The sequence below is a fragment of the Stenella coeruleoalba genome, assembly GCF_951394435.1.
Source record: "Stenella coeruleoalba genome assembly, chromosome: 20".
NCBI lineage: Eukaryota > Metazoa > Chordata > Mammalia > Artiodactyla > Delphinidae > Stenella > Stenella coeruleoalba.
The window spans coordinates 56,404,732-56,545,519 of NC_137166.1; the positions used below are offsets into that span (position 1 = coordinate 56,404,732).

At 40.1% G+C, this 140,788-nt stretch overlaps 4 protein-coding genes and 1 long non-coding RNA gene across 14 annotated transcripts; 4 read left to right on the forward strand and 1 right to left on the reverse strand.

Moving 5' to 3' along the window:
• Positions 1 to 2,735: 2,735 nt before the first annotated feature.
• ZNF667 (zinc finger protein 667) lies at positions 2,736 to 16,952 on the forward strand. Its single transcript, XM_079908813.1, has 5 exons — positions 2,736 to 2,775; positions 3,823 to 3,914; positions 5,376 to 5,502; positions 6,805 to 6,897; positions 14,677 to 16,952. Exons 2-5 carry the CDS (start codon positions 3,882 to 3,884, stop codon positions 16,254 to 16,256), a joined length of 1,833 nt encoding a protein of 610 aa, XP_079764939.1. The 5' UTR covers positions 2,736 to 2,775; positions 3,823 to 3,881; the 3' UTR covers positions 16,257 to 16,952.
• A 3,988-nt stretch (positions 16,953 to 20,940) lies between these two features.
• On the forward strand, positions 20,941 to 37,121 carry LOC307179544. The gene is made up of 5 exons (XR_013825422.1): positions 20,941 to 21,057; positions 21,220 to 21,267; positions 32,754 to 32,849; positions 34,150 to 34,236; positions 36,770 to 37,121. It is a non-coding gene; the product is annotated as an uncharacterized lncRNA (long non-coding RNA).
• ZNF583 (zinc finger protein 583) lies at positions 34,119 to 56,985 on the reverse strand. Of its 6 annotated transcripts, XM_079908822.1 has the most exons (6): positions 42,988 to 43,039; positions 40,603 to 40,667; positions 40,447 to 40,491; positions 39,677 to 39,816; positions 39,371 to 39,426; positions 34,119 to 36,723 (listed from the first exon to the last, which is right to left on the reverse strand). In XM_079908822.1, exon 6 carries the CDS (start codon positions 36,644 to 36,646, stop codon positions 35,246 to 35,248), a length of 1,401 nt encoding a protein of 466 aa, XP_079764948.1. In that variant the 5' UTR covers positions 36,647 to 36,723; positions 39,371 to 39,426; positions 39,677 to 39,816; positions 40,447 to 40,491; positions 40,603 to 40,667; positions 42,988 to 43,039; the 3' UTR covers positions 34,119 to 35,245. The 6 variants fall into 6 exon arrangements, with proteins under 6 accessions (XP_079764948.1, XP_079764945.1, XP_079764944.1 ...); XM_079908819.1 differs by lacking the exons at positions 39,371 to 39,426; positions 39,677 to 39,816; positions 40,447 to 40,491; positions 40,603 to 40,667 and adding exons at positions 43,381 to 43,507; positions 54,678 to 54,770; positions 56,660 to 56,985 and having other exon boundaries at positions 42,988 to 43,083; XM_079908818.1 differs by lacking the exons at positions 39,371 to 39,426; positions 39,677 to 39,816; positions 40,447 to 40,491; positions 40,603 to 40,667 and adding exons at positions 43,381 to 43,507; positions 54,678 to 54,770; positions 56,660 to 56,985 and having other exon boundaries at positions 42,988 to 43,086.
• Positions 56,986 to 66,272: 9,287 nt separating this feature from the next.
• On the forward strand, positions 66,273 to 93,062 carry ZNF582 (zinc finger protein 582). 5 transcript variants are annotated; one of them, XM_079908828.1, is made up of 6 exons: positions 66,273 to 66,570; positions 67,871 to 67,959; positions 69,575 to 69,701; positions 69,953 to 70,048; positions 89,529 to 90,326; positions 92,779 to 93,062. In XM_079908828.1, exons 2-6 carry the CDS (start codon positions 67,951 to 67,953, stop codon positions 92,799 to 92,801), a joined length of 1,053 nt encoding a protein of 350 aa, XP_079764954.1. In that variant the 5' UTR covers positions 66,273 to 66,570; positions 67,871 to 67,950; the 3' UTR covers positions 92,802 to 93,062. The 5 variants fall into 5 exon arrangements, with proteins under 5 accessions (XP_079764954.1, XP_079764953.1, XP_079764950.1 ...); XM_079908827.1 differs by lacking the exon at positions 92,779 to 93,062 and having other exon boundaries at positions 89,529 to 91,739; XM_079908824.1 differs by lacking the exons at positions 89,529 to 90,326; positions 92,779 to 93,062 and adding an exon at positions 78,190 to 80,694.
• Positions 93,063 to 101,623: 8,561 nt separating this feature from the next.
• Positions 101,624 to 114,770, forward strand: ZNF471 (zinc finger protein 471). Its single transcript, XM_079907038.1, has 5 exons — positions 101,624 to 102,010; positions 103,746 to 103,837; positions 106,643 to 106,769; positions 108,864 to 108,959; positions 111,865 to 114,770. Exons 2-5 carry the CDS (start codon positions 103,805 to 103,807, stop codon positions 113,883 to 113,885), a joined length of 2,277 nt encoding a protein of 758 aa, XP_079763164.1. The 5' UTR covers positions 101,624 to 102,010; positions 103,746 to 103,804; the 3' UTR covers positions 113,886 to 114,770.
• The last annotated feature ends 26,018 nt before the right edge of the window (positions 114,771 to 140,788 follow it).

Sequence of the window (140,788 nt, forward strand, 5' to 3'; positions counted from 1 at the left end):
ACAGAGTATTGAGTAGAGTTCCCTGTGCTGTACAGTAGGTCCTTATTATCTCATACTTATTATTAACTGGAGGACATTGTTGTCACCAGGGGTTGAGCACATTTAACATGCACACACCTGAGGGCTTCCCCAGAGCATGTGAACAGAAGGACAGTAGACTGTTCAGAACAGAAGACTCACAGCCCACAGCACTGGCCACATGCCACACTAATAACAACAATAATGATAAATACAGCTACCATGATAATTGTCTTGTCTGCTCCTCACAGCAGCAGCCCTTCACCTTCCTTTTGCAGACATAAAGGATCAAGGTAAAGACCCAGTAAGGTTCAGTGTCTTGCCCAAGGTCACACAGATACACACAGGAATGTTGGTCAACTCACAGCGTGCAGTGGAGAACAGGAGGAGAAGGCAAAGGCAGATGTAGTAACAATAGAATTAGTTTCCCACGTAATGAAGTGGCACCTACTGCATGTTCAAGAGGCCCCTACCCCAGCTCAGTGGGCCAGGGAGGGCTCTTTGAAGAAGTGATGGTAAAGAAAGTATTTACTACTGGGCCATTTAGTCACTCACGTAGCGAATAGTTAGCCAGCCCCTTCCACGTGCCAGCTCCTGGTCCAGGGCACATGGGGCTTATGCTCAAGTGGTTGGGACAGACTGTAAGCACCAGAAGCAAATCACATAGTGTGTTAGCGAGGAGAACTGTGGAGAAAAGAGAAGTCAGAACTGGGAAAGGGAGAGGTGGGGGGTGATGGATAGGCGGGTCAGGGGTAGGTTGCAGTAATAAATACAATGGTTAGGGTGAGCCTCACAGATAAGGTGAGGTTAGAACAAAGATTGAAGGGAGTGAGGAACTGAGACAGGGGAAAGAGCATTGCAGGCGGGGTCCTGAGGCAGAACTGTGGCAGCTCGTTCAGGGATTGGCAAGGAGGCCAGTGTGAGGAAGGGGAGAATTGTAAGACCTGAATTCGTAGCTCATGGGAGGGAAAATAAGGCCAGATACTACATGTAGGCTCCTACCTAATCCTCACAACTCCAGAAGTAGTTCTGTGTTGTCCCCGTTTAACAGGGGAGGAAACTGGCACAGAGAGGCTAAGTAATTTGCCCAAGGTAACACAGCTAATAAAAATAGTCATCAAGCCCAGGTGGTCCAACTTCAGAGTGAGGTGTTTAACACACGCCAGGCCACCCAGCCGCTCCCTGTAACCCAGGTGAAGACAGGGCAGGGCTCCAAGCTCCTTCTGGACCTGTGAGTCTGAGTTAGGCAGGGCTGGTGTCCCATGGCTCCTTTCTGCCCTGTTGGAGTGACCTCATAGGCTAACCTCAGTGATCTCCAACCAGCCCCTTTCATCTGGCCTTAGCGCAACCCTGAGATTCCTCTGAATCATGCATTTTTTTTTAGCACCAGGTCATTGACAAAAGAGAAGAAAAGCCTACTTATAGGGCACATGAATGGGAAGGAACAAATGGAAGGGTCACTGTATTTGTTTCCCATTGCTTTGGTGACAAATTACCACCAACTTAGTGGCTTCCAACACACCTTCATTCTCCTACGGTTCTGAAGGTCAGATGTCTGAAATGGTTTAGGCAGGGCCATGTTCATTCTGGAGACTCTGGGGAGAATGTGTGACCTTGCCCTTTACAGCTTCTAGATGCCACCTGCATTCCCTTCCTGCATCTTCAAAACTGGTGGCACAGTGTATCCAGACCTTTTTCTCTCTGACTCTGCTTCCATCATCTTCTCTGTCTCTGACCTCCTGCCTCCCTCTCGTAAGGGCCTTATGACCACATTGAGCCCACCTGGATGATCCAGGATCATCTCCCCACCTCAGCATCCTTCATTTCGTCATATCTGCGAAGTCCCCATTTTGGCCTTTTTTAGACCCTGCCCTTTTCCAAAGACAAGAGGGCTTGGAATGACTGCTGTTAGAACTGTTCTCTGTGCTGTGGTTTCAACATAAAATGGTTGCACTCCACCCCACTTTCAGCATGCCAGGAAGCATTTTGGACTGGTTATTAAGTCAGTCAATAATTTTTATTGAGCACCGCTTTGCACAGGGCGTGGTCTCACACATGGGAGGAGAGAGTGAACAAAACAGTTAAGGTGTCTGCTCTCATAGAGCCCAAGTCACATGGGGGAGATGGTACCTGCATAAACAAGCCCTTTTCAGGAAGCCGGGGGTACTGCACAGAAAATGGAGCAGTAGAATGGCATAGACTGTATACTGTGAAGCAGTGCTGTCCTGTAGAAACATAATGCAAGGCAGAATTTTAAATTTTCCAGAAGCCATATTGAAAAAAGTAAACAAATTAATTATTAAAGTTAATTTTAATAATACATTTTGTTTAACTCAATACAGTATATCTGAAATATTACCGTTTTAATTCGTAATCAATATAAACAATTACCAGTGAGATTTTTTTACATTCTTTTTTTCTTTTTTAACTGAGTCTTTAAAGTCAGGTGTGTCTTCTACGTGTATAGTGCACCTCAATCCAGACACTTAATTGATCTGTATTTAAATTTCATAAAATTTACCATTGGAAAAGTAGATTCACACACCCAAGTTGTTCCAAACATACTTAAAAGTTTACAGTAACTGAATTAAGGATCAATTCTTAATTTTAGATTAATAATAAATTTTAATTCAGTGATTTTAGTATTTATCATTTATTATGGTTTTAATAATAAACAAATTGAAATAAAATTAAACATTTTCTTATTTCCAGAGCTCCACGTCTCACGTGGCTGCTGGCATGTGTTGGGCAGCACAGGTATAGAGTGACTCAGGGTGATAGAGGGCCTCCTGTGGAGGTGATGCTTGACGTCTCACCTCTTCCTCTCCCACTAATGCACACCATTGAGATTACCCTTCTAGATTTCTGCATACCTATCTAATGAGTCCCTTCTCCAGCTGTTGCTTCCCCCTCGCCCCTCCCCCACCACACACACCCAGTTTATTTGCCACATAGCCACCGAGAAAAATTTTGTTAAATGTTAGGTCAGCCACATCATTCCTCTGCTCAGCCACCAACCCCCCATGATGCCTTATTGCGCTTGGGATGAATTCCAAACTGCTCCTCACCCCTTCATGATCTGGCCCCTCCTGCCCTCACACACCTCCTAGTCCACCACTCCCCGTCTTGCTCATTCTGCGTCAGCTCACCCGCCTTCGCATTTCCCTTCACATGCAAGCATGTGCCTGCCGCAGGGCCCTTGCACCTGTTGTACGTCTACCCAGAATGCCCTTCTCCCAGTGCCCAGGTGGCTCACACTGCAGTCACACTTCGGCTCAATGTTGCCTCCTCTGAGAGGCCTTTCCCTGCCACCCCGTCACTCCATCCCCTGCTCGGGTCCTTTTTTTCCTGCATAGCAGTGATCTCAGCTAACACTGTGTTCTATTTTTTTTTTTTTTTAACACTGTGTTCTATCTGGACCTGTCTTCCCTGCTGGAATGTAAGGTACTTGGGAGCCAGTACCTCTCTGCTCTAACTCTGCTCTCTCCCCAGCACTGGGGACAGTGCCTGGCACCTGATGAGCACTCCACAATTCCTTGTCAGATGGAAGAACAGGTGTCTGCCTGTCTCATTTGCCTCCTGATCTGGAGCCTCCTGTGATCTTAAGAACAGATAGTGTTGGCCGTGGTCCCTCCCTGATCCTGAGAAGGGGCAGGAATGCTTCAGAAGATGTTGTGACCTCCCACAATGTGCATGTCTGTGCACGTGTGTGTGACCAGGGTGTGGGGCCAGGGGATTCTTATCCTAGAGACCCTGGGACCACCCAGAAGGCCCAGTCGACTCATGACTTCTCTTCTCTCCCAGCCCCACCTTCTCAGCACTCTGCCCCTCTCCAAATTGAAACCCTCAAGGGGGAGGAAAGGATGCCTGCTGCACGTGGGAAATCCAAGTCCAAGGTAAGTAGTGGTTCCTCGTCCTTTGGGAAAGTTCCATCGTGTAAGAAACCATTTGCTTTCCTTCCATGGGAACATCCTATCCCACAGAGACCCAGCCAAGACATAGTCCCTGGCTTCCTTCCATCACCACCACCGGGTGTGGGAGCATGAGAAGGGCCACTCAGCGTCCCCCCTCTCCTTTTTTCTCAGTGTGCACGTGACCATTCACCTATTCATTCAGCATCTCCAGGGTCTCTGCCTGTGCTGGGAGGAATACTCTCCCCAGAGAGAAGACCAGAGCCACCATGATTTCTCGAGGTGGACATGAGTACCCAGGTGGGACCTGCTGGGGCAGAGGAGGATTGGATGCTGTACTCCAGAGTTAATCTCTTGATGTTGCTTTGTTTTTACATGTACACCCCATTTTTACAAGGAGGACATCTCTCTAAGAGACTCCTCATAACCTTGTATTCAGGTTGAGTTAGTTGGAGCCAGGCCAGTGAGTCAGCCTCCTGAAATGAGCATGTTTCAAGACTAGATGATGAAGTGATTTTCTACAATAAGCCTCTTCAGTGTAGTTTCTCATAATAGACACTTTTGCCCTCTAAGTTATGTGTATTCATTCCCTATTGCCACAAACTTGGCCATTCAAAACAGCACACATTTATTATCACACAGTTTGTGGGCTGGAGTTCAGATACAGCTTGGCTTAGCTGGATCCTCTGCTTTGGGTCTCACAAGGGTGAAATCAAGGTGTCAGCAGCTGTGGTCTCATCTGAAGCTCAGGGTCCTCTTCTGAACTCATTGGTTATTGGCAAAATTAGATCCCCCTCCTGCATTTCATGTGGCTCCCTTCATCCCATCTTCAAACCAGCAGCAACAGGTCACATCCCATTCATCCTTCACATCTCCTAGACTTCCCTTTCTGCTCTCCTGTTCCACCAGCTAGAGAAAATTCTTTGCTCTTCGGGGCTCCTGTGATGACATTGGGTCCACCTGGATAATCCAGGCTACTCTCCCTATTTTAAGGTCAACTGATTAGTAACCTTGATTACATCTGCAAATAAACTTTTGCCACGTATAACGCAGACACATGTGGTTAGGGACATGAATCAGCAGCCAGACTGCCCAAATTGAACCCCAGCTCCTTCATTTACAAGCTATTAGATCTTCAGTAAGTCACCTCATGTCTCTGGGCCTCAGTCACTGGCTAACATGAGCCAGTACATGCAGAGTACTTAGAAAAATGCCTTGTCTTTGTCAATGCCCCATAAATCCAAGTTGATATGCTTTTTATGCAACAAAATCTTTATCATGTTGCATTGTGTTTTAGTACACCTGCCCCTTTTGATCTCAGAACCGCAAATGTTTCCTTAATAGAATCCTGGCACCATGTATCTCCCGTGTTTGGAAGTCCAACGTTTTCTCAGCCATGTGGAAGCACAAGCCCACAGTGAAAGGACGTGTGATTTTCCATTTCAGGCACCAGTCACATTTGGGGATTTGGCCATCTACTTCTCCCAGGAGGAGTGGGAATGGCTGAGCCCCATTCAGAAGGATCTGTATGAAGATGTCATGTTGGAAAACTACCAGAACTTGGTTTCTCTCGGTAAGGCTCTCCTGCCCCCATAATCCACAGCTGGCTCATCGTGGGACATGAATCAATCAGTCTAGTCAAGAAAACAGAAGCCACTCCAGTTTTTTTGTTGTTGTTTTAATGGCTTTATTTAGGTATAATTTACATATTATACAATTCACCCATTTGCAGTATGCAATTCAGTGATCTTTTTAATGTATTTACGGAATTGTGCATCCATTACCCTAGTCAATTTTAGAACATTTTCATTATCCCCAAAAGAAAGCCTATACCCATCATCAATCACTTTTTATTTCCCCCTGCCCACTAATCCCGCCAGATTAGGCAAACACTAATCCACTTTCTGTCTCTATGAATTTGCCTGTTCTTGGCATTCCATAAACATGAAATCAAATATGTTGTCCTTTGTGTCTGGTGTCGTTCACTTAAGGTAATATTTTTGATGTTCATCTACATGGTAGTGTGTATCAATACCTCATTCCTTTTTATGGCGAAATAATATTCCACATTTTGTTTATCCATTCACCAGTTGGTGGGCATTTGGCTTGTTTCCACTGTGTGGCTGTTACGAATATGCTGCTGTGAATGTTCACATACAAATTTTCGTGTGGATGCATATTTTCATTTCTCTTGGGTATATACCTAGGAGTGGTATATGCTGGTCATATGGTAACTATATATGTAATCTTTTGAGGACACCTGGCTTGTTTTTAAGAGAAAAAATTTAAAGTATTGACTTAACAGGTACTATTGAAAGGTGAATATTAGACACAGATGGTAACTGCAGGACACAGCCACCATCCTAGGGCTGGGAGGACAGAGGAAAGAGTTGAGAGTTTTTAGGACTCTGAGGAAGGGACTCAGACTTCTGAAGGAGAGGGGTGCACTGCCTGGTTTATCCTCCTGAGGGGGCAAGATGAGGCTAGTTCTGGAAGTGCAGGGAAAAAAAGAAAAGCATAGATTGAAACCAGCAGTACCCCTATTGGTAGATGCTGACACGGAGCACCTGGCATAGAAGTGTGGATTACAGCAGATCAGAGAACGGTGGGCTTGGGAGCAGAAAGGCAATAGCTGAATAACCAGCCTCAGGAGTTTCTGGTCCAACTTTTCATGAAAATAGTTGGCTTTGTAGAGTTAGAAATGAATAACTCTGCTGGCTATGACTGAACTTTCATCCTTCTTATTCTCCACCTATCCTTTACATCCTCCATGCTCCTCTTGCACTAATAAACCCCATTTTTGTTGACACAAAGCTTGGCTCTGACAGCTGTGGTGCCCACATCATGCTCAGTTCCAGTGTTTTCCTGTGTGCAGGACTTTCCTTTCGGAGGCCAAATGTGATCACCTTATTGGAAAAAGGGAAAGCACCCTGGATGGTGGAGCCAGTGAAAAGACGCCGGGGCTTGGGTGAGTGACAGAGAACCAAGGCTTAGAAGCTGGCATTCTGTGTAAAGGTGCCCTCCATCATGAGAGGGCAACATCTTTAAGATAATAGTTGAGAGCCACTTTCTCCACCTCAGAGGCCCCAGGCTTGTGCAGAAAACGCAAGCCTCTTCAGTATGAGCCCCAAGAGGGAGAATAACCAACATTTAACAAGCTCCTTATTAGGTACTCTTTTAAGTACAGGTTCCTCCCAACAACCCTATAAGGTAGGTACTATTATTATTCCTATTTTATAGATGAGGAAGCTGAGGGCCAGAGAGGTTCGGTGACTTGCCCAAGGTCACCCAGCTAGGAAATGGCAGCAGAGTTGGAGTTTGAACCCCAGCTTCCGGTCCCAGAAGCTCAGCTTTCAACAGCCTCATCCCCACCTATCCAGTCCCCTGCCTCGGCTTTCATATTTCCCTTCAGAGAAAGTGTGTCCTGATTTCTCTAATGATAGCATTTCAAATGATCAAACTTGCATCATTTTCTTCAATCCTTAAAAAAAAAACTAAAAATCTTTTCCATAACTGTTTATTTTGACTGCTTTTCAAGAACTCATTCCCTTTTCTCATAGATTCCTCTTTGGTTGGTCAAGTTATGGGTTTTTAAAATTTTTTTGTGTTTTTTTGTTTGTTTTTATAGATTTATGAGTTTATTATTTGTGGTAAAAAGCACATAACATTAAATTTACCATCTTAACCATTTTTAAATGTACTGTTAAGTATATTCACATTGTTGACCAAGAGTTATCTAGAACTTTAATTTGCAATACTGAAACTCTGTATCCACTAAATACTAGTTCTTCCCACCCCTCCATTGAGCCCTTAGTATGATTTTGACTACTATGGGTACTTCATATTAATGGAATCATGCAGTATTTAACTTTTTGTGACTGGCTTTTTTCTGCTTAGCATAATGTCATCAAGGTTTCATCCATGTTGTAGTATGTGACAGGATTTTCTTCTTTTTTAAGGCTATATAATACTCCATTGTATGTATATACCACATATTCTTTATCCATTCATCTGTCAATAGTCATTTGGGTTGCTTCCCCTCTTAGCTATTGTGAATCATGCTGCAATGAACATGGGAGTACAGATATCTCTTCGAGATCCTGATTTTAATTCCTTTGGGTATGTACCCAGAGGTAGGATTGGTGGATCATATGGTAGTTATGTTTTTAATTTTCTGAGTAACCTCCATACCATTTTCCACAGTGGCTGCACGATTTTTCATTTCCACCAACAGTACACAAGGATTCCAACTTCTGCTCATGCTCACTAGCACTTGTTATTATTTTTTAAAAATGTTTATTTATTTGGCTGCGCCGGGTCTTAGTTGTGGCACCTGGGATCTTCGTTGCCACTTGTGGGATCTTCGTTGCAGCACGCTGGTCTTACTGTGGCATGTGGGTTCTTTTTAGTTGCGGCATGTGGGTTCTTTAGTTGCGGCATGCAGACTCTTTTAGTGCGGCATGCAGGCTCTTGGTTAAGGCATGTGGGATCTAGTTCCCTGACCAGGGATTGAATTGGGCCCCCCTGCATTGGGAGCATGGTGTCTTAACCACTGGACTACCAGGGAAGTCCTCTGGTTTTTTTGATAGTGGCCATCCTTATGGTGTGAGGTGATATTGTGGGTTCAATTTGCATTTCCCTGATGATTAGTGATGTTGAGGATCTTTTTATGTGTTTATTGGCCATTTGTCTGTCTTGGAGAAATGTCTGTTCAAGTCCTTTGCCCATTTTTTAACAGGGTTATTTGTCCTTTGTTTTTAAATTGTAGGAGTTCTTTATATATTTTGCATGTTAATCCCTTATCAGATATATGATTTACAATACCCATAGGTTGCCTTTTCCCTGTCGTTTTATTTGACATGCAAAAGTTAAGTTTGAAGTAGTCTCATCTGTTTTTTCATTTTGTAGCATGTGCTTTTGATGCCATATCTAAGAAATCAGTGCCAAATCCAATGTCCTGAAGCTTTTCCCCTATGTTTTCTTCTAGAAGTTTAATAGTTTTAGGTTTTACACTTAGGTCTTTAATTTTTTTTTTTTTTTTTTTTTTTTTTGCTGTACGCGGGCCTCTCACCGCTGCGGCCTCTCCCGCTGCGGAGCACAGGCTCCGGACGCGCAGGCCCAGCGGCCATGGCTCACGGGCCCAGCCGCTCCACGGCATGTGGGATCCTCCCAGACCGGAGCACGAACCCGTGTACCCTGCATCGGCAGGCGGACTCCCAACCACTGCGCCACCAGGGAAGCCCCTTTAATTTATTTTGAGTTAATTTTTGTATATGGTGTATGGTAGGGGTCCAAGTTCATTCTTTTGCATGTAGATACCCAGTTTTCCCAACACCGTTCGTGGAAGAAACTGTTCTTTCCCCATTGTATAGTCTTGGCACCCTTGTTGAAAATCATTTGACCAGATTTGCAAGAGTTTGTTTCTGGGCTCTCTATTCTCTTCCTTTGGTCTACATATCTATCTTTTTTTTTTTTTTTTTTTTTTTTTGCTGTACGCGGGCCTCTCACTGTTGTGGCCTCTCCCGCTGCGGAGCACAGGCTCCGGACGCACAGGCTCAGCGGCCATGGCTCACGGGCCCAGCCGCTCCGCGGCATGTGGGATCCTCCCGGACCGGGGCACGAACCCGCGTCCCCTGCATCGGCAGGCGGACTCCCAACCACTGCGCCACCAGGGAAGCCCTACATATCTATCTTTATGCTACTACCACACCATCTTAATTATCAGGAAGTCTGAGCCTTCCTACTTCATTCCTCTCTTGCAAGATTGTTTTGTCTGTTCAGGGTCCCTTGAGATTCCATATGAATTTTAGGACTTTTTTCTATTTCTTGAAAAAGATGTTATTGAGATTTTGATAGGGATTGCATTGAATCTGTAGATAACTTTGAGTGGTATGGACAGTTTTACAATATTAAGTCTTCCAATCCACAAGCACAGGATGTCTTTCCATTTATTTATATCTTTTGATTTCTTTTAGCAATGTTTGTAGCTTTCAGTGTACAAGTCTTTCATCTCTTTAGTTAAACTTGTTCCTAAATATTTTATCCTTTTTGATGCTATAATAAATAGGATTGTTTTCTCAGTTTCCTTTACAGAGTGGTCATGGTTAGTGTATAGAAATACAACTGATTTTCGGGTGTTGATTTTGTATCCTGCCACTTTACTGAATTCATTGATTGGTTCAAACAGTGAGGTAGTTCCTTCGATTCCTATTTTTTTGAGTGTTTTTATCATGTTAAGTTTTGTCAAAAGCTTTTTCTGCATCAGTTGAGATGATCGTGTGGTTTTTATCCTTTAATTTGTTAATGTGATAGACTACATTTATTTTCCCGTATTAAACTATCCTGGCATTCCAGGTATAAATCCCACTGGCTCATGTGTATGATCCTTTTAATATGTTGTTGAATCTGGTTTGCTAGTATTTTGTTTAGGATTTTTGCATCAGTATTTATCCAGGGATATTGGTCTGTAGTTTTACTTTGTTGTGATGTCTCTGGTTTTGGCATTAAGGTAATGATGGCCTTATACAATGAGTAAGTATTCTCTCTGCTTCTGTCTTCTGAAAGAGATTATGGAGAATTGGAATGATTTCTTCCTTAAATGTTTGGTAGGATTCACTAGTGAACACATAATGGGCCTCGTACTTTGTTTTTGAAGTTTATTAATTACTGTTTCAGTTTTTTAAATAGATATATGCCTATTCACATCATCTTTTTCTTGTGTGAGTTTTGGCAAATTATGTCTTTTAAGGAATTGATCAGTTTCATCTAGATTATCAGATTTGTGGGCATAGAATTGTTCAGTTTTCTTTTATTATATTTTTAATTTCCATGAAATATGTAGTGAAGTCCCCTCTTTGATTTCTGATATTAATTTGTGTCTTCTCTCTCTCAGTCTATCTAGAGACTTACCAATTTTACTGATTTTCAAAGAACCATCTTTTTATTTCATTGTATTTCTCTATTGATTTCCTGTTTTCATTTTCAATGATTTGCTCTAATTTTTTTTTCTGCTTACTTTGGATTTAATTTGCTCTTTTTCTAGTTTCCTAAGGGGGAAACTTAAATTTTTGACTTTAGGTTTTTGTTCTTTTCTATTATATGCATCCAGTGCTATAAATTTCCCTCTAAGCACTACTTTCAGTGCATCCCACACATTTTGATAAGTTGTGTTTCCATTTTCATTTAGTTCAAAGTATTTTAAAATTTCTCTTGAGATTTCTTCTTTGACCCATGTGTTATTTAGAAGTGTGCTGTATAATCTCCACGTATTTGGGGATTTTCGAGTCATCTTTTTGTTAGTGATATCCAGTTTAATTCCATTGTGGTTTGAAAGCAGACACTATGATTTCTATTCTTTTAAACTTGTTAAGGTGTGTTTTATGGCCCAGAATATGGTCTGTCTTGGTGCATGGTCCATGTGAGCTTGAGAATAATGTTAATTCTGCTGTTGGATGAAATACTCTATAGGTGTCAATTATATCCAGTTGAATGATGGTGTGGTTGAGTTCCATTATGTCCTTACTGATTTTCTGCCTGCTGGATATGTCCATTTATGAGAGGAGGGTGTTGAAGTCTCCAACTGTGATAGTGGATTCATCTATTTCTCCTTGTGGTTCTATCAGTTTTTGTCTCATGTAGTTTGATGCTCTGTTGTTAGGTACATACATGTTAAGAATTGTTATGTCTTCCTGAAGAATTGACCCCTTTATCATTATGTAATATCCCTCTTTATCCATGATAACTTTTCATGTTTTTAAGCCTGCTCTATCTAGAATTAATATAGCTACTTCTGTTGTCTTTTGATAAGTGTCAGCATGGTCTACTTTTCTCCATTCATTTACTCTTAATCCATATGTGTCTTCATATCTAAAGTGGGTTTCTTATAGACAGCATACAGGTGGGTCATGTTTTTTATGCACCCTGAAAAATCTCTTTTAATTGATACATTTAGACCATTGACATTTAAAGTGATTATTGATGTAGTTGAATTTATATCTACCATTTTGTTACTGTTTTCTATTTGTTACTTTTATTTTTTGTTCCTGTTTTCGTCTTCCACTCTTTTCTGCCTTTTGTGATTTTAAATGAACATTTCATATGCTTCCATTTTCTATCCGTAGCATACTTTCTTTTTTATACTTTTTTTTTTTTTACTTTTTAAACTCTTTTTAGTGGTTGCCCTAGAGCTTACAGTACACATTTACAGTTAATCCATGTCCACTTTTAAATAACACTGTTACCACTTTGTGGATAGCATGAGTACCTTATAATAAAATAATGCTAACTCCTTCCTCCCATCCCCTCTATCATTGCTATCATTTACTTCACTTATATATATAAGTATACATTAGCATACACACACATAAGATAAATATATAAGCATATGTAATCAAATACATTGTTGCTATTATTATTTTGAATAAACTGTTATCTGTTAGACTAATCAAAAATAATAAAAGGCCTTCATTTATTCCTTCTTCAGTGCTCTTCCTTTCTCTATGTAGATCCGAGTTTCTGACCTACATTATTTTCCTTCTCTCCAAAGGACCTCTTTAACACGTCTTGCAAGGCACGTGTACTGGCAACAAGTTCTCACAATACTTGTTTATTTGAGAAAGTCTTTCTCTTTCACTTTCGCAGGAAGTTTTCACAAGGTACAGAATATTAGATTGGTGGGTTTTTTTTCTCAGTAATTTAAATATTTCATGCCACTCTCTTCTTGCTTGCATGGTTTCTGAGAAGTAGAATGTAAATCTAATCTTTGTTCCTCTATAGGTGGGATCTTTTTTCCCCTCTGGCTTCTTTCAGGATTTTTTCTTTGATACTCTGCAGTTTAAAAATGATATGCCTAAAAAAAAAAAAATTATATGCCTAGGTATAGGTTTCCTAACATTTATCCTGTTTCGTGTTCTTTGAGCAGCTTAGATATGTAATTTAGTGTCTGACATTAATCTGGGGAAGTTTTCAGTCATTATTCTTTTTTCTCTTTCTTCTCCTCTGGTATTTCTATTACAGATATGTTATTTCTTTTGTAATTGTTCCAGTCTTTGGATATTTTGTTCTGTTGTTTCAGTCTTTGTTCTCTTTGCTTTCCAGGTTTTGAGGATTTTATTGATAAATTCTTTAACTTGCAGAATCTTTCCTCAGCTGTGTTAAATCTACCAAAAAGCCCATCAAAGTCATTCTTCATTTCTGCTACAGTGGTTTTGATCTCTTAACATTTCATTTTGTTTCTTCCTTAGGATTTCCATCTTTCTGCTTACATTGCCCATCTCTTCTAATATGCTGTATACTTTATCCACTAGAGCCCTTAGCATATTAAACATACTTGTTTAAAATTTCTGACCTGATAAGTCAAACATCCCTGCCATATTTGAATCTGGTTTTGATGCTTGCTTTGTCTCTTCAAGTTGTGTTTTTTGCCTTTTGGTATATCTTCTAATTTTTTCTTGATAGCTAGCCATGATATACCATTTAAAAGGAACTGCTCTAAATAGGCCTTTAGTGATGTGATGGTGAGGTGGGGGAGGGAAGAAGTCTTTAGTCCTATGATTAGGTTTTCAGTCTTTTAGTGAGACTTCTCTGGATTGTGAACATCACAAGTGATTCTGTTTTTCCCTCCCACGTTAGGTGGGACAAGCTGGCTACAGCCAGGTGGAGTTGGATATTTTCCTTCCCCAGGTCAATTAAGCTCTGATAATACCTCAGCCTGATAGGCTCTGGTTACCTACCTAGTGTCCCCTGAGGGCAGGCCTGGTTAAGAGGAACAGACTGATCTGGCATATTTCAAAATGATTCCTTTTCCCCACCCCCTGGAGGCAGCCCAAGATAATTTTTCTCCTATATTTAACGTGAGAATCTGATCAAACTCGTAAAGGTAAATCTTGCCATATTGTGTGGGCTGCTTTGACTAGGTCCCCCTGGAGTTTTTAACTCTCAGAGTTGTTGGCACTGAGCCTCCAACAATTCATTAATTATAGTTTAGGTTTTCCTGCCCCAGCACAGGTTCCCATGGTGGTTATGCTTGTGAGCCTCTGCTCCAGTAAGCTTCAGTTTGTCTCTCCAGTCTTGGAGGAAGTGGTTCGCCCCATGCCCTCCCCTCTATAATGGATCTAAGAAGAGTTGTAGGGCAAAATGGTGACTTCCAAACTTTTACATGAGGAGCCAGAAACCAGAAGTCCAGTTTGGTTTTTTTTAATATTCGATTTTAAGAATACATTTTAAAAATTTACAACTTTATTGAGCCACATGCTGTAAAATTCATCCATATTAAGTGTATAATTCAGTAGTTTTTGCTAAATTTACCAAGTTGTGCCACCATCTCCATAAACCAGTTTTAGAACAGTTTTGTCACCTCAGTAAGATCCCTCATGACCACTTACAGATAATCCCCATTCCCACCTTCAGCCACAGGCAACCAGTAATTTACCTTCTGTCTGTATTTTACCTTCTGCCTTTTCTGGACATTTCCTATAATAAAACTACATTCATCTGCTGAACAATGTATGGAGTTTAATGTGGTATATGGTATACATTTATTCTCTAAATAAAACCTTTATTTATTCATTTCCAATTGCGCTTCCCTGAATTTCAGTTATGAAGTGTTTCTATAAAGCCCTTACTGTGTTAAAACCATAATGAGACACTAAAAAGTTATTCTGATTATCATCGTTATTATGATAATGATTGCAAATAGCTTTATTTTTCTAGCACAGGAAAACAAATTGAATTTCTTAATGTCTTTCAGACTTAGGATCTAAATGTGAGACCAAGAAGTTATCTCCATATCAGTGCAACAAATCTGGGCAAAGCATCTATCAGAAAGCAGTTTCTACACCACAAAAAGTTCCCACAGGAAAGAGAAGCTGCAAGAAAAATTCAGTCCTAATAAAACCCAAGAAAGTGCATTCAAAGAAGAAATCTCTAAAATGTAACGACTGTGGGAAATTCTTTAGTCAAAGCTTATCTCTTAAACTTCATCAGAACTCTCATACTAGAGAGAAGCCTTATGAATGCAGTAATTGTAGAAAAGCTTTCAGACAGATCTCATCCCTTATTCTTCATCAGAAAATTCACAATGGAAGGAAAATCTATGAATGTGATAAATGTGGGGAAAGCTTCATTCAAAGAACAACCCTTATTTTACATGGGAGAAGTCACGATGAAAAGGAAATCTTTGACTGTGGGAAGGCCTTGAGTCAATGCCAATCTCTCAGTATACATCAGAAAATCCACCTTGTCCAAAATGTCTACCAGTGCAGAAAATGTGAGAAAGCCTTCATTCGAATGTCGTCTTTTTTACTTCATAAGAAAATTCACAATGGAAAGAAAATACATAAATGCAATGAATGTGGGAGAGGCTTCAGTAAGAAATCAGTCCTTGTTATACATAAAAGAATTCATACTGGAGAGAAAACCCATGAAAGTGAGAAGGCCTTAAGTCAGAGTTTACAGCAGCAAAGTCACCATGTAGAGAATCCTTATAAATGCAGAAAATGTGGGAAATTCTTTAATAGGATTTCATCCATTATGCTTCATCAAAGAATTCACGCTTCAAAGAAACCCTACAAATGTGATAAATGTGAGAAGATCTTCATGCGGCTTTCAACCTTTACTCTACATGTAAGAATTCATAATAGAGAGAAACTATACAGATGTAATAAATGTGACAAGGTCTGCAACCGGCATTCATCCCTTATTCAACATCAGAAAGTTCATACAAAGAAAAAGAAACTGTTTGAATGTAAGGAATGCGGGAAGATGTTTTCTGGAATTGCCAACCTTAAAATACATCAAAACATTCATTCTGAAGAGAAACCTTTCAAATGCAATAAATGTAGTAAAGTTTTTGGCCGCCAATCATTTCTTATTGAACATCAGAGAATCCATACTGGAGAAAAACCCTATCAATGTGAGGAATGTGGGAAAGCCTTCAGTCACCGAATATCTCTTACTCGACATAAGAGAATTCATACTGAAGATAGACCCTATGAATGTGATCAGTGTGGGAAGGCCTTCAGTCAGAGTGCACACCTCGCCCAACATGAAAGAATTCACACTGGAGAGAAACCATATACATGCAAAACGTGTGGGAAGGCCTTTAGCCAGCGTACATCCCTTATTCTACATGAAAGAAGTCATACTGGAGAGAAACCCTATGAATGTAACGAATGTGGGAAGGCATTTAGCAGTGGCTCAGATCTTATTCGGCATCAGAGAAGTCATTCTTCAGAGAAACCCTATGAGTGCAGTAAATGTGGGAAGGCATATAGTCGGAGCTCATCCTTGATTCGACATCAGAATACACATTCTGAGGAAAAGGCTTAAGATTGTTTTAAATATGTAAAAGCTAAGAGGGAGGCTAGCAAAGTAGCAGAGACACAGGCATGGGAAGATGCATTTGTCTATAACATAAATTGTGTAAAAATGGGACAGTTTGATGGTGTGTCCCACTTTGAAACCCAAAGAGCAAAAGTCATTGGTGATTTTGACCTGAGTATTTGAAATCAACTGAGGCAGTGACTTTATCATAGGTCTTTGTTTCAAAATAGCAAGCTCAGATGATTGGATCAGTCATTTTTAATGAAGAGCATTCTTCATTTGATAAAAATAACTGGTACTTCATTTCCAATGTAATTTTACAGCTATTTCATTGGTTATGTACAACAAAGTGAATTGTAAATCCATTTTTCTGGATGGAGCTGTGAGCCTGATTTAAGGTCACATGAAGAAAGAGTTTGAGTTTGTCCCTTAGAACTAGAAGTATCACACAGAAGGGATTTCTTCACAAACCAGGGTGCCATTTTCAGCTGGCAGAAACTTCTGGTTGAGAATAAAGAAGATTGAGTAAAGATAGCACTCATAATTGTGTGAAGCAATAGAGTCATTACCATACTGTTTCTATGGATATGAAGACATATGATCTTAATGGTGTGAAAAATCTAACAAGCCTGGGATAAGCTAATGAGGAAAAAAAAACAGGATGTATTGAAGAATGAGGAACTTCAGAACAAGGAGAAATCATTTGTTATTGTTTTGTTTGAAAATGAATTTATATTTATATGAATAAACATTGGTATTTTCATGTGAAAACACTGGTGTACAAGTGATTGGTGGAGAATGGGATGTCATGGACTGAATGTGTCCTCCCAAAATTCGTTTGTTAAAACCCTAACCCCAATGTGATTGTATTTGGAATTGAGGCCTTTGGGAGATAATAAGGGTTAGATGAGGTCATGAGGGTGGGGCCCTCATAAGAAGATTAATGTTTTTAAAGAAGAGACACCAGAGACCTCTGCCATGTGAGGACACAGCAAGAAGGTGGCTATCTGCAAGCCGAGAAACTAGGCCTCACCAGTATCCAACCTTGTGGCATCCTGATCTCAGACTTTCAGCCTCCCAAACTGTGAGAAATAAATTTTGTTTACATCACCCAGTCTATGGTATTTTGTTATGGCAACCTAAACTAATACATGGGAAAAACCCTGCATTTATGTGCCAGGCTCTTTCATGTCAGCTGTTCACCATATATGTAATAGTTTTCAGTGCTTGTTTCCAGTTTGTTCAAAATGTGTAAGAAATAAAATCAGAATTCTTTTTTGGAATTAGGTTATATACAGTTGGACTCTTCTGTGTGCGTTTTTCTATTGCAAAAGCTACTTTTGAAAGCACCTATATCTAAGACAACTTTGTGAAATGTTTGACCACATGGATTAGGTCCTTCTAACTTTGACCACAGCTGAGAAGACGACAACTGGATTTGTGAACGGAGCATGCATGTAGGATAATAGAACAATTTTCCATTTAAACTTGTCATATCAGTCTGCAAGATCAGCGTAAAAAATCAACACTTAAAGCAAATGGATGAGCAAACAGCATAGAGAAGGCTCATGGAGGGGCATGTCTTTTCTCCCTACCCTATACACACACCCCTCTACCTTGTTAAGTCCTCTGTCAGTCTGCCATAGAGGTTGGTTCCAAAATAATGGTCACAAACCTAATATGTACTAATAAGACACTGTTCTTGTCTGCAGGCATTTACAGTTTAGGGAATACAGGATATTTAAATATGGAAGCATGTAAGGTACACAGGTAATATAGAGGATGATGAACTCCATGGTGATGGATCACTTGGAGACAGAGATAGTATTAAAGGGAGAATAGATATTTACTAGGCACACAAAAGTTGGGAGGCTATTGAAGGCAAGAGAAAGTACAGAGGTACAAACTAAAGGCAGAGGGTTGTGGAGTATTAGGGGAGTTACAAGTTCCAGCATTTAGTACAGTGACTGGCACATAGGAAGTAGTAAGTACTCAATAATATTGAATGAATGAATGAAAACATCTTAGTTTAGCTGGCCTGTCTCTAAGGCATAATCCAAAGAGAACACTGAAATTTGAAGGTCACACAGACATTGAGATTAACCCATGGAAAACATGCCCTCACTCTAAGGAATCACTAGTGAATTTTGAAGGCTGTGATGAACTTAGGGTAACCACAGCAAGGAGCAACCTTAAACCTAGTCCAATTTTTATAACTATATTAATGAAAACCTACATGCAAGGAATAACAATAAATGACATGACCGTTTCTAGGGCTTAAATCTGTTTACCTGTTTCTACTGTTCTACATGAGATACCTGGGTTTGGGCCAAAAAATAAAAATTTACAAGACATACAAAAATGCAAGAAAAGTCACCACCCACCAAAAGACAAAGCAGTCAAGAACTAGACCCAGACTACCTCACACAGAATTTTAAATAATATGTTAAAGGCTCTAATGAAAAAAGTGTACAACGGGCAAATTAGATGGGTCATTTGATCAGAGATGGAACTATGAGAATCAAATGGAAATACTGAAATGAACACAGTAAAGAGATGGGAACAATACCTTCAACAGGCTCAAAGGTATACTTGACATAGCCAAGGAAAGAATAAGTCAACTTGAAGGTAAGTCAATAAGAATAGCCAAACTGAAACACAGAGGAGGGCAGGGGTCACAGAACAAATTGTCCAAGAGCTGTGGGAAAAGATCTATTGGTCCAACACATGCAGAATTGGATTCCTGGAAGGAATAGAGAAATTGGGTGGGAAGAAATATTTGAATAAACAATAATGACACCAGAACAAAAATCTATAAAGCTTCAAAGAATACAAGGAAAGATTTTTTTTTAAAAGACGTTACATAGGAACAAAAGGGGGAAAAAACTGTCTATGAAATTTTTCATGAAAATGTCTTTCAGAATTGATAGAGAAATGAAGACTTTCTCAGAGGAGGAAAAAACAGAAAATACATTGCCAGAAGACCCTACTCTAACTTCATTTAACAGTTCTTTAAACAGAAGGAGATGCACAAAGAGATCTGGAAATGGAATAAATGAAGGTAAGATAGTTTTTTTTTAAAACTTATCTACCTAAAAGCTGTCTAAAACAGTATGCTATAGCATATATCAGTGTAAATAGATGACAGAAGCACAAAGGATGTGAGGGAGAAATTAAGAACTATATTGCATAATATCTTTACTTGTTAATGTTACATTATTGAAGACATATTCTGGTTAGTTAAAGACATATTGTAACCTTACAATAACCTCTAAAACATTTTAAAGAGATGTAAGCAGTTAATAGAATAAAATGGAATAATTAAAAATCCTCAGTTAACCCAATAGAAGGCAGAAAGAGAACAAAAACCAAAGAATAGGCAGAACAATTAGAAAATAGTTAAGAGGATGGATGGGTTTTAATCCAAATATATAAAAAATTGCATCAAATATAAATGGTCAAAACACACCAGTTAAAAGACAGATTATAAGATTGAATGAAAGCAGGACACAGCTATATGCTGTCTAGCAGAAAGTCACTTTAAAGGTATAGGTAAAAGTTAAGTAGTGGGGAAAGAGAGATCATGCAAGCATTGGTAAAAAGGAAGCTGAATTCACTTTTAATATCAGATGAAGTAGACTTCAGAGTAAGGAATATAATCAGGGAAAAAGACAAACACTACGTAACAATAAATTTTCTAGGTAAACATAACAATCCTAAACGTATATGCATCAAACTACAGAGGTGCAAATTTCACAAAGGAAAAAAGAAAGTGTAAATAGTCTACAATTATCATTAGAAACTTCACCACTTCTCTCTCAGTCATTGATAGAACAAGTAGAAAATCTGTAAGAATATAAAACTGAAAAACATGATCAACCAAATTAATGAGTTGACCTTTATAAAACATTCCACTCCACAAGAGTAGAATACGCTTTCTTTCCAAGTCTTCCAAATGTTCTTTCCACATGGAACATTTCACCAAGAGAGACTGTAAAACAAATCTTAATAAATTTTAAAAATTTAGTTACATATATTCCCTGTTCATACAGAACTAAACTAGCAATAACAGCATGGTATCTGAAAATATTTGGAAGGTTTAAATTACAAATTCCACTTTTTTTAATAGATACAGAATTAAATTTACTATTGAATAAGTGGACCTACGCAGTTCAGACCCAAGTGATTTGGGGTCAAGTGTAATGAGTACAGAGGAATCACAGAAGTAACTGAAAATGCTGGGATTTAAATCATGATGGGAAAGACCCATTATGTGATACTTTCTGTGCCGTTTTCTGATATGTCACACACTCCTGGAAATACATAAGAATTCAGAAATTGGCTAATAAGCATCAAATAATTTAATCTTCAAACGTGTGGGTTTTTCTTCAGCAGTTTCTTCTTTCTCAGATACATATGCAGAAATTCAGGCAATTCAGGCAGATGTAACAGGTTAGAAATGAGAAAGCCCCCAATTTCCCACCTGATTTTAAAGTCAAGAACTTGACATGTAATTTAACTTCTTAAAGTGCAGACCCCTCCACTGCTCTGGCTGCATCTCGGACCACCCCCCTTGGGCCCCGCCACCTCGAGGAGCAAACCCACCTTTTCCTCCACTGCTGGCACCACATGACACAGAACCTACATCCTGTGGGCATCTGCTCGATGACCTCGTGCCGAGTTCGCCTCAGTCATTTCTTACTGCCCCAGTATGTTTGATTCCCAGTACTCCTGCCACATTGCCGAAAAATGGAATGAACTTTGAGTCATTTAGAAGAGAACAAGCAGCTATTTGGAAAAAGCCAAGGTAGACTGTACACGCAATCCTATTTTTTTAATTGACCAATCCTATATTTCCTCAAATTCGTTTGCAAGATACAAGTTTTTCAGTTTATGTTCCATGGTCATTAATTCTGCTTTTGACACTTCTTGACTATGAATTTGAAGTTAATGATCTTTTTGTTGACAGACAAAAGCTCATCTACCTTGCCTGCTTCATTATTTAAGATCCCAAAAGGTGAGTTTCACTTTGTGTTTATTTCATGAAGCTTATAAAATTTGCTGTGGGAAACTGGGTGTTAATTGTGGCAGATATATCAAGAAATCAAACATTCCTTTATAAAAAGCACTTGACAAAGGATAAACCAGGAATAAGTTGAAGAATTATCTATTTCTTCTTGAGTAAGGTTGGCAGTTTGGTTCTTTCAAGAAAATTTTTCCATTTTATCTAAGTGGTTAAATTTATTTACATAAAATTCCCAATATTCCCTTATCTGTTTAATAACTGTAGTGATGTCATCTCTGCCATTCCGGATATTGGTAACTTGTATGTTATCTCTTTTTTTTTCATATTGTCTGAGTGAAGATTTATTGGTTTTATTGACCTGCTTTTGTCTTTTCTGTTTCCTACTGATTTCTTTATTTCCATTTTTATGGTAACTGGGTTTCATTGCTCTTCATTTTCTAATTTGTTAAGGTGGAAATTGAAGTCATTGATTTGAGAGTTTTATTTTCCAACTTAGTAATATTATGTTTCCTTCTAAGTAATGTGTTAGCTGCATTCCACATATTTTGATATGCTGTGTTACAAGTTTCATTCAATTAAAAATACTTTCTGTTTTGCCTTTTGATTTCTCTTTTAACCCATGGGTTACTAAAAATTGTGCTATTTAGATCCAAATATTTGGGGGATTTTCCAATTATCTTTCTATTATTGATTTCTAACTTAATCCATTCTAGTTAGAAAATATTTTGTATGAATTGAATCCTTTTAAATTTATTGAGATGTGTTTTAAGGCCCGGAATATTGTCTATCTTGGTAAATGTTCTGGGTGCATTTAAAAAGAATGCATATTCTACTGTTCTTGAGTGGAGTGTTTTTTAAATGTCAACTAGATCAAGTTGGCTGACGGTGTTGTTCAAGTCTTCAGTGCCCTTACTGATTTTCAGTCAACTTGTTCTTTGGGAGATGCATGTCAAAATCTATTATAATTGTGGATTTGTCTATTTCTTTCTTTAAATTGAAGTATAGTTGATTTACAGTGTTGTGTTAGTTTCAGATGTACAGTGGAGTGATTTACTTATATATATGTGTATATATATATATGTTTTTCAGATTCTTTTTCATTATAGGTTATTACAAGATATTGAATATAGTTCCCTGTGCTATACAGTAGGTCATTGTTGTTTATCTATTTTATATATAATAGTGTGTATCTCTTAATCCCAAGCTCCTAATTTATTCCCTCCCCCCACCTTTCCCCTTTTGTAACCATAGTTTGTTTTCTTTATCTATGAGTCTATTGCTGTTTTGTAAATAAGTTCATTTGTATCAGTATCATTTGTTTTAGATTCCACATATAAGCAATACCATTTGATATCTGTCTTTCTCTGTCTGACTTACTTCACTTAATATGATAATCTCTGGGTCCTCCATGTTGCTGCAAATGGCATTATTTTATTCTTTTTTTATGGCTGAGTAGTATTCCTTTGTACATATATACCACATCTTTTTTATCCATTCATCTTTTGATGGACATTTAGGTTGTTTCCATGTCTTAGCTATTGTAAATAGTGCTGCAGTGAACATTGTCGTGCGTGTATCATTTCAAATTATAATTTTCTCTGGATATATGCCCAGGAGTTGGATTGCAGGATCATATGGTAACTCTATGTCTAGTGTTTTAAGAAACCTCCTTACTGTTCTCCATAGTGGCTGTACCAATTTACATTCCCACCAACAGTGTAGGAGGGTTCCCTTTTTCCCACACCCTCTCCAGCATTTATTATTTGTGGACTTTTTGATGATGGCCATTCTGACTGGTGTGAGGTGATACCTCATTGTAGTTTTGATTTGCATTTCTCTACTGATTAGCAATGTGAAGCATCTTTTCATGTGCCTGTTGGCTATCTGTATATCTTTTTTGGAGAAATGTCTGTTTAGGTCTTCTGTCCATTTTTTAAATTTTTTTAAATTGGGTTATTTGTTTTTTGATTCTGAGCTGTATGAGCTATTTGTATATTTTGGAAATTAATCCCTTGTGGTTGCCTCATTTGCAAATATTTTCTCCCATTCCCTAGGTTGTCTTTTGTTCTGTTCATGGTTTCTTTTGTGTTCAGAAACTTTTAAGCTTAATTAGGTCCAGTTTGTTTATTTTTGCTTTTATTTCCGTTACTTTAGGAGAAGGATCCAAAAAAATATTGCTACAATTTATGTCAAAGAGTGTTCTGCTTATGTTTTCCTCTAGGAGCTTTATAGTATCCAGTCTTGTGTTTAGGTATTTAACCCATTTTGAGTTGATTTTTGTATACGGTGTTATAGAATGTTCTAATTTCATTCTTTTACATGTAGCTGTCCAGTTTTCCCAGCACTTATATTGAAGGTACTGTCATTTCTCCTATATATATATATATTTTTTAATTTAATTTATTTTTTGGGTCTTTGTTGCTGTGCATGGGCTTTCTCTAGTCGTGACGAGCGGGGCCTACTCTTTGTTGTAGTATGCAGGCTTCTCACAGTGGTGGCTTGTCTTGTTGTGGAACAGGGCTCTAGGCATGTGGGCTCAGTAGTTGTGGCTCGTGGGCTCTAGAGCATAGGCTCAGTAGTTGTGGCGCATGGGCTTAGTTGCTCCATGGTGTGTGGGATCTTCCCAGACCAGGGCTTGAACCCATGTCCCCTGCATTGGCAGGCAGATTCTTAACCACTGCACCACCAGGGAAGCCCTCCGTTTTATATTCTTGCCTCCTTTGTCGTAGGTTAATTGACCATAAGGATGTGGGTTTATTTCTGGGCTTTCTGTCCTGTTCCATTGATCTGTCTGATTTTGTGCCAGTACTGTACTGTTTTGATTACTGTCGCTTTGTATTATAGTCTGAAGTCAGGGAGCGTGATTCCTCCAGCTCCATTCTTTCTTAAGATTGCTTTTGCTACTAGGAGTCTTTTGTGTTTCCATACAAATTAAAAGTTTTTTTGTTCTAGTTCTGTGAAAAATGCCATTGGTAATTTGATAGGAATTGCAATGAATCTGTAGATTGCCTTCAGTAGTATGGTCATTTTAACAATATTGATTCTTCCAATCCAAGAACACTGTGTATCTTTCCATCTGTTTGTATTGTCTTCAGTTTCTTTCATCAGTCTTATACAGGTCTTTTGCCCTCTTGGATAGGTTTATTCCTCAGAATTTTATTCTTTTTAATGCAGTGGCAAATGGAATTGTTTCCTTAATTTTTCTTTCTGATATTTTGTAGTTAGTGTATAGAAATTCAACAGATTTCTATATATTTATTTTATATCCTGCAAATTTACTGAATTTATTGATTAACTCTAGTATTCTGGTAATGTCTTTATGATTTTCTATGTATAGTATCATGTCATCTGCAAACAGTGACAGTTGTACTTCTTCTTTTCCAATTTGGATTTCTTTTCTTGTTTTTCTTCTCGGCTTGCTGTGGCTAGGACTTCCAAAAGTATGTTGAATAAAAGTGGTGAGAGTGAGCATCCTTGTCTTGTTCCTAGAGGGAATGCATTCAGCTTTTCACCATTGATTATGATGTTAGCTTTATCATATATGGTTTTCATTGTGTTGAGGTATGTTCCCTCTATGCCCACTTTCTGGAGAGTTTTTATAAATGGATGTTGAATATTGTCAAAAGCTTTTTCTGCATCTATGGTAATGATCATATGGTTTTCATTTTCCAGTTTTTTAATGTTGTGTATCATCACATTGACTGATTTGTAGATATTGAAAAATTCTTGCCTTCCTGGGATAAATCCCACTTGATATTGGTTGTGTGATCCTTTTTACCTATTATTTGGTTTGCTAGTATTTTGTTGAGGATTTTTGCATCTATGTTCACCAGTGATATTGACCTGTAATTCTTTTTTTTGTGATATCTTTGTCTGAGTTTTTTGTTTTTTTGTTTTTGGCCACGCCACACAGCTTGTGGGGTCTTAGCTCCCTGACCACGGATTGATCCTGGGCCCCCTGCAGTGGCAGCACGGAGTCCTAACTACTGGACCACCAGGGAATCTCTGTCAGATTTTGCTGTCAGGGTGATGGTGGTTGCACAGAATGAGTTTGGAAGTGTTCCTTCCTGTGCAGTTTTCTGGAATCATTTCAGAAGGATAGTTGTTAACTTCTCTAAATGTTTGGTAGAATTCACCTGTGAAGCCATCTTGTCCTGGACTTTTGTTTGTTGGGAGTTTTTAAATTACTGATTCAATTTCAGTACTGGCAATTGGTCTGTTCATATTTTCTGTTTCTTCCTGTCTCAGTCTTGGGTGATTGTACCTTTGTAAGAATTTGTCCATTTCTTCTAGGTTGTCCATTTTATTGGCCTATAATTGCTCAGAGTAGTCTCTTATGATCCTTTTTATTTCTGTGTTTTCGGTTGTAACTTCTTTTTCATTTCTGATTTTATTATTATTTTTTCAAATTTATTTGTTTTGTGGTATGCGGGCCTCTCACTGTTGTGGCCTCTCCCGTTGTGGAGCACAGGCTCTGGATGCGCAGGCTCAGCGGCCATGGCTCACGGGCCCAGCCACTCCGCGGCATGTGGAATCTTCCCGGACCGGGGCACGAACCCGTGTCCCCTGCATCTGCAGGCGGACTCTCAACCACTTGCGCCACCAGGAAAGCCCTCTGATTTTATTGAAATGGACCCTCTCCCTTTTTTTTTTGATGAACCTGGCTAAAGGTTTATCAATTTTATTTATCTCTTCAAAGAACCAGCTTTTAGTTCCATTGATCTTTTCTATTTTTTTAGTCTCTATTTCATTTGTTTCTGCTCTGAATCTTTATGATTTTTTTCCTTCTACTAACTTTAGGTTTTGTTTGTTCTTCTTTCTCTAGTTCCTTTATGTGTAAGGTTAGGTTGTTTATTTGAGCTCTTCCTTGTTTTCTGAGTCAAGATTGTATCACTGTAGATTTCCCTCTTAGAACTGCTTTTGTGGTGTCCCATAGGTTTTGGATTGTCATGTTTTCATTTCTAGATATTTTTTGATTTTCTCTTTGATTTCTTCAGTGATCCCATTTGTTGTTTAGTAGCATTTTATTCAGCCTACACATGTCTGTTTTTTGCAGTTTTTCTCGGAGTTGACTTTTAGCCTTATAGCATTGTGGTCAGAAAAGATGATATGATTTCAATTTTCTTAAATTTACTGAGGCTTGTTTTGCCACCTAGCACGTGATCTATCCTGGAGAATGTTCCATGTGCACTTGAAAAGAATGTGTATTCTGCTGCTTTTGGATAGTATGCTCTATAGCAGGGGCCCCCAACCAGTCCATGGCCTGTTAGGAACCAGGCCACATGGCAGGAGGTGAGCGGCAGGCAAGCGAGCGAAGCTTCATCTGTATTTACAGCCACTCCCCATCGCTCGCATTACCACCTGAGCTCCACCTCCTGTCAGCATTATGGTGAGTTGTATAATTATTTCATTATATTCTTACAATATAATAATAATAGAAGTAAAGTGCACAACAAATGAAATGTGCTTGAATCATCCCAAAACCATCCGCCCTGCCAACCCCAGTCTGTGGAAAAATTGTCTTCCACGAAACCAGTCACTGGTGCCAAAAAGGTTGGGGACTGCTGCTCTATAGGTGTCAGTTAAGTCCATTTGCTCTACTGTGTTACTTAAGTGTGTGTTTTTTATATCCATTGATGTAAGTGGAGTGTTAAAAGTCCCCTACTATTATTGTATTACTGTGGATTTCTCCTTTTATATCTGTTAATATTTGCCTTATATATTGAGGTGCTCCTATGTTGGGTACATATGTATTTACAATTGTTATATCTTCTTGGATTGATCCCTTGATCATTATGTAGTGTCCTTTGTTTCTTGTAACAGTCTTTACTTTAAAGATTTAGATTTGTCTATTTCTTTTTGTAGTTCTATCAGTTTTTTCCCCCTGCTTCAGGTAATTTCTTCACATGCATGTTCTGATGAGTATTCAGGTAAAATTCAGCTAAAAATTCTGCAGATGTCTAGGGTTTTTTCCTCTTAGAGCTTTCAGGCACTTCATCCTGTGAACTCCAGTCACCTCAGTCTCCGTGACTTTTAGCTTCATTTCCTCAACTTTGGGAGGCAACAGCCTGGAAACTTTCCATGCAGTTATCTGGGGAAATCATAGTACTCATCTCATTTGTTTCCCATTTTTCAGGGGTCTCTGTTTCATTGCCTGTTATCCAATGTCTTGAATGCCAAGGTTTCATGTTTTGTCCAGTGTTTTATTGTTTCAGATGGGAGGATAAACAATTCTCTATAATTCCATCTTCACCAGCAGATCTCAAATAAGCATTTAATTAGCGTAGGCCTCACTGTGGAGCTAGGATTTATTTTTAAAAACAGGGTTGCAATTAAGTCTTTCACATGCTTTTGAAATTTTTTACCAATATTTTTGGAGAATTAAATTGCTGGATCAAAAGAGAGGCATATTTTGATAGTTACTGCCAACTTGCCTTTCCTGTTCAAACTAGTATTTATCTAGAATGAAGGTTACCTAGAGAAATGTTATGTACCTTTGTCCAGTGCTGCCTACATCTTGCCCATCTTGAGATATATTAGTAAAGTTTTTCAGAATTTCTTCTGCCTACTTTTTCTCCATTATGCCACTTTACCAGAGGGCAGACTGTGCCAAAGATATTGGCATGTTCTTTTAATGTGGCTCTGTTAATTCTGTATTCTACTTTTCATAGTGTGTGATATAAGGTGGTGTATTGGGGTTTTTGTTCCTCACTCTGTTCAATTTTAGTAAGAGGAATTTGTAAATCTGAGTCTACTATCATTCCATAGGGTCTCTGAAAGACTAGACTACATTTTTGAATGAGTAGAGCTCTTCCTGATCTGGCTGTTTATCAAAGGCCTGTATTCTAGACTAGTAGGAAATTTGTTTTAGCCTAGTGATTCTCATGTATTACCATGTATTCAGATCACCTGGGCATCTTGTAAGATACAGATTCTGAATTACTAGCTCCGGGTTAAGGTCCAAGGTTCTGGAATCCTAAGAAATTACGAGGTGAGGCTGATGCTGCTAGTCCAGGCCCCACATGTTGAGTAGCAAGGATTTAACGTTTACCTTGCAGTCCTGCACATCATTCGCAGCTTCCCTCTCCTCTGTCAGATGATAAATCACCTCTTCAAAACCCATGTATTTCCTCCTTGAACACTCCAGCTCCTCACCCCTGCCACTCTTTTGCAATTGTAAACAGAATTTCCGGAGACTTCTAAAGCCAGACTTTTCAGAGTAATACTGTGGCTTCAGTTGAGGTGCCTTTTCTTTTGCCCTTCCAGATATGCCACTACTTTGGAGGTATTTTGTGCTCATCAATGCATCATCAGTTTCCTCTCCCAGGATTCTCACCACATTTAGCAGCATTTCCTTGTGGATTTTGAGACTCAGAATTATAGACGTTTCTTTACTTCATCGAAGATGGAGTTTCCTTCTGTTTCTTATTCTTCTTGTTGCTTTCACTTGGTTTCAGAAAGGAGAAATGGATAGAGATATCTTGGTCCCACCACTTTAAATTCAAAGTTAGTATTTTTAAAAGCTCCTCATACATACATTTGAATTTGCCTCCTTATGGGAATGTACCAGTCTGCTACTCTTCCATAGAGACCATGAAAAGGGGCGGGGGTGGGGGAGAAATGGAGTTTTTCTAAACTGGAAGGCAATCCCCTTTGTAGAGCAGATCTGCTGTCCTTTATGTAAACAGCTTCACTTTTTGTTGGCTGTCTGACATCTGTGCAGAAAGCCTTCTTTGGAGGTCTTTAAAGGGAACTCCCCTGATGTCTCCTGGCATAAATGGTGCAGGTGAGGCTCAACCACTTGTCACCCAAGCCCTAGTCTCTTGCTGTTGGAGTTACCTTGTCCAATGTGCAGCCATCTCAGGAGTCTGGCAAGATAGCTTAAATACTAGCAACTGTGTACTGAGTCCAGTTGACCCCTGGAAATTTAACTTACCCTTGCTACAGGGGCTGAGGCAGCTCCCTATAATTACACACAGTATTTCTGCAGCAAAAGATAGGTATATCTACACACTTAGTGAGTCAGTGTTGCCCTCATATGTCAGTTCAGGTCTGTTGTTTTCTTTACGGGAACTGATTCTCAACTGCCCTCCACCCTACCCCCATCCCATGGGAATTTTGTTAATTGGCCATCCAGTGATCCAATTCCCCTGGTATGTGAACTTGACCCAGCTTGGCCAGAGTACCCCCTACCCTGGATCTGATGATTGGTCCAGAGTGGGCACATAGCATAAACTGGAACAAATTATATTTTCCTCCCAGGGATTGACATGGAGGCTCAGATCACCTTGCTTTTGAGATTAAAAGCTCTAAGGATTTTTTAAGTGTAATATCATCAGATGCCATTTTCTTCCTGCCAAGAGACAGAACCTGCCAGAGAATGAAACAACTGAACACAGAGCTGTGAGCTATTAATCTCTGATGAGTCTGAACACTTACATGCAGCCTACCTGAGACTGTAACATACATGCTCTACATCTTTGAGTTGTAGGAACTAATAAATACCTTTCTCCTAAGCTGACTTGAATTGGGTTTCTGTCATAATCCTGATTACAGTTGTAATTTTATTTGTAAATTTATCAACTTTATAGTCTTTCTTATGAAAGGTAAGGATTTAATTCATCCCACTGAGTTATATTAGCTCCTCTGATGTATTTTAACTTGAAATACAGCTAACCTACATTTCTTATTCTATCGCCTTTAGACATCTCCTGAATCCCCTCTATATACAGTGAGCATATTTCCCCTTATCCTTGCTTCAAGCTCTTATTTCCTTGTCAACCTCCCACCATCCAGTCTATATAAGCTATATTTTGCCTTTACATTATTAGGTAGATATTAGATATGTAGATATATATACACATAGAGACTTCAGTGATTTGTCTATTTTAAAGTTGGAAATAAAATAGCATTAGATCGTTATCACCACGTAAATATTATTGTCTGAAGAGTCAGAGCCAAGCAATATGTGACGATTACATTTTCTGCTCTACAAGTCCAATGTTATGATCCCAGTACCCACTTAAAGGAATCTATTCCTTGTATCAATCATATGGACTTCTTTTTTCATATTCCAGTTATTTTCCAAAGTCATGTCACATTTTATGGGGGCTTGCTTTATATTAGGACCATAATATCTGGTATGGCTTCTCCTTTTTTTTTTTCCAGAGCCAGTAATTGTTTTTCTTTCCTTCTGACGAACTTTTGTCTTCACCATATTACTAAAATCCTCAAACTTTGTATTAATTCTATTTAATGTAACCCACCCCTTTCATTCTTAAGTTCCTCTTCACTGACTCCCTGGATATCTAGCCTACCAGTAATTTGGTCTGATTCTTGCAGGGTGATCATCCTATTCATCCTCAGCACCACTTTACTGGGTTAGATCCACTGTTTAAAGCCTTTCCTGTTTTTTACCTTTTCCATCCAAATTTTGCTGAAGCTAATCATTCCATACCCTATTAAAAGACAATGGGAGTAAACTGAAGTAAACTGGTAATACAAAATATCAGTACTTGGCCTCATGCTTCATTACTGTTTGGGTATAAAGTTCTAGATTCAAAGCAGTTTTAACTCACAAGTTGGAAAGTGCTGTTCTGTATTCTACAATCTAATATTGCTCATCAGAGGGAAGGCTAATGCTATCTTGATCATTATTCTTTATCAGGAGAAATTTCCATATTTTGAAAGCTTTTAGGATGGCCTCATCTTTAGTATTATGAAATTTCACAAGCGTATTTCTGGGTGTCTTTTTTTTCTATTGTAATTGTGCTTTTTGCCACTTCAGCCTGCCCAACATTGAGTGAGCTATTCCTAGCTGAGTGTTCATAATTTTCTTCAGTTTAGAAAGATTCTTAATCATTTATTTGATACATTCCTATTATATTTTCTCTTAATTTTTTTTCTGGAACTCAGTTAGATGTTAGACCTTCTGAACTTCCAGGTCCCTTTTGTTTCTCATTTAACTTTTCAATTTATGAACTTGAAGACTTTCCACAATTTTCTTTCAAACCTTCTATTACAGCAATAATGTTTTTTCATCCTTAGGAGTTCTGTCTTATTCCTGTTTTTGGTAGCTTCCCATATTTGCTTTAAAAGTGCAACATCTATTCAAATCTCAGACTAACACAAATTTTTATTTTCTTCTCATTATATAACTTTCCCTACTCTGGTTTAGTCTCTCTCTTGGTCCTTATTATGCTGGTACTTTTCTTCATCTGTGATGATCCTTAGCTGTCTGTTCACACTTAATAATGATATGGTTTGATTATCTTAGGTAGATAGCAGGAGGTTCTTTGGTTATTCTCATTGTAGACCTGTTTCCCTGAATGAAAAGGTTTACTGGGCTCTCTGCCTGCATGGGAAAGGCTGGTGAGTTGATGGGAAATTCTCCAAATTCCAAAAAAGGTTTCAACTTAGGCTGCCAACTCTCACTCTAGCTGCTCTAGTTCTCCATGAGTTTGTTGAATTTTTTCATAGTTTAAATTTTTAAAATTTTAACATTCTTATTTAAAACTTCAAACATTACAGATAATGGTAAACCTACCCTCTTGACCAGAATGTCCAATTCTAGTTCCCTCCCCCAAAGAAACACTTATCAGTTGGATGTGTCTGTTCAGGACTTTTTCTAAGTATTTGCATACTTATATAAATGTATTAGAAATATATTTTAAATATATAATATTCTATTATTATGAAAATTTTCCATTTTCAATGTGTCTTTTAGTCAAATCCATACCAATATTACAAGTCCATTTTTTTAAACTGGTGCTAGTATTTCTAGTCATGCCTCTATTGATGGAAATTTAGACTGTTCCCAGTTTCATGTACTGTGCTGCCCTCCAAAGGGGTTATAGTGAGCATTTTTAAAACTTCAGTGCCTCCAAATTAGCACTGATGAGAGTATTTATTTCTCTACACAACTACCAAGTTTTTTTTTTATTATTGTAGATTACTTAAATTTGCATCTCTCAATACTAGCAAGGTTAAGCAGGGACTCATATTTATGGTCCATCTGTATTTCTTCTGACTTGCACATTCTTGTCCTTTGTTCATTTTTATTCTTGCTTGGTTGTCCTTTACCTATTTATAGGTACTCTTACATCTCTCCCTTTGTATTATATTACAATTTTTTTTCCCATTCTGTTTCTTATCTTTGTCTTTTTAAAAGCATTCTAACTTTTGATTTAATCAACTTCATTATGGCTTTCATTTTTGTCTAATTTAGGAAGATATGTCCAACAGCAAAGTCATAAGCATATGGTACTATATTTTCTTCTAATACTTTACTATTTACTTTAACATTTAGGATTTTATTCAACTGGAACTAATTTTTGTGAATGGTGTGAAGGAAGGATCCATTTCAATTTACTTACAGAAGAGAGGGTGGAGTGGGAAGGCTGTTGGCAGGGGTACTAACATAACTTTCACATAAAAAATCATTAACTGTCTTGTCATCGTGTCTCCTTATTACCCAGCCTCTACACAAGCCAACTCAAAGCATGAACTTTTCTAGGGACCCTTTGGACAGACTGACTCCCTTTACTGAAATTCCTGTCATGCCAACATTTCAGGTAACAGCTTCTTCTGCAACATTTCATGAATAACCACTCTTTTCCGTTTTGTCTTTTATAAAATTTGATTCTTTCATCCACTGATGACTTCTCTTTTTTGATACCTTTTAAATTGTTTTATCTTTTAATAGGATATGGAGGAAAGATAAACTTGTGTTTAACTGCAAAAGAAAACCTTGATTCCCAATGAAAATTTTGATGCTGACAAGTTACCTTTCAGAAATACTGTACAAATTCATACACCCTTACATCAGTACATAGAAGTACCTCCTCTCCTATGCTTTTGCAATGCAAATTTTATCAATCTGATATTGAAAGATGGTAGTTCATTTGTTTAACTTGTGTTCTGATCCTTGTGAGATTCTGTACTTACCACTTTCATCAGTCACCTGTTGGCTCTTTATACCCTTTTGCCCATGAGGGGAGGAGGTGTCATTTTTCTAAATGACTTGTAGAAGCACTTTTATGTTAAGTATACGAACTTCATAAGTTAAACATTTTAATGATTTTTTCCAACTCTAATGTTTAAAAACCTTTCGTTTGTACTATCTTTGACTATATAAAAGCTTTAATTAAAGTTCTTATATAGTCAAACCTAGAATCTTTGTGTGTGTGGCTTCTGGATCTCATGTCGTATTTAGGAAGACCATTCTTCATGATTATAAAGCATGTTATGGTGTCCTCTAATGACTCTGTTTTGCATCTGGATAAAAGAATGAGGTGATTGTTTTGTACAGAAATAATTTTTTTGAGCCGAATCTCATTTACCAATACTGTTAAGCCACTGACATGAAATATCACCTTTATTATATATTTCCTTTATGTGTGTATGTTGTGAATGTGTATGTGTGTATGTTGGCAAACAATGTTTCAAGCCTTAAAAAGAAAGCCTTATTTTGTCAGGTACAAAGAATCTATAGATTAATTTGAGGCCTACTAACAAATCTATAGATTAATTTGGGGCCTATTAACATCTGTAGAGTACTGAGTCTTCCCCTACAGAAGGATAAAATGTCTATTCTTTTAATCCTCCATTAAACTTTAGTTATTTTCTTTGTACTTATGTTCACAAGAGAACTGGTTACTGCATTGATTGCATGCTCAAAGCCTTCAGGAGTCAGGAAGTAATATAAAGTGTAAAACAAGTCAGATGTAAGGGAACAGGTAGTGGTTTGAACTGTGGAGAACTGGAAAACACATGTCCATCTAAAGGTATTCATATTCATTTGAAACTTGATGCATATCAAATCAAACATGTTGATGAGTTTTGACCTATAGTTTTGGTTTCTCTTCCCTCTAGTTTTGGAATTACAGCTTAGAAGCTTAACAACTTTTCTATTTAAATGACATGTGTTTAATACAATTCATCTACCTGAAATTAAGAGAGGTGAGTTAAACTTAAATTTTACTTTCTATTCTTCTTTGGTTATTGATCTTTTAAAGTTTTCTGTCTTTTAAAAACTATATTGCCTTTGTTTAAATGCAAATGATGAATACATCTCAGTAAATTTTACTTATTACAAGTGATTTTTAACACCTGGCTTCTTAAAACTGTTGACTATAGAATGAAGTTAGTTTTTCTTATCAACAAAATCATATCTCTGTGTATTCATGTTGAAACAGAAGCCCCCATCTTACTCTGTCATCATGGACTCCAACATTAACTCTCCTGTGCTGGATACCCCTATCACCCACCTTTAGAACAATGACTGCTGTTCCTAATCAAAAACCTTTACAGTCTTTTGGGTTGCTTTATTATTTCGCGGGTAATCATTGCTGAGATGATATTCTTTTTTCATAGTACCTTTTTATTTTACATTAGTGTTTATTGAGTGATTACTTTATGCTAGGCACTCTGCTGAGCAGTTCACATGCATTATCTCATTTAATCCTTACATTAACTTGAGGTAGTACCATTATTATTTTCCATAATATAAATAAAAAGACTGAAGCATACAAGGGACAAAAGGTTTCTCCAAAACTAGGGGGCCAGAAAATGGAAGAGTAAGAATTGGAACCCAGATCTATTTGATGCTGCACTGTAAATTCTTAATGTTGATAATTAGCCAAAGAATGAGGTGGGTAACATGAGATGGGACTCTGAAATGTAGACTGGAACAAAGTATTGGGGGTTGGAGGTCTTTTAGGCTATTTTGAGGAATGTGTGCCTTGACCTAAGACCTATGGGATGCCAATGAAGGGTTTTAATGATGGAGAAGTGATATGATTAAACTTTTTAAACACAAGTTTGACTGTAATATGCACTACTAGCAGGAAATGGTAAACACAGGGAGATCAATTAGAGAGTTATTTCCATAGTCCATGTCAGATAGATTATTGTGTACTGGACAAAGATGACAGAATGGAAATTAATTAGAGTCAGATTCAAGGCATATTTAGGAGATAGAACCTACAGGTCTTGGCAACTGACTGGACACGGAGGGTGAGGGGGAGGAAAGAGTCAAGAATGACTCCATGGTATGAATTCTCTCATGATGAGCAAGGTGTGCTCGCTGCCTGAAAGATTTCCTGCAATCCTTACATTCATAGGGTCTTTCCCCAGTATGAATTCTTTGATGTAGAGTAAGAGATCCACTGTAGCTAAAGGCTTTCCCACAAATGTTACATTCGTAAGGTTTCTCTCCAGTGTGAATTCGCTGATGTTGAGCAAGGCCTGCATTCTGGCTAAATGTTTTCCTGCATTCCTTACACATGTAAGGTTTCTCTCCGGTATGACTTCTCTGATGTTGTGCAAGTGACGAGCTGTTGCTAAAGGCCTTCCCACATTCGATACATTCATAGGGCTTCTCTCCAGTATGAACCCTCTGATGTTGATCAAGGTATGCAATCTGGCTGAAAGCTTTCCTACATACTTTACACTCATAAGGTTTCTCTCCAGTATGAACTCTCTGATGTTGAGCCAGGTGTGCATACTGGCTGAAGGTTTTCCTACATTCCTTACATTCATAGGGTCTCTCTCCAGTATGAATTCTCTGATGTACAATTAGGTATCCTCGATGGCTGAAGGCTTTCCCACACACGTTACATATATAAGGCTTCTCTCCTGTGTGAATTCTCTGATGCTGAGCAAGAAATGAGCCATTACTAAAGGCCTTTCCACATTCAATACATTCAAAAGGTCTTTCCCCAGTATGAACCCTCTGATGTTGAGTCAGGTGTGCAATCTGGCTGAAGGCTTTTTTACATTCTTTACACTGATAAGGTTTCTCTCCAGTATGAACTCTCTGATGTTGAGCAAGATGGGCATTCTGGCTAAAGGCTTTCCTACATTCTTTACATTCATAGGGTTTCTCTCCAGTATGTATTCTCTTATGTTGAGCTAAGTTCGCACTCTGGCTGAAGGTTTTCCCACATTCAACACATGCATAGGGTTTCTCTCCAGTGTGAATTCTCTGATGAAGAGTAAGAGATGAGCTCTGGTTGAAAACCTTCTCACATTCATTACATTTCAAAAGTTTCTTTTCTACATAGACTTTCTTACGTTTCATTTCAACAGATTTTTTCCGGTAGCTTCTCTTTCGTGGCTCATGCTTATGTATTCTTTCTTTGGTGGGAAAACTCTGCCTTATATCAAAGATTGCATCCTGATGGAAAGTTTGCCAAGATTTAGTATATTCATTACTTTGATCTTTAGTCAGGATTTCTTTATGAGTGATGATCAATTGACTAGACTGTATCTCCTGACTTCCCAAGTGGTTCTTAAACCAGTCCTCATTTTTAGAGTCTTCTCTCAAATTGGAGCAGTCAAGGTTATAACTAAGATGGCTTCTTCCCATTGTCCTTACTTTGGATGATTCCTCATAAATAACTTGCTTTGATGAAAATTCATTGTTTTTAAATGCATACTCCCAATCTAAAAGATACCAAGAAAACAAATGTCTTTTGTATTTATGCATTAGAAAAGAAGAAGTTCTAAAGCACAAATTGATGAATGAACTACATAAGAAGTTCAAGGATTTAACAGCTGTTAAATGCAGTCTAATAATGAGATTATAGACAATGAGAATGAAGGAAAATTTATTAAGAAAATAAATCATGCATAACTAAAGGTAACTATCAGAAAATCATAATAATCTTTTTATATATATATTAATATAACAGTCTGCAAACACCCTTCCTCTCTTGCTGCTAGTTATCCTGCATTCAAGCTAAGTTCATTACCTTTAAAAAACCAATTTCATGTCAGTGTGGCTAAAAAAACTCCCAGTACCATTAATTGCCATAGGCTGTACATAAAACTCTATGGTTAAACTTTTGCAGCCTGGAAGTGGTCTTCCTGAGTATCATTTTCTGTGTGATATGTTCCAACCAAATGTAAGTAAGTTTTCAATTGATACTCAAGCTAAGATGCCTTCATATAGAAGTAATTTTGTATCAAATTTCTTGGTTTTATTAACCTGCCATTGGCCTTAATTGCCTTACCCTTTTCATTCCCAAATCAAATCACCTATTATTCTGTTCAAGACTTTCCAATGGTTTCTCACCTTATTTATAGTAAAACCAAAATTCCTATCATGATTTACAAAACCAATGTAGCACATGAACATAAATATAAAGCCTATATAAAATTATGGCAAATAAAATCCAGGAACATATGAAAGCATAATCATAACCAAGTGGAGTTTGTCCCACAAATGCAAGGTTGGTTTAATATATGAAAATCAATGTAATTCACCACATTAACAGATTAAAAAAAGGAAAATCATATCATTTCAATAGATATAAAAGTATTTTACTAAATTCAACACCTGTAGGGCTTCCCTGGTGGCACAGTGGTTGAGAGTCCACCTGCTGATGCAGGGGACACGGGTTCGTGCCCCAGTCTGGGAAGACCCCACATGCCATGGAGCAGCTGGGCCCGTGAGCCATGGCCACTGAGCCTGCACGTCTGGAGCCTGTGCTCCGCAACAGGAGGGGCCACAACAGTGAGAGGCCCATGTACCGCAAAAAAAAATTCAACACCTGTTTATTATAAAAATTCTCGGCAAACCAGGAACAGAAAGGAAATTCCTCAAGCTGATAAAGGGCATCTATGAAAAATCTGTAACATCAACAGTGAAAGAGTGAATACATTTCCCCTTACAACAATGCAAGTATATATGCTCTTACCAATTCTATTCAACATTTTACAGGAGGTCCTAGCTATTACAATTAATCAAGAAAAAGACATAAAGATCAGAAAGGAAGAAATAAAACTGTATTTGCAGAAAAAATGTTCATGCAGAAAATCCTCAGGAACTTACAAAACAACTACTAGAACAACTGCTAAATCAATCCAGCAAGGTCAAAAGATGTAAAGTTAATATAAAAGTCTAACAACATTGTAAATGAACTATACTTCAATAAAAAAATTTTAAAAATCAATTTACATTTTTACATACTAGCAGCAAACAACTGGAAAATGGTCTTTTTAATATAAAAGCACCAAAAAAACATAAGACTCAGGGAAAAAAATTTTAGATATAAGTATATTTTTTGTATATAGCTATATAAATATAATACTTATAAATATAAGACCACTACATTGGATAGGACAAAACACTGCTAAGAGAAATTAAGACTGTAAAAAATGGCTAAATAAACCATACTCAGGAATTGAAAAAAAATGATATTAGGATGTCATTTCTCTCCAAACTGATACATAGATTCAACACAATCCCAAACAAAACCCCAGGAGGATTTCTGGGTAGAAATTCTCAACTTCATCCTAGAATTTATATGGAAATGCAAATGATATATTAAAGTAGTCAAAGTGATTTTACAAATTGAACTGATATCAAAATTTACTATAAACCTACAGTAATCAAGACAGTGTGGTACTGGTGAAAGGACAGAGTTTAGAACTTAATGCATGCATATACGGTCAAATGATTTTCAGTGAAGGTACCAACAAGATAATATAATGGGGAAGGGAAAGTCTTTAAAAGAAAGGGTACTGGAGAAACTATATATACAAATAGGGAAAAAAGAAAAAAGAACTTCAACCTTTACCTCACACAAGGCACAAAAATTGGCTCAATGGAACATATACCAAAATATAAAGCCAAAATGATAAAATTCCTAGGTGAAAACACAGAAGAAAATGTCTGTGACCTGCGGGTAGCAAGACTTTCTTAGATATGACACAAAAGGGACAAACCAAGGCAATAATTTGGACTTAACAAATATTGAAAACTTTGGATGTTCAAAAGACAGTAGTAGGAAAATAAAAATACAAGTCACAATTGGTACGTATATCTCAATACACATAAATGACAAAGAATTTGTATCAGGACTATACAGGCATACCTCAGAGGTATCATGGGTTCAGTTCGAGGCCATCCCAATAAAATGAATGTTGCAATTAAGCGAGTCACACGAATTTTTTGGTTTCCCAGTGCATGTAAGAGTTATGTTTACACTATACTGTAGTCTATTAAGTGTGCAATAGCATTAAGTCTAAAAAAAAATCAGTTTACATACCTTAATTAAAAAGCACTTTATTGCTAAAAAGTACTAACCATCATCTGACAACGCAGGGTCACCACAAACCTTCAATTTGTAAAAAGTGCAATATCTGCGAAGTACAATAAAGTGAAGCACAATAAAATGAAGTATACCAGTATTAAGAACTTTTACAATAATAACAAAACAACCTAATAAAACATGGGCAAAAGATTTGAACAAATACTTCATAATAGATATATGAATGGCCAATAAGCACATGAAAAGATCCTCAACATCATTAGTCATCAGATAAATACATACTAAAACTACGAGATACCATAACACAATCATTAGAATGGATAAAACTAAAAATAGCTCACCAAAAAGGGAACCCTCCTACATTGTTGATGGGAATGTAAACTGATGCAGCCTCTATGGAAAACAGTATGGAGGTTCCTCAAAACACTAGACTTGCCATATGATCCAGAAATCCCACTCCTGGGCATATATCCAGACATAACTATAATTCAAAAAGATACATGCAGCACTATGTACAATAGCCAAGACATGGAAACAACCTAAATGTCCATCAACAGGTGAATGGATAAAGGAGATACGGTACATATGTGTGTGTATACATACACACACACACACATATATACATACATACATACACATAATGGAATATTACTCAGCTATAAAAAAGAATGAAATAATGCCATCTGCAGCACATGGATGGACCTAGAGATCATCATACTAAGCCAGGTAAGTCAGAAAGAGAAAGACATACCATATGGTATCACTTATATGTGGAATCTAAAATACAATACAAATGAATATATTTGCAAAACAGAAACAGACTCATCTAGAGAACAGACTTGTGTTTGCCAAGGGGGAGGAGGGGTGGGGGAGAGAAGGATTGGGATTTGGGGATTAGCAGATGCAAAGTATTATATCAATATATAGGATGAATAAATAACAAGGTCCTATTGTGTAGCACAGGAAACTATATTCAGTATCCTGTGATAAACCATAATGGAAAAGAATATATATATGTAACTGAATCACTTTGCTGCACAGCAAAAATTAACAGAACATTGTAAATCAACTATACTTCAATAAAATTATTTTAAAAAAGAAAAAACCTCACCAAGGTATGGTGAGGATGTAGAGCAACTGGAACTCTTCTACAGTGCTGGTGGGAATGAAGATGATACAATCTCTTTAGAAAACTATCTGGCAGTTTCTTAAAAATTTAAACATATTCCTGTCATATGACTCAGTTTTTCCACTTTCAGATATTTACCTAAGAGAAATGAAAACGTATGTCCACACAAAGTCCTGTATGTGACCACTTCATATAGCCCGAAACTGCAAACAACCCAAAAGTGCATCAACAGGTGAATGGAAAAAGTGTGGAACATCTATACAATAGACTGCTACTCAGAAACAAAAGGAGTAAATTATTTATATATGAAACAATATGATTTTCAAAATAATTTTGATGACAAAATAAGCCACACATAACGGTATGATTCCATTTAGTTTAAATGCAAAGTAATCTAAAATGACAAATATCAGATTAGTGTTTGGAGCCAGGAGTGAAGAAGAATGAACTGCATAGAGGTACAAGCTATATTCTGGGGTGACGGAAACGTTTTATGTCTTGATTGTGGTGATGGTTTCATGGACATATACAACTGGCAGAACTCATCACATTGTGTAATTTATATGAATGCAATTTACTGTATGTAAATAATTAGTTATTAAGAAAAATATTATAGGGACTTCCCTGGTGGTCCAGTGGTAAAGAATCCACCTTCTTAGTTCCTGGTTGGGGAACTAAGATCCCACATGCCGTGTGGCTACTGAGCCTGCATGCCACAACTAGAGAGCCTGTGTGCCACAACTACAGAGCCCATGCACTCTGGAGCCTGCATGCCACAACTACTGAGCCCACATGCCACAACTAGAGAGAAACCCAAGCACCACAATGAAGAGCCTGTGCGCAATAATGAAAGATCACACGTGCCACAACTAAGACCCAATGCAGCCAAAAATAAGAAAGAACAAATTATAGATGGAATGAAGAAAGATTAAGTAAAGAGAGACTTTAGTAACATAATAAAAAAAGAAACTCATGTAATAAGCTCTTTACACTGAAAATAGAGACTATACCTTGGAACCTATGGAACCGTTAAAGAAAACTAATGCTATATTAGGACATATAAAATCCTCAAATCGTTAGAGAGTAGAATTAGTACTAATTACTATCCTGATCAAATATGATAAAACAATTTGATCAAGATACAATAAAACAAGAAAACTTTTAAACAACTCTTGTGTAAAAAGGAATTTTTAAAAAAATAGGTTGTCTAGGAAATGGAAATAAGAAAAACAACTACATATCAGAATCTATGGAAGTCACCTAAAGCTATATTCAGAAGAAAATTAAAACTCCTAATAATGTCATTAGTGAATGAGAAAATGAAATTAATAGTTTAAGTTTTTTTCAGCAAAATGGAAAACAAAATAAACCTAAGGAAATTAGATGGAAAGAATTAGTAAAGAGAAAAACAGAAAATAGAGAATTAGAAAAGAGAAGAATGATGACACTATATTTTATATTTAACAGATACATCCAAAAGCTGGATTTTAAAAATAAATAAAAATTAACAAAATTGACTAATGAGTAGCAAACAATTTTTTTTAAATAACAGCTATGTAAAATAAATTAAAATTGGAAATTACCAGATATAAAAGAAAAACAATTATAAGCGATTATTATGCTCAGGTTCATAGAAATAAATCTGTAACCTAAATGAAAAGGGTAACTAACTAGAAAAATTTAAATTTATATAATTTAACCCAAGGAAGAAACTATAGGGAGGTTATTTACCAGAGAGGACATTGAGAAAGTTGTCAAAGGTCCAAGTACCAGGACTTTTCTCTCAAACTTGAAGACTATGACCTCATTCCTTCACACTAACATCTCTAAATCAGACTTTTTCTTCTTAGCCTCCATCTCCCTCCAATCATACATTGCATATCTTCCCTTGGCAATCTCCCCATCTCTTAAAAATAAGTCTCTTACTGTCCCAAGCCAAATTCATCTTTTCCTCTACCAACCTGTTCTTTCTTCTGACTTGTTTCTATTAAATGCTATCACTTTCCAGTTACCCAGACTTGAAAATACAACTGGAAATGCTTTATCTTTTCTTTGATGGTTTATAAACCTCTGAATAATCCTAAAAATTGAGCAGAATGATTTTATGAAAGTAGAAATTCAGTGAATCAAGTGAATAAGTAAATGAATCAATCCTTCAATCTGAAAGGAATGAGTGACCAAAGAGGAAAAAATATGCATTGCTCTGTCTGGATTTTTAAACATAGAATGGAGCAATGTGTGTAAAACTAAAAAGCAAGGACAAGGAGATAACTGTGACATCTGCATCCAGAGAATAAGAAAATGTTATCAGAGAAGACAGTTATGTGTGAGAGAAAATATACACACATAATGTGTGAGGAGAGTTAGGTTGGGGAACTCACGCTAGACACACCACAGTGTTTCTTTCCAGGCCTTGAGCCTTTTCAGGCTACCCAGGAAACATCAATTATGAGCTGGAACTTTCCAGAATAGCTGAGCTTTTCCTTGCAATGGCCTCTGCCTGCCTAGTTCTCTCTCACTCACCAGGGCATGCTCCTCTTGTCCCCTCCTTCTTCACCATCCAGGGCTCTTTTCCTTGCTCCAATAATGAGATCACATCTGGCTTAGAAACTGAAACTCCTGCTTACAAGAAATAAAAGGGGAATTAGCCAGGCCCATAGATCAGATCAAGTTGCTTGGTCATCAGGAAGGTGAGGCCATTATAGAAGGGAGCTGAGGAAGAGATGAAGTATTCTGAAGAATGGGGAAGATGAAGTTGTATGGACAGTCTAATGAAGCTGCCAATTCTACAAAACTATATTTATCTGGGGGAGCACAAAAATCAGAAACTTAGCGAACTATATCAGAGGTTTCCCAAATATTACATTGGAAAGCAGCCCTACGTGCAGATTCTGAATTACAGGGAGACCTCCTTACCCAGTGATACCAGGCTCCTATAGTTCTGCAACATCACTTTCCTGTACAAATTCCTCTGAGCAGGGTTCAGCCATTCCCACTCCTCTTGAGAGAAATCTACAGCCACATCCCCAAATGTCACCAAATCCTGAAATGACATAAACATATTCTTGCTCAACTAGTGTTCTTACCCTCGCATGAGCATAGTTTAAAAAATTAAATTGTCTTTACTTCTGGAGAGAAATACTATAGGTAGTGAAATTTTCTGTCAGTATCTTGAGTTCTGAGCAACACATGTCAAGTAATTGCTAGACAACTTCTCTGTGCTTAGTGTTGCTATTCTGTCATGGAAAGTATACAATTTCAGAGTCTCTACTGATGGAGAAAAGATACACACAGAAATTGGCAATAACAGAACACTGTAAACAATCAAGTGTAAAATGTTATTCATACTAAATGCTAGAGCATTTCTCAATATGGAAAATAAGGATAGACTGGGGCAGTGAAAAAGGCTTCAAAGAGGAGGCAGAAACATGAGTTATGCCTTACAGGACATACATGGTCTAAACCAGCATTTTCCCAAATTCTATAATGGAATGGTCAATGTTCCAGCTATATCAATAAGGTATATATTAAAATATATTTGATGCTTATAACTGGTTTTCTAAAATTAAATACAGATATAATAAAAACAGTAAAGTTTTATGGTGATTTTGCAAAAATATAACAAACAATATATGTCATTACGGAGAACAATCAGGGACAACAAAAGATTACATAACAGCTCGGACAACATCACTAAGTTTCAAAGACAGCTGGTAACTTATCATGCTACCTAAAAGACAAAATAATAGTAATTTTAAGTACTACTGATTAAGTTAAAGAATGAACATTTCAAATGTGATAATGAAGTGCCATCAAAAAATACCTACAACTCTCACTAGAGGAACATACCCAATTGTGCACATCTAATGAGCAAGAGTTTTTTAAATGTTAAAACATAGCTCTTTAAATACCACTGTATGTTACATTAAGGATCTTGATAGCATGGAAGATGACCTAGTCTGCTCCCTAGAAATTGAAAATGGGCATTCTTCCTAATGTGGTAAATCCGCTTCAGACTTATCAAGGCTTGCTGACTGATTTGGTATATGCTTCACAGGTTTGGCATGTCACGGAGCAAAATCTACTCGTAAGCTGAGCTGATATGTAGATGACCTAAACAGCTGAACTGACTTGTCAAATATTGAAATCCTTCCACACTGGTTGGTAAACAGCAGAGGAACCACTCCCAGTTAAAAGACCAAGAGCATTCCCCTGAAAGAACAAACAGTGAAACAGACCTCTTCATTCTAATAGACACTGATTTCAAAAAGGAGATAATGAAAATACTGGAGGAGTAAGAAAAGCTATTGACAGAAATGCAGAGTACTGTAAAAGGGAACTAGAAACTATACAGAGGAACCACAAAAAATCAGAAAACTCATCTGCAGAGATGAAAGCTAAGGGCAATGAATAGCAGAATGAATGATGCAGAAGAATGAATAAGTGACCTGGAACATAGAATAATGGAAATCACCCAACAAGGACAGCAGACAGAAAGCCAAATAAAAAAAATGAAAGCAATATAAGAGACCTATGGGATAATATAAACCATGCCAATCTACACATAATGGGGATTCCAGAAGGAGAAGAAAAAGGGGATCAAAAATGTATTTGAAAAAATTATGTCTGAAAAATTCCCAATGGGGCTTCCCTGGTGGTGCAGTTGTTGAGAGTCTGCCTACCGATGCAGGGGACACAGGTTCATGCCCTGGTCCGGGAATATCCCACATGCTGCAGAGTGGCTAGGCCTGTGAGCCATGGCCGCTGAGCCTGCGCATCCAGAACCTGTGCTCCGCAATGGGAGAGGCCACAATAGTGAGAGGCCCGAGTACCACAAAAAAAAAAAAAAAAAAAAAAAAAAAAATTCCCAAACCTAAAGAAGGAAACACATATCCAGGTACAGGAAGCACAGAGGGTCCCAAGTAAGATAAACCAAAACAGACCTACACCAAGACATATTACAATAAAAAGAGCAAAAGTTAAAGAGAGAATTCTAAAGGCAGCAAGAGGAAAACAAAGAGTTCATTACAAGGAAACCCCCATAAGGCTACCAGGTGATTTCTCTACAGAAATGCTGCAGGCCAGAAGGGAGTGGCAAGATATATTCAAAGTCCTGAAAGGGAAAAATATACAACCTAGGATACTCTACCTAGCAAGATTATCATTTAAAATAGAAAGAGAGATAAAGAATTTCTCAGACTCACAAAAACTAAAATACTAAATCTATTCTAAAGGAAACATTGAAAGGTCTTCTCTAAATAGAAAAGAAGAATCTATAGGAAAGAAAAAAACATCACAATTGGAAAGTAAATTACTTAAATTTACATTAAATTTAAAGCCAGGACACAGACAAAAAAAAAAATCCAAAAATTTGTGTGAAAATGATGGTAACCACAACGAACAGCAAAAGGATGAACAAGATGTAAAACAGGACATCAAAATCATAAAATGTGGGGGAGGAGAGTAAAAAAGTGTGGATTCTTTTTCTTTCCTAGAATGAATGTGTTTCAGCCTATATAACTACCAGTCTAAGGCAAGTAGATATAGGAAGGGGTTAACATTCTTGAAAAATAGGGTACCCACAAATCAAAAACATACAGTAGATTCACAAAAACCAAAAAGAAGAGAACATAAGTATAATACCAAAGAAAATCATGAAACCACAAAAGGAAAAATAAGGGACAAAGAAGAAACATAAAATCAACAGGAAAACAAGGTTTTCAATAAATACATATCTATCAGTAAATACATAAATAAATATCAGTAATTACCGTAACTGTCAATGGACTAAATCCTCCAATCAAAAGACACAGAGTGGCAGATTGGAAAAAAAAAAAAACAAAGAGCCTACAATATGCTGCCTACAAGAGACCCACTTTAGGGCAAAGGATACATAGAGATTGAAAGTGAGGGGATGGAAAAAGATATTTCATGCAAAAGGAAATGACAAGAAAGTGGGGTTGCAATACTCATATCAGATAAAATAGACTTTAAGACAAAAGCCATAAAGATAAAGAAGAATACTATATAATGAAAAAAGGATCAATACAAGAGGATTTTACGTCAACATATATGCACCTAATATAGGAACACCCATGTACGTAAAACAAATACTAACAGAAATATAGGGAGAGGGACTTCCCTGATGGTGCAGTGGTTAAGAATCCACCTGCCAATGCAGGGGACATGGGTTTGAGCCCTGTTCCAGGAAGATCCCACATGCCATGGAGCAACTAAGCCCATGCACCACAACTACTGAGCCTGCACTCTAGAACTTGAGAGCCACGACTACTGAGCCCATGCACCACAATTACGGAAGTCTGTCTGCCAAGAGCCCATGCTCCGCAACAAAGAGTAACCCCTGTTCCTACTCGCCACAACTAGAGAAAGCCCATGTGCGGCAATGAAGACACAAAGCAGCTAATAAATAATAAATAAATAAATAAATTTATAAAAAAGAAAAAGAAATAAAGGCAGAAATTGAGAAGACTACAATAATAATAGGATATTTTAACACCCCATTCACATCAATGGACAGATCTTCCAGATAGAGAATCAATAAGACAAGAGATACTAAATGATACAACAGAACAGTTAGACTTAATTGATATTTTCAGTACGTTACATCCAAAAATACCAGAATACACATTCTTTTCAAGTGCACATGGAACATTCTCTAGAACTGACCACATACTAGGGCATAAAACAAGCCTCAACAAACTTAAGAGTATAGAAATTATCTCAAGCATCTTTCCTGACCACAACAGCATGGAACTAGAAATTAACCACAGAAAAATAAATGAGAAAAAAAGGATTACATGGAGACTAAACAACATGGTACTACAAATCCAATGGGTCAGTGAGGAAATCAAAGAGATTTAAAAATACCTTGAGACAAATGACAATGAAAACACAACCATACAAAATCTATGGAATGCAACAAAAGCAGTTCTTAGAAGTTCATAGCAATACAGGCTTTCCTCAAAAAACAAGAAAAATCTCAAACAACCTAACCTACCACAAAGAACTAGAAAAAGAAGAACAAACAAAACCTAAAGTCAGCAGAAAGAATGAAACAATAAAGATCAGAGAGGAAATAAATAAAAGACATTTAAAAAATAGAAAAAATCAATAAAACTAAGAGCTGGTTCTCTGAAAGGATAAACAACATTGACAAACCTCTCAACCAAGCTCTTCAAGGAGGAAGAGAGAACTTATTTCATTAAACAAAATAAGAAATGAAAAAGGAAACATAACAACTGACACCACAGAAATACAAAAAACCATAAGGGAATACTACAAACAATTATAAAAGAAAAGCCAAAACCCACATGGTCTTCTGAATAGATGTAGAAAAGGCATTTGACAAATTCAACATCCATTCATGATAAAAACTCTTATCAAAACGGGTATAGAGGGAAAATACCTCAAGATAATAAAAGCTCTTTATGACAAATCCACAGCCAATATAATACTCAACAGTGAAAAGCTGAAAGCATTCCTGCTAAAATCTGGAACAAGACAAGGATGCCCACTCTCACCTCTTCTATTCAACACTATTGGAAGTCCTAGCTGCAGCAATCAGATAAGAAAAAGAGATAAAAGATACCCAGATTAGGGCTCCCCTGGTGGCACAGTGGTTAAGAATCCGCCTGCCAATGCAGGGGACATGGGTTCGAGCTCTGGTCGGGGAAGATCCCACATGCTGCAAAGCAGGTGAGCTTGTGCACCACAACTACTGAGCCTGCACTCTAGAGCCCGCCAGCCACGACTACTGAGCCTGCGTGCTACAAACACTGAAGCCTGTGCACCTAGAGCCTGTGCTCCACAAGAGAAGCCCCCACAATGAGAAGCCCGCGCACAACAACAAAGCCCCCGCTCGCCACAACTAGAGAAAGCCAGCGCACAGCAACAAAGATGCAGTGCAGCCAAAAATAAAAATAAATAAATTTTTTAAAAAAAGATATCCAGATTGGTAGGGAAGAGGTAAAATTGTCATTATATGCAAATGATATGATACTACATATAGAAAACCCTAAACAGTCCACACATAAACTACTAGAACAGATAAGCGAATTTGGCAAGGTGGCAAGATACATTAATGTACAGAAATCGGTTGCATTTCTTTATACCAACAATGAAATATGAGAAAGGGAATGTAAAAAAAAATCTTTTAAAATTGCAACTCAAAACATAAATTACTTTGGAATAAACCTCACCAAGCAGATGAAACTTATACACTGAGAACTATAAAACACTGATGAAGGAAACTGAGATGATTCAAAGAAATGGAAAGATATCTCATGCTTTTGGATTGGAAGAATTAATGTTGTTAAAATGGTCATACTACCCAAAGCAATCTACAGATTTAATGTGATCCCTATCAAATTACCCATGACATTTTTCACAGAACTAGAAAAAATAATCCTAAAATTCATGCGGAACCATAAAAGACCCAGAATTGCCAAAGCAATCCTGAAGAAAAAGAACAAAGTAGAAGGCATAACTCTCCCAGAGTTCAGACAATATTAGAAAGCTAGAGTAATCAAAACAGTGTGGTACTGGCAGTAAAACAGACATATGGATGAATGGAATGGAAGAGAGCCCAGAAATAAACCCACACACCTATGGTCAATTAATCTTTGTCAGAGGAGGCAAGAATATACAATGGGAAAAAGACATTCTCTTCAACAAGTGGTGTTGGGAAATCTGGACAGCTGCATGTAAATCAATGAAGTTAGAACACACCCTCCCATCACACACAAAAATAAACTCAAAATGGCTTAAAGACTTAAACATAAGACATGACACCATAAAACTCTTAGAAGATAACACAGGCAAAACAATCTGTGACATAAATTGTACCAATGTTTTCTTAGGTCAGTGTCCCATGGCAATAGAAATAAAAACAAAAATAAACAAATGGGATCTAATCAAACCTACAGGCTTTTACACAACAAAGGAAACCATAAACAAAACGGAAAGACAACCTACAGGATGGGAGAAAATATTTGCAAATGATGCGAGCAACAAGGGCTTGATTTCCAAATTATACACACAGCTCATACAACCCAAAAAAACAAATAACCCAACAGAAGAATGGGCAGAAGACCTAGACATTTCTCCAAAGAAGAAATACAGATGGCTAGTAGGCACATGAAAAGATGCTTAACATCGCTAATTATTAGAGAAATGCAAATCAAAACTACAATGAGGTACCACCTCACACCAGTCAGAATAGCCATCATTAAAATATCTACAAAACAAATGCTGGAGAGGGTGTGGAGAAAAGGGAAACTTCCTACACTGTTGGTGGGAATGTAAGTTGGTGCAGCCACTATGGAGAACAGTATGGAGGTTCCTCAGAAAACTAAAAATAGAATTACCATATGATCCAGCAGTCCCACTACTGGGCATATATCTAGACAAAACTATTATTCAAAAAGATACATGCACCCCTATGTTCACAGCAGCAGTATTCACAATAGCCAAGACATGGAAACAACCTAAATATCCATCAACAGATGAATGGATAAAGATGTGGTACATATATACACTGAAATACTACTCAGCCATAAAAAAGAATGAAATAATGTCATTTGCAGCAACATGTATGCAAGCAGAGATTATCATACTAAGTAACTCAGAAAGAAAAAGACAGATACCATATGATATCACTTATATGTGAAATCTAAAATATGACACAAATGAACCTACCTATGAAACAGAAACAGAATCACAGACATAGAGAACAGACTGAGGGTTGCCAAGGGGGAGGAAGTTGGGGGAGGGATGAAGTGGGAGGTTGGGGTTAGCAGATCTAAGCTTTTATATATAGAATGGATAAACAACAAAGTCTTACTGTATAGCACAGAGAACTATATTCAATATCCTGTGATAAACCATAATGGAAAAGAAGATAAAGAATGTATATATGTATAACTCATCACTCTGCTGTACAGCAGTAATTAACACAACATTGTAAATCAATGTCAATAAAAAATATGTCAATTTTTATGTCAATAAAAAGTAATAAATAAAATTTATAAAATATGGTGATGGCTTAAGAGAACAAAAACAAAAATGTCTGGTATTTCTACCCTCAGTGAATTTTTCTCCCTTTCTAAGGTAAAAAACTGGAAGTCCTCAACCCTCAGCACCTACCTACCATGGCACCTGACCTAGAAACAATCAAAATTTAGTTAGTATATATTTGTTCAAATGTTTCCTTATACAGACATGTCTATGATTATCTATACATATTCATTTTCTTATAACATCACTTGTTAGATAATATTACATGATGTAAATATGTGATATCTTATTTACTATCCCCTTGCTTATTTTCAGTTATATGAATCTTAATTTCTCACTATGATGCTATAAATGTCTCTATTATTTTCTCAAAATATATTCCTAAAAGTTTTTCTCTCCATTGAGACTAGGATCTCCCAAACTTACTTAACATCAGAAAAGAGTTTACACTATTTTGACCCAGTCAGAATAGGACCTAATGAAAAAATAATTCAGGCTGGGAGTAAAGTGTTGACCGGTAGTCAAAGAAATATCAATAAAGGTTCTTCACATAGAAAGAAAATGGAAGGAAATGGAAATAAAAGGAAAATGGAAGCATCAAAACACAGGAAGAAACTAAGAGCCCCCAAACTATAAACTCAATAAGGTAAGTCCCCCAAAATATTATATCTACTAATAATAGGGGACTTACCTTATTCAGAAAGTGGCAAGAATACTAATTATTTAGAAGGAAAATTACAGAAAGAAGAAAGAAGATCATTACATAAGAAGCAATGGTACATATCCTAGAGTGGCCACTAAAAGAATAATAAAAGTAATGTATAATTAAGATAACTAGGAAAAAAACTGATTTATCCAAAAGAAGGCAAAAAAGGAGAAATAAAGGAAGAAAGAACAGATGGGATAAGTAGAAAATAAATAGCAGCATGGTATACTTAAACACAAATATATTAATAATACATTAAATGAAAATGTACTAAACGCTTATTTAAAAAGACCAAGATTATCAGACTGGATTTTTAAAAACCAGCCAACCTTTTTTGGGGGGAGGCACAAGGGATCATGAGAGGCATAGGGAATTGGGAGGCACACTGGGCCGAGTGCCTGGCTGTGAGCGCAGGGGAGAGAAAAAGAAAGAAAGACTATATACTGTTTATAAGAGGCATACTTTAAATATAATCTTTAGAGCACCACAAGGCACTGTGATTCAGGAGGTCTGGGGTGGCATCCCAGAAAGAGCATTTGGGCTGATGGGCTTTGTCTGTTCTACACATCATATCCTCTGCCTTCTCCTTCTTCCATTACCAATTCAGTGGCAGGAAAAAAGAGGTTGCCTGCTGGCTCTTGCTGCCCTGGTCTCACAAATTCATTCCTTTGTTGATTCATATATTAATTTGGCAAATATTTACTAATGACTACTACCTATTTTGTTCTAAGAGTTGGGAATACAAAGGTGAACAGAATACAGCCCCTCCCTTTGTGGAGTTAATATTCTAACAGAGGAGAAAGACACTAAACATAAGGTCATACACATATATACACTAACATGTATAAAACAGATAACTAGTGAGAACCTGCTGTATAGCACAGGGACCTCTACTCAGTGCTCTGTGGCTACCTAAATGGGAAGGAAATCCAAAAAAGAGGGGATATATGTATACGTATAGCTGATTCACTTTGCTGTATAGGAGAAACTAACACAACATTGTAAAGCAACTATACCCCAATTAAAAAAAACAAAAAAACCCCATATGGTCATACAGTGTCATGTACTATTAAATACTATGACAAAAAACAAGGTAAGGTAACTGAAAGTTACAGGAGTGTTTGTGTAAGATAAAGTAAGATAAAGTAATGTAGGGCTTCCCTGGTGGCGCAGTGGTTAAGAATCCGCCTGCCAATGCAGGGGACACGGGTTCAAGCCCTGGTTCAGGAAGATCCCACATGCCATGGAGCAACTCAGCCTGTGTGCCACAACTACTCAGCCTGCGCTCTAGAGCCCACAAGCCACAACTACTTAGCCTGCACGCCACAACTACTGAAGCCCACGCACCTAGAGCCCGTGCTCCCAACAAGAGAAGCCACCACAATGAGAAGCCCGTGCACCGCAACGAAGAGTAGCCCCCGCTCGCCACAACTAGAGAAAGCCCGCACGCAGCAATGAAGACCCAACACAGCCAAAAATAAATAAATAAAAATAAATTTATTTTTAAAAAAAGTAATGTAAAACTTAACAAAGAGGTGATTTTTGAACAAAAATCTGTCAATACATAAAGTGGGAGAGCCAGCCATGTCATCATCTAGGGAAGAATTACAGAAGAGGGAGGAGCAAACGCAAAGGTTTAGAAATAGAAGGTAGCTTGGAACATTTGAGGAACAGCAAGTTGACCAGTGTGACTGGAACAGAGAGCAGTAAAGACTTGTGGAAAATGAGGTCTGGGGTAGCCAGGAGCTGGATCATGTAGGACCTTATAGGCCCAGGTAAGGAAACTGGACTTCATTCCAAGTAAAATGGGAAGCGAACAAAGTTTCTGGGCAAAGGAGTGAAATAATGTGTTCCATCACACTGAGCACACTGCTCCCTAGAGTCCTTCATTATTTTCTACCACCCTCTTTAAATCTCTCACCATCATGTGTGTTACTGACCCTCAATATATAGTACAACTTCCTACATCTGACAGTCACTAACTAGTGATGTGTATACATCACTTTCCTTCCTTGGCTTTTTCCTCATTTGTAAAACAAGTGTCTTAGACAAGATCACCCGTAATTTTCTTCCTGGCTTTATCATTTTATGAACCTACATCTTTGCTGTCTAATACACTAGCTACTAGCCACATGTGGTTATTTAAATCTAAATCAATTAACATTTAAAAATTCAGTTCTTCAGTCACACTAGTACATACAAGTGCTCCACAGCCACATGTGGCTAGTTGCTACTGTATTGGGCAGTGCAAACATAGAGCACTTTTATCATCAATCATCACAGTGCTTCTCTAGGTGATTTCTGCTTCTGAGTCATCTTCTCAAGATGTAAGAAAATAAAAAGATATAGTATTTTGTATGGTTTTATTTTTTATGTTTAACCTACAAAATGTATTTAACCTCAAAGTATGAGGAAGAAAATTTTTTTCTAAATGAATACTCCAGCTCTTCTCCACGGATTTAAAATAACATCATTACGTTATTATGTAATAAACAAACTAATAGACATTGAATTCCATGAAGACAGTATTTTTTTCACCACAGTATTGCCAGCAGTTAATATACAGTAAGTCTTTAATAACTATATGTTCAGTGAATGAATATTTTCTATTCTTATTTATATTTGCATTTGTTTCTGGATATTATATGCTGATTTTTTCATTTATTTCTTCTGGCTCTCATTCTATACTATTTTTGTTATTTACTATTTATGATTTGTTATTACAGATGTATTTAGCCATTCTTTTATGTAGATTCAATACTCCCTACTATTCTCCTTTTTCAAAAAATTCCCTGCTATTTTTCCATATTAACTCCTCTAATCTTTACTGCATGATCTAGAATATTTTAGCTGTAACCAGCTACTAAGTCAGGATATCCCTAGAACAGGACCTCATTACCCCCATGGAATCCTACTCTTCAGTGCCTACAGAATGCCTGAAAAACACTCCTGCCCTAGCTGACCCACACTTTAATACTCAAGACAAAACAAATCCCACTCCTCAAAATCACCTTGAGCAAGCAACCCTGTCATGTGTCAATACTACAACTAAGACTTCCCCAAGTAGTCCCTGTCTACTTTTCAAACCCAGGTCTGTGGAAAAGCTCTAAACTGTTGGTCACATCTGAACACCCACCTTGACCTCAGTGAATCACTTCACTTCCCTACAGGGAAGACTTTCAGATTCCACCAAGGAGTGTATTTTTGCCTCTTGAGACCTCCCAACAGAACACTTAACCCGCAGGAAGTGTTAAACTGTTTCTTGAATGAAGATGAAAATTCTGGCTGAGAAAAAAAAAAGGAGGCTCAGTGGGTTTTGGGGGACCTCCTTTTACTAGACTGGAGAACATGAGGACCAGGTCACTGAATGAATGGAATTTTAGAATGGGAAATTTCAGAAGAAAAGCAAAATGTTCATATAAAATCTGAAAAACAAGGCATTTCAGAGAAGAGAGTAGAAAAGCTTCCTTACCTCAGGCATGGCTTTAAGAATTTAGGACAGCCCTTCTGTCCTCCTCCTTCTGGCTTCTCTTTGGGAGAAGGGCAGTGTCCAGAGAAAACAGAGCTGGAGAGGGAGAAAGAAAACATGAAATGCTGGGCCTGCCCTCAGCTCCCAGCATCACCAGCCTAGATACTCTCCTTTCCTTCTCTGTGCACTTCTCCCCAACCACAGAAGTAGATACGAGGTGTCACTGCATTGGTCATTCCTATCTAAATTTATAATTCTTTCACCTATGTGCTTTATTTTTTGAAGTATAGTTGATTTATAGTGTTATATTAGTTTCAGGTGTTCAACATAGTGATTCAATATTTTTATAGATTATACTCCACTTAAATCTCCCACGTGCTTTAGATCTCAACATGCAACATAAACTTTCTGTGCTTAAGATACCTCGTTTATATTTATAAGAAGTAACAGTATTTATCCTTCAGAATGGCACTGCCAAATAAGGATAATTTCCCCCTTCACACATGAAGGCTATTCATCAGTGAAATCATCCAACGCCTCATGGTAATTAAGTAATTGAGCCCAACTGGAATCCAGGTCTGACTCGTTAGTCTTTCCACCAGATGATGACGTTGAAATGAAATGTGTCCCCACCCTTTCTACAAAGATGAGAGATAAAACTACAAAGTGAATGCCTCAGAGAAAGCATCTTTACACAGAGTAGGCATCGGAGGGATCATGTGGTCTGGAAGACACTGGACCAAAAAGAACATATTGCTTCTGGTCCTGGCTTATAATAAAATGCACCTGAAAACCAATCTCTCAACTTTTCTAAGAAATTTCCTCAGAAGGGGCTGCGGGGAGGGATATGCAGAAACAGTCACTGCAACCCCTTAATCATTAATTATTTTCCACTAAACTTCACTGCCTTGGAGAGTAAAGAAATTATCTCAGAAGCAGCATAACTTAGTGGTAAGAACAACTAGGTTTGTGGATCAGAATGCTCAAACATCCGATCCACCACTCAACTGGCTCTGCAGCCTCTATTCCAAACCTCAATTTCCTCATCAACAGAGTAGTACCTACTCTCTATCAACGGTTGGGAGGGTCATAAGATGATCCACTTCAAGCATTTAGCGCAGTACCTGGTCATCCTTTGTGTGCAATAAATATCATTCAATCATTTATTTTCATAAGTAGCACACAGTAGGTCTCCCCGTCCTTTTTTCTCTTCGATTCCTCACTAGGAGAGGAACGGAAAGACCTTCTGTGCCAGAGAGGACTAAGGTCCAGCAGCTCAGTCTTTTGCTCTCCAGGCCCGAGGCTTTCTCCTCCTCTCCAGCTCTCTTCCCCTCTCCCACTCTCCTCTCCGTAAACCCCATCTCTTCCCCTTCATCTCAATCTCGGTCTTCCCGCTACAAGTCTCCCAAATCCTGGAGCACACTGGCCTCCCAAAGCATCCACACAGCCTCCCAGCCACCACACAAACCCTCATGCTGGCAGCTCCCCTGGCAGACTGTGGACATGCTCCCGAGCTGTAGCTTGCCCACCCCTCGCAGTGAGTCACACAGTCACTGACATGATGACACATGGTGCCATATACTGTCACACACTCCTAGGGTCACACAATCTCAAGCAGTCTCACGTGAACACAGCTGCACGTTCACTGTTACAGAAACTGTCACACACATTCTCAAATTCTGTTCACACACCGTCTCACAGAGCCCCATACACAAGGTCACACACACAGTGACACTGTAACACACGGTCCCATACACGGTCACACTGTTCACACACAGTGACACGGTTTCCCTGTCACATTCTCAGACACTGTCACACATTCTCCCTCGGTCCCGCACAGCCTCACACACTGTCACACGGCTTCACTCTGTTCAAACACGGTCACACACACCGGACCCAGGCTCCCACCGTCACAGGCCCCCTCACACGCCCGCTCCCGCCCGACAGGCCTGCCCAGGCGCGCGCACCCACCCCGGGCTCCTCACCGCCTTCTCCCCGAGAGTCGGCACTTCGTTCCGCACCGTTCGCGGAGGCTGGGAGCTGAGCGCTCTGCGGCCGGGGCGTGGACTCGATCTCGGGCCCGACGGGCGGACTCACAAAGGGGCCAAAGCGCTCGGGCAGGCTGTCGGCGCCAGCCGCAGTGGCTGCTGGGAAATGGAGTCCGGGGCCAGGCGCGGTGCGGCGCGGAGCATCCTGGGACTGCTCGCCGCGGCGGGCCGGGCAGACAGCTGCTTCCTGCCTCGTCCTTTCGCGTCGTCTCTGCCACACTCCTTAAACACCCCGACCTTGCGACCCAGAACTCGCACTCGCCCCGCCCTCTCAGGCCGTCCGACCCACCGCCCCCGCCACCGAATCCAGCCCGGACCTGGATTGGCCGGCTCGAACTGCGCAGGTGCAGCTTGCTCGCGTCGCGGAGGCGTCCAGGCTCGGTGCACGCGTCGGCCGCGAATAGCGGACGCGGCTGTGTTGCGCATGCGCGGTGGTCGGGCCCGCGCCCGGGCGCAGCAGGTGGGGCTCCAGGCCCGGTGCTGGAAAAACGCAGCTGGTTGAGGCTGGGTGTGAGGGCTGGGGCCCGCTGGAGGGGGAGACCCCGGGAGGATGCGGGCGTAGTTAAGAGATAATGTGCTCGGGATTTCTTTCTTTGCTCTCTGTTTCTTCTGTCCTCCCTATCCTTTCATTCGCCACTTATTGAGCGCCTACTGTGTGCCAAGCACTGTTGTAGATGCTGGGGACGCAACTGTGAACGTGCAAAAATCCCCACCCGTGGAGCTGACATTTTATTATGGGAGAAATTTAATAGGAAAAAAAAAGGTACTAATATATACTGGGAATTGATACGCGTTATAAAGAAAAGCAAAACAGAGTATAAACATCATTCTTTCAATTCTTAATTCTTCGTTACACCCTCTGGTTTCTATTCAATCTATGTCTGAAAATACTTCATAAACTTCTATCTCTAGTCCTAACCCACATTCATTCCTCACCTCTTTAGAAATTTTGTTATAAGATGCAGAGCTTCAATGTAACTTGTCTCACCAAAGTAACCAATGACAAAAAGCAAATAAGCTGGTAATTTTTATATTGAGGGAATGTAAAAATGCAAATGTTATATTCACAAAGTTATTGAAACACTGTATATAGTAATAAAATGTTGAATATAAACAATATGGCTAAAAATAGAGAAGTAAATAAATAACTACATCTGTTTGAAACTATACAACATAAAAATAATCGTGTGATGATGAAGCAACCTGTAGAAATATTTCTTAAGTTTTGTTCTGAGGAGGAACAGAGCTGTTACAATTACACTAAGATTGCAAAATTGGAAAACTGTTCCTATGTATAAAAAAGTAAAAGGAGGGGCTTCCCTGGTGGCGCAGTGGTTGAGAGTCCGCATGCTGATGCAGGGGACACGGGTTCGTGCCCTGGTCCGGGAAGATCCCGCATGCCGCGAAGCGGCTGGGTCCGTGAGCCATGGCCGCTGAGCCTGCGCGTCCAGAGTCTGTGCTCTGCAACGGGAGAGGCCACAGCAGTGAGAGGCCCGCGTACCGCAAAAAAAAAAAAAAAAAAAAAAAAATTCAGTTCTGACAAGGACTTGTATCCAGAATATGTAAAGAATACTTAACAAGTAACTAATAAAAATACAATTAACACAATTTAAAAATGGGCAAAGGATTTGAATAGACATTTCTCCAAAGAAGATAAACAAAAGGTCCAAAAGCACATAAAAATATGATCAGCATCATCAGTCCTTGGGGAAATGCAAATCAAAACCAAAATGACTTACCACTTCACACCTATTAAGATGGCTAGAATCAAAAAGTCAGATAACAAGTGCTGGTGAGGATGTGGAGAAACTGAACCCCTCATACATTGTTAATGGGAATTTAAAATGAAGCAGCTGCCTTGGAAAAACATTCCAGAAGTTCCTTAAAAAGATAAAGATATAGAGTTACTATATGAACCAGCAATTTCAGTCCTAGGTGTATACCTAAGAAAAATGAAAACATACATGCATGCAAAAACTAGTACACAAATTGTTCATAGCAGCACTATTCATAATAGCCAGAGTGGAAACAACACAAATGCCCATATTATTCAGCCATCGAAAGTAATAAAAGTAATGAAGTACTGATACACACACTACATGGATGAACCTTGAACATCACACTATGTGAAAGAAGCCAGTCACAAAAGACTACATATTGTATGAGTCTATTTATCTGAAATATCCAGAATAGGCAAATTTCAGAAAGTAATTAGTGGTTGCTTTGGAATGATGGAGGAGATGAAGAATGAGCACTAATAGATAGAGGGTTTCATTTTTGTGGTGATGAAAATGTTTTAAATTTAATTGTGATAGTTACATAACCCTGTGAATATACTGAAATACCATTGAATTGTATGCTTTGAATAGGTGAACTTCATGGTATGTGAATTATATTTTCAATAAAATTGTTAAAATAAGTTCAGCATACAGTGAGGGTTTACTTCTGGTTTCTCTATTCTGTTCCATTGACCTATGTGTGTATTGATTACTGTAGCAATACAGTTAAGCACTGATATTGGGTTGAGTTCTCCCACTATTCTTTGTCAATATTGTTTAGCTATTTTACAGCCTGTGCCTTTCCATGTAAGTTTTAGGAAAAGTTTATCTTATATCTACAAAAAAAACCCCTTTCTTTTCTTTCTTTCTTTCTGCTTGGTTTGGGTTTATTTTTGCCCTTCTAGTTTCTTGATGTACGAACTTGGAATATTAATTAAGACCTTTCCTTATTTCTAATGTAAGCATTTAGTGCTCTAAATTTCCCTCTTAGCCCTGCTTTAAATACATCTTACATGTTTTGTTAGGTTGTTGAAAAGAAAACCTACATTCCTGTGTGTCTCCTTTCTTCTCACAAAGAACATTTCACTACACTTCTGACAACAGATGTGTGAGGGTGCCCCCCCACACACACACACCAAGCAATTCTGCAACACCAGCTGAGTGTCCTAGAAACGTAACTCAATTCTGACACTATCTACCTGGAGATAGCATCAAATCCCAGAGATTAAGGGTTCAGTCCCATGAGACTGCCAATCACAAACCCCAGTTGTCACCTGTGTTTGTGACCAATCAGCTATAAATTGGAGGTTCCATGACTCTCCTCCTCAAGTTTGATTAATTTCCTACAGTGGCTCACAGAACTCAGGAAAACAGTTTACTTACCGTTTACCCATTTAGTATAAAAGGGTATGATAAAGGGTACAGATGAACATCCAGATGAAAGAGGCTCATTGGGTAGGTGGTAAGGGCCAGCTTCCTGGTTCACAGACGGCCATCTTCTCACAGTAACCTCACATGATGGAAGGGGTGGGGGAGCTTTAGGGGCCTCCTTTTGAAGGGCACAAATTGCATTCATGAGGGTTCCACCCTCGTTACCTAATCACCTCCCAAAGGCCCCACCTCCAAATACCATAACATTGAGGACTGGCTTTCAACTTATGAATTTGGGAAGGGGTGGGGGGGCATTCAATCTATAGGACTGAGCAAATAAAATCTACTCACTAGGAAAAAAAAAACTACTATTTATCTAGAAGGTAGACTCAGTAGGCTTTGGCATCTGATTGGATGAAGGGAGGGTAATGAGGTAAGAGTCAAGGATACCACCTAAGTTTCTTGTATAAGTGGACAGAGGTGCCAGGTGGTTTAGTTGCACAACTCCATAAGTCTGCTTAAACACAAACACAGTCCTCTGAAATAAGGTCATATAATCATAGACTGAATAGACTTATATGTGAAGATAACAACAGAAGCTATAAAGACAATAGCCAAAGATGAAAAGAGATCTAGGTAAAATACTTGACAATTTGAGGGAAATTAAAGACCTTCTCAAATAATTAGAGGACTCAAATTTGTATTACCTATAAAACTTTCTTTACAAATAAATATATATTTAAAATATTAAAATACTGAAACTATGTTTGAATTTTCTACCAGCGAGAGAGATGCAATCTGAGAACCATATATAGTGTTGTCAGTAATAACAGTAAAACACAGGGTTAATTATGAATAACTGCTATTAATGGAAAAGAAAAACACAACAAAAGTATACAAACCAAAAACCCCACAGAGTTTCGTTTCCTTCTTTATAGAGATTGTATGTCAGAAAAGTTATGGGAGGCGTCCATGGTCATGGTCATACAGGGAGGGAGTAGCTAAGATAGGGTTAGAATCAACTCTGTTGTTTCTTCCATTCCTTATTCCATAAACATTCCCTGCAAGACATGGCCTCCCCACAGCTGATTTTATTCATGTGATAATGGCAGGTCCCATCATGGAGAGAAAGAATATAGCAAAACCACGAATGTAGCTGAGGATTTATAGAAGAGGAGAGCTAGAGTTACTATGTATGTATTTTGGCACAAGAGTGTACAGGGTAATCTCTTGGGAAGTGGTTGACAAGGCAGCTGTGGATCTGATAGAATGGAGAGGCATCAAGACATTCATGTACTCTTGCGTGAACAAAAAAGGAACAAAGAGTATCACTCATCATCCAGTTATACAAGGGTTAAGTCTCAACCCATTGCAGTCACCCACCAACAGTGCACCCTGAGGAGAAATGAGGATGAAAAACCAGTATGAGACACTCAGTGCTTTGGCAAAACAGGCCCTTACGACAGTTAAGATGCGTATCTCAGGAAGCATTTCAATGACCCCAGACTCTTGTATCTTCCCATACATAGAAAAGCACTGAAATCATTTATGTGAGATATCTGTTCTTTGTGATTAGCAGTAATCTTTTACCAGGATGTATGCTTGGTTGCATGTATATCCTAGCCCCTCAAAATCATACATATACCGGGGCTCTTCCTCTACACCTCTTGGGAGCTCTGAGTTCACTCAGAGCTACTGAGTGTCTCTCGGGCTATCCAGTTAAGACTGAATAAAACTTAAACTCACAACTCTCATGTTGTACATTTTTAGGTCAACACTTGAAAGAAACTGTGGTAGTCAGCCTCCCAAATGGCCCTCAATGATACTTGCCTCCTAGTACTCATACCCTTGTGTAGTCTCTGCCCATACTGACTCAGTCAGAACTGGTCTACGTGACCAACAAAGTATGGTGGTGTATGACTTCTGATGAAATAAAAATTCACGTTTTATGGCAAGCCAAGAAAAATTTAAAAACAAAATTTTTCTTTGCCCTTTTGGGCTTCCTCCCTCCCCTTTATTGTGAATTGTGCATCTGCATTAACCAGACCTCCTTAGGAGATAACCTTCCTTCTTATCTCATAAAGGGTCACAACTCCTTAGGAGAGAGCCTTCCTTCTCAATCTTATAAGGGGCATGATGACCCATGACTGATGACTTGCTTTGTACGTGTAGATCTGGATTGTGTAAGCAGTCAATGTCATCTGATATAATGACATGTATAATACATATAACCTTTTGTCTCAAAAAAATTACATAACTGTGCTTTGACCTCTAACGGGTGGAACAGTCCTCAGAGCTTTCTGAAAGAGTGTCTCCCCAATTATAATCCTCAGGTTGGCTTGAATAAAATTTTCCATTGCTTTCTTAGATCAACCGTTAATTTTTTCATCAACACTTGGTCATAAAAGTCATTGCAGCTCCTGAATCACTCATTCTAGGGGTGATTTGCCACCATGTCATAAAGACACTTAGTGCTATGGAGAGACCCACATGGAGTAGGACTGGGGCCTCTTTTTGACAAGGGATTGAACCTGAATCCTTGGCAGTGAAAGTGTGGAGTCCTAACCACTGGACTGCCAGGCAATTCCCGGAACTAGGGCCTTTTGCCCAAAACCAGCACCAACTTACCAGCCACATGAGTGAGACACCTGGAAGCAGATATTCTGGTCCCAGTTCAGCCTTTAGTTGACTGAAGCCCTAAATGACATCTTGATTACAGCCAGCTAAGCTGCTCCCAAATTCCTGACTCACAGACACTGTGGGAGATTATAAATGTTGACTGTTGTTTAAGCCATTAAGTTCTGGGGTAATTTGCTATACAACAATAGGTAACTAATACAGAAATCAAATAAATTAAAACTATGAAAGACCACATCAGAGAATAAAAAATAAATCCAAATGACCCAAAATATAACAGGAGTACGAAAATTAAGAAAAAGAGATGAAGAACTATAAGAAAAATTTTAGTCATCCTCTTAAAATAACCATGTAATATTTACATTAATCGTTGATAATCAGTCATGAAGAAAACGTTAATAAATCTTCAAAGTACAGATTTTACAGATAGTATTTGATTCATCACACTTTACAGCATAACAAATTCCAAACAGATGGAAATAAATGCATTGTAAATATTCCCATAAAGTCCTACAGAAAAACAAAGATAGACATTTATAATTTAGGAGTAGGAAAACAACTTTTGAGCAAAATAACAGGTAGAAAGGGAAAAACTGATATGCCTCAGTATGTAACAGAATACAAAATAGCTACCCGATAAAAATATTTCTCAATTTAAGATTTCAGTCCAGATATCTCCCCTGAAGTCATGGTCAATATTTCTACTTATATACCTAACAGACATTTCAAACTATCACATTCCAAACCAAACGCCCAATCTTACCTCCACAGAGGTTAAGACTCTGGTCTGTTATACTGGCCAGCCACAAACAACCTGTCCCCACTTTGGTGCCTGGGGCTCCTCACCTTCAGCCTTGTTATGGCTTTGTGGTTCCATTCAAATTTGTTCCCAGTTGGGTCATCCAGCTGCCTGACACTCACAGCCTCAGGAATCCTAGCTGACCTACCCTACAGCCCTGACCAGAAACCTATCCTTTGTGGCTATTTCTTGGAATAACCAGCACAAGCCTGAATGGCCCAGTGACTTTCTCTTCTGGGCACCTTCACACTCAGGTCCCAGCCCAGAGTCCAGGGCTCCAGTCTCTTTGGTTCTGTTTCCAAGAGGCCTCATGGCTTCTGTGACATCATGAAGCAAATGTCTTCTGTCTCTGAAGATGCTTCCTCCAAGGTTCCACCACACTGGCTCACTCATCACTCAGAAGGCAGAGGCAGCATCTCCTCCATCCACAGGTACTAAGGTCTGGTTTGGTGGAAATACCAAGTCCTCCACCCCACCAGCTCTGTGTCCTTTAGCAAGTCATTTAACCTTTGTCCATCTCCATTTACTTCATAGTCAAAATAAGGAAAATAGTATCTGTTTTACACTGTCAGTATATGTGAAGCACAAAGCGCAGCTTTTAGAATGATTAGTTTGGGATTGTTGGAATCAGACAGCTTTTCAAAGGCCAAGGAGTCTTTCAAAGAGGTGAGAAGAAAACAACTTTTCTCGAAGAACAGAAGGGAAAGGAACCTGCGAATAGGGTAGAGTTTAGATGCCACAGCGCATCTGTTCTTCCATCCTTCCTTTCCTCAACCCCTCCCAAACATGCTTAAGCCAAGGCCACAACTAGAGTGAGGTGAGTGAAGCACTCCTTCAAGCACAACGTTTAATGGGGCACCAAAAAAAACCCCCAGAAATCAAAAAACGTGATAGATCAATGAAATATTTTTTAAAATAAAGATCAATGTAAAAAGTTCGGGCTTCCCTGGTGGCGCAGTGGTTGAGAGTCCGCCTGCCGATGCAGGGGACACGGGTTCGTGCCCCGGTCCGGGAAGATCCCACATGCCGCGGAGCGGCTGTGCCCGTGAGCCATGGCCACTGAGCCTGAGCGTCCAGAGCCTGTGCTCCACAACGGGAGAGGCCACAACAGTGAGAGGCCCGCGTACCACAAAAAATAAATAAATAAATAAATAAAAGTTCATGATAGGGACTTCCCTGTTGGCGCAGTGGTTAAGAATCCGCCTGCCAATGCAGGGGACACAGGTTCAAGCCCTGGTCCGGGAGGATCCCACATGCGGCGGAGCAACTAAGCCCGTGCGCCACAACTACTGAGCCTGTACTCTAGAGCCCACGAACCACAACTACTGAGCCCACGTGCTGCAACTACTGAAGCCCGCACGCCTAGAGCCCATGCTCCGCAACAAGAGAAGCCCGCGCACCATGACGAAGAGTAGCCCCGCTCTCTGAAACTAGAGAAAGCCCGCGCGCAGCAACGAAGACACAACTCAGCCAAAAATAAATAAATAAATAAAATGTGGGGGCGGGGAGGAAAAGACCCATTGGTGGTCTCAATTAAAAAAAAGTTGATGATAAACAAAACATCAACATCTTAGAGACAAGATCTGGTTACTATATTAAATCAAGAAGTGACTGAGCACAGCAAGTTTGAATTTCACACCTCGAGAACCTACAGTCCAGAAGACAGTTGCAAATTCAAATCTTTTGATTAACTGTGATCACGCTAAAGTATTTTTGGTTTTGTAGCAAGTCATCTGTGGGGAGATAATTTGAGACTACAAAAATATCCTGTTCATCATCAATCTTTAGCAACAGATTTATAATCAATGAGATTTCTGCCTGAATCAATTACTACCATGATGGTTGAAAGATATTTTCTAACTCTATCATTCCTTCTACATTTACTAGTTGGAATTCTGTAAGTTCTTTCTCATCTCATTAATTCATCATTTATTTTAGTATGGACATATGAAATATTTTGACTAATACTGCTACTCTAATTATATTGATGCTTCAATTGTCCTGGTTTTGCCCACAGAAGCCCCCTTCAAGCTGAATCCTGAAGAATATGCGTCAAAGAGCTTTGACAAACATATACATCCATGAAATCATCACCTCAATAAAGATATGGGAGGTTTCCATCATCCCCCAAATTCCTCTTCTATTTCTTTTCTGACTTTCCCTGGACCCCTGGACCAAAGCAACCACTGATCTACTTTCTGTCCCTACAGTTTTGCATGTTCTAGAATTTCACTTTAAATAGATCTATGTGCAGCTTAGCTTTCAGCCAAAAACTCAGGGAGACTCATGCATATTTCTGGAGCTCTTTGTCAGAGTATCTCCCTCCTTCCTCTTCCTTGCTCTTCCACGCTCTGCTCGGCAAATTCCAGTTACTTCAGTTTCCCCAAGTTCTGTTGTCTCACTTTAGTAAATCTGTTGCGCTGTGCTTGCGTTCCTCCTTCCTGCATTGTCTGGAATATGCCTCCAGGGAGAAAGCCATTGCAGCTGTAGGAACTCATTTATTCTTCCCTCTCTTGGGGATCAAAGTCTTGGGGATCAAAGACGAGAAAAATTCTGTCATATACCACTTTTACACAGCCACACGCAAACGTGTACCTGGCGTTTAACGGTCCCAGTCACACACTGAACGACCGGGTGAGAACCGAACACGGCGCGCCCAGTCACAGTCACACACACTAAACTGCAATCAGCGAGACAGTCACACGCAGACAACGGGCCCAACAGACCGACCCTCACACTGCGACTCAGGGAACCCAACACGCTCTGCCGTAACCCCGACAGCCTCCCACGCACACAAGCACCCCGCCCACCCGAAGCATCGCGAGACGCGGCCTTGCGGTTTGGTTCCAGCCTTTAGGCCTGGAGACTACGTTTCCCAGAAGAGACTGCGGCGCTGGCCCAATCGCGACACATCAGCCGAGGGGCTTTGTGCGTCTGCGCTGTCTTCCGGCTCCCGAGTCCGCCGGTACGGAGGGGGAAGCGCACCTGGGGCTGCGCGGGGCGCGACCACGGGGGCAACTGGACCCGAGGAGGCGGCAGGTGAGGGGCTTCGGAGCTTGCCAAGCGCTCTGGAGTCCACGCAGGACTGAGCGCCGCGGCCGGGTGGGTCGCGGGCCTGGGAAGAACCCGAACGTCTCGCTTCATCGTCAGTCTGCGGCTTTCCCGGCTCTGGACTACACTTCCCATCGTCCCCCGCGGCGCGCGCCCTGCTTGCGCCTCCTGTCGGCGTCAGGGCTCATAGCCCGGGTCCATAGACCCCTTAGGTGGGTGTGTCTGTTGGGGGAGTCCCCACCTCCAGAAAATACTTACGGATGTTTTGCATTTATTCTTACGCGTGCTTTTTAAAAGATCTGGGGCGAAGTCTTGTTTCATGAGATTGTCAACGAGTTGCAAGACCCCAGAAGATTTGGAACCACTAGTTTAGAAGGAGCAACTTGGAGACAATTTAGAGGATCTTGTTGAAAATTTGTCCAACCGTGGGGAAGTGGTTGAATAAATCACTAGCCACCGCTGTAATAGACTATTTATAGATAATACAAATAATGCTTAAAAAAAGTGGTCATAAGGAAAAAGTCCTACTACATGATATTAAGGAACACTTATCATTATTTCATTTACACATTACATTACTTAGAATTAAATATTTGTAACATGCCAGGCACTGTCCTAAGCTCTTTTATAAAATACTGCGGTTTTACTGATGAACTCAGGAAGTGGTTAAATGGCATCATTGTTAACACTTGGTTGTTTTCCATTCCAGTTTTGGGTGTTTTTTGGGGGGGGGGTGGTTAGCCTGTGTGTCAGTAGGTGGGTGGGTTTGACTTCTTTTGCTGAATGTTCTCTTGTTGTACAAAGTGTCCAGTTGTGAATATATTTGTCAGTTGATGTTGTTCCACATCATTTTTGATAGTTGCTTGGCATCCATCATACGGCTGTGCCAAAAATGATTCAACTACTTGCCTACTTGTGAACTGTTAGGTACTAATCTTTGGTTCTGTTTTTTCAGCAAATATTGTGCACACAGTTTTGCTCACTGTTGTATCTCTGTGCAGGGACACGTTTATGTGATGATAATGGAGTACGGGGCTTGCTCCATCTAATTTGCCCACTGCAAACATTTGTTGACTCAGGCAGGGTCCACGAAATTGTGTCTGCCAGGCCTTATGTATGGCTGTAAGGTTCTTTGTGAGTTAGGAAGTTAGGGTAAGAGCCAGGGAGACTTCCGAAGGTGTTACATTGTGGGAATGAGACAGTTAAATGCTTTGGTTCTGGGAATGTTTCATTGTGGGCTGGGCTGATGCAGATCAGGCAGGCTTTGCTCCCTGGCCTAAGGATGGCCTTCCTTGTCCTTGGGACACCATCCTTAGTCACTGGACCAGGTCTGAGCATCCCCACCTCAGATTTGCATCAGTAACAGGGTGGAGCTGGGTAAAGGCCACAGTTTGTCCCAGCTCCCTCTAATTTGGGGGGATGGGGAGTAAAGGAGGTGGGCATTTGTCACCGTGGCATTCTGGGAGCTGTGAAGCAAGCCTAGCCTCTCATGTTTGCTCTTTCCTCCCTCAGCTCTGCCATCTCAGGACTCTGCCCTTCCCTAAGAGAGAAACCAGGAGGAGGACCCATCAACCCATGAAATTTTGACAGTCATGTCCCTTGTGAGTTTTAAAATCATATAAGTATTTTCTTTCCTTATCCTGAAGCTTCCCACCTGGGTTCCATCCAAGACTCTGGTTCTCAGAGGTTCCCATTTTAGGGAATAAAAAGACCAGGCAGGGCTTCCCTGGTGGCGCAGTGGTTAAGAATCCGCCTGCCAATGCAGGGGAACGGGTTCGAGCCCTGGTCTCCGGAAAGATCCCACATGCCGCGGAGCAGCTAAGCCCGTGCGCCACAACTACTGAGCCTGCACTCTAGAGCCCGCTAGCCACAATTACTGAGCCCATGTGCCACAACTACTGAAGGCCACGTACCTAGAGCCTGTGCTCCTCAACCAGAGAAGCCACTGCAATGAGAAGCCCTCGCACCACAATGAAGAGTAGCCCCCACTTGCCACAACTAGAGAAAGCCCGCACGCAGCAACGAAGACCCAACACAGCCAAAAATTTAACAAAAATAAAACTTAAAAAAAAAAGACCAGGCAGCTAGTACCCTCTCCCATAGCCCCATCCACTCTGATCAGTGCCCACACGGATTCATTCTGTATAGCATTCCACCTCTTCTGTTGGCTTGGTATTTTGCTGGGAGGCCAGAGGGAGAAGAAATCCATTTCCTTACACAAAAGGAGAGCATCTCTTATAGGAACTGAGGTTTGATGAAATGGTGATGGCTACTGATGAGGGATCGCACATAAAAACACAGGGAAGCTGGTATTGGTTGGTCTCAATTTCAGTGTGGGAGGTGACATCTCCTGTATTGGCAACTGGGTGTGTAACTGAAGTTTATCTGGGAATCTAGGAGAGATTAAGATGCCAGAATTAAGGTCCAGTTTGGAGTTGAACAGAGCACTGGAATCTTGGTTATTCTCCATCAGCTTCTTGAGTTTAAAAGCAAGCAAAGTGCAGAGCTGAGGACTGAAAGATAGATAGATGGATAGATGTTCAAAATCTGGATAGTCATAGTTTTGGAACAGCCTTAAGAGATCTGACCTTGGAGACCTCTGCATCCAAAGGAAGAGAATGGTTGAGTCAGTTATTTCACTTGATAGAAAATTGTACAGCTAATAATCTTCACTGAAGATTTTTCTCATAAGGAAAAATGTTTGTGATAACGCTTTCACATAATCATGAGCCTACATCTTGAAGCAATTCTTGACTTAAATGAAAGTTCTGTTTTCTAAGATAGAAAATATTTTTTAATAAAATATTTTGGGGTAAGTCTACCAAAAATTGTTGGGTTTTGTTGTTGTTACTCCATAAATGTACAAATGATAGGTTTCACATTGAGAATTTATCATATATCAAGGACAGAGTAGGCAGTGTGCTTGATTATACTGTCACAACTGAGAAACTCCATTTGGCTGGATTTTAATTTTCATCCCAGAACTGAGTACAAGAGCTTTGGTTTGTAGTAAAAAGGGAAGTTCAAGAATATTTGAACATCTCTTTTACCTGTGCTCATCTTTTCCTGTCACCTGTTCACATCTAAGGCCTCCAGCCCCAGCCTTCTTTTTCACCAGAACACCCCGTTCTTGCAGAGACCTCCTCCATCTCCTCTCGCCCCAGTGAAAAACATTTCCTTGAAATACACATGTAACATACCTGCCTGTTGTTCCAGGGTTCAGACTTGTTCAGGGATGTGGCCGTAGTCTTCTCCCAAGAAGAATGGGAACAGCTGGCGCCTGCTCAGAGGGATTTGTACAGAGATGTGATGTTGGAGATCTATAGCAACCTGGTCTCACTGGGTAAGGCAATGTGGTCAGTTTGGAGGTTACCCCTGGGCACATCTCTTCCTTCTTACCAATTTTGGGGTGTCTTTTGATTGGTTAAAGGGTAGCTCTATGGCCTGAAGCTACATCTTCCTCAGCCTTCAGGTGACTCACATATTCCCCTGGCCCGTCCTGCAACTGCCTCTCCTGCTCGATAACCAGGCCCTAGGTCTGAATTCTGGGGCCCCGCACCGTGACTGCATGGCATGTTTTCTTCTCACATCCAGGTTTTGCCATTTCCAAACCTGATGTGATCTCCTTCCTGGAACAAGGCAGAGAGCCCTGGATGGTGGAGAAAGTAGCAACAGGAGGCCAGTGCCCAGGTGAGTGAGGCATGTGTGGGGAGAGAGAACCCACTGCAGATAACTGTCTAGCTGGCTGGTGAGGAGGCAGTCCTTTTGAGTTAGAAAATTTTCCTTCCAAGTTGCCAAACTCAGAGGTCTGGTCTCAGTCATCATCTTCCTTAGCTTATCATCAGCATATGACAAAAGTGGTTGCTCCTTCCTTCCTGAAACATTTATGTATATCTGGGTCATCACTACCTCTTGTTCTCACCTACCTCATTAACCATCCTCAACTTCCTTTGTTGGATCTTCTCATTTTCTGTAAAAGCTGGAGCACCCCAGGGCTCAGACTTGGGCCTCTTCTGTTTATTTCCATTCCCCAGGACCTTCTCCATGACCATGCTATACGTACCACTCACACCTGTGCTGTCTAATGTGGAGCCACTGGCCACATGTGGCCATCGAAATTTAAATTCATTACAATTAAATACTTTTGGGGTGGGGGGCATGGCGCGTGGCTTGTGGGATCTTAGTTCCTGGACCAGGGATCAAACCTGAGCCCCTGGCAGTGAAAGTATGGAGTCCTAAGTACTGGACCGCCAGGGAATTCCCTACAATTAAATACACTTTAAAATTCAGTACCTCAGTTGCACTTGCCACATTTCAAATGTTCCGTAGCAATTTTGTGGCTTGTGGCTACAGTATTGGACAATGCAGATACAGAATATTTCCATCACTGGAGAAAGTTCTTTTGGACAACACAAATTATTACCTTCACATTCAGCTTCTCCCTTAAAACTCCAGATACCTATATCCTACAGCTTTCTTATCAACTCCACTTGGATGTTCACCAGACACTTTGAGCTTAAGTCCAAAAGGGAGTCCTTGATCCTTCCTAACAAATATACTCTTCCCCCTTTCTTCTGCACTTCAGTAACAGGGGACTCTATTCTAATTGCTCAAGTCAAAAACTGCTGAAGCACCCTTGACTTTTCTGTCTCACACATGTATTCATTCTGTCAGGAAATCCTGTTCACTCTGCCTTGAAATATATCCAGAATTTAACCACTTCTTACCAACAAACAACACTGCTACCACCCATGTCCCCAGCGCCACTTGGACTACAGCAGTAGCCTCCTCCCCGTGCCTCTGCCTGCACTGTTGTCCACTACAGTGCATTCTCCACACAGCAGCCGGACCGTCTCAAAACTTCAGTGAAGGTGTATCACATTTCTGCTCAAAACCTGCCCACAGGGCTTCCCTGGTGGCACAGTGGTTGGGAGTCCGCCTGCTGATGCAGGGGACACGGGTTCATGCCCCGGTCTGGGAAGATCCCACATGCCGCGGAGCGGCTGGGCCCATGAGCCATGGCCGCTGAGCCTGCATGTCCGGAGCCTGTGCTCCGCAACAGGAGCGGCCACAACAGTGATAAGCCCGCGTACCACAAAAAAAACAAACAAACAAAAAAAAACTGCCCACAACTTCCCATCATTCAAGAGGAAACCTAAAACCCATACCATGACCTAGAAGGCTCTGTGTCTGTACTGTAGCCATCAGCCACACATGCTGTTTCAATTTTAACTAAAATGAAACATAGAATTCCATTTCACAGTCGCCCTAGCCACAGTGCCAATGCTGAGTAGCCATGTGTAGCTAGTAGCTGCCGTACTGGAATAGAATAGAACATTTTCAGTATCACAGAAACTTGTGTTGAACTAAGTTGCTCTAGAAAATCTGCCCTGCAGCCTCCACTCTGATTTGATTTCCTACCACCCTCCATGCTGCTGACTCGGTTATAGCCACACAAGCCTCTTTGCTGTTACATTAACATAGAGGTTGGCAAATATCTTGTTTAAAGGTCCAGACAGTTAAGCGTTTCAGGCTTTACCCGCTCTGTGGTCTCTGTCGCAAGTACTCAGCTCTGCCATGGGAGCACGAAAGCAGACAATACAAGTATATGCATCCTGGCTTTGAAACATCAAGCGTATTCCTGTTTCGAGGCTTCTTCCCTTGCTGTCCCTTCTGCCTGGGGTGCTCCTGTTCTGGATGGGGGATTTCTGAACCTCAGTGGTACTGACATTTTGAGTGGGATAATTCTTTGTTGGGGCCAGTGTGGAGGGGGTGTCATTCTATGCATTGCAGGATGTTTAGCAGCTTCTCTGGCCTCCCAAAAATGTCTCCAGACATTGCCAAGTGTCCCCTGGGGGGGCAAAATCTTCCCGAATTAGACCCAAAGTTACAGTGTGACATGAGACCAAAATCATGTCCATAAACAGTTTCTGCAGCATTCAAGAGAATTTCAAATGGGAAGCTAAGAACTAAGCGTTACTGATGTGGTAGATTCATCCACGTTGAAGTGGTAGTTGGCCCGTTGGAGTGAGTGAGATCAGGGGTGGAGTGAACATGGGGAGAGAAGCTGTGTGCTTCCGTGTAACCTAACATATTTGTGGTTCCGAGAATTAGGACATGGGCATCTCTGGGAGGCCATTATTCTTCCTACCACACCTGAAATGTCACAGAACAGATTTTTTTGCTTTTGTCATTTGAGTTTTGACAGCATGTGTTTGTTTGAGGTGCTCAATTTGTTTACTCCTTAGATATGTGGGTTTGTGTCATATTTAAAGAGAACTTCACCCTCTGAGGTTATGAGTCTCCTGTGATATTTTTCTAGCTTATTTATGATGAAATTTATGATCCATATGGAATTTTTCCCAGTGTAAGATGTGATTTCATGTTATTTTCCAGATTATTATCCACTTATTGAAACAGCATTTATCTCTTCACCACTAATGTATAAAGCCACCTTTGTCGTCTGCTTTATCACCTCTGTATTTGGATCTATTTTTGGACTTTCTGTTCTAGCTCATTAATCTCTCTAACCATGTGTCTATACCATTATGGTTTTAATTTATTAAGAGTTTAAATGTTTTAAATACCTGGTACAATTAGTACCTCTTCATTCTTATTTTTCAGAGTTTTCCTGGCTAGTCTCATTTACTTTTCTATCCAAACCCTAGAATCAGAATATTTGCTTTCAAAAAAAAAAAAATCATGCAATTTTTATTACTGCGATCACTGTAAATTTATAGATTAATTTAGGAGAAAACTGATTTTATTATGCGGAGTCTTCTATTGAAGAACACGACAGGTTTTTCCTTTCATTTATGTCCATCCCTGATTAAGGTTTTAACATTTTCTTCATATAGATCTTATATGTGTCTTATTACATTTATTCCTAGGTAGTTTATATTTATTGCTGTTACGGGCATAATCTATAATATAGACTAATATGGCATTCATCCATTTTATACTCCAACTGGTTATTTTTTTATATATGACAGAAGCCATTCACATCTTCAGATGAATTTTGTAGCTAACCCAACTTACTGAATTTTCTCATTGTTTATGACAGTTTTTTATGTAACTCTCTTGAGTTTTCCAAGTATTCAATTATATCATCTGCAAATGATGATAATGTTTTTACATTTTTATACCTTGCAGGTTGTTTTCTCTTGCCTGATTAGGATGCTGATTATGTAGTACCCGCAGAACACTGTTAAGTGGGGTTTTACGTACTAATCTTGTTCTTGACCTTAATAGGAATATTTTTAGTGTCTTTCATTAAGCATAATATCAGCCATAGGAATGAGATAGGGGTATTTTCTTAGGTTAAAGAAGATCCACCTTTTCATATTTTATTAAGTGTTTTTTCTTTCCATCTATAAAATCTGCATTATATGAATAGGCTTCCTAATACTGAACTCCTGATACTGAATACTGAATCTAACATTCAAGTGTTGCATTTCTTGAGCCAGTTGTGGTCATTTATAGTTTTTATGGAAAATGTTTTAAAATTTTTTTAACTTATGGTAAAATATACATAACAAAATTCACCTTATTAAAATGTATATATAGTTCATTGGCATTTAGTACATTCACCATTATCTAGTTTCAGAATATTTTTATCACCCTGTGATATTGTGATTTATAATAAGAAATATATATTTGTTCTTCATCCCTGTTTTTTGGCACACAAGTCTTAAAACCCTTGGAATCTCCAGAGTCATATGTGTCGTCTTATATGCTAATTAGATGACTGGTGGCTGGGGTCTCCTGGATAGCTTCAGGATGGGGGCTGGTTGAGAGGGAAACCAATTATGTGATTAAAGGGTTGGAACTGTCAGCTCCACCCCCAACCCCAGAAAAGGGGGTGCTGGAGGTTGAGTTAATCACTGATGGCCAATGACTTGATCAATCATGCCTACGTAGTGAGGTTTCCATAAAAGTCCCTGAAGTATGGGGTTCAGAGAGCTTCCAGTTTGCCAAACACATGGAGGTGCTGGGAGGGTGGTGTGCCCAGAGGTGGTATGGAAGCCTTTCCCCACATCTTGCCTGATGCATCTCTTCTGTCTGGCTAGTCGTAAGTTACATCCTTTGTAATAAACTGGTAATATAGTAAGTAAACTGTTTTCCTAAATTCTGCAAGCCATTCTAGCAAATGATTAAAACCCATGGAGGGGGTTGTGGGAACTTCCATTTATGGGGGGTGGGGCGCTGGTAGGGGCAGTCTTGTGAGACTGAGCCCTTAATCTGTGAGATCTGCAGCAAGATAGTGTCAGAATTGAATTTGTAGGTTGCCCAATCAGTATCTACCAGAGAGATGGAGGGCTGCTTGGTGTAAGCGAAAAACCCACACACATTTGGTGACCAGAAGTGTCAGAAGTGAAGTGTGGAGAGTAGAATGGTGTTGAGAAGTGTGTTTTTCCTAGATATACCCCAGAAGGAAACACATACCCATTAAGCAGTCATTCCTCATTCCCCCTCCCCCCCAGTGCTTGGCAACCACTAATCTGCTTTCTGTCTCTATGGATTTGCTTATTGTGGATATTTCGCATAAATCATACAATATGTGGCATTTTGTGTCTGGTTTCTTTCACTTAGTGTGATGTCCTTAAGGGTGACCCATAATGTAGCATGTGACAGGATTTCATTCCATTTTAAGGCTGTATGTATATGCCACAATTTTTTAAACCATTCATCTGTCAATGGACATTTGGGTTGCTTCTACATCTTGGCTATTGTGAATAAAGTTGCAGTGAACATGGGTGTGCAGATATCTCTTTCAGATTCCGCTTTCAATTCTTTTGGATATATACCCAAAAGTAGAATTTCTGGATCATATAATTCTGTTTTTAACTTTTTAAAGAGCCACTATACTATTTTCCATAGTGACGGCACCATTCTCCATTCCCACCAACAGTGCACAAGGGCTCCAATTTCTCCACACCCTATCAACACTTTTTTTTTTTTAATAGTGGCCATCCTAATGGCTGTGAGGCAGTATCTCATTATAGTTTTGATTTGCATTTCTCAAATGATTAGTGATGTTGAGCATCTTTTCGTACGCCTGTTGGCCATCTATATGTCTTCTTTGGAGAAATGTCTATTCAAGTCCTTTGCCCATTTTAAAATCAGGTTATTTGTGTTTTTTGTTGAGTTTTAGTTCTTTATATTGTCTATTAACCTCTTACCAGTAATATGGTTTGCAGATATTTTCTTCCATTCTGTAGGTTGCCTTTACACTGTGTTGATTTTTTTCCTTTGATGCACAGAAGTTTTTAAGTTTGATATAGTCCCATTTGTCTATTTTTGTTTTTGGTGCCTGTGCTTTTGTTACCATATCCAAGAAACCATTGCCAGATACAGTGTCATGAAGCCTTTCCCCTATGTTTTCTTCTAGTTTATAGTTTTAAGTCTTAGGTTTATAATCCATTTTGAGTTATTTTTTTAAATGTTGTATAAAGTAAGGGTCCTGCTTCTTTCTTTTGCATGTGAATATCCAATTTCCTCAGCCCCATTTGTTGAAGAGCCTGTCCTTTCCTCATTGTGTGGTCTTGGCATCCTTGTTGAAGATCATTTGACAATATGTATATGGGTTTACTTCTGCGCTCTCTATTCTGTTCCACTGGTCTTTATGTTTTCCTTTATGCCAGTACCACACTGTTTTGATTACTGTAGCTCTTTAATATGCTTTGAAATCAGGAAGTGAGAGAGGCCTCCAACTTTGTTCTTCCTTTTCAAGATTGTTTTGGCCATTTGGGATCCTTTGAGTTTCCATATGAGGAAACCAAAACATTTTAATGCTAAGTCTATACATAAGATTTTTAGACATTATTTCATTTGTTGTTAAAAACAGTAACTACTAATGCTAAATAATCAGCTTCTAAAAAAACTGCAGCAGATCCTATCAGGAAAATATAAAAATAATACAGAGGACCTCATTATTATGTTGCTATTTTGCAACTTTACATGAAGTAGAACAGAAGCCAGAAATTAGAAAATTAGTACTATCTTTGTATAGTTATAGCACAATATATGATTGGAGATGGCTTAATCCAGATGAGTGCAAAGTGCTCATGGAATAAACACTGTACTCTGACTGCCATAAATCAGCAAAACTCAACTGTGTCTGATGTCTGTGACAGAAAATATGGCATTTTGGAGAGAGGAGTGCTTTTAATGGCATGTCCTTAGAGGCAGCAGTTTTTTTCACATTGCCAAAAAGACCAAGTAATGTGTTATCACTTTAGTTCTTAAAGCCAGATTTCCATTAGAGCATAGTTACATTCCCAAACTAATTTTCTTCTGTCCACCAGGCTGGCTTTAATATTCCATGGTCCACTGCAATCTTTTGGTCCCTTCTTTATAGGATGGCAGCCAGATGTTGCTAACCATTGAGTAGATGGACCACCAGCTCATAGGTAGCCATTATAATGGATGTGTTTGGAATCTGTCTTAGCACAGTTGTTAGAGCACAATAAAGAGACCCGTAAAGAGAGCTTCCCTCTTCAACAACCAAACATGGTGTCTGAAAAAATACCTCTACTTTTTGCTCTTTTCACTCTTTTTGTTCTTACAACTTCACGTGGTGCAAATTTTTGAGGCGACAGCAGCATCATTCCCAGAAAATTGATACTTCTTTCACAGACTTTTCATCATCTTGCATTGTCAAAGTAATCTTTTATTCCAGTAGTTTTTGCTTAATAATTTCACAAAAAAACCAATAGTGGTCTCTGATATGCTACCACAGGAAGCAGACGTGCCCCTATAAAGTCCCCTTTGGCCTTCTGTCTGTAACTTATGAATACATTCAAAAGCACCCATTCACTTTTCCCCATAGTTCCTTGCACGAAGCTGAAACCAATTCTTTATTAACCAAATGGGACTGATTTCTGTGACTGCAGTAAAACGGACCACTGTATGGAAATCATGTACCAGGTAGAATCAAGATCAAATACACCATTCAGCCTTTCCTTGCAGTTTGAATAACCAGCAAAGAATATTGCTCTGGAAGAGGCCACCCCTATTAAATTTGGGCCTAATCTTCTAAACAAGGAACAAGGCCCTTCTTTTTCCAAGGACACTTTTAGGCAGTGGAAAAGTCCAGGAGAGACTGGTCCAGCTGACATTAGCTCTAGCCACGGTGTTCAGCTAAACTTCAGAGACAAAAAGCATTACAGCAGAAGGCCACAGCTGTGTTATTACACCTTCCAGTGGACATGTGAAAATAGCCCTCCTATAACACCACATCCCCTGTCAAGCAGATGCACCGTCATGTTCTTCTGGCCAGAGAAGTATCCAGTCACCCCTCTCCATCATTTTAAAAAATCTACTTTATTGAGGTATAATTTATATTAAATTAAATGCATGCATCTTAAGTACAATATTTTAATGGCTACTGACAAATGTATACACTTACATGACCACCGCCACAGACAAGATAGAGAACATATTTATCACCCTGAAAAGTTCCCTATGCTCTTTCCCACACAGTTGCTCATACCCCCCCAGCCCCTGGCAACAAATGATTTGCTTTCTGTTACTCATATGTGTCTTTTCTAGGGTTTCATAGAAACATTCATTTTTTAAAGCCATGGCTCAGTGGTGATTCTGATCCACACTAACATTTTAGAACTACTCTTATAATCTCTCTGATTACCTCATTCATCTTTATTTATGGTATTTCCTCTTTCTCTGTTCTACTCCATTTTCTAATTTCTTAGTCACATTCAAGAGCTTACAGATATTATCCTGAGTCTGAACTTTCCAGTTTTTACTATAGAAGTTACTTTTTCTGGAAAAGGAAAAAACAAATACATACTTGTTTTGTTCTTTTTCAGTATTGGAGTCCAGGTATGATACTAAGGTATTATCTCCAAAGCAGCACAGTTATGAAGTACAGTCACCCCGGTGGCAGATAATGGAAAGCCTTACAAGTTATGGTTTTGAGTGCTCAAGTTTCCAAGATGATTGGGAATGCAGAAGTCAGTTTGACAGGCAAGAGGGAAATCCAGATGGACATTTGAGTCAAATGATAATCGATAATGAAGAAATGTCCACTTTTGACCAGCAAGCATCCCTTACTTTTTATCAGAAAATTCATATTGGAGAAAAACCCTATGGATATAATGAATGTAGAAAAGACTTCTGGCAAGAGGACTTCCTTATTAATCATCAAGGGATTCATACTAATGAGAAACCCTACAAATGTAAGGAATGTGGGAAAGCCTTTAAATATGGCTCACGACTAATTCAACACGAGAATATTCATTCTGGCAAGAAACCGTATGAATGTAAGGAATGTGGAAAGGCCTTCAATTCTGGTTCAAATTTCATACAACATCAGCGAGTTCATACTGGTGAGAAACCTTATGAATGTAAGGATTGTGCAAAGGCCTTTAGTCGAAGCTCACAGTTGATTGAACATCAACGAATTCATACTGGTGAGAAACCCTATCAGTGTAAGGAATGTGGCAAGGCCTTCAATCGGATCTCACATCTTAAAGTACATTATAGAATTCATACTGGTGAAAAACCCTATGCATGCAAGGAATGTGGGAAGACCTTTAGTCATCGTTCTCAGTTGATTCAACACCACACTATTCACACTGGCAAGAAACTCTATGAATGTAAAGAATGTGGGAAGGCCTTTAATCAAGGCTCAACTCTTATTCGACATCAGAGAATTCATACTGGTGAAAAACCCTATGAATGTAAGGCATGTGGGAAGGCCTTTAGGGTGAACTCACAACTTAAGCAACATCAGAGAATTCACACAGGAGAGAAACCCTACCAATGTAAGGTATGTGGTAGGGCTTTCAAACGGGTCTCACATCTTACTGTACATTATAGAATTCATACGGGTGAGAAACCATATGAATGTAAGGAATGTGGGAAAGCCTTCAGCCATTGCTCACAACTGATTCAACATCAGGTAATTCATACTGAGGAAAAGCCCTATGAATATAAGGAATGTGGGAGGACTTTAAATCATGACTCAACTACCATTCAACATCAGAGAATGCATAATAGAGAAACACAAGTGAATTTAATAAATGTAGAAAAACCTTCCATCAGCACTTATCCCTTATTAATCATCAGAGAATTTATGTTAGCAAGCAACCATATGAATGGAAATAATGGGAAGAGTCCACTAGCTTAGGCTAATCACAACTTACTCTTTTTATCTTGGAGAAAGACATGAAGAATGTAATGCAAGTGAGAATTCCTTTATTCAGAGTTGTCCTTTATCCTGAGTAATAAAATTCATATTGAAGAAAAATTATACGGATGCAAATTTTTTAGACCATGATTGTCAAAGACGAAAAGGTTGGAAAAAAATTTTGTCTCTAACACACACCAGAATCACACTTTCTCACCACAGTGTAATAATTTTAACAATAGCCAAGTGTGAATTTTATTGGAAATTAAAAAGAAAAAAAAAAAAAACAGCCGAATTACTCTTGGGTTAACAAGAAACTAAGGAATGCAGTTACCATCAGTGGTAATGAACAGAATGACAATGAGAGTTTTTACATGTCAAGAAATGTGTGATGTGGCTGAAGTTACTCAGAGGAAATTTTATGGCCTTTAAGTATATGCAAAACATGAAAACCTGAAAGATAGTACTCAAATATACTAAATGTACTATTTAAGAAGCCAGAAAAGAGAATACCAAACACCCTGATGATGAATAAATGAACAGAAAACAAAAACAGAAAATGATGAAATAGAAAGTGGTTATCCTACAATAATCTCATTTTTTATTTCTTTCTGATCCAAGAGTAAACTAAATTTAGGAGACTGTTTCTTAGTTTCCAGGTTGTTGTAGATTATCTTTTATAATATCACAGACAGAAGGGGTTGGTTGCCTACCTAGCAGCCATACCCAATTCCCATTCCTATTGGCAACATCTGTGTCTTGTCTTAGAAGCTGCAGATGTCACATGCTAATTTTCAGCCCACTTTGCAGCTCAAGATGGCCCAGATGTTCCAGTGTATGGCCAGTATGTTCTAGGGATCTACAGGGCCTTCTGGGAACAATCTTCCTCATTCAGAAGAGACAGATACATTAGGAAGACTCCCTCCTCTTTCATTTCTTGCTTTTAAACATTTTCCTCCGAGAACTTGATGCCTGGAGCTGCTGCAGCCATCTTGGAACCAAGAGCAGAAAAGAAAGGACCTCAAAGAAGCTGACCCAGCACCCTAACACTGAGCTATGAGGCCAATTTGGAACTGTCTCTTAGATGCCTTGTTATCTAAGAAAAATAAACCTTTATTGCTGAAGTTACTTTTAGTTGGACATTTTGTAAACTTGAGCTGAAAACATCCTAAGTGATGTAACTTCAAATTTTATTTTATTATGATTGGTAAATGTGGCCTGAAAGTATCTACTTTTTTGTATTTAGCATTTTTCTTTGTGGCTAAGTACAGGATTGATTTTTGTATATGTTCCATAACATTGAAAAATAATGTATATTCTTTTTTGGATACTAGATTCTATTTAAGCAGTAGATTATAATGATAAAATTCTCCACATTCTTATATAATTTGGTATACTGGATCAGAATTTCCTAAAATTGAATTTTTTAACCACAATCTTGAATATCCAAAGATTTTTTACTTTATGTTGTTTGACCTATAAAGACATATAACTTAACCCCTATTTAAGAATCATACTTTTATCACTAAACAATATCCTACTCTGCTAAGTGTAGGGGTCAACAAACCAAATCTGGCCTGCTGCCTGTTTTATAAATAAAGTTTTATTGGAACACAGTCATGTTCATTTATTTACATATTGTCTACAACAGTAGAGCTGAGTGGTTGCAACAAGGACTATGGCCACAATGCCTATTTATTTCCTATCTGGCCCTCTAGATAAGAAGTTTGCCAACCTTGGCCTAGTATAATCCTTTTGGTATTTTATTTCCATACTGTGTAACACTAATAATAATGATTTATCCTTGTTTACTTGGTATGTTTTTGCCCATCCATTTATTTTCAACCTCTGTCGTTTTAGTTATTTCTTATAAAAAAAATATAGCTAATTTTTTAATAACTCAAAATACAAATTTCTTTTTCTGTAGGGAAATTCACTTTTTTTTTTTTTTTCCGGTACGTGGGCCTCTCACTGTTGTGGCCTCTCCCGTTGCGGAGCACAGGCTCTGGACACGCAGGCTCAGCGGCCATGGCTCACGGGCCCAGCCACTCCGCGGCATGCAGGATCTTCCCAGACCAGGGCGCGAACCTGTGTCCCCTGCATCGGCAGGCAGACTCTCAACCACTGCGCCACCAGGGAAGCCCCACATTTTTATTTAGTGTAATAACTCCACCTTATTCCTTTCATTTTACTTTGTACTATTTATGTTTTCTTGGTCTTTTCCTTTCCTTATGTTCCTTTTCTCTTGCTAAATTGGAACTTCCCACTGTGCTTAGGGTAGTGGTTATCTCCCCATTCTTAATCATTATTGGGCAGAATGAGAGCACTATTATACTTTCTAACCCATCGTTAGTTTTCTTTGTTACTGTCCTCTGAGAAGAGACCATCCTTGCTTTCTCTTTCCCTTCCTTCACAGCCTGTTCTTTAATATTTCCTCTGTTTTGCTAACCTAATGAAAACTCATAGTTTTACTAGTTTTACTCTTATTTACAGTAAGTCCCCTACATACGAACGAGTTCTGTTCCAAGAGCATGTTCGTAAATCCAATTTGTTCATAAGTCCAACAAAGTTAGCCTAGGTACCCAACTAACACAATCGGCTATATAGTACCTACTGTAATAGGTTTATAATACTTTGCACACAAATAATACAAAAAAAACAAACACAAAAATAAAACAGTTTTAATCTTCCAGTTCAGTACCTTGAAAAGTATTGTAGTACAACAGCTGGCCCTTCTTACCAGTTTCATCACCGCTGCTTTTACGCTTCCAGACATCCTGGGCTTAAAATAAAGATACTGTGCTACTGTACTCTACACAGTACTGCATAGTAAAGTACACAAAAGCACAACTACTTGGAGAGGATGCATACACATGACAATGTACGCCAGACACATGAACTAACGTGATTGGATATGCAAATGCATGTTTGCATCTTTGAAAGTTTGCAACTTGAAGGTTCGTATGTAGGGGACTCACTGTATTCGATGCTTATATTACTTACTGCCAGACCCATTCATGATTTCCATTTAAACTTAAATATAGTATTCAGAGTAACATTCATTGCTGGCCACTGTTTTTTTAACTGTTTTCCCCTGTCTTGAGTTTACAGATTTATTTCAAATGCAATTTGGTTAGACTATTTTATTGAGTATTTATGTTTATCTCAATAAATGTTACATAGTTGGTATTCTCTGAATCCTTATATGTCCAAAAGAGTTTCTTGGACCTTCACAAGTTATATTTTTGGTTAGTGGAATGTTCTTGGATTACAGTTTTTTTCTCAGTAATCCAGAGATGTCACTTCACTGAATTCTGGCTTCTGATCTTCTAGAAGAGGAACCCAATGCTAGTCTGTTTATTTTAGCTTATGGGGATGTATTCATTTCCTGTTGCTGCTGTAACAAATTATCAAAACCTCGCATCTTAAAAAAACACACATTTATTGTCTGGAGGTCAGAGTCTGAAACAGGTCTCAGTGAGCCAAAATCAAGGTCTTGACAGGGCTGTGTTCTCTTCTAGAGGCTCTATGGGAGAATCTATTTCCTAGCCTTTTCAGCTTCTGGAGGCTACCCACCACCTTCCTTGGTGTGGCCCGTTTCCACCTTCAAAGCCAGCAGTAGCCAGCTGAGTCTTTCACACATTGCGTCATTCTGACACTGACTCTTCTGCCTCCTCCTTTCTTTTCACCTTTAAGGACCCTTGTGATTATATTGGGCTCATCTGGACAACCCAGGATAATCTTGTCCTAAGGTCAGCTGATTAACAACCTTAATTTTATTTGCAACTTAATTCCCTCTTGCCATGTAAAAACATACCCACAGGTCCCTGGGATTAGGACATAGACATCTTTGGAGGGCCATAATTCTGCCTACCATAGTAACTGCTTCCATCCCAGCATTTGGCAAGAGTTTCTTTCTATCCTTAGAATTCGGGAACTTAGCAGGATATGTTTAAATATCTCATGTCTTTTTTTTAGCCCAAGATAATTTTCTTCTAAATATTGTTTATTACTTCTCAATTGTTCTATTTTATTTCTGCTTAAAAATGTTTAATATTTTGAATAAGCAGTATATCCTCATGATTCAAAAACTTGAAGATGTAAAAGGGATGCAGTAACAACTAAAGTGTGAGATTCAACCTCTTTATGCTAACATCACTTTTAATATCAGTAATTGTAATTCCTCAAAACAACCTTGTAGTCAGGTTTTCTTTGTAGGAGAAAAAATAAGACAGATGTAGAAAAGTGACTTGCTGAAAACCACAAACTACAAGTGACTTGTAGAATGTGAGTGGTTGAGTTGGTATTTACAGTCAGATCTCTGTGACTCTAAAATTTCCTTCCATGAAATACAAGGCCTACAGGGAAATGTTCCTCTATTTATTCCAGCCCCATATGGGTGGAATCAAGGTGGTAAACTCTTTAGAGAAAGCAATATCAGAGATAGCAGACATTTGCTTCATGACATCACAGAAGCCATGAGGCCAGATGAAAACAAAACTATATTAAGGGATAGAAACTCTGAGTTCTGGGTCTGACTCAGGGAGAAACTGCTGCCTTGGGCAAGCTTCGAGACCTTCTGAGGGAAAGCGTCCTTCCTCAGAGAGTGGGCAGACCAGGCCATGCATATTGTAGATGAGCGCTTCAGGATGGGTAACGCTAATTCTGCAGTCCAAGGCTTCCTGAATTTCTGCAGGTACATTCCAATCAGCAAAAGGAAATGACTAACTGTGGTGTTTGGGGCAGAGCCAAGACAGGCCGTACCATACTATTGATAAGAAATTGTTTTGAACAAACCCATCTTCATGTTTTAACATTTTAGGCTGATTTTGAATTTTTCTCTATAATAATTTTGAGTTTATTTAATGTAAAAGTCATGTTTTTATCATGTTTTATGTTGTTTGCGCTTTGCTGCAGAACTTCAGGGTAATAAGAAATTTGGAGTTATTACCCTATTTGTAAAGGGGGAAAGCAAACCTGGAAGCAGTTATCACAATCCCACAGGCAACCTAACAGAAACCCACATTCATGGTATCTTAAACCTACACAGTTTCTGAACAACTCCGGTCACACTGATAGACTGAAGGAAGGTTGAGAGTCACACCAACTTTTCACACATAACCAAGGCCACACATTCTAAGACCTGCGGTCACACACAAAGACACGTCACATACAAAGCCCTCCACGTCGCAGAATCCCATCCGCCACCCACGCAGAGGCAGGTGTATCCACTCACCTGCCTCTCCCCACCCTCAGTCACTGGCACCGTCTTGGGCCAAACCTCTCACGTCACAGACCCACAGCCTCCCCTTTGTCACAAACAGGCTGCCCCACAGCTCATACCCGGAGAAGTACGCAGGACAGGTCATGGCCCACAGGCACAACTCACGGAGAAAGATTCGGTTCTGGGCGGTCATACGAGGCCAAGGTTGAGGAGATGGAAGACCGGGCTCCAGCTTGACCAGAGCGACGCGCCGAACTACACTCCCAAAAGCCAACTGCGGCCGGGGCCCAATCACGGTCCGGGTTTGTCTTCCCAGCATTCTTCGGGCGACCGGCCCTCCCGCTCTGGACTACATTTCCCAGAAGGCACTGCGTTGGGGCCGCTCTCGGATGCCTCCTTGTTGTCCAACTGAGGGGCCCAAGCTCCCTGGAGTTTATAAGCGGGTTCGTCCGCGGAGCCTTCGCGCGTTTTAATTCCGGGCGATTGTTTCCACGTTAGAGCGGGTCGACGTTCGGCTCCGCCCGGAGCCGGGTCCGAGCTCTTTATGGGTGGCGGGGAAGGTATTTTGGGGGTTCGGGGGTGGTGATGGGATGACCAAGTTCTGGCTATCCTGCCTCTGGACTACGTTTCTCAGAGACCATGGTGGCAGGGAATGTGTCCAGCCACAAATGGATCCCAGCGTCTTTTCCTTAAAGATACTTAATCTGGGATTCGTAGACCCCACAAACCACTTAAGGTTTTGTGCAGTTTTGCTTTTTTTTTTTTTTTTTTTTTTTTTTTTGCGTTTTCTCTTAGGAATAGGACTATAGTTGTATGGATTCCCAAAGTTATCTGAGCCTTCCTCAGTATATTGTCAAAAAATACCAGAGCCGGACAGAATCGAAAGCTTCTCAAGGCAAACTTTATTCAGGAATTATTGCCATAGGGTGAGACACCTTTGTCCATAACTGGGCTCCATTCCAAATACAAGAACAAGTGGGGATTTATAGTGAAGGGGGGCGGTGTCACTGGATATACGGTTACTAAAAAAGAACCATCAAGGGTAAGAGGGAGTATCTGGCTAAAAGGACTTAATAGGATTCTTGCTGAGGGCTGGCGAGAGTGATGAGATGTTAAGGATGGGGACGGGTGGTGGTGTTCTTGATAAACTGACCTAGGGGAATTCTTCCTAAAACTGGACTAAATGGGTGAAGGACAGAGCCCAAGACTGGGGCCTAGAGGAGCCTGACTAGAGTTAGTTCAGGGAGAGAGACAGAGAGAGTGTGTGTGTGTTTAGAGAAAGAAAGATAGAGACTGACTGACTGATATCCATTGATAAATATATCTGATACATGTCGATATAGATATCACTCTATATATACAGATGGTCCCCAACTTACGATAGTTCAGTTTAGGATTCTTTCACTTAGCAATGGCGTGAAAGCGATAATGCATTCAGTAGAAACTCTACTTTGAATTTTTAATTTTGACCCTTTCCTGGGCTAGTGCTATGCTCTGTGATGCTCTCATGATGCTGGGCAGCAGCAAGTTGCAGCTCCCAGGCAGCCAGGAGGTTATAAGGGTAAACCATGGATACACTTACAACCAGTCTATTTTTCACTTTCAGTACAGTGGTCAATAAGTTACCTGAGATGTTCAACACTTTATTATAAAATAGGCTTTGTGTTAGACGATTTTGCCCAACTGTAGGCTCATATAAGTGGTCTGAGCACGTTTAAGGTAGGCGAGGCTAAGCTATGATGTTCAGTAGGTGTATTAATTGCATTTTCGATTTAGAATATTTTCAACTTACCATGGGATTATCAGGCCATAACCCCATAGTAAATTGAGGAAGATCTGTAGCTATAGATGTGTGTATATATACATACAGGTTTATATATACATATATATATATATATATTTGCTAATCACTATGTAGCAAGCACTATAATATAGTAAGCACATAAGTCAATCCTCACAGCAACACTTTGAGGTACATAATGTCACCTATCCCATTTAAAGATTAGAGAACTGAGGCATGGAGAAGTTAAGGATACTGGTGCAGCTGCCCTTCCAACCCCAGCAGTCTCACCCTGTTTAGACTCAATATATGTATACCACCTCTCAGAAATTTGGAACCACTAGTCTAGAAGCAGATTCTGGGAAAGACCTTAAGGTCTTATCTAAAAGGAGTGCCCTACAATCAAGAATGACTGGGCAAGTAATAGACTTACATGTGAATCTCATGTCCATTCATGTGGTGGATTACTCTACTGTTAATAAAAATTATGTTTGAAGAATTTTTCAGAACAAGGGAAAATGTCTGTGGTAATGTTAAACATTCACAATGATGTACGTGTTCTCAAAAAATAATTGTATTTAAATTGCACTGTCAGAAAGAAATTTGCCGATTACATTCAAATACTTTTTTAAATGAGTAAATCCATGGGTGTTAGGTAAGTTATTTAACTAGTATTGGACTCAATACATTAAAGCTATCTGAGAAAATTTTTTTATAGTGCCCTCTTTCCCTTTCAGAGGCAAATTTGCCCCTCCCCTTAGGGTCATGTGGTCACTTAGCTCTCAAAGTCTAAAAATGTTGGTTTTTCTTATCAGGATAACCACAAAGATGTGGCCATCAACTCCACTTAAGCAGAGTGTGTGTGGGTGGCTAATTCCCTCCCTCTCCTCCCACACATAGCCACCCAGAGGGATGTGTACAAACTGGAGAACGACAGGAGTCTCAGCTGTTGGTTAAGACCGTCCTCTCATAATTCACTATCACCTGAGCATCATGATTCCTCCATCTTGACCCTCCAGGGAAGTGCTAAAGTGTTTGACTGCATTTTGGAAGCAACAGTTTGAGATTTGTAAAGCTGGAAATAGGTCTGAGTTACTTCTGAAACTTCACCTTCCTGATTTTTCAAGGCATTCTCTTTACTTTGCTGTATCCATGTCCCCTCAAGGGATTGGGCATTTGGATAGCAATAGCATGACCAGGTCCCACTCATTTTCCTACATGGAAAGTTTAGCAATTCTAAGCCAAGTGTGATCGATTGTTGGAACAAGGGAATAGCTGTTGGTGGTGAAGAGACAGCAGCCTAGTAGCTGAGTGAGGAAGGGGTAAGCCATTGTAGGGAAAAACAAACAAACAAACCTCACCTGTTTGGCTTTCAAAGGTTTTCCTTCTAAACTCTTTTCTCAAAGGTTTACAGAGAAAATGAGGCTCCTTTCACATGCGATCTTAAACTGACTTTACTTTTGTCTTAGGGCACAAGCTAAGCTGCAAACTTAGCTTGACTCCAAAATATGGTGGCTCAACATAAGAATTTATTTCCTAGACACTGAGTGCCAGCACCTTGAGCTCATTCTTCCCAGCTTCCAGAACTGTGAGAAAAAATTTTCTGTTGTTTATAACTTACCCAGTCTGTGGTATTTTGTTACAGCAGCCCAAATGGACTAAGACACCTGACATGGGTTTGGGCAAAAAAGACACACACACACACACACACACACACACGATCACCTGAACTAAAGTTAGGATTGGTACTCAGGGCAAACCAGCTTCAGTATTCTTTGTGCTGGTAGCTCAAATTTCCTTAGATTTTTGCCTGTTAATTCTGGGCTATTTTTTTCAGATCTTTGATAAAGATTTTTTGGTGTAAGTTTTATTTTTTAAATGTGTTTTTATTGGAAGGGTTGCTCTGGCTTATCTTCTCCTGAAATCCTGTTTTTTTTTTTTCCTAATTTCTTAAGATCAGTATTAAGACTGTGTATGTGTGTGTCTTTTTTAAATTAGGAAGGTATTTAAAGATATAAAATATGGGAAATGGGTGCTTAAAAACTGTTAGAAGGGTAACAGGAGCTGGCTCTCCAGAAATGCCTTCCAGAATGTGGCAACACTGAATCTTTGGAAGATGTGCTACCTCAGCCACAGCCAAGATGTAGAGACACAGGAGCTGCCACTAGGACCACCACCTGCAAGTGCACACTGCCTTAGCTATGATCTGGGATCAGAAAGTAAGGTGATGAAGCCACCACCACTGCTGCTACATGTACTTTGAAACTGGAGTGAAGAGGCCAGCAACAACATTTTGATAGCCAAGGCAGCAGAAAATGTTGCTTCTATCATCTGAATTTCACACAAGTGTGCCTAAAGGGTGGAAACTTAGTTCCCTTCAGAGTCCTCAGTGCCAGGAGCTGGAAAATTACTTTCCCAGCCTAAGTAGAGGAAGGCCAACTAGGAGGCGGGAATGGATACTGAATGCCAGTTGACAAAATTAACTACAGTCACTGTACTTTCAATTGCTAGAATTTCTATTTAGTTCTTTGTCAGTGTCCTTTGCTTGGTTTGTTTTCCTTTCAGCAGTTAAGATTTTTGTTTCTTCCTTGATCTCTTGATGCATTTTAAACCATACTTATGTTCTCTCTCAATATATGCTGCTGTCTTGTTCTTGCTCCTGGTTTGGGCTTGTGCACTTCTCCTTGGCCAAGGGCACCCAACCTCATCCTGCGTGCTGCCCTGATGAGGTTGTGTCTGGTCCTTGCAGCCAGGGGGGCAGCTCTTCCAGGTCAGAGCCCACCTAGTATCCCATCAATGTTTCAAGCATGCATTGCTGATTGGCTGGATCCTTCCAGCTAAAGCAGGAACTCTGGGGATTTTGGAGAACAGGAACTGCATAGTCACATTTGGGAGCTGTATGGAACACTTACTTTTTTCATAAGCATTATTTTCAGTTTAAAACTATTTCTACTAAAGAAGCTCTAACTGACACCAGGGACTAAAGCATCTCTGCTTTTTCATTATTTTTCAGATCAGGTATCCCAATGGGAGAAAATGGAAAAATTTATAAACAAAGATCCTGAGAACCCCAGTTTCCAAGATGACTGGGAATGTGAAGGCACATTTGAAACATATCACAGAAATGAGGATGGAAGTTCCAGTCAAGTCATAATCACTCATGAAGAAATACCTGCTTTGACACAGCAAACATCCCATAACCTGCTTCATAACATTCCACCTGGAAGTAGACCCTATGTGTGTAATGAATGTAGAAAAGGCTTTTGGCAGAAGAAATGTCTTCTTAGTCATCAGAAAATTCATGCTGGTGAGAAATCTTATGAATGTCAGCAATGTGGGAAGGCTTTCCATCGCCGTTCCTATCTTCCTCAACATCAGAGAACTCATAGTGGGGAAAGACCCTATGAATGTACAGAATGTGGAAAGGCCTTTGGTTCTGTCTCACTCTTTACCAGACATCAGAGAATTCATACTGGTGAGAAACCCTATGAATGTAAGGATTGTGGAAAAACCTTTGTTCGGCTCTCACAACTTAACGTACATCACAGAACTCATACTGGTGAAAAACCCTATCAATGTACTGAATGTGGAAAAGCTTTCAGTTACTTATCACTGATTATTAAACATCAGAGAATTCATACTGGAGAAAAGCCCTATGTCTGTAAGGAATGTGGAAAGGCCTTTAGAGGTATCACCCAACTTAATGAACATCAAAGAACCCATACTGGTGAGAAGCCATATAAATGTAATGAATGTGGAAAGGCCTTTGGCCATCGTTCATATCTTCCTCAACATCAGAGGATCCATACTGGTAAGAAACCTTACAAATGTAAGGTTTGTGGGAAAGCCTTTAGGCAGGGCTCACAGCTTAACCACCACCAAAGAATTCATACTGGTGAGAAACCCTATAAATGTAATGAATGTGGGAAGGCATTTAGGCAGGGCTCACAGCTTAAACAACACCAGATAATTCACACCGGTGAGAAGCCTTATGAATGCAAGGAATGTGGGAAAGCCTTTAGTCAGTGCTCACAACTTACTCGACATAAGAAAATTCATTCCTAATGTATGTAAGAAATGTGGGAAGGCCTTCGGGCACTCTCCTCTTCCTCAACTTTAAGGAATTCATGCTATGGAAAATCCCCATAAATAAGTGAAGCAAAGACTTCACTGGTCTCATCCCTCAAGGAACATCAGGTAATTATGTACAACCTTGTGAAATGTGGAAACGCTTTTTGGTTCAACTCATGTTACATTCATCAGCAGATTCATCACCATCACATTCAACATTAAAGATCATATTAATATGATAATGTAGCAAAGCTTCCCAACACTATCTATCAATCATTAGTAATTGGAAAATTCATGCTGGCTAGCAACCATTAAAGTAGAGAAATTTTGGAAACCCTTTAGTTTAAGCTAATTCTAACTTACATAAAGAAAGCAAAAGAGAAAGTAATCCTGTGAATGTCAGGTATGTGGGAAGTTCTTTAGCCATAAGTCTCTTATGGCTAAAGAAAATTCATATTTGAAGAATATAAGTTAAAAAAAATCCCCATTCATCATTTACTGTGCATCAGAAAATACACAGTGAATAAAACACCACACATTTAAAAACAACAGTTAAACATTTAACTATCAAGTTGAGGAAGGTGTGGAGAAGTTTGTAACCAATCATATAGGGCTATAGCTCAGGTAAAAATGTAATAAGTTAGACATTAACAAAATATTTATGTTACATACTACCTAATATTTTCTCCTTCAGTGAAACAATGAGAGCAAGATGAAGCGAATGAGCAGTATAAAACAAAACCCGTGGGATGTGACCATATCTATACTCAAAGTTACTACTTTAAATGCATTTATAGATAAGAAAACTACAAACAATGTAAATAATAAGCAAACCAGAGACCTCGAGAAGGTAGAAAATGAACATAACTCACCAAAAGACAGAATTAAGAAAAAAATTAATTGAAATTTAAACAGAGAAGTAGGTTTTATTAACCTTGAAGCCTTTTCTTTAAAAAGAAAATATAAACACTTATAAATTTCGTAAAAGTATGCTACAGTATTGTTAAAAACGAGGATGTAAACAAGCAAACAAAAAAAAAGAGGATGTAATAACACACATAAAGAGTATTCAAAAATAAGGTTGAATGCTTTACATTTTTGATACCAATAAATTTCAAATTTATATATACTTCACTTCCTATAAAGAAAAACCTAAGTTTTCCAGAGTTGACTGAATATTAGAAAAGGACAGATTTTATAGGGAATTCACTTAAGTGGTTTTTTTTTAAACTGTAGTATCATCAGTTGTTAAGAGCAAAGACTTACCAAACTATAAGTGTATAGAAAATATCTATGATACAAATTTCCAAGTTTGAAAACATGCAGATTTCATCAGTTCCTTTTCTGAATCTTGCATAATTTCAATAATATAAACAGAAACCAAGATTTGCAGATGTCCTCAACCTCCCAATTACAAAAAAAATGTTGAGTACCTATGAGAGCCAGGTACTTTTCTACATGTTAATTGTGAATTTAAATTTAAAAAGTCATAAGAACTAGCATATTAATATATCTTAGTTTTTTTCTCTTTAAAATGGAAATATTTTAAACCAGTAATATATTCATTAGTATTTTTTAAACTAGAAGATTACTTTTCAGGAATTTAGAAGAACGTATCTATTTCCAAGTTTGATTATCCTTCCACAGTTTACACAGATTAACTAAAAGGAAAAGATTTAAAAATTACTTGATCCTTGCATTGAAGAATGGTATGATGACCTAGGTAGAATCAGAATGTGATACTTAATTATTAACCACAAAAATAAGAACAACTTAGAATCACCTGGACATATGCATTTTCTTTAGAAAATGTGGAATGTCTTCTTTTATTCAGCCTTCTTTAAAATGGAAATTTAAAAAAATGAGTAGAAAGCTACATTTCTCAATTTTTACATAACTTATACAAATGTTTGTAAAGGCTGTCCTTGGAAGAGAATTGAAGAAAACTTTAGCTAAGCAAGTTTAACCTATGTCTCAAGAAGACCAGTTCTAACTATGTCTTCCTCTATATCCAAATGAAAACATTACTTTTGAGGTTTCCTTCAGTCAAGTATAAAAAGGAAGATTTCATAATATCAGTGTTTTGCTTTATTTTTAAAGTTTGTATTTAAGCATCTCTGAAATCTTTAAGCATGAATCTTGAAAGAACTGCTTGCAGTCCTAAAATGTATTATTTTGTTTTTGTTTTGTAGGAAATAATGTTAATAGTCCTTGAAATATATGCTTCTTAAATTCCTCTGTTACATCGTGAACGACATCAATATAATTTTTCTTCTTTTTGCTTTAGTCTTCCAACCATATATATTCTGTGAAAATTTCTAAACAGAGAGAAAGCAATATTCTCTATTTCCAACTTTTGTTAGGTTTTAGGATAACTGACAAGATCAGAATGAAGTCATTACAGCAATCAGTTATTACTGTTTCAGTTATTCTTGATTTGTGACAACTGTTCTTCACTATACCAACAGAATGTTTAAGTGGCTATAATAAAATCAGTCAATTGCATATATAATCTTGTATAATTATGTGAAATACTTCTAATACACTGACATTATTCCTTCCAAGTATATTTTTATATTAACATATACCTTGACATGCCTACAAACAATATCCTTTCCAACATTTATTCCGTATCATAATGTTGGTATGTGGACATTCCTTTTATTTTATGTATGCTAATATGCGTGGTGGTATCTCACTGTGGTTTTAATCTGCATTTCCCTAATGACTAACATTGAACCTGTTTTCATGTACTTATTTGCCATCAGTTAATCTTTAATGAAATATCTGTTCAAATCTGTGGCCCATTTAAAGTTGATTTGTTTGCTTTCTTTTGAGCTTTGAGTGCTCTTTATATATTCCAGATCAAATCCCTTTTCATATTTGTGAAATGCAAATTTTTTCTAGGCTGTTATCTTCTCATCTTAGGAGTATGTTCTGAGGAGTAGAAATTCTTAATTTTTGATGAGGTCATTATTTATCATTTTTATCTTTTATGAATTGTGTTTTTGGTGTCATATCAAAAGAAACCTTTGCCTAACCTAAAGCTACAAATATTTTCTCCTAAAAGTTTTGTAGTTTTAGGTTTTACATTTAGCTCTATCATATTTTTGAGTCAATTTTTGTATACGCTGCAAGAGATGGATCAAAGTTGGTTTTTTTTTTTTTTTTTTTTTTTTTTGCATATAGACATCCAGTTGTTCCAGCATCAATTGATAAAACACTTTCCATTCTCCACTGGATTGCCTTTGCTTCTTTTTCAAAAAAAAATCAATTGACCATATATGTACAGGTTTATTTCTGGACTCTAGTTTGTTCCATTAACCTTTTTCTGTCTTTATACCCAATACTCTCTTGATGACTGTAGCTTTATGAGTCCTGAAGTCAGGTAATGTAAGCCCTCCAACTTTACTCTTTTTCAAAATTGCTTTGGGACTTCCCTGGTGGTGCAGTGGTTAAGAATCCTCCTGCCGGGCTTCCCTGGTGGCGCAGTGGTTGAGAGTCCACCTGCCGATGCAGGGAACACGGGTTCGTGCCCCAGTCTGGGAAGATCCCACATGCCATGGAGCGGCTGGGCCCATGAGCCATGGCCGCTGAGCCTGCGCGTCTGGAGCGTGTGCTCCGCAACAGGAGAGGCCACAACAGTGAGAGGCCCGCGTACGGCAAAAAAAAAAAAAAAAAAAAATCCTCCTGCCAATGCAGGGGACACAGGTTTGATCCCTGATCTGGGAAGATCCCACATGCTGCAGAGCAACTAAGCCTGTGTTCCACAACTACTGAAGCCTGTGGACCCTAGAGCCCGCATGCCACAATTACTGAGACCACGCACCACAACTACTGAAGCCTGTGCACCACAATGAGAAGCCCATGCACCACAACAAAGAGTATCCCCTGCTCGCTGCAACTGGAGAAAGCCCATGCACAATGAAGACCCAACGCAGCCAAAAAATAAATTAAAAAAAAAAAAAACACTTAAAATAAAAACTGCTTTGACTATTCAACTTTTGCATTTCCATATGAATGGTCGAATCAGATTATTGATTTCTATTAAAAAGGCTACAGGGATTTTGATTGAGATGTTGTTAAATTTACAAATGAATTCTGGGAGAACTGATGTTTTAACAATATTGGGATTTCCAATGCATAAACATATCTCTGTATTTCTTCAACATTTCTCTCAACTGTGTTTTGTAGTCTTTAGTGTACAGGTCTTTTAAGTATTTCATTTTTTGGTGCTATTTTAATAAGTATTTTAATTTCAATTTCTGATTTTTAATGCTAGTATATAGAAATGTAATTGATTTTTTTTTTTTTCAGTACACAGGCCTCTCACTGTTGTGGCCTCTCCCGTTGTGGAGCAGAGGCTCTGGATGCGCAGGCTCAGCGGCCATGGCTCACGGGCCTAGCCTCTCCATGGCATGTGGGATCTTCCCAGACTGGGGCACGAACCCATGTCCCCTGCATTGGCAGGCAGACTCTCAACCACTGCGCCACCAGGGAAGCCCTGTAATTGGTTTTTATATATTGATTTTATATTCTGCAACCTTGATAAACATTTATTTTTAAAGTAATTTTTTGTACAATCCATAGGACTTTCTATGTAATCATGTCACCCACAAATACAGTTTTACTGCTTTCTTTCCAGTCTGCCTTTTGTTTCTTTTCTTTTTTTTTTGCGGTACACGGACCTCTCACTGTTGTGGCCTCTCCCGTTGTGGAGCACAGGCTCCGGATGCGCAGGCTCAGCAGCCATGGCTCACGGGCCCAGCCGCTCCGCGGCATGTGGGATCTTCCTGGACCGGGGCACGAACCCGTGTCCCCTGCAAGGGCAGGCGGACTCTCAACCACTGCGTCACCAGGGAAGCCCACTTTTCATATTTTGATGCAAAACTGAGATACATTTTTACACCCACACCTCTCTTTCACATCGTCTATATGTATGAACGTGTAATTTGCAAAACTGGCCATGGGATGGGGCCCAGATATTTGGTCAAATATTATTCAGGGTGTTTCTGTGAGGGTGTTTCTGGATGGGATTAACATTTTAGAAAAGTAAAAAAAAAATTTTCTTTGGCTGTGCTGCACAGCATGCAGGATCTTAGTTCCCCAACCAGGGATCAAACCCATGACCCTGCAGTGGAAGTGTGGAATCTTAACCACTGGACTGCCAGGGAAGTCCCGTGGGATTAACATTAAAATTGGTGAAGGGACTTCCCTGGTGGAGCAGTGGTTAAGAATCAGCCTGCCAGTGCAGGGGACACGCGCTCAAGCCCTGGTCCGGGAAGATCCCACATGCCTCAGAGCAATTAAGCCTGTGTGCCACAACTACTGAACCTGTGCTCTAGAGACCATGAGCCACGACTACTGAGCCTGCATGCCACAATTACTGAAGCCCGCGTGCTTAGAGCCCGTGCTCCACAACAAGAGAAGTCACCGGCATGAGAAGACCGTGCACTGCAATGAAGAGTAGACCCCGCTCGCCGCAACTAGAGGAAGCCTGCACGCAGCAACAAAGAACTGACGCAGCCAAAAATAAATAAATAAATAAATTTATGTTTAAAAAATCATACTTTAAAACTGGTGGACTTTGAGTAATCAGATTGTCCTCTGTAATAAGGCCTGAATACAACAAAAAGACCAGCTTCCCCTGGGCAAGAGAGAATTCTCTCGCAGTGGCCTTTGGACTTCATCTGAAACATCAGCTCTTCCTGGCTCTACAGCAGATGGCCTTCAGGCTGGAGCTGAAACATCAATGTTCCTGGGTCTCAAGCCTGCCAGCCCACCCTGCAGATTTTGGATTAGCCAACCTCTGTAATCAAATGAACCAATTCCTTACAATACATCTCTATGTCTATATACGTCCTATTGACTCTGTTTCTCTGGAGAAAAACCTGACTAATACAAAGTGCCTATCTGTGTTTCTAGCTTGACCATGAACTCCTTATGGGCTGACACTCTATTTTATTGGTTTCTGAACTCTCAGGATCCAACATGTGCCTAGAGAATATTTGTTGACTAGAGTTAAACTGACAGTATTTTAAAACCATTAAGGACTTCCCTGGAAGTCCAGTGTTAAGACTTTGCCTTCCAATGCAGGGGGTGTGGGTCTGATCCCTGGTTGGGGAGCTAAGCTCCCACATGCCTCGTGGCCAAAAAACTAAAACATAAAACAGAAACAATATTATAACAAATTCAATAAAGACTTTAAAAATGGTCCAAATCAAAAAAAAAAATCTTAAAAAAAGTAATAAAATATAACCATGAATATCTCATCTTCCTGAAGTATTAAGTGGGACCCCCATCTGCACTGGACACAATCTCAGTAGAGATTTTATAGGAAATATTGTTGGTTTTTTTAATAAATGATAATTTTAAAAAAACATTTATTTATTAGGTTGCACTGGGTCTTAGTTGCGGCACGCGGGCTCCTTAGTTGCGTCATGTGAACTCCTAGTTGTAGCATGCATGTGGGATCTAGTTCCCTGACCCAGGATCGAACCAGGGCCCCCTGTATTGGGAGCGTGGAGTCTTATCCACTGTGCCACCAGGGAGGTCCCCAGGAACTATTGTTTTATATGAAATATATTTTCTGGTTCTTAGGGAGGGGAAATTCCTTATCTAAGATCCCAGGATTATTTTAACAGTTGTAAGCTTTGTTTTGCATCAATTTGCATATCGTATCTCTTAAAATGTGAGACAATTAGTATGACCTATTTCTCCCTGTCTTAGCCAACTGCTGTGATTTTTAAAGTATGTAAAAATTACAACAAGTTCCTACTGTATAGCACAGGGAACTATATTCAATATTCTTTAATAAACCATAATGTAAAAGAATATGAAAAAGAATACATGTATACATAATATATATATATATATATATATGAATCACTTTGCTGTACACCAGAAACTAATACAACATTGTAAATCAACTATACTCCAAAAAAAATTTTTTTTAAGTAAAGTATGTAACAATTACTAATAAAATCAGTTGCCCTTTCTTCTCTCTCCTGTTTGGGTAGAAAGTAGGCCGTTGCTCCTCTAGATTCTTAGTGTTTTGTGAGGCCTAGTTCTTAGAGTGTTGTCTAAGGCAGGCTGATGGCTTTTCATTTGACCTGTTCTGCTACCTGACCTTTATTCTTCCTCTTTGAGGTTGTCATCGGTCTGGAGAGCTGCCACCATCAGCAGGTACCATCAGCCTTCTTGTTGGCCGAAATATCAACAAATCGGGCCCAGGAGTCTCAGAGGAACCTCTGTGAAAAAAGGCCCCTAGAGCTAGTGCATCTTTAGGAGGCAGAGATAGGGATAGAATTTCCCAGAAAGGGTGGCTGTCACCCCTTCGTGTAAAACTGAGATGACGCCAGGGCCGTGTCGGCTACACCCCTGAATATACTATGTTCATTTGGCCAGCGAAGCCAGTGGGGTCCTTTGCTTGCTAATCATTCGTCGACTTGCTCAGGCATGCGGATGTCAAGGGGAGACTCACAAGGCCTCCAAGAGAGAAATCTCAGCTTCCAGGACATAGAGCCGTTGCACCTGGGGCCTCTGTCCGGAAGGTGGCGCTGCCGTACTGCGAAACAGCATTTCCCACGGTGATTTTTTTTTTTTTTTAAACTGATGCCTTCTTTTTTTTTTTTCTTCTTTTCTTTTCTTCTAGGATGCCATACCGTTTTCATTAGGAACCTCTGTCTCCCAACTGCCAAGGCTCACTTTGATGACGTCAACAACATGGATATTCTAAATTCTGAGTCCACCAAACGCAGTGTTGGGTGGAAAACTCCTACTCTCGCCTGTGTATCTCATCACCGGTTTCCTTCTCTAAGATAATCATAGTTCTACCAGAGTTCTCCTAAGGGCCCCACACCCAAAGTATTATATCAAAGAACTACAATGCCTTTTATGTTTCTGCCTGTTTTCCCAACAACCTGCCCAATCCTAGATCCAGGAGTCTTATGCATCTCTGATGACAGTGAATTCCAAACTTGGCTGTAAATCTGAATCACCTGACCAGAGGGTTACTTTAATTTTGATATTTTCTTACTCAATAATTTTAATTTTCTAGTGATTCAAATAAAACAAGAACATATTACTTTATGAAAGAGCAAAATATATAGAGAGAGATCACTGTCTTCTCAAACTGTTTTTCAGTATTGTCCTCCCAAGAAACCTTTTTTAGACTTTTCTTTTTCTAATCATTCCCACCTCCATGAAATTTTAATACCACAGAAGTACTGTATATGTTTATATATATGTTTATGTATGTCTGTTTCTTTTAAAGAATAAAGGAATATTTTTCCCCCACCAAGAATCAATTTTTTAAAAAAATCATTTTTTGCCCCCTTGGGGATGATATCGCCCCAGTGGAGAACTATAATATGCTATATAATAATATACTAATATACAATAAATGGAGCAAAATTTCCTTTGGATAAGTCTTTACCGTTTGAAGATTCTTCCCAAGAAGTAACTAAAAATAACTTCGGTCTGAATGATTCCAGACACTTTTGTAAATATTATCACATACATACATAAATGTACCCATAAAAACCCAACAGGGATGGCATCGAACGAGAAAACTATAGACCAATATTATTTATCAATATAGATGCAGAACTTCCAAATGCAGTGTTAACAAATTTAATCTACCAACTTCATTGAAGAGTAACCCACCATAACTAAAAAAGGCACATCCCAGGAATAAATGATTGCTCACATTATTAACACAGCTCAGAAAATGAATAATTTAAAGAAGAAATGATCATCTCCGTAGGTTCCAACAAATAAATTTCATCCAAACCAGAGAAAACTGTCTGCAATTTCAAAATGGAATAAAATCTCTTAGCTTGATTCAAAAGCCTAACAATATTATTATTATTATTATTATTATTTTTTTTTTTTTGCGTACGCGGGCCTCTCACTGCTGTGGCCTCTCCCGTTGCGGAGCACAGGCTCTGGACGCGCAGGCCAGGCGGCCATGGCTCGCAGGCCCAGCGTCCATGGCTCACGGGCCCAGCTGCTCCGTGGCACGCGGGATCATCCCGGACCGGGGCACGAACCCGCGCCCCCCGCACCGGCAGGCAGACTCCCAACCACTGCGCCACCAGGGAAGCCCAGGAAGCCTGATTTTTAATGGTAAATATTGATAGTATTTGTGGTCAAGACAGGAACAATACAAAGAGACCCATAATTACCATGACAAGTATTATATCAGAGAAACTTGCCAACACACTAAATCTAGAAATAAGAGGTAAATGTTGGATAGAAAAAGAAAAAAAAATTGTTATATGGTTGTACAGCTTAGACATTCAAGAGATTCAACAAACAAAATAATGGAACTGACAAGCGGATTAAAAACCCAGTCTGATCTAGAACAGAGGAAGAAACAATCTTACCCAAGTAACCAGTTAAAAATGTAATCAGAATAAAACAAAACAAAAAATCCTTCCCAATGGTGATGAAGCCAATATAAACCTTAGGAATAGATTTAGTATGAAAAAAATACTAGACTGGAATGAAATATATACCTATAAAATATTAATAAAGGAGAATGAAAACAACATGGTAAATGGAACGTTATATTCCTGAAAGGAAAAATTATTAATTTCAAAGATGTCTGTTCCCCCACCAATTAATCTATAAATTCACTAAAATTCCAATCCACGTACCAATAGTATTTATTAGGAGATTTTCCAAGACAATTTTAAAATCCACACAAAGGAGGAATCCACGAGAATAAATACCACAACTTTGCAAATGGTGAACGCTTACGTAGGAAATGTGGTACCCACTATCAAACACAGAAGTATAAAGTTCCCACTATTAAAACAATGTGATAGTTGTTCCGTAGAGAAGAGTGGGGTGTGAGGGTTGAAACAGACACCGAGTCCATAAATAGATGGATTGGATTCACGTATAGAGATTTACGATACAACAGATTTGGACATTTCAAATCAGCAGGAAAATAAAACTATTTATTCAGTAAATTGTCTTAGAATATTTTGGATATCCACGGCAGAACTGGTGGAGGGTAATACTTAAGGCGTCTCTGAGTTCAAATAGAAAAATGAGAAAATACAAACCGAAAGACTACATAAAAGTGTTACTACAAACAAGGTGAATACGAAATGGTAGAATATAACAGTAGATTCAACGTAAAGAATCTCCCGCCGCCCCCTTCCCCAAATGAGCCGATGTTGAAATTCAGGATGAAAGTTTGAATGATGGTTAAAGTTTGCAATGCCCTGACTACTCATTTTTTGACAATAAATATTCTAATTTCCTCTACTCTCTATTCCTCTTCCCTGTTTTCTCCACAGCCTTTTCAACATTCGATATACTATTTATTTTACTCATTCTTTGGTGGTCTGTTTCTATTCACTTGAAAGTAAGATCTGAGAGGTCGGGGGATTTTGTGGGGTTTTTTTCCTCTGCTATATCCCTCTGAACGGCTTTTCCTTATTTACTCCAACTTCCAAAGCAGCTACTAATTTACCGTTTTCTTAGTCTCCCATACGACGGACCATTTACACTCTGGTCAGGGGCAGAATGGGGTTCAATTCCAGTGATCTGGTCCAAAGACGTGCGTCTCATATTCACTACTTCTGAACAGTGATAATAACGACATTCCCATTTTGCAGGTGAGAAGTGTAATAATTTGCTGTTATCACAGAGGTGATAGAGCCTATTCGGGGTTCCCTCGCTGATCTTGCTGCCATAAAACTTAGCACAGAAAGAAAATCACGTTCCCGCAGACAGGCTCAGAGGGCCGCACTCGGAGCGACACGGCGGTCACACGGACACAGACAGCGTCAAATCACAGGTACACACAGGAGCACACCAGGGGCTCCGCCGCACCTGGCTTAGACCCCGTAACTAGGGACATTTCTGGTCTCCAGGCGCGGGAGGGACAAGTGCGCATTCTATGGGCCTGCGCACACTCGCACCCAGCCACGCCACGCGCCCCGAAACCCTGGGCCCCGACCCCCGATCGTAGTCTTTCTGCTGAAACCCTGGGCCAAGACCCTCGAGCGTAGTCACAAACCTGCGCAGGCACCCCCGCTCTGACGCTAAGGTTCCGCCTCCCATTCTCTACAGCCTAAGAACACGCCCCTCTCCGTTAAACCACGCCCCGTTCCACGCCCCTCGAGTCTAACCCCTCCCCTTTCTCCGCCCGCCTGGGAGATTCGGCGCCTGCGCACTTGGTTCCCGGGCGTCGGCTCCGAAGTCCTTCGGGTGAGTGCGGCTGGCTTCCGGGGGGAGGCCTCTGGGTTGTTTTGGGTGGTCGGGTGTCCAAGCCCGAGGGCGGGGCGGGGCGGGGCGGGTCAGGGCAAGCGAGGCCAGCGGCTCGGACCTGGCCGTGAAGCCCTGGCCTGAGCGCCGCTGCGCCGTCTCTCCCGGACCGACTACATTTCCCAGAGGCCCGCGCAGGTGCACCGAGGCCGCGGCTCGAACCGGGCTCTGGGCTGTGGGGCGGCTGGAGCGGCGTGTGTGTGAGAGGCAAGACTGGACTGTGAAAAATACAGAGAGAGTGCGAGCGGGGTGTGTTGGTGTGGGTGTGAGAGAAACGGATGTGCCTGTGTGTAAGAGGTCAGCAGGTGTGGGGCCCCGGGAGAGACTGAGAGGGAGAGATCGTATTGAGAGCGTGTGTGTGTGTGTGAGAGAGAGAGAGACCTGACTGTGAGTGTGAGAGACCGAAAGCATGTTGGTGTGTGTGAGGGAAACGGGTGTGCCCGAGTGTGAGAGGTCAACAAGTGTGTGGGGCCCCAGGGAGGCTGAGAGGGAGAGATCGTGGGGGCGGGTGTGTGTGTGAGAGAGACCGAAAGCATGTTGGTGTGAGCGTGTGAGGTTATGACAGTCCGTGTGTGTCCGAGTGTGAGGGAGACCCCAGTGTGTATTGTGTGTGTGTGAGAGAGGTAGCAATTGCAGTGTTTGTGTATCTATGTGTGTGAGAATTCCGTGTGTCTCTGAAACAGAGATCATTAAGGATGTGTGTGAGAGAGAGAGAGAGAGGAAAACTAGTGATGTGTGTGACACCAAAGTGAGTAGGAGAGAGACTGTGAACCATGGATTGTCACAAGGCTTGCAAATATAGCTTCTGTGAGGTTGTGGAGAGTGTGGGTGTGAGTGAGACAGAGATGAGGGGCAGTGAGCCACGGGTGTGTGTGAGAGAATAAGATTGGGGGTATATGTGTGATGTTTGTGTATCACCATGTGTGTTTGTACCCATGGCCTCTCTGAGACTGTGATATATGTGACTGCATATGATGTGCCTTCCGTTGGGTGCTTGCGATTGTGTCCTCTGTGTAATCAGGAGGTATGTGAGGTCTTGTGTCAGTGTCTGTGTGTTACCCTGTATGGTTGTAACTGGCCCTGTGTGACTGTGGTGTGTGTGGGGAGACTACTTGGAAGGTTGATAGCTTTGGCTTCTTTGTGTGTGTTGCTTTATGGAATTGTGTGTTGCCAGGATAAGGATCCTGGAGTAGAATTCCCTGCTCCCAGTCCAAGAGTTCCAGTGAGAAGCAAGAGGTGGGGTGACTGGAGCTCCTGACTGAAGCAGGAGACACCCTCAGTTCTGGGTGACAAAAAGGAGGGGAAACCGAGGGGTTGAAGACAGAGATGAGAGTGAAGGTGGCAGAATTGGGTGCTAAAGGATCCACTGTCCCAGGGTGAGAGGAAAGCAAAGCCCCTGGGGGTTTGGCAGGAGAAGGTGGATAACCCTGGCCTCTGGTGGCATTTAGGAGTCAGATTTTCAAACTGAAGACTGTATCAAAGCATGAAGCAGGGACGCAGGAAGGGAAAGAGTACACCTTTACCTACAAAATATAAAATAGAGGAAACAGCTATTTCATGGGATCATTTTAAAAATAAGGTGAGAGAAGATAATCTATGCAGAGTACCTAGCACGTCTCATTATTTTCATAATAAGACCAAAGAATGGGAAAGCAACTTTTAGAAAAAAGATTAAATTTAGGACCTTGAGCATAAGAGAAACAGAGTTATAAGTTATACATCTCAACTGCCATCGGTTGCCCATAATTTCCCAGTTATGTGGGCAGTGGAAGCAAAGAAGGCTGGGAGGAAGAAGGAGAAGATGGAGTTTTTAGGCTGGTGATTCTGGGAGTGCAAAGGCCTCATCTTTTCACTCTCCTTTTTCTCCCTTCAGCCTTACCCTTCCAGGACAGTGCTGTTCCCCAAGAGAAAAGCCAGGAAAAGGAGGCGAAAATGACAGTTGAACTAGTGAAAGCCATACCTCAGGTTAGTTATTTCATTTCTCCTTGAAAAGCAGTCTTACTGTTTAGGAATTTGTAAAGCTGCTTTCCTTTTGAAAATTCCCTGATTAACAGTCTTATCTAAGGGCCTGGTTCCCACTTCTCCCAGAGAGCACTGTCCTTAACTCAGACTGCCTAATGGGTAAATAAAACTGAGTGTGATGAGGCATAGAGCCCCCTCTTCTTCCCACTTCATTTTATTTATTTATTTATTTAATTTATTTATTTTTGGCTGCATTGGGTCTTCGTTGCTGTGTGCAGGCTTTCTCTAGTTGTGGCGAGCAGGGGCTACTCTTTGTTGCAGTGCATGGGCTTCTCATTGCGGTGGCTTCTCTTTGTTGCGGAGCACGGGCTCTAGGCGCGTGGGCTCAGTAGTTGTGGCTCACGGGCTCTAGAGCGCAGGCTCAGTAGTTGTGGTGCATGGGCTTAGTTGCTTCACGGCATGTGGGATCTTCCCAGATCAGAGCTTGAACCCATGTCCCCTGCATTGGCAGGCAGACTCTTAACCACTGCACCACCAGGGAAGTCCCTCTGTGAGTTTTTATTTTCTGATTTTTTTCCTCTTAATTTTGTCTTATGTGCCTCATTATTTTGAGTTAAGTGCTGGACTTTGTATATTTAAAAATCTTAGAGATAATTTAAAGCTTTGATGTCTTCCTTTTGATAGGGTTTACTTTTTTTTTTGGCTGCGCTGTGTGGCTTGCGGGATCTCAGTTCCTCGACCAGCGATTGAACCCAGGCCATGCAGTGAAAACCTGGAATCCTAACCATTAGGCAAGCAGGGAACTCCCTATAGGATTTACTTTTTAAAATAGATTTTTTAAAATAAACTGTTTTTAATAATAGAAAATTTGCTGATAGCAGGGAGGATCCTTATGCATCACACTCAGCTTCCCCTGTTTCTAACATCTTACATTAGTATGGGACATTTGTTAAAATTAATGAACCAATATTGATACATTATTATTAAGTAAAGTCCATTCTTTGTTCAGATTTCCTTAGTTTTTACTTAATATCCTTTTTCTGTTCCAGGATCCTATCCAGGATACCACATTACATTTAGTAGTTCTATCTTCTAGGTAGTTTTGTCTCCTTGTCTGTGACAGTTTCTCATACCTTCCTTCTTTTTGATGACCTTGTCAGTTTTGAGAGGTTCTCTGGTATTTTTCAGAACATCTCTCAAACCTGATGTTTTTTTCCTGGTTAGACTGGAGTAATGTGTTTTTAGAAGGAAGATCACAGAGTTCCATTTTCATCATATATCAAGGGTTCATACTATCAACATGAGTTATTACTATACCTTGATTACCTGGTTGAGGTAGTATTTGTCAGGTTTCTGCACTGTAAGGTTACTCTTTTTTGTTCCACTTTTCCATACTGTACTCCCCTCTTCTCTAGCAACTACCAGTTTGCTCTCTACATCTATACAAAGTCTGTTTCTGTTTTGTTTTTTAGATTCCACATATAAGTGAGATCATACAGTATTTGTCTTTCTTTGACATATTTCACTTAGCATAATACCCTCTAGTTCCATCCATGTTGCTGCAAATGACAACACAGCATTACAAAGATTTTTATTTTCAGTGGAAATAAATGTGAAGATGAAAATGCCCATAATACTTAAAAAAATTTGTCACAACCCTCACAGATATAGAGAACAAACTAGTGGCTACTGGGGGGGAGGGGCAAGATAGAGGTATGGAATTAAGAGATACAAACTATTATATGTAAAATAAATAAGCCACAAGGATATATTGTACAACACAGGGAAATATAGCCACTATTTTATAATAACTACAAATGGAGTATAACCTTTAAAAATTGTGAATCACTATGTTGTACACCTGAAACTTATTGTACATCAACTATGCCTCAATTTAAAAAAAAAGAAAAAAAATTTATCTCAACCTGATGGTGATGGTAACTGGACATTAAGTCTTTATGAAACTAAAAATTATAATTATTTCATTTTGATATTGTCTAAGTATATATTGGTTTGTTATACTCAAATTCAGCACACAAGTTAGATGTGTTGTAGTCTTTTTTTGTGTGTGTGGTACATGGGCCTCTCACTGTTGTGGCCTCTCCCGTTATGGAGCACAGGCTCTGGACGTGCAGGCTCAGCGGCTCACGGGCCCAACCGCTCCGCGGCATGTGGGATCTTCCCGGACTGGGGCAAGAACCCGTGTCCCCTGCATCGGCAGGCGGACTCTCAACCACTGCGCCACCAGGAAAGCCCGTGTTGTAGTCTTATGCTGGGTGATTTCTCATATTGCTATCCAGGTCACTGTGGTATGGCCTGGCATGCTAATTAATTCTTATGGTACAGCACAAAAAAATTGCATTCTAGATACATATTTTTATTATGTAAGAAAAAAACCACAGCCATGTCAGTTCAATGCCTCTTTCCCCTGAAACACTAGGATCCCATAGAGTACAATTTACAAAATATCAACTTAGATATTCTTTTGTTGCTGTTTTGGAAGGTTCAACCACAGGTATACGTCCTTACTTGAAGCCCTTGTTTACTGCCCTGTGGCCACCTGTCCATATTTCCCCATGCTGAGAAATGGATTAGCACCATCATATACAATGCAGTTTAGCATTTTAGGTTAGCATTTTAGTTCAATAAGTACTATTTTAGGTTAGTGTTTAATATTATATGTTTAAGTTTTTTTTTCCTCTCTAAGGGCTATTTCTCACATAAAGTAGGGACAGCTTAACACTTCAACTCGAAGTCACGTGTGGACATGAGCATTGGTTGATCAAGAATGTCTTTGTGTCATTTCAGGACTTGGTGACATTCAAGGATGTAGCAATAGACTTTTCCCAGGAGGAATGGGAATGGCTGAACCCTGCTCAGAGGAGTTTATACAGGAGTATGATGTTGGAGAACTATCAGAGCCTGGTATCAGTGGGTGAGGATTTTTTCCCCTCTCATAGTTCAGAATTACCCTTAGGGACTCTTTAGGTTTTGGTTTTTGTTTAATTATTAAAACTTTTTTTTTTTTTTTTTACTGTGTGTAGGTCAGAATCGAATCTGGGAAATAAAGAGGGTATTCAGGAACTGATGAAAATTTCAGATTTAATAAGTGAATTTGGTGTGTATCAGATATTTCATGAGTGTGCCCTTTAGTTAGTTGGGAACAGGATGTGATGTGACTCTCACTGGTCTCCTGTGCTGCCTTGTTTCCTCTGTCCTATGGTATTGTTACCACCATAACAAAGTTCACAAAGAGTACAGCTGGATTGTTAAAAATTCAGAATATTGCTTTAAAATCTGTATATTTTTATTAACTTGCAATAAATGAACTAGCGAGGCACAAACTATGAAAATTGCTTCAGATATTCTTAGGGAAACTAAAATGGACCCTTCTCAGCCCTGGGGCCCACCATTGGTTGGATTAGCTTTCTGTTGTCTAGAGCTCCCCCCCCTTTTTTTTTTCCTCATTTTTCCCTAGGAGGGTGTTTTATATTTATTTTTTATTATATTACTATTTTTTTGGCTGTGCTGCATGGCATGAGGGATTCTAGTTCCCCAACCGGGGATTGAACCCACATCCCTTGCATTGGGAGGGCAGAGTCTTAACCACTGGACCACCCAGCAAAATTCCAGAGGCCCCCCTTTTTTTTTTTTTACATTTATTTCTTTATTTATTGTTTATCTTTGGCGGCATTGGATCTTTGTTGATGTGCTTGGGTTTTCTCTAGCTGCAGCGAGCGGGGGTTACTCTTCGTTGCAGTGCCTGGTCTTCTCACTGTGACAGTTTCTTTTGTTGCAGAGCATGGGCTCTAGGTGCGCGGGCTTCAGCCTAGAGGCCCCTTTTAACCTGCTTGTGGTTCACTGAACTTCTTGAAACTAAATATGTCTTTCACCAAATTTGAGAAATTTTTGGCCATTATTTCTTCAACTAATTTTTTCTATTGATTTATTAGATAATTTCTATTGTTGTGTCTTCAAGTTCACTGATTCCTTCCATGTCTTTGTCAATGTCTTGTTAAGCCCATCTGGAGAATTTTTGTATTTCAGATACTGTATTTTTCAATTCTAGACTTTTTACTGGTTCTTTTTTATAATTTCTATTTTGCTGCTGAGAAATTACAAGCATATTTTCCTTTACATTCTTGAATATAGATATTTTAACTGTTTTAAAAGCCTAGTCTACTGATTCTATGTTATCAGTCCTGTGTTATCACAGGTTAGGTCTCCATTAATTGTTTTTCTGAGTCTGATTCATTTTTTCTTCCTTTTATGTAGTAATTTTGGATTTTATCCTGGACACTGTAAATAATGCATTGTGGAAACTCTGGATTCTGTTATATTCTTCTGAAGAATATTGATTTTTTTTTTTTTTAATCAGGCAGTTGACCTGACTCAAACTCCAAACTGTCTCTAGGGGCCCCCCCTTTTTTTTTTAAGATTTATTATTTGTTTATTTATTTTATTTAATTTTGGCTGCATCGGGTCTTAGTTGCAGCATGTGGGATCTTCTTTGAGGGGTGTGGGCTCTTCATTGCGGTGCACGGGCTTCACTCTAGTTGTGGCTTGCGGGTTTTCTCTCTCTAGTTGTGGCATGCAGGCTCCAGGGTGTGTGGGCCCTGTAGTTGTGGCACGTGGGTTCCAGAGCACATGGGCTTGCAGCCTCTCTAGTTGAGGTGCACAAGCTCAGTAGTTGTGGCGAGCGGGCTTAGTTGCCCTGCAGCATGTGGGATCTTAGTTCCCTGACCAGGGGTCGAACACCCTGTCCTCTAGGGGCCCTTTGTATTACCTCACTTACTGCTGTCTGATGATCCTCCGAAAATGCTGGGCTGAATTTCTGCCCCGGCCCCTTAGAAAATGGTTTAACTTTTATAGAATTGACTGTTGGCAGTCCCACTAAACTATGCCAAAAGCTTTATATAGTCTGTCACCCCTTGATCTATTCATTCCTGTAATGTCATTCCATCAGAATTAAGGAACCAGCTGAAATGCCCAAAACATGGCCAATTTTCATATCGATTTTTGTATACAGGACTTTGTGTCTCTAAGCCATATGTCATCTCCTTATTGGAGCAAGGGAAAGAGCCTTGGGAGATGAAGAGTGAGATGAGAAGAACCCCATTCCCAGGTGAGTGTGGAAGAACCAGATAGGGGAATTCTTTCTAGGTAATGGCTCAGCCATTTTTCAAGGTGATACTTCCTGCTTTCTTATGCTCTTAGAAACATCTCACGCCTTGAGTCACGCCTTGACTCAAGCCTGGGAAAAAACTGAAACTTGACTACTTAGCATGGGCTCCCCGAATATCTTCTCTTCTACTTGACTCTCTTCTAATAACTCATTTTGCAAAAATCTTTATCCAGCTCCTTCTCATCCTCTTTTCTTTTCTATATACAGACTTATATAAGCTTCTCTCCTTCTTACATCTTTGCTTAACTCTAAAATTAGATGCTACCTAAAATCATAACATACCCTGCTGCTTAAATCTTTTTTTGCTTTCCTGTTGCAAATAGAAAAAATCCAAACCCTACCAGCCCCTATGTAACCAGCTCCTTCCTACTTCTCCAACCCTATCGTCTATCACTTTTTAGTTTTTTCACTATACTTTAGCCCAGAGTTTTCTAAACTATGCAAGGTATACAGGTATGTTCCAAGTTTGTTACAGGTATGCCAAGATCCTGAGTCTCTAAGCCTTGGAAGACCACATGGGGCTAGCAGCAGTCTGAGTTCCAAGTCTGGTTGCCTCTGGATCATAAGCAGTGCCATGTGTCTTACAAATGTCATTATCAATGAGTGCCTGACATACAGTTGAAAAGCACTGCTCTAGCCCACTGGTCACCTTTTCTGAACTCACCAAGCTCTTTACTGACTCAGGCTTTTGAATTCCCTATTTTCTCTGCCTAGAAGACTCCTCTGTCAGCTCTCTGTCCATGCTTGGCTATCAGGCCAGAGCTCAAAAATCATCTCACTGGAGGCCGTCCCTAACCACATTGTATAGTGAACTTTTCCCTTTTCCAACCCAATTACTCTCTACTAAGCCACTGTTTGTTTTCTTTGTAACACTTAGGAGAGCCTATAATTAACTTTTTTCTGGTGTACATGCTTATTTTCTGCCTCCCCCAATGAACCAAAAATTCACAAACACAAGGGAATATTGGGATCACATGTGATAATTATGCCTTTATGAAATTCTCCTTTCACTTCTGTAACAGTATTTGATCTTTACATTTGGAGATGATTTGGACCCTAGACTTCTAGGATCCTCCAAATACCCAAATATTAGGAGGGAAATAAGCTGTGCTTAGACACACTTTATACTTTGGTTATGTAGGAATCTACCATCTGCCTTAAATAGGAAAAGAGAAAGAGGAACTTTCCTGATAAGAGGTAGTAGTTGGCCATGTGAAGAATAGATAGAGGATGAGGGAAAGGGAATAAAGAAGCCTGTAAATCTGCTGGGACGTTGAGTCACAGTATAGATGTAAGTATAATTCAGTGACTAAGATATCTCAGCATCTGTGTTGAGAAAAGCCCAAAAGATAAGGGACAACCATGACTCTTCATGGGAGGCTGGAGATGAAGGCAGCCTTCACAGACAAGAAAGAATTTGAGGGAGGAGTAGATGATGCCGTCAGGTTTCTGTTTTTCTCTTTCTAGTATTGCTCCCCTCAGCCCATCTATGTAAGAAAAACTGTAGGTGATTGGTTCACTGAACTCTTATGGCCTCAGTTCTAGAATTCTTGAAGCTTGGGTGTTTCTGATACCACAGATGACCTGGGGTAGGAAGCTTGTTAACACCTCAGAGTCTTTCTTAACTTCTCTGGTAGATTTGATCCCTCCCATCTCTGAACTTTTATACCAATTTTACTTTTTTACCACATGGGTTCACATTTGATATTCCATATTTTCTTCTTCTCAGATTACTTCCTTTGTTGGCCTTGTCTTCCTAATCACTTTCTGTACTTCTCAAGAACAACTGTCTAATTACTCTAGTGTTCCTAATGCTTGACATGTAATAGAAAACTATTTAGGGAGCATTGGATTAGTCCATAATTTGCTATGGACAAGATGGGAAAGGAAAGCACTTTCTCCTTTGCCCTTTCTTGATATCACCTCTCCCCTAAATTTTTCTCTTAGTGTCACCTCTTCAATACAAATTTCTTCTTTATAGATTTATCGAGAATTTCTTATATATGCCTGAGTTTCTGTGATGCATGTTAAGTGACTTAGTAGTAGTGTGTAAGGCTCATCTAGTCCTTCCCCAAAGCTTATATTCTAGCTCACAAGGCAAGACAGGTACTTATGTGGCAGGAAATAAGAACGTGATTAATAATAGTGATACCAACCCACATATTGCTGTAAGATTGTTTCTACAAAAAGACACATGGCAAAACCCTATTAAGATGTGACACTTTTCCTACTTTCCACTTTTCCTGGTGAAAGTGAGAAGGTGAATGGAAAAATCCCTTAATATGCAGCCTGAAGTTCAGGGATCTATGAGAAGTGAAGAGAGTTTACTGTATTAAGACACATGGAAATGGTTCATAGGGACACTATTTTCTGATTATGAAGAGATGACTTTAAGATTTTACCTAAATCCCAAGGGAAGTCACAAAGCACAAAGTATTTGTGATTTCTGGGAATCTACAGAGATTTTTGAGTGGCAGTAGTTATGTGATGATATTGGTTTTTAAACAAAGTTAGCCTAACTATATATGCAAGTCTCTCAGAAGTGGGAAAGAATAGAGGAAGTTTCATTTATAGTCTGTTATGTTAATATAGGCATAACATATTATTACCATTGCATTACTACTTCAGGACTTTGTTATCCTACATTTAATTTTCTAAATCACCTTTTCCATGTTCCTCTATGAGGTCTCATTCTCTAGGGTCTGCTTGCATATTTGTTCAGCTGACACGCCTGTGTATCATACATTTTGTGGGATTCATTATTTCAATTCACCTTTTCTGTGTTAAATGTTTCCTTTGTTATAGCCCATGATAAAGGAAACATTTGCTTTTTTGAATCTTTCAGATTGGGAATCTGTATATGAGACACAAGAATTACCCCTGAAGCAATTTGTGTGTGATGATGTATTAATGGGGAGAATTATAAGCTATGGACTTGAGTGTCCCACTTTTGGAGAAGATTGGAAATGTGAAGATCTTTTTGAGAGGCAGTTGTTAAGCCAAGAGACATTTATCAGGCAAGAAACAATCACTCATAAAGAAACACTTACAGTGGAAATAGACCACAAATATAACAAATCTGGGAAATTTGTCTCATTGGACAATATAGAAGAGAATATTTATAATCACAAGTCAGATAAAAAAAGCTTTTCTAAAAATTCCATGGTAATAAAACACAAGAAAGTCTTTGTAGGAAAGAAACTTTTTAAATGTAATGAATGTGAGAAGACCTTCACCCAGAGCTCATCCCTTACTGTTCATCAGAGAATTCATACTGGAGAGAAACCGTATGAGTGTAAGGAATGTGGGAAAGCCTTCAACCAGAGTCAACACCTTGCCCAGCACTACAGAATACATACTGGAGAGAAACTGTTTGAATGTAAGGAATGTAGGAAAGCCTTCAGCCAAAATGTTCACCTTATTCAACATCAAAGAATTCATACTGGAGAGAAACCATATAAATGTAAGGAGTGTAGAAAAGCCTTCAGCCAGCCTGCACACCTTGCCCAGCATCAGAGAATTCATACTGGAGAGAAGCCCTATAAATGTAAGGAATGTGGAAAGGCCTTCAGTGATGGCTCATCCTTTGCACGACATCAGAGATGTCACACTGGCAAAAGACCCTATGTATGTATTGAATGTGGAAAAGCCTTTAGGCAGAACACATCCCTTATCCGTCACTGGAGGTATTATCACACTGGGGAGAAACCCTTTGACTGCATCGACTGTGGGAAAGCCTTCAGTGATCACATAGGACTTATTCAGCATAGGAGAATTCATACTGGAGAGAAACCCTACAGATGTAATGTGTGTGGAAAAACCTTCAGCTATGGCTCATCCCTGACTGTCCATCAGAGAATTCACACAGGAGAGAAACCATACGAATGTGATATCTGTGGGAAAGCCTTTAGCCATCATGCCTCACTCACTCAGCACCAAAGAGTGCATTCTGGAGAGAAGCCTTACGAATGCAGGGAATGTGGGAAAGCCTTTAGGCAGAGCATACACCTTGCTAGTCACCTGAGGATTCATACTGGCGAAAAACCCTATAAATGTAAAGAATGTGGGAAAGCTTTTAGCATCAGTTCACAGCTGGCTACTCATCAGAGAATTCATACTGGAGAGAAACCTTATGAATGTAAGGAATGTGGCAAAGCTTTCAAACAGAGAGCACATCTTGCACAGCATCATAAAATTCATACCGGAGAGAAACCTTATGAATGTACTGAATGTGGAAAAGCCTTCAGCCAGACTACCCGCCTTATTCAACATCAGAGAGTTCACACGGGAGAGAAACCCTATAAATGTACTGAATGTGGGAAGGCCTTTAGTGATAGCTCATCCTGCTCTCAGCATCGGAGACTTCACACTGGCCAAAGGCCCTATGAATGTGTTAAGTGTGAGAAGGCATACAGAACAAAATCGTTGCTCATTTGTCATCAAAGATGTCATACGGGGGAGAAACCTTATGAATGTAGCATGTGCGGTAAAGCCTTTAGCCATCGGCAATCCCTTACCATTCATCAGAGAATTCACTGTGGAGAAAAACCATATCAGTGTAAGGAATGTAGGAAAACCTTCAGCCAGATTGGACACCTTAATCTACATAGAAGAATCCACACTGGAGAGAGATCTTATGAATGTAAGGAATGCAGAAAGGTCTTCAGACAAAGTGCGCACCTTGCTCATCATCAGAAAATTCATGCTGTAGAGTCATGTCAGGCCCCCAGCTCTTCCTCACCTTCTGTGTCACCAAGTCCTGTTGATATGTCTGCTGAATATTTTTGGAATTCATCCACATCTTTCCATTCTCGTTGCCCTAGTCCAAAACACTGTCATTTCACCTGGACTATTCCAATTGTCTAATAACTGGTCTCCTTGCATCCTCTTTTGTCCGCTTCAAGTTCATTTTTCACACTACTGCCACAGTGGTATTTTCAAAATGTAAATGTAATTTTATGACTCCCTTAAAACCCTTGCTATGCAATTTTGAACTACTTGATGCATACAAAGTGCTCAGCACAGTGTCTGACCCAGACTAAGTGCTCCATAATGTTAGCTCAGTATCCTTCAGAGTCTGCTTGAAAGTTATTTTTAAACAGTGAACTCTGGAAGGCAGTATATGTACTTGGAGATCATAACAATTTTGGAACTGAAACAATGTATATGATGAGGGTTAGCATGAGTAGTATGTTTAAAGCTTGAGATCACCACAAAATAAGTTTGTGTTCCTTTGTTGGTGAGGAAATTCAGTGTGACCTGATACATAGAATATGTTTTAGGAAATTCTAGAACTCTGGATAAGACTGGAACAAAAGAACTAGAATTTACTGGGAAGAATGTAAGACTATATTTATTCAAGGCAGAAAGTAAAAATTCCTAATATTTAAAATGGAAGAAACAGAACTTGAATAGTGTAGCCCTCTTCTAAGACACCTGGGTTAACAGATTAATTCTAAACCTTCAAGGAATCATAATTAAGCTGTTCTAGAGTGTAGAAAAAATAATGAAATGGATTATTTTGCAGTATTTGGAATACTTCTTTCATGAGGCTAATTCAACCCTAATATCAAATCCAGAAGAAAAAAATTATAGATGAATTTACTCATGGTTTTATATATAGGAAGGAAATTATTAACCTCTGTTAAGGAGAATAGAGGTTCTGAATAAATGGAGATCTGTGTTTCCAGATGGAAGTTTCAATATTGTTAACATGTTTGTACAGTCAATTCCAGTCACAATCCCTATAGGATATCTTTACATTGACAGTTTTGTTCTGAAAATCATGTAGAATGGTAAATAGGAAAGCATCACAAGGAAATTTTTTAAAAAGATCATATACCCATGAATTTAGTTTATTGCAAAAGTAATTATTTTTGATGTGTCAGTGGGAGAGATGGATTACTTAAATGGTGCTTGACAGTTATCCAACTGGAAATAAGGTCAGATCCACATTTCACCCCTTACAGAGAAGTTCATTCAATATGATTAAAGATGTAATAGGAAACAATATTAAGATTCTAGAAGAGAATGTAGAATATTTCTATCCCTTTGAGTTCAAGAAGGCTTTGGTAAGCAGGACACAGAGTCCAGAAGTCATGAAGAGAGACAGAGTGATAGGACCATGTAAAAAATTTAAACTTTTCCATGGTATAAGACACTGTATTCAAAGTTAAAAGGCACATGACAGACTGAGATATATATATATATATATATATATATATATATATATATATATATATATATATATATATATATATATATATATATATTTGCGGTATGCGGGCCTCTCACTGTTGTGGTCTCTCCCGTTGCGGAGCACAGGCTCCGGACATGCAGGCTCAGCGGCCATGGCTCACGGGCCTAGCCGCTCCGCGGCATGTGGGATCTTCCCAGAACGGGGCACGAACCTGTGTGCCCTGCATCAGCAGGCGGACTCTCAACCACTGTGCCACCAGGGAAGCCCCCAGACTGAGATATATTTTAACCATATATTACGAAGCACATAGCCCTTAAAAAAGGGCTGTTGGAAAGCAGCAAGGATAAGGTAAGATATACAGTCTGACAAAGTCTGATAAGATGAGATACACAGTATAACAGCAAATCTTAAATGAAGAAATTAAAACAGTCAAATAAAGGAAGATCTTAATTGCACTAATGATCAAATAAATGGAAATTTTAAAAGTCCTCATCACCAACACAAACCAGCACACATTTTATGGATAATATCCAGTACGGTTGCAGATGTGAGAAACCATATTTTTATATTACATTGGGAGGGTACATAGGTGGAAAGCCATTTTAGAAGGCAATATGGTGTGACCTGTCAGTATTTAAAATGTAATTAATCACTGCTGCAATTCTACATCTAGGAATTTATCTTCTCGAAAAGCACAGGTACAGAAATATAGATGCATAAGCACATTCATTACAGAATTGTAAAAAACTTGGAACAGTTTAAATGTCCAGCAGTAGTAAATTTGTTACTTAACTGTGGAAAATCAGTTCAGTGGATTATTAAGCAGTCACTGGAAAGAATGAGGTGGATGTCTATGCTCACAAAACAATGCTTTGTAGTTTATTGAGAATGTAATTTTCATAACTATATAATATGATGGCACAGTTATAAACACATAAACTTTTTAAAGTTAAAATTATGAAATGTGTTGTTTTTGTCTACAATACAAATAGAAACCATGCATACACAAATACAGACTCCTTCCCCCAGCTGTGTTGGTTGGGCTGTTCTGATGTCATTCACTGAGGTTTTGTTTGCATTGCCAGCTGTACACAGTTCACTTTAATCCAGTCATATACTCTCTCCTTGGGACTCAGGAGGAAGCTGAATATGAGTCATCCTTTGGCCACAATTTTAAGATGGCTCCTGAGTTCCTGCTGCTCTGCTTGCTAGAGCTGACTTGTTTCATGTTCTGGTAGGTTGTTTCCCACAAGCATTTTGTTTTCATTTTATTTTATTTATTTATTTACTTATTTAATTTATTTTTTGCTGTGCTGGGTCTTTGTTGCTGTGCACGGGCTTTCTCTAGTTGCAGCAAGCGGGGGCTACTCTTTGTTGCAGTGTGCGGGCTTCTCATTGCGGTGGCTTCTCTTGTTGCAGAGCAAAGGCTCTAGGCACAGGGCTTCAGTAGTGGCGGCACATGGGCTCAGTAGTTGTGGTGCATGGACTCTAGGGCATGCAGGCTTCAGTAATTGTGGTGTGTGGGCTCAGTAGTTGTGGCTCGCAGGCTCTAGAGCACAGGCTCAGTTGTTGTAGCACATGGGCTTAGTTGCTTCGTGGCATGTAGGATCTCCCCAGACCAGGGATCAAACCCATGTACCCTGCATTGGCAGGCGGATTCTTAACCACTGTGCCACCAGGGAAGTCCCTTGTTTTCATTTTAAAATTAGATTAAGTTCTTTTGCTGTCAAACAAGGAAACCTACCAATATAGAAATTGGTAGCCTTGAGTGGGTTTTAGGCAAAAGATCCTTAGAAAATGTGGAATTATTATTAAAGTACGGTTATTGGATGAAATGGAGCAAAGCAGTGTAAGGCTCCTAATCATATTTTGTGCCATGGAAGTAATATGCCTTCATAGCAACTGTAAAACAGCTGATCAGCTGCGGTCTAGATGGCTTTTGCTTTGGACGAATTCAAAGAGGACAAGAAGTGCCAGTCCAAGAAATATGTATGATGTTTGTTCATAGTGGAACTGAATAGTATAAAGCAAGAAGAAAAAAGGGCTTATTTCTTAAAATTTTTGCTTTAAGGCATGGAGTAGAACACAAGCCATTTTTGTAACATAGTTGAAAGACTTGCTTGTAGCTATCAGGCTGTACTTGCTAAATATCAAAGAATGAGCTACAGTGCCAGGTTAATTCACAATTTTGGCAGGTCTCTTAAGTAGAATGTTTGATATTAATTAGGAACAGTTGGTATCCTGGTTATTGGAAAGAGGACTTGTGGGAGAATTTTGAGATTTTGAAACTCTAAGCCGCTAAGAAACCTTAAAACAAAAAACATACCAACTAATTCACATTTGCCTGAGATAGCCATGGATGAAGGTTAACCAATTTCCCTTTTAGCTTACCAATATTATGGCTTCACTGATTTAAAAAGAAGAAAGGAAGAATGGGGGGAGGAAGGAAGGGAAGAAAGAAAAGACAGAAAGGTCTGATTCTCAAGTGGTCTAGAGGTTGATATAAGAAAAGAGATTAGGAAATGGATGAAGGACTCCCCAAAGTATTTATCAACATTCATATCAGAATCTAGAAAATGGCCTCAGGAACGGGTTTTAATAGTGCTTGGCCTGAGAAGTTGGAATAAAATTTTGAGCTGGGTTGAATTTATTTATAGGTTTACACATCAGGAATTACATATTCAATGTGCTAATTTGTGCAGCTTATTGCTTTTCCAATAGTTTTCTGGGTAGACAAATGCAATCTATTAAGTCCTAACTGATGACTAAATGACATTGAACGACCAGAAATGATCTTGCCTGATACACAAGAAGGACCTGGGAAAACTTGGGGATGCTGAATTTGCTTTCTTATTACTGAGTTTCTCTCTTACTCTATCATTAGGCTCCGTGAGACAGGGCCAAATGCCTTTCCTTGAATCCGTGCCACGGGGAAATCATCACTATATTCAGAAAGTGCTTTATGGCCATTCCTTTTTTTTTTTTTAAGTATTTTTTAAAATTTATTTATTTATTTTTGACTGCGTTGGGTCTTCGTTGCTGTGCGTGGTCTTTCTCTAGTGGTGAGCGGGGCCTACTCTTTGTTGTGGTGCACAGGCTCCTCATTGCAGTGGCTTCTCTTGTTGAGGAGCATAGGCTCTAGGCACACGGGCTTCAGTAGTTGTGGCTTGTGGGCTCTAGAGTGCAGGCTCAGTAGTTGTGGCGCACAGGCTTAGTTGCTCCGTGGCATGTGGTATCTTCCCGGACCAGGGCTCGAACCCATGCCCCCTGCATTGGCAGGTGGATTCTTAACCACTGCACCACCAGGGAAGCCCTATGGTCATTCTTAAGATGCTGGGCTTACTGGGGTGGGGGCTGCTTCTGAACTCCCGTAAATGCAGGAGCCCAGGAAAGCTGAGCTCCAGATAGCAGCAACTTGCCAGGTGCAAGAAGTCAATTCAGGGGCCATCATTTAAAAGTCTACAAATAACAAATGCTGGAGAGGGTGTGGACAGAAATGAACCCTCTGCTCTGTTGGTGGGAATGTAAACTGATGTAGCCACTAAGGAGAACAGTATGGAGGTTCCTCAAAAAACTAAAAATAAAGTTACCATATGATCCAGCAGCCCACTCCTGAGCAAATATCCAGAAAAAAATATAATTCAAAAGGACATGCACCCCAATGTTCATAGCAGCGTTATTCACAATAGCCAAGACATGGAAGCAACCTAAATGTCCATCAACAGAGGAAAGAAAGAAGACGTGGTACTATATACAATGCAATATTACTCAACCATAAAAAAGAAACGAAATAATGCTATTTGCAGCAACATGGATGGACCTAGAGATTGTCATAGTGAGTGAAGTAAGGTCAGACAGAGAAAGACAAATATCATATGATATCACTTATATGTGGAATCTAAAAAAGGGGTACAAATGAAGCTATCTACAAAACAGAAATAGAGTTACAGATGTAGAAAACAAACTTATGGTTACCGGGGGAAAGAGGGGGATAAATTGGGAGACTTGGATTGACATATACACACTACTATATATAAAACAGATAATTAATAAGGACGTACTCTATAGCACAGGGAACCCTACTCGATACTCTGTAATGACCTATATGGGAAAATCTTAAAAAGAGGGGATATACGTAAATGTATAACTGACTCACTTTGCTGTATAGCAGAAATGAACACAACATTGTAAAGAAACTATACTACAATAAAAAAAATTTTTTTAAAGTTCGTACAGTAAAACGCACTCATTTTGGGTGTAGAATTCTAACTTTGACAAACTCATACAGGCATGTAACCTCTACAACCAGGATGTAGAGGACCCAAGAATTCCCTTACGTCTTTTGTAGTCAGTCTCCTCCTCCTGTCCCCAGCCTCTGGCTACCACTGCTTTGTTTCCTGTCTTATATAACATTATAGGGTGTCACATAAGTGGAATCACACAGCATGTAGCCCTTAGAATTTTTGATGATGACTGTAATAATAGCATTATGCCTGGCTGTTGTTTGTGAGGTCATTCACTGAGCCAACAATGTTCTCAACTTCTGGGATAAAGAAAGCTCTGGAGGCAGGTGAATCAAGATAGCAGAATAGAAGAGAATAGAAGGACGTGGAGCTCACCTCCTTCCACAAATACATCAAAAGTACATCTCCATGTGGAACAGTTCTCATAGCATAACTTACTGAATGCTGGCAGAAGAACTCAGACACCAGAAGGGCAGGAAATATCACCATGTAGCAGGGTAGGATGAAAGAAAGGAAAAAAAAAACAACAAACAAACCGGAGGAAGCAGGACAGGACCTGTGCCCCTAGGAGGGAGCTGTGAAAGAGGAAAGGTTCCTGCACCCTGGGAAGCCCCTTCAAAGCCCTTTCAGCTGGGACAGAAAGGGAGCCTCAGAAGCTTGGAGGAGAGCACAGCAGCTGGTTAGCAGCAGGCAGAACAGAGAGAGACTGACACAGAGGGTCTGTGCTACCAACCTGCACTTCCCAGCCCAAGAGGCGTGCAACTGGGGGTGTATGGGGAAGAAACCCAAGCCCAACACAGGGGCGAAGCACCACTCTTTTTTTTTTTTTTTTTTTTTTTTTTGCGTTACGTGGGCCTCTCACTGTTGTGGCCTCTCCCGTTGCGGAGCACAGGCTCCGGACGCGCAGGCTCAGCGACCATGGCTCACGGGCCCAGCCGCTCCGCGGCATGTGGGATCTTCCCGGACCGGGGCACGAACCCGCGTCCCCTGCATTGGCAGGCGGACTCTCAACCACTGCGCCACCAGGGAAGCCCCGAAGCACCACTCTTAAGGGGCATGTGAAGGGGGGGCGCCATAGCACCCTCACTCTTGGTGTGCTCACAGCAGGTGCATGGCCATTGAAACCCCACTGTAATGCATGAAGGGCTCAGTTATGCATCTGTGGTCAGCTGTGGGTTGGATGGGGGCTGGCTGGTACAGAAGGGCTCAGCTGACTCACATCTTGCCTGGGTGTGCTCTCATGGACAGAGCAGGGATTTATGAGAGTGGGGACACACAGGCACAGCTTCAAGTTTGTTTCTAATCCCATCGGCCAAAGCAGGCCCCATGGCCAAGCCAGGAATATCCTAGGAAGGGCCTACCCAATGGTGTGGCTACAGGGAAGAGTGAAACATGGTAATCACTAATGCAATCCATCTGCTGTTTCGGTGGAAGACAAGTGTCAATCACATGGCATGACCTCTACAAAATTATTTTATAGGACTTCCCTGGTGGTGCAGTGGTTAAGAATCCACCTGCCAATGCAGGGGACATGGGTCCGAGCCCTGGTCTGGGAAGATTCTACATGCCATGGGGCAACTAAGCCCGTGTGCCACAACTACTGAGCCTGCCCTCTAGAGCCCATGAGCCACAACTACTGAGCCCACGTACCACAACTACTGAAGCCTGCACACCTAGAGCCCGTGCTCCGAAACGAGAAGCCACGGGAGTGAGAACCCTGTGCACCACAATGAAGAGTAGCCCCCGCTCGATGCAACTAGAGAAAGTCCACACGCAGCAACAAAGACCCAACGCAGCCAAAAATAAATTAATTATTTTTAAAAATTATTTTATGTAATCTATATGTCCCCAATTTATAAAGTAAAAGAAAAATAAAAATCTTACCCCATCCTCCCCCTCCCCCACAGCCAGCAAGTTCCTCTCCCTGGAGGCAACCACCCCGAACAGTTTCCTGGTATATTTCCAGAACACTCTATGCATATATAAGCAAATATTTATGTGGATTTTTTATATACATAAATATTCCAAAAAGTTGTATAGTACACCTTTCTACACAAATGGTAACATGTGGAACAGTTTTCCATCTTGCTTTTATCCATTGTCATCTGAGACCCCTTGTGTCCTTAGACAAGGGGGATGGATGTTATCATTTCACAAAGTTTGGGCATAAGATTTATTAAAAGAATTCCTTATGATTATTTTGATCTCACTGTGATTTGTTCGGCTCCAGAAAAAGAGATCACTGAAAAATATTTTTCAGTTATGAATGAAGAATGCTTTTCAGCCGAGTGTGACCAATGAATTGTCCTGTGTTGTAATGCAGCATAGGACTCCTTTTAAAAAAAATTTTTGTTAGGAGATTTTCAATTACACAGAAAGGTATAAAATACAATAAGTGCCCGTATTCAATACCTTTAAAAATAATTTTGGTAACATAAAAATATAATACCTAAAAATTTTTAAATAACGAAATTTACCATATTTTATAACATATATTTGCTTCTAAAAGGGGAAATCGACAGTAATAGTAGGGGACTTTAATACCCCACTTACACCAATGGACAGATCATCCAAACAGAAAATAAATAAGGAAACACAAGCTTTAAATGACACAATAGACTAGGTAGATTTAATTGATATTTATAGAACATTCCAACTGAGAGTGGCAGAACACACTTTCTTCTCAAGTTCACATGGAACATTCTCCAGGATAGATCACATCTTGGATCACAAATTAAGCCTCAGAAAATTTAAGAAAATTGAAATCATATCAAGCATCTTTTCTGACCACAATGCTATGAGACTGGAATTCAATTACAGGAAAAAGACTGTAAAAAACACAAATACATGGAGGCTAAACAGTACGCTACTAAATAACCAAGAGATCACTGAAGAAATAAAAGAAGAAATAAAAAAATACATAGAGGGCTTCCCTGGTGGCGCAGTGGTTGAGAGTCCGCCTGCCGATGCAGGGGACACGGGTTTGTGCCCCGGTTTGGGAGGATCCCGCATGCCGTGGAGCGGCTGGGCCCATGAGCCATGGCCGCTGGGCCTGCGCGTCTGGAGCCTGTGCTCCGCAGCAAGAGAGGCCGCAGCAGTGGGAGACCCGCGTACTGCAAAAAGAAAACCAAAAAAAAACCCAAAAAAAAACATAGAAACAAATGACAATGAAAACATGACGACCCAAAACCTATGGGACGCAGCAAAAGCAGTTCTAAGAAGGAAGTTTGTAACAATTCAATCTCACTTCAAGAAACAAGAAAAATCTCAAATATACAATCTAACCCTACACCTAAACAACTAGAGAAAGAAGAACAAAGAAAACCCAAAGTCAGTAGAAGGAAAGAAATCATAACGATCAGAGAAGAAATAAATAGAAATGAAGAAAACAATAGCAAAATTAATAAAACTAAAAGCTGGTTCTTTGAGAAGATAAACAAAATTGATAAATCCTTAGCCAGATTCATCAAAAAAAAAAAAAAAGGGAGAGGACGCAAATCAATAAAATTAGAAATGAAAAGGGAGAAATCACAACTGATACTGCAGAAATACAAAGGATTATAAGAGACTACTACAAACAACTATATGCCAATAAAATGGACAATTACGAAGGAATGGACAAATTCTTGGAAAGGTACAATTTTCCAAGACTGAACCAGGAAGAATTAGAAAATGTAAATAGGCCTATCACAAGTAATGAAATTGAAACTGTAATTAAAAACCTTCCAACAAACAAAAATCCAGGACCAGATGGCTTCACAGGCGAATTCTATCAAACATTTAGAAAACAGCTAACACCAATCCTCAAACTCTTCCAAAAATTGCAGAGGGAGGAACACTCCCAAGTTCATTCTATGAAGCCAACATCACCCTGATACCAAAACCAAAAAAGATATCACAAAAAAAGAAAATTATAGACCAATATTACTGCTGAACATAGATGCAAAAATCCTCAACAAAATACTGGCAAACAGAATCCAACAACATATTAAAAGGGTCATACACCATGATCAAGTGGAATTTATCCCAGGGATGCAAGGATTCTTCAATATACACAAATCAATCAATGTGATACAGAACATAAAAAAATTAAGGAATAAAAACCATTATGATCATCTCAATAGATGCAGAAAAAGCTTTTGACAAAATTCAACACCATTTATGATAAAAACTCTCCATAAAATGGGTACAGAGTGAACCTACCTCAACATAATAAAGGCCATATATGACAAACCCACAGCAAGCATCATACTCAATGATGAAAAACTGAAAGCATTTCCACTAAGATCAGGAATAAGACAAGGATGTCCATTCTCACCACTCTTATTCAACATAGTTTTAGAAGTCCTAGCCACAGCAATCAGAGAAGAAAAAGAAGTAAAATAACACAAATTGGAAAAGAAGAAGTAAAACTGTCACTGTTTGCAGATGACATGATACTATACATAGAAAATCCTAAAGATGCCACCAGAAAACTACTAGAACTAATCAATGAATTTGGTAAGGTTGCAGGATACAAAATTAATGCACAGAAATCTCTGGTATTCCTATACCCCAACAACAAAAAATCAGGAAGTGAAATTAAGGAAACACTCCCATTTACCACTGCAACAAAAAGAATGAAATACCTAGGAATAAACCTGCCTAAGGAGGCGAAAGACTTGTACTCAGAAAACTATAAAACACTGATGAAAGAAATCAAAGATGATATAAATAGATGGAAAAATTTACCATGTTCTTGGATTGGAAGATCAGAGAAGCAATCTACAGATTCAATGCAATCCCTATCAAACTACCAATGGCATTCTTCACAGAATTAGAACAAAAAATTTTACAATTTTTATGGAAACAAAAAAACCCCTGAATAGCCAAAGCAATCTTGAGAAAGAAAAACGGAGCTGGTGGAATCAGGTTCCCCAACTTCAAACTATACCACAAAGCTACAGTAATCAAGACAGTATGGTACTGGCACAAAAACAGAAATATAGATCAATGGTACAGGATAGAAAGCCCAGAGATAAACCCAGACACATATAGTCACCTAGTTTATGACAAAGGAAGCAAGAACATACAATGTAGAAAAGACAGCCTCTTCAATAAGTGGTGCTGGGAAAACTGGACAGCTACATGTAAAAGAATGAAATTAGAACACTACCTAACACCGTACACAAAAATAAACTCCAAATGGATTAAAGACCTAAATGTAAGACCAGACACTATAAAACTCTTAGAGGAAAACATAGGAAAAACACTGTTTGACATAAACCACCGCAAGATCTTTTTTGACCCACCTCTGGGAGTAATGAAAATAAAAACAAAAATAAACAAATGGGACCTAATTAAACTTTAAAGCTCTTGTACAGCAAAGGAAACCATAAACAGGACAAAAAGACAACACTCAGAATGGGAGAAAATATTTGTAAGTGAAACAATGGACAAAGGATTAATCTCCAAAATATAAAAACAGCTCATGGAGCTCAATATCAGAAAAAAAAAAACAATTAAAAAATGGGCAGAAGACCTAAATAGACATTTCACCAAAGAAGACATACAGATGGCCAAGAGGCACATGAAAATATGCTCAACATCACTAATTATTAGAGAAATGCAAATCAAAACTACAATGAGGTATCACCTCACGCCAGTCAGAATGGTCATTATCAAAAAATCTAGAAACAGGGACTTCCCTGGTGGCACAGTGGTTAAGAATCCATCTGCCAATGCAGGGACACGGGTTTGAGCCCTGGTCCAGGAAGATCCCACATGCCGCGGAGCAACTAAGCCCGTGCGCCACAACTACTGAGTCTGCACTCTAGAGCCCGTGAGCCACAACCACTGGGCCTGTGTGCCACAGCTACTGAAGCCTGAGCGCCTAGAGCCCATGCTCTGCAACAAGAGAAGTCACCGCAATAAGAAGCCTGCGCACCACAACGAAGAGTAGCCCCCCCGGCTCGCCGTAACTAGAGAAAGACCGTGCACAGCAACGAAGACCCAACGCAGCCAATAAATAAATTTTAAAAAATCTAGAAACAATAAATGCTGGAAAGGATGTGGTGAAAAGGGAACCCTCCTGCCCTGTTGGTGGGAATGTAAATTGATACAGCCACTATGGAAAACAGTATGGAGGTTCCTTTAAAAACTAAAAATAAAACTACCATATGACCCAGCAATCCCACTACTGGGCATATACCCTGAGAAAACCATAATTCAAAATGAGTCATGTACCACAATGTTCATTGCAGCTCTATTTACAATAGCCAGGACATGGAGGCAACCTAAGTGTCCATCGACAGATGACTGGATAAAAAGATGTGGCACATATATACAATGGAATATTACTCAGCCATAAAAAGAAAGGAAATTGAGTTATTTGTAATGAGGTGGATGGACCTAGGGTCTGTCATACAGAGTGAAATCAGTCAGAAAGAGAAAAACAAATACTGTATGCTAACACATATATATGGAATCTAAAAAAAAAAATGGTACTGATGAACCTAGTGGCAGGGCAGAAATAAAGATGTAGACATAGAGAATGGACTTGAGGACACGGGGGAGGGGAGGGGGAAGCTGGGGAGAAGTGAGAGGAGCATCGACATATATACACTACCAAATGTAAAATAGTTGGCTGGTGGGAAACAGCAGCATAGCACAGGGAGATCAGCTCAGTGTTTTGTGACCAACTAGAGGGGTGGGATAGGGAGGGTAGGAGGGAGGCTCAAGAGGGAGGGGATATGGGGATATATTTATGCATATGGCTGATTCACTTTGTTGTACAACAGAAACTAACACAGTATTGTGAAGCAATTATACTCCAACAAAGATGTGTTTTAAAAAATAATATTGGGGGCTTCCCTGGTGGCGCAGTGGTTGAGAGTCCGCCTGCCGATGCAGGTTCGTGCCCCGGTCTGGGAAGATCCCACTTGCCGCGGAGCGGCTGGGCCCGTGAGCCATGGCCGTTGAGCCTGTGCGTCCGGAGCCTGTGCTCCGCAAAGGGAGAGGCCACAACAGTGAGAGGCCCGTGCTGCACACACACACAAAAATAATAATAATAATGATAATTTTGGTAACATAAAAATATAATACCTAAAATTTTTTAAATAATGAAATTTACCGCATTTTATAACATATATTTGCTTTTAAAATAGTCATGAAAATATGTCTATATGTATATTTTCCAGGTCTAGTTGTTTTTTTTTAACATCTTTATTGGAGTATAATTGCTTTACAATGGTGTGTTAGTTTCTGCTTTATAACAAAGTGAATCAGTTATACATATACGTATATCCCCATATCTCTTCCCTCTTGCATCTCCCTCCCTCCCACCCTCCCTATTCCACCCCCCTAGGTGGTCACAAGGCACCAATCTGATCTCCCTGTGCTATGCGGCTGCTTCCCACTAGCTATCTATTCAGGTCTATTTTAAAGTAAATTACAGACATATCTCACTTCACTGGTAAATACCTAAGCCTGCATCTCTAAGAAATAAAGAAAATCTTTGCAACCACAATATTATTATCACATAATGAAATAAATAATTTCTTAATATCAGCCAGTGACCAGTCCATATTTAGATTTTCTTGGCCCCCCAAGAAAGGTTGAAAAATTGTTGTAATTTATCAGAAACTGATACGTCAAGCCTCGAAAATAACTCAAGCACAAGTGATCTTCAGCTAAGCCAGGAAGGGAGAGATGCAGACATATAACAAATGGAGACACATCTGCCTCCCAGTCCACCAGCTCCCTCAGCTCCCAGCCCTACAAAAGAAGCTAGTGAGGGGCCTGGGAGGAGAGAATCTGTCTGCCTTTTTTACTTCTGTCCTGGCATTTTCTTCACAGGCCTTGGCACACAGTAGGTCCTGAAGAAACATCAGGTGAATGAATAAATAAGAGAAAAACCCCTGACCTGGCCCTGGTATCCTGTAGGGTCAGGAACCACAGTGTCTGAGTCTTCCCTGTGTTCTAGGTATCACCCAGGCCACAGCACACAGTAGGTCCTGATGAAGTGCCAGGTGACTGAACAGTTGTATATCCCCAGCACCAGCACTTGGAGTCATTCAGAGTCAGGGACCACAGAGTTGGCACTCCCTGTGCCCCAGATATCATGCAACCCAGGCCTTAGCACACAGTAGGTCCTCAGTAGACATGAATGAATAGGTCAGGTAAAGGAATGAGTTGGCGAACATCCTCAGCACCACTCCTGCAGCCTTTCACGGTCAGAGACCATGCAATTCTGGTCCATTCCTGTGATCCAAACATTGCCCAGCCCAGGCCTCAGCACATAGTAGGTCTCCAAGAAGTGCCAGGTGACTGAATGAGTAGTTTATACAACCCAGCATCAGCCCTGGAGTCATTAAGAATCAGGGACAACAGAGTTGGTTCCTCTGTGTGCCCCAGACATCACTCAGGCCATAGCACACAGTAGGTCCTCAAGAAATACTGAGTGACTGAATGGATAGTCGAAATGCCCAGCCCCAGCCCTAGAGCAATTCAGGGTCATGGACCACACAGAGTCTGGCTCCTCCCTCTGACCTTTGCTCAGTTCAGGCCTATGCACACAGTAGGTGTTCAGTAAATGCCAGGTGAAATGGGTGAATGAGTAAAATGGAACCTAGTTCACAGACATGGTGCTGAGTTCAATGACCCGAGAGAACAGAAGAAACAGGCCCTCAGCAGCTGGAGAGCTGCGGGTCAGCCCCGCCTTGGGTGGGGGTGGGGCTACAGGGCCGTGGGCGGGGCCACAGGACTGTCCACTGAGCCCTCCCACCAAGACTTCAGGGAGAGCCTACCTGGCCCGAGTGCGCAGGCGCAGAGGGCTCCGGCGCCCCTTGAGTCCACAGGCACCAGCCTGTATTCGCTGGGTGAAGGGCTCCCAAGCTGATTTTGACTTCGTGGGGGACTGTGCTGCTCCGGCCTCGCGTGTAGGCTGGTTGGCCGGCTGTGACCTCCTGTCCCTGCCCAGGAGCAGGGATGGGCTGTAGGGATGTGTGTGGCGAGTCTGCCCTGAGTCCCTCCTGCTGCAGTCAGCAGCCCCCAGAGGAAGCAGGAGTTTGTAGACCCTCCTGCTGCAGAAAGAATGGAGCCCCCGCGAGGTCAGAGTCTGAGTGTCTACAGCTGCAGAAGGAGCTGAGCCCCTGGAGCAGGAGTCATCGAAAATGTTTGTTTCGGAGCTTTTGAAATTTAGGGATACAGATAAGGTCAAGAGGAAGAGAAGTGGACAGTCCATGAACACCATGGTGCTGGATGCTGAAGCCGCTCCCTGGTGGCAGCTTGCAGCAAGCCCACCGACCCCAAAACCACTCTCACAACCGGAATTGCCCATCCTCGGAGTAGGCAGTCTCATGATGAGAATTACAAGCTATGGACCAGCGGCTGGGCATCCCAGCTATTTCCCTATGATTTTAAATTTGCCGTATTTGCCAACTTATTTGACCTATTTCCCCCTCCACCACGTACCCCACATACTATATGCAGATACTACCCTGGGTCCAACATCTCCGTTCCAGGAGGGGACAGAGCAGCTTCAAGCATTTGGGGGAGAGGGTCCAAGAGGCTGGGGCCCCACAAGGTGGTGTGGGTGTAGGAAGGGTTCCTGGGAGACAGAGCCTGATCTCTGCAGTCCTCTCCAATTCAACCTTCCCAAGACCAAGTTTCTCTGGGGAAAGCCACCCGAGTAGGAGGACGCCAGAAAAGAGGCGCATTAATCCGTAATTGTCAGGTGGTGATACAGGCTATAAGGATGATCAGAGTGAACTGCGGATGGCGTGGTCAGGGAAATCCTCTTTAAGGAGGCGAACGTTGGAGCAGAGACCTGTAGGACTGAGGGAGCCACGTGGGCTTATGGGGGAAGAGCATTCCAGGCAGAGGTCCATTCCAGAGCTGGTGCAAAAGTCCTGAGGCTGGTGCACGATGCGCTTGTTGGAACAGCAAAGAGGCCAGTGCAGCTGGAGCAGCAGCTGGAGCAGCGGAGGGAGCAAAAAGCAGAGATGGGGGCGCAGGCGGGTTTGCGTGGGGCTGGACGGCTATTGTGAGGACTTTAGCTTTTACTTGCTAAGGTGTGCATTATACATGGTCTTAATTATGGTTTAATGGGATCTGCCTGGCTGTTGGGTGGAGAACAGAGCATCAGCGGTGCTGGTGGAGACTTTAATCATCCATGAAATGAGGTTCCTGGCATGTGGTAGAGCCCAAATAAATAAGCACTGCTAATATGATTTATATTACTAGCGTCATAATTTTCAATATCTCACAAATGTGATTAAGATTACCAGCTCCGTCTGAGCTAATCCCAGTCCCTTGGCCTGGACATCTATGATGGTCTCCACAGGCATCTCCATTCCACTCTTGCCCAGCTGCGCATCGTTCTTCGCCTACTCCTCCAACAGCTTGCTCCTGCCTCAGGCCTCTGCATCCTTTATTGCAAGACTCTGGTCCCTGCAGCCAAGCAGCGACGGGAGGGGGTGTGTGTGTGATGAGAATCTGCCCCGCCTCCTCGCCTTGCCAAGTAGGTGATGGGGGTGGTAGCTATTCTCCCAGCCACATGGAGAAGGAGAAGGAGGTCACCCCCAAAAGGAAGGTAACTAGGAGGTCAGCGGAAAGTCCTCAGCAATATTTTTAGACCTGGAGAACCAGCTCTAAATTTTTTTCCTTATAAATCCATTCTTTACTTGGACAATCCTCTCCTTCCAACTCACTGCTTTTGTTCCAGGAATACTTAATACATTAAAAAAAAAAAAAAGATATACTACCTCCCCTGCATATTTCTAGTAATTATCTTCCAAGACCCAGGAATCTTTTCCCAACATTTCCAAGAATACCATTCCTGAAAAGAGATATTTTATTTTAAATTATTTTCTGCATTGGTCAATGCCTTTTACAAATAACTTCTTTAACACAGCTTACATATCCTCATTTACATATTCAGTCATCACAACAGTTCATTCCAGCTCTAAATGAAGCCAATTTCATCCTGAACTTTGGTGTAAGTGAATCTATAATGAATCTCTTTGCTTGAGTTCATTTGAATTGAGACTCTCCTATTTGCAACCAATAAAATACTAATAAATGAAACAGCTGAGGCTTGTGTTTCTTTCTTTTAAGGGCCAGTTGTTGGCTTGTTGGGTGCAATCATCCAGAGAGGGGAATGGAGAGAGAGAGAAGCCCATACTTCTCCTGCCCTGATTTCTCTAGCAAACTCAGGGGAGGCCACTGAAAGTCCTATTAAAACAAAATAACTGGGCTTCCCTGGTGGCGCAGTGGTTGAGAGTCCGCCTGCCGATGCAGGGGACACGGGTTCGTGCCCCGGTCTGGGAGGATCCCACATGCTGCGGAGCGACTGGGCCCGTGAGCCGTGGCCGCTGAGCCTGCGCGTCCAGTGCCTGTGCTCCACAACAGGAGAGGCCACAACAGTGAGAGGCCCGCATACGGCAAAAATAAATAAATAAATAAATAAATAAATAATAAATAAACCCAATACATGTTAAAGGAAAACAAATTATAAACTAGAGAAATAATGGACATAAATAAATCCTAGTGATGGTTCTTCAGAAAGTTAATAATAAACTAGATAAAACTTTGACAAATCTAACCACAAACCGAAGTTGAAAGGCAGAAAGGGGACAGAATAAAATAAAGAGAAGATTTTGTTTAATTATAAAATACTGTGCACAAATAAGCTAATCATCGGGGGGGGGACGCTTAGTGGAATGAAGCATAGCCTAGGGGATAAGAGAACACTGTAAATCATAAAAATTAATGGAGTAAAAAGTATTCATAAGCTAATAACATGAGAAGAAATGGAGAAAGCCATCCAAGAACTCACTGAAACTTCCCCTCCATAGCTCTAGGACCTGATTACTTTGCTGGTGAATTCTTTCAAAATGTCAAGGAATTGATACTTCTCAAGCTACAGAAAGTATTCGAAAGCACAGAAAAAGGTTAAACTTTACTCAAGTCCTTCCATGATGCAAGCTTAGCCACGATACCAAAACTTAACAAAGATAGCACCAGTCTTACATAAGAAGATAGAGGCAAGAATCTTACAGAAAATATCAAGAAATAGAATTCAATATCTGAAAAGACTGCTGTACCACCATCCTAAGAATGCAAAGATGATTTGTAATTAAGAAATCTACCAGATTTTATCGCTCCTAAGTTGCACGTGTTCAGCTTCTCTGAAGTCAGGATGCATCTTCCACTTGGTGGCATCTTACATTTAAGTAGCATTTTTTTTCTTTCTCAGGGGTATACAAAGTAATGCGTGTTTTACAATCGATGATGTCTTAAGGTCAGTGAAATACAGTAATTCAAAACCTCACACAAAAAGGTTAAATACAAAAGAAAAATCATCTCAATGGATGTTTAAAAGGCATTTGATAACATTCAAGACTTGTTCCTGATTTTTAATCAGGTCTCTTCCTTAACATGACACAGGGCATCTATTTCTAAACAATAGCCACTTTTATAGTTAAATGTGAAACATCATAGGCATCCCTGTTAAAACCAGGAACAAATAAAGCACACACACTACCAAGACTATGGTCATTTGTTGCGGAGCTTTTGACCACTCCACAAAGCCCTGAAACACACACACACACACAAAAAAAGAAGAAAGAAAAACTATAAATATCAGAGGGGGAGCCACCATTGTCACGTGCAAGAAAATGGGATTACAGGATTGGGAATGAGACAGTGTATCAGCTGTAAAGCCGTTTGAATTAAAAACTACAAACTAGGGCTTCCCTCGTGGCGCAGTGGTTGAGAGTCCGCCTGCCGATGCAGGGGACGCGGGTTCGTGCCCCGGTCCGGGAAGATCCCACATGCCGCGGAGCGGCTGGGCCCGTGAGCCATGGCCGCTGAGCCTGCGCGTCCGGAGCCTGTGCTCCGCAACGGGAGAGGCCACAACACTGAGAGGCCACGTACCGCAAAAAAAAAAAAAAAAAAAAAAAAAAAAAAAAAAACAAAACTACAAACTATAGCACAGGGAACTATCCTCAATATCTCATAATAACCTATAATGGAAAAGAATCTGAAAAAGAAAATTTATGTATATGTATAACTAATCACTTTGCTGTACACTTGAAACTAACACAACATTGTAAATTAACTATACCTCAATAAAAACAAATAAAAAAGTATACAACAAAGTGATCAGATATAAATATACAAAAGTAAGTACTATACCTATGTCCTAGAAGAGGAAATATCAGAAAGATGATACATGTGGTGAAAATTTCAAAATGATATAAAAATTCTCACAGTTTCAAATACCACCTGTACTCTAATGATCTTCACATGTACGTGTGTGTGTGTGTTTTTCTTGACCCAACCCCTCTCTTAAATTCCTGACATAAATCTCACTGTATACCTGCCATCTCCGCTTGAATATCTCATGGGCATCTTAAACTTAACATTTCCCAAATATCCCTCCCCACTGGCCAAAAAAATACGTCCTCTTGCAGTTTTCCCCCAGTCTACCCCTCAGGTCCCTCCAGGCATCCAACTGTGGCACCCTTGACTCCTGTCTCTCAATACCCACCTCCAACCCACCAGCCGATGCTGTTGGCTTCACCTTCCAAATACATCCAGACGCTGACCACTTCCATCCACTCCCCCCAGTACCACCACACCGGTCAAAGTCACCATCACTCTTGTTTCTTTCTTTGTTTTAATTCAATTTCAGAGTTTATTTTATGGGAAACTGTACCACTATCTTACACCATACTGCCATATTAACTCAACATGGACTACAGACTTGAATATAAAACTTAAAACCACAAAACTCATGGAAGAAACATAAGGCAACGGTTCCTTCGTATTGGTCTTGGCAATGATTTTTTTTTTAATATGACAACAGAAGCACAAGCAACAAAAATAAACAAGTGGGACTACATCAAACAAAAATGCTTCTGCACAGCAAAGGAAACTATCAACAAAAGGGCAAACTATTGAATGGGAGAAAATATTTGTAAATCATACATCTGACAAAAAGTTAATATCCAAAACATATGAAGAACTCATGCAACTAAATACCAAAAAACAAAACAAAACAAAAAAACCTCCAAACAATTGGGTTAAAAACTGGGCACTCTTGTTTCTTATCCTGACACTCCCCTCACCCCCAATTTCTTTTGTATGAGTCAGCCAGAGCGATCCCTCCAAAGCTAAGGTCACTCTGCCCCAGCCACTCTCACCTCCAAGCTTTGCAGTTACGCTTTCTCCTGCCTGGATATCTCTGCCACATCTTCCAGCTCCACATTTTCCACCACATCTTTAGAAACCCCCACCCGCACAACTCTGTATAGAACAGCATCCCCCAATACCTCCCCACGGTAGACCACCCATCTGCCCTCCCCAGCTCTCTTTCTCCCGTGTCCAGAGAGGGCAGAGATTTTAGTTTGCTCGTGGCTGTATCTCCAGTGCCTGACCCAGAGTCCAAGTTTATAAATATTTCTCAAATGAATGAATGAATGGAAAGACAGGGACTTCCCTGGCAGTCCAGTGGTTAGGACTCTGTGCTTCCACTGCAGGGGGCACGGGTTTGATCCCTGGACTAAGATCCCGCATGCTGCGTGGCACGGTCCCCCTAAAAAAAGGACATACCACAACGAAGGATGGGAAGACAAAATGTTTAAAACAGTGACAATTCTTCTGCAAAATAACGATGAGTTAAATGCAATTGCTATTAAAATATCTGGGAAGTTTTGGGAATGGGCATGAATGAGTTATCTGGAAAGCTAGACAGTGATGAACATTAAAAAAATTCTGTTAAAGGAGAGAAATGAAGGGGACACGTACTATGAGATGTTAAAGCACGTTATAAACCATTAATGGGATTCACATCTCTAATCTTCGGGAAAGGACCAATTCCTCCCTCTAGCTTGCTTTCCCCCACTGGATGCCACCTCCTTCCTTTTACAACCTGGAGAGAATAACCCACGTCAGCAGTTCCCAAACCTGGCAGAACATCAGAAACCTCCTGGGGGAGTTTTTCACATATTTTGGGCTCCACCGTGGGAATTTCGGATTCAGTGGATCTACATTCAGAGATCTTATGAAGTCCCTAATAATCCACGCTCCAGAAAATGAAGCCAGCTGGATAAACATTCATTCTCCTGTGGCAACAAAAACAAGGATAACCTAACAATTCATCTGTTGAGGAAATGGGCATGACACAACTGCAGTATAGAATATTCGGCAGCTGTAAAACGTAATTTTTAAAAAGGATGAAAGTGATCAGGTTGGAAAGTTATCCAGACGATATTGTTGTGAAAACACCAAATGGCAGCATAATAATCCTGCTATAATTTCCTTTTTCGGGGGTTAAGAAATATATGTCATTTACTGTAGGACTCTATTTATATGAAGGCAAAAGGAATCTACGCAACCAGAAATCAGAACTGGGATGAGGGAGTGAGTCAGACTGGAAAGGAAGATGAAGGCATTTTCTAGGATGATGGCAGGTTGGTTACACAAGCATATATGTGTGTCGACACTTACTGACATGTGCATTTTATTGGAAATACTTATGCCTCCATTTTTTTTTTTTTTTTTTTTTTTTTGGCTGTGCTGCGCGGCATGCGGGATCTCAATTTCCCCAACCAGGGATCTAACCCGTGTCCCCTGCAGTGGAAGCACAGAGTCTTAAACACTGGACCACCAAGGAAGTCCCAGGTATGCCTCCAGTTTTAAAAAGCAGAGTATAAATTCAGGAAAATGTAAAAAAAAAAAAGTTTTAAAAAAGAAGAAAATGTAGTTAATATGGCTCATCTGAAATCCAAAAATTTTACACATACACACACGCACACGACACCACACGTAATGGACTCGTCAGTGCCTCACTTAGTTCCTCTTTGTTTCTCCTCCAGCTGCTGTGAGTGTTGGCTGCTAACTTGATGGTTTATGGTTTATATTTATGGTTGCCCCCTTTCTCCTAAGAAATGCCCTTTGCTAAGAGGAGCCACCTCTCTAGAGAGTTACCTAGAAGGTTACACTCACTGTCCACAACCAGCGATGGGAGATAAAAGCCTCCCCACTGGCTCAGAGAAGGACTGGTACTATTCACACTCCAGAGCTCCCTGTGGGATCAGACTGAAGCCGGACCTCAGTTAAACCCATATAATATTTGCCTCACTCCCTCTCCTCTTTCCCAGCCTCCCTCACCCCTTACGGGTTCTACCCAAGAACACACTTCCTCAATAAATCCCTTGCACAAGAATCTTAGTTCAGTCTCATCTTCCAGGAAAAAAAATGCCTGCAAGGAAATGGGACAACCTTCTAAAAACATTCTGTTGAAGTATAATATGCAAAGAGAAAATTGCATGTATCCTACAAGCGTGATGAATCTCCAGAAGGTGAATCGTGTAACTGGCACCCAGAAGAAGAAGATCATTATCAGCACCCCAAAATGTCCCTCTCTCATGCTCCCTCATTTACCCCACCTCGAAGGGAACCAGTATCTGGATTTCTAATGTTGTAGATGTTTTGCTTTTATAGCAACTTTTACCAAGTCTATTTCTTTCCTTACCTCATACTCCGAGAAGGTTTGCATTTGTGACACATGCTTGTATTTTATGGTATGGGAGTGATGGGACTATTTTTTCCTCCCTGCTTTCCTATGTCTGGGGCCATAGAGGGGGAATTTCTGCCTCTTAGAAATGTCAGGGGACTTCCCTGGCGGTCCAGTGGTTAGGACTTCACCTTCCAATGTAGGGGGTGTGGGTTCTATCCCTGGTCGGGGACCTGGGATACCACATGCTTTTCGGCCAGGAAGCCAAGGCATAGAACAGAGGCAGTACTGTGACAAATTCAATAAAGACTAAAAATGGTCCACATCAAAAAAAAATCTTAAAAAATACGAAGAAATATCAGGGTGCTTCCCTGGGTGGTGCAGTGGTTGGGAATCTGTCTGCCAATGCAGGGAACATGGGTTCGAGCCCTGGTCCGAGAAGATCCCACATGCCGCAGAGCAACTAAGCCCATGCGCCACAACTACTGAGCCCGTGCACCACAACTACTGAACCTGCACTCTAGAGCCCATGTGTCACAACTACTGAAGTCTGCACGCCTACAGCCCGTGCTCCGCAACAAGAGAAGCCACCACAATGAGAAGCCCGCGCACCACAACGAAGAGTAGTCCCCGCTCGCCGCAACTAGAGAAAGCCCATGCACAGCAACGAAGACCCAATGCAGCCAAAAATAAAATAAGTAAAATAAATTAAAAAAAAAAGAAATATTAGGAAAGTAACTCCTTTCCTCCCCTCCATTCCTTCACTCACTCCTCCCCACCTGAGGGGTGGAGGGACATAACTGAGTAGTGGGATGGGGAGAAGCCCTCATCCCTTATCCCCAGTCCTCTCTTGGGGGAGGATAAAGTCCCCAGACAGACAGGATACTTTAGTGGTTAAGAAAGGCACTAGATTCAAATCCCACCCCTACCACTTACAAGCTGGGTGCTCCGGAGAAAGTGTACTTGACCTCTGTGCCTTAGTTTCCCTGTCTGTAAAATACAATTGTAACGGATCCCACATCAAGAACTATTAAGAGAATCAAATAAATTGAGTTAGCCCCATGGTGAGGGCTGTGGAGCCTGCCTCTTATTGATATTAAAGGTCTCTGGTCCCATATGGCCTGATCTTCTCTTTTGTTTTTTGGAAGGGGGCCACCTATAGGAAGGAGGCTGAGTCCATGCAGAAAGGTCAGCTGGGTCAGGACCCACCACCCACCCCTGCCGGGTCCCAGCCTGTGCTCCATCAATGTTGGTTGAATGAGCCATGACGGAGTGAATGAGTGAATGAATGAATGATGTCACAGAGGTCTCTGGGCACCACCCCCACCCTAGCTTCATCTTAAAGGGAGGGAAACCATACTAACTACTTCACAGGGCTCATGAATTAATAATGAGAGCTAGTGAGTGTCGAGTTAATAACAAGAACCACCCAAGACATGGAAGCATCCTAAATGTCCATCAACAGAGGAATGGATAAAGAAGATGTGGTACATATACACAATGGAATATTACTCAGCCATAGAAAAGAATGAAATAATGCCATTTGCAGCAACATGGATGGACCTGGAGATGATCATACTAAGTGAAGTAAGTCAGACAGAGAAAGACAAATATCATATGATATTGCTTTTATGTGGAATCTAAAAAAATGATGAAAATAAACTTATTTGCAAAACAGAAATAGAGTCACAGATGTAGAAAACAAACTTATGGTTACCAAAGGGGAAAGGGGAGGGGAGAGATAAATTAGGAGTTGGGGATTAACATACACACTAAACTGTATACAAAATAGATAACTAATAAAGACCTACTGTCTAGCACAGGGAACTCAATATTCTGTAATAACTTATATGGGGAAAGAATCTAAAAAAGAATGAAAATATATACATGTATAACTGATTCACTCTGTTGTACACCTGAAACTAACACAACATTGTAAATCAACTCTACTCCAATAAAAAAATTTTTAAAAAAATGTAAAATAAAATAACAAGAACCACTTAGAATCATGTCAGTCCCATAGTACGTGTGACATCAGTGCGTTCCTTACCTGGACCACTTCCAACCAGCTGGAGGTTCCTGACTGGTTTCTACACCTCTGCCTCTCCCTCTGCCTCATCCAATCTCCCTTCCTTCCACAGAGGCCAAAAGAGTGGTTTCTGTAGATCCCCAAATCCCCAGAGGCTCCCCACTGCCTACAAGATACACCTGGGGACTTCCCTGGCGGTCCAGTGGTTAAGACTGCGCTTCCACTGCAGGGAGTGGGGGTTCCATCCCTGGTTGGGGAACTAAGATCCCACAAGCTGCGTGGCCAAATAAATAAATAAATAAAAATAAAAACCCTTCTTTAAAATTAAAAAAAAAAGATACACCCAACCTCCTTGGCGTGGAACTCAGCAGCGAGAGGGTCCTGTGAAACGTAAGCTGGAACCTTCTCTGCCTTACAGTAGCCACCCAACTCAGAGTGAAAGCCAACATTTTAGCATGGTTGACAATACCCTACATCATACACCCCCATCACCACCATGACCTCATATCCTACTATTCCTTTCCACTCTTCTCCAGCCAACCAACACCCCCCAGCCCCGCTGTTCCTCACGCATTCCAGGTGTACTCCTACCTCAGGGCCTTTGCACTTGCTGTACTCTCTCTGCCCAGAACCTCTCCCCACCAGATATATCTGCCAGTCTCACTCCCCACCTCCTTCAGGTCTGTACTCCAATAGCTCTCTCTCAGGTGTACTTCCTTGACAATCTTCTTAAAATAGCAACATTTACCCTCGCCTCGTATGCCCATAACTCTGCTTAATTTTTCTCCATAGCACTTATTACCATCCAGCATGAAGTATAGGTTAGCTACTCCTTTTGCCGATTGTCTGTCTACCTCGGTGACTGTGAACCCATGAAAAGAGGAGCCATCGCTCTCCCATTCACTGTTGCACCCTCATTGCCTTGAACACTGCCTGGCACATAGTAGGTGCGCAACAAATAGTTATGGACTGAATGAATGATCTCATCCCAGTCCCTGCTATGCCCCTAACTCCAGTGTTCCCCCAAATGTGCCTTATTACATCATGCCTCCGTCTTTGCACATGCTGTTTCCTCCCCTGCTCTGCCTGGGAAATTACTCATCCCTAAAATCTCAGGTATGGTGTCTCTTGGGTATTCAAGAATAAACCTCCTGGACCACAGAGTTACTTTCTTCTTCTATTGAGCTATCTCACGTGCAGCCAGCACTTATTTCTACACTATCATGGTTGGTTGTTCAGCTTGCCTTCCCCCACCTTGTGTCAATAAACCTTTTCCTGGCTTGAGCCAGTCCAAGTTGGATTTCTGATATACGATTGGCAGATGGGACCCTCATGTGTTGCCAAGAGTGGTTATGTGGTTTTTTCCTAATGTATAAGATAAATATGTAAATAAAAGAACCACTGTTATTATTTCACATGTTGATGTCTTATGCCCCCCACAGAAAACACTAGGTATTTCAGTGAAAGGAATGTGCTTGATAACTCTTTTTGGTCTTATTTGCAGTACTTGGATTAAAACCCAGTAGGTAGGTAGTGGTTGGATGGTTGGATGGTTGGATGGATGGATGGCTGGATGAGTAGGCATATGGGTGGATGAATAGTAGCCACATCCTTCCAACAGCCAACAGGTAGTACACAGATGAATGCGTGGGTAGATAGATGAGTGGATAGATGGATGGATGAGTGGGTGGGTTGAATGGATGGAGTGGTTGCATATAGATGAATGAGCAGATGATTGGGTATATAGATAACTGGATATATGGATGGATGGAATGGGTGTGTGGATGAGTAGGTAAATGAAAGGCTGGGTGGATGAATCAGAGGACAGAGGAATGGATGGTGGATGTTCAATGGGTAGATGGATGAATGGATAGGTAGAAGGGTGAGTAGTTGGGAGGGTCGATGGATGGATGAATAAGTCAATAGACAGATGACCTCACATGGATGGATGGATGGATGGATGGGTATATGGGTGAGTAGACAGATGGATGCTTAGGTGAATAAATGAGAGGACAGATAAATGAATGGTTGATTTATGAAGGATTTATGAGTGAAGGGTTGGAGGGTACACATGAGTGGAGTTACCCCCACCACCTGAGACCCTCCACTCCATGTCTGACTACCATGGAATATGTCCTGTTTCCCATGGGAGACCTCTTGGGGCTCACATCCCCAAACAGACTTTTGTGGGGCAGGGAAATCCCAAGCTGAGGAAGGGAGTGTGACAACCCACTGAGATCTGCAGAGTGAGGCATCATCAAAAGAGGAAGGAATCGCCAGCTTACCTGGGAGTCCTCTGACTCATCGTCTTCCTCCACCGAGCTCCACTCCTGGGGATGCCCAGTCTCGGGAGAAGGTAGGTCTGGGTGAGGGGAGGAATGGAGGAGAAAGCAGTCATGAGTGAGTGACCAGCCCAGCTGGATGGGTTCTGCTTTCTTCCTGTCTGCCAACTCTCTTCTGCTGACATCCTAAAACACACACACACACACACACACACACACACACACACAGCCCATGTGGTTCAGGTGGGGTGGAGAGAAGGAGAGACCTGTATTCTGATCCCATTTCTGTCAGTAACTACCTGGGAGACTTAAAGCGAGTCACCTGATGTGATCCAACACCTGAGCCTCTATTCCCTCACCTGTCAAATGGGTACAATAGTTCCTTCTCTACAGGCCTCTGGCAAAAACTGAGTGAGAAAGCAGAAGAAAAAGCCACAGAGTTAAACCAGGAGGAACAAGGCTTCCCCAGGTTCCAGCCTCCGGTGAAGAAATCTCCCCATATTCGAACCTC

Coding starts and splice junctions, on each gene's coding strand:
- ZNF582 (XM_079908824.1), top strand. Junction 69,702..69,952: donor TAGCAACCTGGTCTCACTGG/GTAAGGCAATGT, acceptor TCTCACATCCAG/GTTTTGCCATTTCCAAACCT. Junction 70,049..78,189: donor AACAGGAGGCCAGTGCCCAG/GTGAGTGAGGCA, acceptor GTTCTTTTTCAG/TATTGGAGTCCAGGTATGAT.
- ZNF471 (XM_079907038.1), top strand. CDS start 103,805: ATGACAGTTGAACTAGTGAAAGCCATACCTCAG. Junction 106,770..108,863: donor TCAGAGCCTGGTATCAGTGG/GTGAGGATTTTT, acceptor TTTTGTATACAG/GACTTTGTGTCTCTAAGCCA. Junction 108,960..111,864: donor GAGAAGAACCCCATTCCCAG/GTGAGTGTGGAA, acceptor TGAATCTTTCAG/ATTGGGAATCTGTATATGAG.
- ZNF667 (XM_079908813.1), top strand. CDS start 3,882: ATGCCTGCTGCACGTGGGAAATCCAAGTCCAAG. Junction 3,915..5,375: donor GTGGGAAATCCAAGTCCAAG/GTAAGTAGTGGT, acceptor TTTCCATTTCAG/GCACCAGTCACATTTGGGGA. Junction 6,898..14,676: donor GAAAAGACGCCGGGGCTTGG/GTGAGTGACAGA, acceptor AATGTCTTTCAG/ACTTAGGATCTAAATGTGAG.
- ZNF583 (XM_079908818.1), bottom strand. Junction 43,087..43,380: donor TAGGAGCCTGGTATCACTGG/GTAAGGAGGTCT, acceptor ATTTCTTGTAAG/CAGGAGTTTCAGTTTCTAAG. Junction 36,724..42,987: donor GACAAGAGGAGCATGCCCTG/GTGAGTGAGAGA, acceptor GGTATCTTTTAG/ATTGGGAGTATGCATTTAAA.